Genomic DNA, 144,179 nt, shown 5'->3' with positions numbered 1-144,179 from the left:
TTTTTTATGTAATAGATGATCACAAAGATAGAGCTTCCTTGTCTGGAAAACTGTCTGGTTGCAGAATGCTGCTCTCTGAATATAGATAATATTTTATTACTTCTTATAAAATGAGAAGATCATGTTCTGTTAAATTATCTCTTACACTAATGACCTTTTCAAAAATGTATAATATTGCTAGCAGAAAATGTTCTCTTCTGTAAGGAATAAATCTTTATTAGTAGTGGGATTCTTCAGTGCAGCGTATCTATCTACAAACAAAACATTATTGACAATAATCTCAGTGGTTGTTTCATCAACAAATTATCATTGACTTCAGAGGTAAGGCTTTGGTGCTATCAACAACTGGGCTGTTACAAACATGAAAAGAGAAATTAATAAAATAAAATAATAATATAAATATTATTATATATATATAAAATAAAAAAATAAAATATTTTCAGGTATTTACTTCTACAGTTACTTTTAATCTATGAAATATTCTTCTGTTTGTGATTTCTTTATAGCTGTTAGTTTTAACAGCTGTGACAAATTTGTTTTGAAGGATTTCTGAGAAAAATAAGTTTGAATTCTCATTAACCTTGAGTCGTTTCTCTATTATTACAATTATTTAATGTCTAAATTCACAGAGGACTTCATGCAGAAATGTTAGTCTAGAAAATACGAATTAACCATCAGATGCTTAGATTTTGTCTATCAACAGGAAACTACCCTTTGCAGATTACTTGTACCCAGTCAGGCTGAATTTAAAATGCATTCAGTGGAGTATTCATCTCCCTTTATCACAATGAGCATGGGCAGTTCAGCTCTATTACACACAATTGCAAATATCTACTTAGGAGAAGCCAAAAGCCAGGATAAAAATGGTTACTGCAATTCAAGCTTAAGATCTGGATAGAAGACTGCACGAGATTTGACATACAGTGCTTTTTCTACATACTGTTTTAAATTCCTTCATGTGAGCATCAGCTGGAAAATATGAAGAAAACTACACAATGAATAGTTGTGGGATATGAACAACTGGAAGCAAGAATATCACCATCAATTTGGTGCTTCAACCTGAAAGTTTTCCAAAATACTTTTCCCCTTTGAAAAAGGGGGTGCTAACTGGATCAGAGACGCAATGGCAGAAGCAGGAGTTGGTTTGAAATTAAGCCCTAACACACAATTTCATTATGTGAGGACAAACTTTATAGGGGAACTGAGCATTCATCCTCTAGAAGACGCACTGAGAAGCATTTAGGATACTGATATACTAGTGTCTAAGAAAAATAATGCTCTTAATAATCCTACATGCAACATAAGATGGATTTGTTCTACAGATGAGAAATGGCCTCAGAAAACTACTTGCTAAGGACAACATGATAAAAGATTTAGAAAAATGTTCAAGGAAAATCATTGTAAATGCTTCACTTATTAAAGAAATAGATAACACTCACTGTTTTATAACAGATTGTAGCCAGCTTAGAGACTTACAATGATATAAAGAAGATGGCTTAAATCAGAAAAACAGATTGCTGACCAGGGTTTCTTTTACTTAATATGCATTCTCACAAGCAAGTGTTTACACAAATCCACATTATCAGAGAATCACAGAATCACAGAATGACTTGGGTGGGAAGGGACCCCAAGGATCATCAAGCTCCAACTCCCCTGCCACAGGGAGGGCCACCAACCTCCAGATCTGGTACTAGACCAGGCTGTCCAGGGCTCCAGCCAACCTGGTATTGAACACCTCTGGGGATGGAGTGTCCACAGCTTCTCTGAGCAGCCTGTTCCAGTACCTCACCACTCTCTCTGTGAAGAACTTCTCTCTGTCATGCAATCTAAACCTTCTCTCTCTGAGCTTAAAACCATTCCCCCTTGTCCTATCACTGTCTAACCTTGTAAAAAGTTGATTCTCCTCCTGTTTATAAGCCCTTTTTAAATACAGGCAGGCTGCAATGAGGTGTCCTCACAGCCTTCTCTTCTCTAGGCTGAACAAGCCCTGCTCCCTCAGCCTGTTATATCACCTCTGCCTGCTATAAGCACCATTGCATGAGACAATGTAGATGCAACTTCAAATGAAAGCTTGTTTAAATAGAAGAACAGCAAGGATTTTTTTAGAGATCCTGCTCAAGCTTCAATGATCATCACCATGGGACATTCATGTCCCAAGGCAGGATCAGAGTGGCAATTCACTCTGCCTCTTCACTACGGATGACACTTGACTGATCAGCTCCAGTGATCCTAGCTCAGTTTCTGGCGTCTGTACTGCCAGATCAGAATGATGTCATGTCCATGTTGTGGAGGCATGTGACAAAGAACAACTTTTCAAGTTGATATATGAATACGGATGTGTGTATCCACGGTTAAGTGCAGAGAATCATTGTCCTAGCATCACATGATACGGGGACGAGAGATAAAACAACTTTATTGTTTACTTGTCTACTCAGGAACATCTGAGTAGAAACAGCCTGCCAGGATCATATACAGACCATTTTATTTTTATTCATTTCTATATTGTAACTTCTGTTCCCAATTTTAACTGGCTTGGAAAGGGTGTATTAGAACTTTGATTTGTACCAAATCACTTCACTAGGGTTAATCTCATTTCACTGAACAGTTGCAGAACATATGACGTAGATGTGAATGCTATATCCTATATCCATCTTGACACCTGGAGAAAACAGTGAAAGTCATGCAGAACAAAAGGCCAGTGTAATTCTATTGTGGCATTCGGGTAAGATGAATTCAAATGGCTTGGTAAGCATCAGGTTTAAAATGACTTTCTGAGCTATATTTCCTACATAGATTTAGAACATCTTTGATGAATAATTCATCTCATGAATATAGTTTATTGTGCCTGAAGAACTAGTCATATCTCATTACCTCTCAGAATTAAGATCATCACAAAATAGGTCTGAAGGATTCCCTAAAATCAGGAGTCTGAGGCAAGGCCACAAAGTGCTAGAGAAAAAAATCAGTTCTGTCACTGAGCTGAAGTTGACCCATCAGTCATTTAATCATGACATGAAAATCCAAGCAGCAGTGAGTTAATCCCTGGAAAGCAGTTTCACAAACCAGCTCTCACATTTAATGCCCTTTTTTTCAATATTAAAATTGTTTGGATATTAATATGGAGTATACTACGCCTTGTTACATCTTTTCTATTTGTATTATGTGCCTCTTATTGTCGCTGTATGAATGTCAGTGTTAAAGATTGGGAGACATGACTCATGGCTTTCAGGGACAACTTTAAAGAAAATTTTGTTTCCCAGCTACATATTTCATTACCCTCTGTCTTGAGCAATCCACTGTAAGTAATACTCCCAGCTCTGTTTTCCTATGAGCAGCTATTTTTGAATATTGCTTCCAGATTTTTCCCACTGGGAATCCCATTTCCAGTGTCATATGAAACTGGTCGTTGTTCTCATATGGCAGCTCAGGATTTGCAACTGAAATCTAAAATGACCTTTAACTCCAGAACCAAGGACCATGATTTAGTCTGACAGTAGCTGCTTCAGTGAATATTATTAGGTAATTTTTGAATTCTCATTTGTAGTTTAAAAGTTATCAGACAAAGTTAAGAAAAAGCTTACCTATCTCTGCCATTGTCATTTAAATCTCCTGTATTTTATTCCAGCCTTATGTTTCAATTTTCATGTTGCAGATGCATTTCCAGAGATGTCAAAATCACAAATTCTCTTCTGAAATAAATCAAAGATCAGTTTTTATCATATAGCTTTGTCTGGTTCTTACTTGCATTCAGTACCAGAAACATCTGAAAGAAAATCTTTTATACTGATTCTGTCATCAGTTCTGGTTCAAGTTATCCACAGTGATCCTTGTATATGAGACATGTTATTTGTTTTACTGTCATTTATTGTCATTAATTGCTGCTCTTTATTGAAGAGCAGTCTGCTGTCTGCCTTTTTGGCCATTTAGACTCATTTCAGAATTATGTCCTTTCTTGCAAAAACTGTAGTAGTGGACTATTCAGGATTAGATAGACTGGCTTCTAGAATCCCAAAATAAGTGAGAAATCGGCAATCACTACTTGCTATATTGTAACTGAAAAGAGCCCACAGGAGAGCATCAGTATAGTAAAACTGCCCATATTTGATGCCTGTTCATCATTCCTCAGCCTCACTTAACAACATTTGAAAGCTAGTGTTAAAGTCATAGTTGACCCTGTTGGAAAGAGATGGCTTGGTACCTGGATCCAGCATATCTCTTTGTAACAGGGTGTGCTCAAATTCCGTATGGTAAATCAGCTTGCTTCACTCTCCAAAGAGGAGTATTTATTTTCTGAAATTCAGAAAGCCAAAACAATTAATTGTAGATTATATATACAAGAGTGTCCTTCTAAAAATTTTCCTTCTAAAAAACATATCTGTATTTTCTTGCAGGTTTACAAGACACTTACTTCCAAAGGGAGCAGCTGAGAAGTAAGAAGATGTTAAGAGTGGTGGTCAGGAAAGGGAACAGAGGAGAAAACTGAGCTTGCCTGGTAGAAGAAATAACGAAGATATTTGTGCCACTTGTCACAATGTGTCACTTTCATTATGATGATCATATCTAAGCCTCTATTTTTTTTTCTGATTTGTTTGCTTCACTTTTCAGTTGTTTCTGAGGGGAAAGGGCAAAACTTTGTCCTTTCACATGTTTGTATAAAGTTTGGTTAACTTTGAAAGACAGTGAAGCACCAGAGCGGAGTAAAATATCCTTCTCATTTTTTTGACACTGAACAAGCTCAGACTATAGGAAAAGCATATTTAAATCTTCAAATATAGGGACTGTCTGTGTGAATTTGGGGTTGTTCTACGAACGCTCAAAACCTCAGGAGAATAGGCTGCTGGATGTGAAGTTCCAGTATTTCTGATATGAATATATACATCACTGAAGCCTTTTTGCTACACAGAGTCACGGCTGTACACGTTAAAATATAGATGCACAGCTTACCTGTAAATATGGTGTATTTGAGAAGCTCTTAGCACTCAGTGAAATACTGGAGCTTGGTATATGATTAAATATAATATTGAACAACATAAAAGAAAAGAAAATCTATACGTCTATAGCTGTGATTACTCCTTGTACTCGAAACACAGTTGGGAGATGTAGGTTTCCATGGAACACAGCAGTTTATTGGTAAGGCAGAATATCCTACTTTGAGTTAGAATTGCTAGTGATCCACAGCCTGCATTTGTTTCCAGAGGGACTTGAAGAGCTGTTTTAAGCTTTCAGTTTCTACTCATCTACAAGAGCTGTTCACAAGCTTCTTACTGATGATTTATCAATTTGGGAATTCACATCCTGACTTGTCCAAAGTAATCTATCTTCATACAGGCCAGAACTTTCCATCTGTCAAAGGAATAGGACATGTGCAAAAAAAAAAAAAAAGCAGGTTGTTTTTTGTTCTACTGTGGGGCTTGTTTGTTAGTTAAGTGTAAGGAAAGTTTTCCTGATTCTTAAGGATTGTATATTATTTATATAATTGTTGGAGGTGTGCTCAAAGCCTTAATTAAACATCCTTTATGCTGGCTGTTGAAACACAGATAACCTAGTTATTTACCTGATTCACAGGGAAGAATTACAAACATTTTAGACCTTCTGTGTAAATCAGCAAAATTCATACTATATATTTAACATCTCCTCTTCTCAAGTGCCTAATCAACACGAATCAAATGCATTTTCAAAACATGATTCACCTATCCTGTCCATAGACATTGTAAAGTGGACCTATTATTTTATGTACTAAATTGGAAGAGCAATTTTAGCATGCAGTGTGAAGATTTAATTGTGCATCTCTCATTAAAGCTAATGGAGACTGTGTTGTTAAATCACATTGTGCATAACATTCCATATTCCCTTAAGTGTCCTTATGTTGCTGAACTGGGAAGAGGCTGAAGAAGTATGCACATGTATTTTGGTGAGCATCTAAGAGTTTAATTTAATTTTCAGGTCTGAGACCAACACCCTTGAATAACTGGTCTCATATGTGTAATCAAATTAAACCAGATGAACTCAAACATTTTAAGTGAATAAGTGAAATAGCCAAAATTAGTTTAAATTAACAAGGTGTTGTATCTGTGTGAGACTTGGCCCAAGAAAAAATGTTCCTGTAACAACTTGCTGAAGTAGTCCCTTCACATGCACTGATAAAATCTAGCAAGTGATTTTTAAAAGCTTGGAGCAGACAAATTATTTGGCTTCAGCATTGTTCAAGTTTGGCTTCTTTTTTCCTGCCCTTTTCAACATTTTTCCTTTTTTTTTTTCTTGAATTATTCTTGAATTTTTATTATATGGTCTTCATCTAAAAATCTCTTATAGCCCCAGAACAAAAGAAGTAAACATGATGTTAGCAAAAAAAAAAAAAAAAAGATCTTAATTATCACTACTATAGCTTTAGAAGAGAACTATATTACTAAGAAAACCATTTCCACTAAGATCAACAGTGGGTTCATATGAAGCTTTCCTGATGTGTCCTCTTGTTTCTTCCCATGAGTAATTCCTTCTTAAACTGCTAAGGAACTCTTCTGAGACTGAAAGGAGGGAAGAGCAGAAGTGGAGAACTGTGTTCTACTTCATTATAAGAAAACAGTAAAAGCAATTAGACCTCAAGAAATTGCTCTGGAAGGAAACTCATTGGTGTACCCTGGACATGGGGATCTCTCTTAAGTATGGGTACTGTCCCACATCTCACACATACTTTGTTGGATACACATACATTTTAAGAAAACGAGGAGTTTCTTGGTAAAATATTTCCTATTCATTACTGTTATTGTTTTAAGCTGGTTTCAATGGTCTATTTTAAATGTACAAGGGTTGCTCTGAAAGTTATGCACATATTTGATTATGTTGACACACAACATCAGATGGTGGTGATATGACAGTAGAGGCTGAACTTTCCCACCAATATTGCATTACATTCCATTGCTGTGTGTCAGATGGCAGCAGAGGGACATTCTGACATGTGTCAGGTGTCAGACATGGAAGTGTAGATGAAGCAAAGGTGTGTCACTGAAGTCCTCCATGAGGAAAAATTGACATCCACTGACATTTATTGACCCTGAATATTTATGCTATGTTTGACGCTGAATGTTTATGGGGACCAAATAGTGGATGTGAGCATAGTGAGGTGGTGAATGGTACATTTCAGCAGTGGTGACTGTGAGGTAAAGGATACATGCACAGCTGTCATACCATGAAATGAAGAACACTTTGAACAGCTCATCTTTGTGAATTAGTGGATTATGACCACCGTATGAACTGTAATTATGACCAGTGGAAAACCAGATTATGAACTGTGTAGAGAGCTGAATATCAGCTTTAAAGTGTTGAAAATGATGGTGGTAACATTAGAATATTTCAAAGTCTGTGCCAGTTGGGTCCCATAAGTGTTCACAAAAGAACTTAAAGAACGCCATTTTCAAGGTTTTGAGGATCTATTTAACCAATATAGGCCTGAAGAAAACAGATTCCTGAAATGCATCAATTCCAGATATGGCAAGATTTGGTACCTACATGATAGCCAGAGTCAAATCAGCAGTGCATTGGAGAGGCAACATTTGAATTCCCCATTGAAGAAAAAGTGCAAGATACAGTCCTTAGTGAGTAAAGAGATGTGCACTGTCTTTTATGATAAGAATCGTAAATTCTTAAAACGGTTTGAGTTGGAAGAACTCTTTAAGATAATTTAGTTCTATCTGCTCTGCTAGATCAGGTTGCTCAAAGCCCCATCTAGCCTGGCCTTGAACACCTGCAGTGTGGGAGCATCCACAACTTCTTTGGCAACCTGTTCCAGTGTCATCTAGTTTAAATCTACCCTCTTCCAGTTTAAAACCATTTCTACTCATCCTGTCACTACATGCTCTTATAAAAGTCCCTCCCAGCTTTCCAATAGGCCCCTTTCAGGTACTGGAAGGCCACTATAAGGTCCCCCAAAGCCTTCTCCAAGGTGAAGAACTCCAGCTCTCTCATCTTGTCCTCGCAGTGGAGGTGTTTCAGCCCTCTGATCATCTTTGTGGCACTCCTCTGGACATTCTCCAACAGCTCCATGTCCTTATTGTGTTGGGAGACCCCAAAACTAGATGCAGTACTCCAGACGGTGTCTCATGAGAGAAGAGTAGAGGGGCAGAATCACATGATTTTGATGGTCACATTTCTCTTGATGCTGTTCAGGATACAGTTGGACTTCTGTGCTGCAACCACACGTTGCTGGTTTGTATTGAGTCTTTCATCAACTGACACCTCCAAATTCTTCTTGTCAGGGCTGCTATTAAGCCATCCTCTGTACAGCCTGTATCTGTGCTTGGGATTACCCCAACCCAAGTTCAGGACCTTGCACTTGGCCTTGTTGAACTTCACGACGTTGGCATGAGCCCACCTCTCAAGCCTGCCCAGGTTCCTCAGGATAGTGTCTCTTCCATCTGGCACGACAACTGCACTATTCAGCTTGGTGATTCAGCTTCATCTCCAAACTTGCTCAGGGTACATTTGATACCACTGTCCAGGACACCTTAAATATGTTAAATAACACCAGTCCTTGAGGAACACCACTTAGTACTGGTCTCTACTTGGACACTGAGCCACTGAACGCAACTCTCTGAGTACAACCATCTAGCCAACTCCCTATTCAGCAAGTGATCCGTCCACCAAATCCATTTTTCTCCAATTTGATGACCAGGATGTCATGCAAGACACTGTCAAAGAGGTGATCCTTCTGGTTGTCCTGGAAGCCAGACAAACTATTAACTCTGACTGCTGCATTACAACACTGACTGAGCAGAAGGCTAAAATTTCTACAGTCAAGCCAGAGAAGTAGAAAACGTTTCTTTTGCAATGTGATAACACCAAGCCCAATACCAGTTTGTATTCCATGAAGCATACTGCCAGTCTTAGCTGGACCATCTACCAGACACAACGTATAGTCCAGATTCATTGTCTTCTCACTTCCACCTGCTTGGGCTGATGAAAGATGGACTGTATGGGCAATATTTTGCTAGCAGCAATGTTGTCATGGCAGTTGTGAAACAGTGGGTCAACTCTGCTGGTGCAGATTTTTATGAATGCAGCATGCAGGCTCTTGTTCATCACTGACATATATGTACAGCTACAGGTGTTGACTATGTTTAAGAATTATTTCGTAGCTGAGAATTTGCACTACCAAATAGAGTTATTATAGTCTTTGTGTCTTTTGTAGTTTCCCTGGAGATAAATAATACCCATTACTTTCAGACTGATCTACATAGGCAGTCCTTCTTGACTTAAATCTGCTCTCCCTCCCACTCTATGTTATGAATATCACATTACCTCCAAAGGAGGGAAATTTGCTACCTTCTCAGCTGCTCAGTAATACATGGGGCATATATGTATGGTGTTGTGGGTGAATGCAACAGTATGGAATAGACTTCCATACATTTGGGACTTCCATATGGACAGAAAAATACAAAGCATGATGGTCACAGAGCGTCTTACGTGCTTTTTAGAGCATTACTTACTAGAGAATGTGAAAACATTCTCTATTGAGTCTAGAAAAATGAAAGCTAGAGATAGACATAACTGTTGTGTATTGATTAGGTAAGCTGTGGAGACTGCTCATGATACACATTTCCCCAAGAGCAAAAAAGTAATTGAAATGTGGTCTCCCGTTGGTTTATTTTCTTCCATTTCCTTTTCGCAATATGCACTAGCACCATATTTTCTATACCTCAGTTCTCCCTTCCACTATATCTGCCAAGGGTATTACTTCAATCTTCCTACCTTTTCCTGCCTCTGCACCCTTTCTTCACATTCCCATAGATCAGTACTCAGTACTTTCACCAGTACTTTGTAATCTCCTCACACATGCTTTGTGCATTTTCTTGCTGTTGGTTTGGCGAAAAGCATCAGGATACAGATATGCAGCCTTCTTCCAAACAGAGTGAAAAATGGTTGATTTCCCCTGCTCTGCTATTGTAGCATTAGCCTCTCACCTCTAACAAGATATTGACTAATAGGAATTAGCTGTCTTTGAGAGAACTCCTCCACTATCACACAAGTCTCCACCATTCCAGAAAACATGCTAAAAAGAAAGGTACTATCTTTACAACATTTTGAAACAAACTTATCAAGAGTACATTTTAAACTGGAAGTTAGAAATTTAAAACTTTTAAGAGAATATTCAAAGACAGCCCTCTAACATGAATTGTGCAGAACAAGAAATGTGATTTATCGGTAAGAGATGCAGCACAGTAAAACAGTTAAAGAGAATGTCTTACATGATACGGAAGAAGAGAGAATGTGACATGCTAGAAGAATCCTTCCAATTTCATATTCTTCTGACAATTCTATGATCTAACGACTTAATGTCGTTAAGTAATTGTATATATTTATATTTAATTATATTTAAATATTTATTAAATATTTATTAAATATTATATATTATATATATAATATTTATATAAAATATAAATATTATATTAATTATTATTTATATTTATATTATATAAAATTATTATAATAAAATATAATATATAATAAATAAATATTTATTAAATATTTATTTATATTTAATTGTGTATAATATACACAATTAAAATACAGGCTGAAGCACAGGATGATTCTCTCATAATGTTAAATCATAAAATATTAATTTTTGGGAGCAGATGAATTCATGACTGATGAACCAATGGTTGCAGACCTTCACCTGGGAATGAAGTAGAAACGCTGCACATGTAACTAGGAAGCCATAGAGCCAGCAGTGTTCGTCAAAGGACACATTAAAGTGTTCTGTGAAGCCTTTACTTCTACTAGATCCAGGCTGTATTTTTGGCTTTACAGTAAATTTCAATATCTTTTAACTAGCATCAGTATCAGCTGCCATTAAATGCCATCTGCCATTAAAGCCTCTTCAGAGTTAAGCATCTTTAGCTTTTCTTTGATTTTATTAAGCTCATACACCTGTGCTGAGTTCAGAAAAGAGTTGAAACAGGAAATAGCAAAAAGACTGAAGAAAAAAGTCATAAAAATCCAGTGTGCTTTGATAGCTGGATGACAAGTAGATGAAAAGAATTTAATACTGAGAATCGCTCTGCCGAAACAATTTGTGCCAGAATGAATTTCTGTTTTTCATGTCTCCTTATCTTAGATTCAGGATGAATCTTAAGATGCCTGTGAGCAGTATGACCTCTGATACTGTTTTATTTTTTTTTCCTTTTAATTAAAACAATAATCTCCTATGCACTTTTGTTTACTTTTCCATCCCTTGAAATAGAATGGAACAATTCTGGAATGTAAATCACTCATGTGGCTTTCTACAGCCATTTAATCAGCTTTTCAGCAGTTCATGATGTATGCAAAATCAATTAAAACTGTCTCCAATTCATGACTCATCATTGTCCTTGGTTGTAAATAAATCACTGCAAAGTTTATACCTTGTTTCTCATCTCACTGAAATTTAAGACCTAACTAGTGAGATAACACATACTTTGCTCAGGTCCATAGAATCACAGAATCACACAGTCATATAACAATTTGGGTTGGAAAGGACCTGTAAGACTGTTCAACCCCCTGCTGTAGGCATTTATGGAAACCACCCAAATGCAGAAGCAACCTTAACTGATGTCAGTAGGTGGCATTTTTCCTTCTGCACTGATGTAAGTGAATGTATCATCTTTGCTCCGATGGGGTATCACGAGCAAAACATGATCTGGTACTAGAATACATAAGTTTGTATTTTTGGCAAAGCTGAAGATCCAGGATCAAAGTACTTACCAAGCTTAAAATGATTGTACTGTAACTGAGAAGGGGGCAACTGCAGTTCTTACAGACCTCATTAAATTATCTTTGGTACTAAGTTTTGTGCTGAAGATCGTGAAATCATGGCTTCACCCATGCCACCATGATACCCAAAGGGGGCTGATGTCCGTGTTGCCACGGTTTTGTTGTTCCTCAGATCCAAGATCTTAGATCAAAACTTGCTGATATGAATCATTTTTCCAATCACAGAATAAATTTACAGTTTCTGTGGCACTGTGATAAGGTGAGGAATACTAGACTCGGTCATGTTGAAGAATTTCCCGTCAACATGACTATATTTTGTCCATGTAAACACAAGTTGTTTTTGCTTATTCTCTTGAATGTTTCCCTCTGTTCACAATTGTTTTATGTTTCAATGTATTTTTTCCTATGACTGACAGTTATATACCAGTAGTTGGTGAATTGTTTTATTTGTATCTCATGCAAGTATACTTGTGTTTTGAGATGCAAATTTTCAGTGCTGGCAATCCAAAACACAAAATAGTTCAAATAGTGTTCACCTTCCCCCTTACTTTGCTGAGACTTTTGAGCAATCAATATGTAATCTTGGTTAAACACCCATAAAAATCTTTTTTGTACTGTAATTTTCATATCCAAATATATATAATAGGGAACAGACACCTTTAGGACTGAGCAGGTAAAAATATATATATTTTAGATTTTCTTGAACCTAGAAGACATGTATTGTAGGACAGGATTTGACATATCTATTCTCTTCAAAAATTTTCAATTTTATCTTAACAAAGGTGCCATCAGAGATAGCTGTTGCCTGCCTTCACTACAAATAATTTTCTGATGACACAGAACAGTTTGTCCATTTGAGACAAATGAACTAGCAGAAATATTTGCAAGGGAATTCTATTTATTAACATCGTATTACTGAAAATATTTAACAGAGTCACTACGCTAAGGGATAGCTTTCAAAAAGCATCAAAGGAATATGATCAAAAGAACAGACTTTAAGTCTTCAAGTCTCCTTCTGTTAGACAAAGGATAGTCTCAGATAGAATAGTTTAATGTTCAGCTCATTATTTTCAGTCCTCCAAGTGAAATCTCCTGATCTTTTCCAAACTCAGACTAGAATTTGCATTCATTTGACAACATATGATGATGATGATGTCTGATGTGGATAAAGAGCCACAAGAGGAGAGGAACATGGTAATTTGACAAGGATTTCATAGGGACTGGGAATAGAAGACAGTGGGCATGATAAAATATGCATTTTATTATGTAATTAAAGCTGTATCATTATACAAGACAAATGAAGTCTTCACAGACATTTTGAGTTCTCATATTGGATGAATTCCAGACTAACATTTTCTTACACCGGATTTTAAAGAAATATGTTTTCACATATAAATACACATGCCCACATGTAATTTAAAACATACAAAATACTCGCTGAAAGACCATTTTTTGTGCACAGTGAAGTACAGCAGAATCATGAAATGCCTGAATTTGCTCCCGTGTGTGAGTGCCTTACAACAGAGTTAAATTCCAACAGTTTCTAGGACTGAAGTAGTGCTGTGTATATCAACAGTAGAACAAGTCTTTTGAAGATTCTTCCAGCCACTGTGGTTGGGAGCTCCTGCAAGGAAATTCCTACAGAAAGAGGATTTATGACAATGCTGGCAACTAGAACCAGTAAAAGTGTGGGTGCCATTTACAGTTTGATAGGCAAAACATTAAGAAACGTCAAATAACACTGTCTTATCAAACAGACTGTTAGTGACAGGATGAGTAGGAAACAGACTGTTTCCTAAGGTTTCGAAAGTCCAATTTCACAACTCTGTAACACAGACTTTATTGCCAATGCAATCTTTGAATCTAACTTAAAATCATTTTTCATCTTGCTGCCCATACTTTGTTAGGCAAATTCATGACTGTGGCAAAAATATTTAGGGTAATTGCTGGCTTTGTTTTTAAGAGCTGGCAAAATATGTTTTAGATTGGACTCGGTGATTCCCTTGGAAAAATAACAAAACAAAAGTGCCATAGGGAGAACAGGTTCATAAAAAAGTCACAGTCATTTTGTTGTACTGCCTGGAAAGTGATGGAAAGAGATGTTGTGAAGCTTAGTTAAACTGTAATTAATAGTTTTAAATCATTCCAAATTTGATTGTAGTTCCAAAGTGAGGTAAGGTACAGATTCATGAAAAGCAACTTGACAGGGGATCATATTTAACTCCTTACACATTAAAGATGGTGACACTGCAAATTTTATTTCTTCCTTCTGCCCATTCATATATGCACAACCCCACTCATTTCAGAAGATGGTCAGTTGAGTCCTGATAATAGCTACAGAGCTTTATGACCCTCAGTGCACACAATATATAAAATGTGCCTTCACATAGAAGTCATTAGGATCCTGGAACTGGTGGGAGACAGGAAGAGAAAGGTCCTTATGATTAAAGAAGCTTTGTCTCTGGATCCTGCTGTCCTGAAGAGACCTGCTTTTAGAAATTTCCCAGATGCCTTGCGTTACATTCTGAGACATTTTCTGCAAACAGTTATTGGTATCTGTCAGTATCCTCTTGTGGCCCACAGTACATATGTTTCAGCATATACGAGCATAACAAAATTTTACTAGATATCGTAATGACAAAAAACAGCTCTGGAGGTTTTTTTTCACTTGCAGAGACATCTGTGGTGTTTTTGTAATGAGAGTTTGCAATCTTTGGGTCCATTTATGGCAATAAATATTTTAAAACAGAAGGGAAAGTTTTTATTTTTCCGCTGAGATTGAGAACAAGCCAACTTCAGCTGTCATCTTTCTCTCTGTCAAAGTAAACATCACAATGGAAGTAAAATTGGGGATATTCTTCTCAGAGATGCTGTTTTATGAGGAAAGAAATCCCAGTGCATCTGCCTGTTCAGTATTTGCAGATCTCTTGTTTCTCTGAGTAGATAAACATACACAACTGCATCTTACCTCTACAATTTTTCCCAGCATGTCTCCTGATTGTGTAGTACTAAGAAGACTCAAGACTTGCATTGTCCAGTGGCAGATCAAACATTTGAGAGGCGTATTTCTGAGGAACAAGATTAAAAGAAGTGCTTACTCCGCTTAAACGCTCTGAAAGGACTTTCAGATCTTCCCAGATTAAGCTAGGGGAAAAATGCATTCATATACTTCACTCCTGCACTGAGGTCCTCATCCTTAGTACTTGCGCAATCTTGAGCACTACTGACTACTGAGAAGAAAGCAGTAGGGAAACAAGTGCTGCTTCTTCATTTTGTTGTTCAGAAAGGGAATTTGAGAGAGTGCCAAGAGACACAGATGTTCTCCAGTCCTTTTTACTATACTTCTCTCAGACTTTTTGGGGAAAGTCATAGAATCACAGAATCATAGAATCCTTAGAGTAGAAAGGGACCTGTGAAGGCCATTCAGTCCAACTCCCCTGCAATGAACAGGGGAACATCACAGCTTGATCAAGTTGATCAAGGCCTTATGCAGCCTCACCTTTAAAGTGCCCAGGGACGGAGAATCAATCCAATCACTGGGCAACCTATTCCAGTGCCTCACCACCCTCACTGTAAAAGATTTTTTCCTTGCATCTAACCTAAATCTACTGTCTTTGAGCTTGGAAAAAATTTCCCTTTGTTTTCTCACCACAGATTTTCCTAAAGAGTCTGTCCCCTTCTTTCCTTTAGCTTCTCTTTAGATACTGAAAGACCACTCTCAGGTCACCTCACAGCCTTCTCTTCTGCAGGCTGAACAGCCTCATCTCCCTCAGCCTGTCTTCATAGGAGAGGCATTCCATTCTGTAGATCATTGTTATAGCCCTCCTTTGGACATGCTCCAACAGGTCCATTTCTCTCCTGTACTGAGGACTCCACATGTGGAGACAGTGCTCCAGGTGAGGCCTCACCAATGCAGAGCAGAGAAGCAGGATCAGCTCCTTCACCCTGCTATCCACATGTCTTTGATGCATCCCAGGATACAGCGGGCATTCTGGGCTCCGAGGGCACATCTCAGATTCATCTTGGTCTTAAGAGTTACGCCTTCTAGGACCATAACATTCTGATATTTTATCATTGCTTCCAAAAGTAGAACTGGTTTAAGTCTCTCAGACTTCAGGATTTTTATTTTTCAACTGTTGATTCAATCATAACATATGCAATACTCTTTGTTCCTGAGAAGCTTGAACCACAACTGGTGTGAAGTTTTGATATTTGGATATGTGGCTTTCATTCCTTTCAGAAAGGACCTTGTGGTGGTGGTTATTTCTCTGATGCAGTGGAGTTCTTCGCCCTTTCGTTGGTGAAGGACCTGGTGCAATTAGATTTCAAGGACTTTCTCAAACCATGTGACTGATTTTTGAACTTCCTAGGTCCAACAAACATCTCTTTTTGGAAATTCTTTTGGAGGCACTCAGGTTTTGGTTTCTGTCAGATCTTAACATTCTCCAGACTACTTCATTACTCTTGAGAAACCTCTATAAATATCTGAAGAGATTGCACCCCACTATAACTGATAGATCTTTTCTAGTCATACTGAGCCAGTCTGAAGCACACTGCTGTTATGTGCTACAGACTAAGTACAGTGCAGAACACACTGCTCCAAGGCAGGTGATAAATACCTTTCTCACAGACATCTCTCCTATCAGTACATGCAAAGAAAATTTCTCCTTACTGTTAAAAGTAAAGCTGTTTTCCATGACCACTGTCACATGTACTTTGTAGTTCTGTTTCACACACAGATGGTCTCAGGCTCTCTGATTTCCTACAAAGAGAGGCCAACAACAGCATTGTAGTTCTGGAAATGTGACTCCTCTGAAGCACGCATCAGGACTGCTCCTGCACCCCACAGACCAGCACATCACAGAAGCGATAGCCAGTACTGTCCCAGCACCTTACACTGAAAAACAATGGAATATCTCTCCACTCTACTAGGATGAAGTTCATCAGTTTATCCAGGTTCAAATTTAACAATTAGCAGAACTGAATCTCTTGAGTTTTTGAACATGGTGTTAGATCATCAGCTGAGCCTTTTCAAGCAGACTGCAAGAACTAACAGATATTCTGAAATCCCTAGGTAAAGACTGCCAAGATGTATTCTGTCCCATAAGCACAGAGGAACAGCCATCCCTTAGTGATCTCTTGGCTCACTTCACACTCATAGTGAGAAGGCAAAAACACTTCTGGTTGTGAAGAATAATGATATATCTATATCCGTGGTGTGAATAGGTATATAAACTATACTTCTCAAAAATTTCCACTCAGTAATTTATGAGTATCCTCATTTCGTTTTAAAATAGTAACTGTATTTATTCCTGAACTCTTTTTCTGGCTTAAGTTTTGTATGTCACAGGTTTTTTTTTTTCTTAACAGTCCAATGGCCAATAATTTCTGCCATATAATTTTACAGTTTAGAAAGAAAGCTTTCACCACAATGCTTACAGAAAAATGTGCAGTCATTTGATGGTGAGTGTTAATTTTCATGCAGCCTCACATAATAAAATGCAATGAATAAATAAATAAATAAATAAATAAATAAATAAATAGATAGATAGAATTATCAAAGCCATGCTAGAGGGTTAACACCAGAGGGTTTTTTGTCATTCTTTATTTACTTTGGTTTTGTTTGTTTGTTTGTTTTTTAATTCATAATGAGTTTTTGTTGCTGTTGTTGATGTTTTTTATTAATTTCCTGACATTCCAACAGTTTACTATATTCAGGACTATATGGATGCATGTTTACTAATATTGGATGCATTTACTAATATTTTTGTACTAATATTTCTTTCATACAGCTGAAAGAGAGAGGAAAAAATACGTTCTCAAAAATAAGAAACACACAGCAAAGTCAAAAATAATAACAGGCAGTTATAAACATATACAATGCATTGATTTAACTCTCTCTTTATGAGCATTTCATTGACTGAATTAAAAAGTATTTATTTTCTTTTATTTTTCCTGTCTTCCTAACACTAACCTCTGAGTTGCCCGAAGTATTAAATTTGCCAATTTTCTAAAAAAAATAAATAAATGTGGAACACTTCTATGAGCAGTAACACAGTGAAAGAGAGCTGCTCTTGGTTTAATACTCCCCTCCATGTAGAATTCTTCTGAAAATTATCATCGTGCACAAACAACTCTAGTGAGATTCTATGCCTGTAAGAAAGTTATAGGTTCTCCCTCTCTGCTCTGCAGCATTCCATAGAATGCTGCAGAATTCCATAGAATCGTGTATGACAGTAGTAATTCACTGTGTTCCATCACAGAAAATCTTATTTTTCTTATGATAAGTTTCCCATCATTTTGAGAAAATCTGAACAGAAATGCATGTCCCTGGACAAAAATCATATGCAAGTTAGACATAATTGTACTGAATGCCACTGACTTCACAGGTGATTTCCAGATGCCATCTGTACAAGTCAGTCTGCAAGTAATTCTGGGGCTCCCAAGCATCCAGAAATGATTATAATAATTTTTGCATCTGTGACTATACTTTGGCAAATATGGAATGTTGTAATATTTCACCATTAATTTTCTAGTATTTCATTTTTAATTTTTGGTGTGCATGCTAATAGTGTGTTGCTGTATTGTTCTTTCACTCTCACGGATCCCTCGGTTGTCACATTAAAAACAACAACAACAAAAAAACCCACAGAAGAGAGCACCCAGTGTTTTTCAATCATTTAGATACTTTGAGAAAGATTGTAGCAATCAGTATGCAGATACTTATAAAGATTTTGAGATGGATGAATTAACAACTTTCAAAATTCTTCCGTTTCCGCTAGCACTGAATTTGAACCACTTTTGTTAATAACATTAGGAAATGATTGCCTTAGAATCTTCATTAAATTTTATGCTTAGAAATAGGCTTTGAATATCTGGTAGAGATGAATCCCCTCCTGGAGTGCTTCTGATGATTCACTTTCTTCCAAATTTTTTCTATCATTTTTCACTGTACCTCATCAAATTTGCTGCAATTGAAGATAAATGGGAACAATAGTATAATTTGAAGAGTGGTCTTTGATCAGTAAATGACTGTGAAGACCTCATGCCCGTGCCAGCTGGATAAAACTAATTTCCCTTTCATGCTTTTAGAATGTCGGTCGTCATGAGGAGCAATTACTAAACAACTGTGATGTTCATGTATACCCCAACAGTGGTAACTAAAAAGCACCATCTGTCCTGTTTCTTTGTAATGAAAATGTTGTTTCCACCCTCTATTCTACGCTATTAAATTTATTTGATACAGAGTATACCTAAAAACTCAGCAATGAACTGTATTTTCCTAACTTGAAATATTTGGTATGTATTTTTGTCAGTTCAAAATCTCATTTAAATGAGAATTTAAATTCTTATGTGGGAGGTTTTGAAAATCAATTTATCTATCCCTCCTTCTGAAAGAATTAAAATAAATAAATAAAGAAATAAATAAATAAAAATTAGGCACATTTTAATTACTATACCTATCTTTTGTAAATATGACCAATTCTGAGTGCTCATTCATATTACCATTGTGCAGTGGTGATTTCAGTCATTCATTTTCTCTTGTTAAATCATCTGCCTGGATAACATGAGAAATTCTAACTCTCACTTTTCGAGTGAGTAACAAATGATTGGAGAGGTTAAGAGAAAGACATCAGCCAAACTTTGCCTGCTATCACAGTGTTTTAGTCTAGTTCAGCAAAACTCATTCATGCCAGATTAACTAACACTAGCATTCACTAGCAAAAACCCATTTGGCTTTTCAAAGTGCAACCCAGCTCACTAATATTTTCATGTCCTCCATACAGGACAGAGATAGCATTATATTATAGAACAGAGCGATATGGTTTGCACTTTACTGCTTACTTGAAGAACCAGGAGCATTGTCTGCGATTTGGGAAGAAGCTCACCATTACAACAAATGTAATATCCCAATATTTGCACACTCTTTCTCCTGAATCTTACTCAGATTTCCTGAATCTGAGCTTATTTATTGTGGCAGTGGATTCCAGAGGCTAATTTTATGCTATTATATGAAAGAAGCACTGTAATTAGTCTTATGTTACTTGCCTCTTTTTTTTTTTTTTTTTTTTTTTTTAACAGGATGGAATTTTATTCTTTTGCTTTAAAAATTAATAAACATACTTCCCTCATCTATTTCTTCTCTTGTACTTATTGTGTCCAATAACTGTAATTAATATCCTCTGTAAAACAAACAAAACTAATTCTCTCGATGTCCCAGAGGAGTGTTTTCTGTATCTCTAATTATTTCTGTCACCTAACTGCTCAGCATATTTTATTTGTGTGTGATAAATATCTAGGCTGAGGTATTGGACTCACCTTTGTGCAGTCCATCTCAAGTGGTGGAACAGAACTGTCTTCCTAATTCTGCTTGTGTTCTGTTATATCCTGGTGTGCTGTACTGTTGCTCTGTTTTTCTTTCTGTAAGGCAAAATTTAGTCTGAAAACCAAGAATGCAGATTTTTTTTTTCAAATTTTCTGACACAACATTTCTCATTCTCTACTTCCATACATTCCTTCTCATTTGCCACTTTAGTCACCTGCCTGTGCAAGAGCCATCTGGAGTTATTTATTTTCTTTAGTACTTTATGCAGAATCTCTGAAGTGAAGATGATAGTTATCAGGAAATTTTGGTATGTCACTGATAATTCTGTCATTTTTCTTTTCTTATCACAAGTCATCTTGTGAAGTTCCCATCACTGCTCACTTGCAAGGTTTCTGCACCAAGCTATGTGCATGCTGCCATGGACTGCATTTCTTTTTGTTGTAATCTTTCTGCCTCTATTATTTGACAAATCTCAGTTTTCATGAATTTGTCTCACAACTGCTACCACAATCCCTTCTAGCTTCTCAGATCACGTGGAAAGATTTCTCAAAAAATTGAGACAGTACTAATAGAAAATAGACTTTTATATCCATATAATTTAATTTTATATCCAATATAATTTAAATCTGAGCCTGGAATCCATCCCAAATTTCCCCTTAAACCAACACAAATGAATACAGTGAAGAATTAATCTCAGTTTGACAGGATGAATAACAAGGTTTATGGGTTTACATCTTTTCACTCCCACAAACTTGAGCCAAAGTTCATGACTATGCAAGCAGCTACCAGTTCTCCTGTCATTGTGTGTGACACACTCCCTAATGTGGAAAGCAAGGTTGTAACTTGGCATGGCTGTATGAACTGACAATAAATTTCTGGCACTTTGGCAGCCTGCATCTAGGAGGAAGAATACAGAATTTCTGGTGTTCGTGTACCATATCACAGGAAGGATGTGCGCTGTTTGTCTTTCCACATTACAAACAGATAATCAGAAGTTAATCTTCCTAACTGAAGTCATTGTTATAACTCGTTTGGACAGACTTTCCATCTTGAGTGATTTGCATTTGGGAATTGTATTTCATAAATCAAGTGGCAAATTTTTGTGTCCAAATCAAACTTTGTGTAGACTGACTAGGTACAAACTCTAAATTGAATTTCTTCCTTTGTGCTGTAAGCAAAACAGCAAAAGGGAAACATCATCACTCCACTAGATAATGATCTACATACACCTCATGGATCAGGACTGTAAAAACAAACACATAGAGATTTGTTGATCTGGGCCTGCTTTTGCAGTAACCACATTTCTAATTCATACTTGCACAGGGCTATGTCTCACAGGAAATGCAATACCTGGAATTCCTTTCATAATCTCTTAATTCCTTCAGTCGAATGCAATGTCTGAATTTATTTATATTTCTGGCTGTTGTTCACTATATTGAAGATAATATGGCAATAAAGGCATGTTTTCCTGTTGAATAAGCAGAGAGATTTAGTCAGAGTAAACATGAATAAAATAACACTAATTCACTTTTGCTTTTTCTCTTGTCAATTGTTTACCAATATTAAATGAAAATTCCTTACGAAATGTTATAATGAATCTTCATTGTATTTTATTTATTTATGTATTTATTTTGATAGTATGACTTCTCAGAACCATTAGGGGATAATTCAACAGTGTAAATATGAATCCCACTCATGAGCAAGAATTTCAGCTTTCTGTTAGATCCTATGATAATAAGATATAATTAATAATAATTATCTACATGCAGACTCCAGGCACTGCTGAAAGTATATCCAGGACAGTGTTTTAAAATCTTTCAAAGACAATGCACTTTCATAGGATACCAGTTGCTTTGCAGACAGATGTTTGTCACTCTCCATGAAGTTTTATGTTTACTTTTCAATTTACCATGCGTGCATGCTCTGCTTTGCAATACTCTTCTACACTGGGCAAATTCCCTCAGACCTAGAGAAAATTGCAGTTCTTACTTAAGAAGCATCTTGTATTTCCTTTGAACTGAGCAATATCTGACTAACCATCAACAGGCTCCATAGAATCATAGAATCATGGAAAGGCTTCAGCTGAAAGAGACCCCAAGGATCACCAAGTTCCAACCTCACTATTGGCAGCATTCCCAACCACTAGATCAAGTACTACATCAGGTTGCTCAGGGCCACATCCATCCTGGAACTATTTCCCTCCAGGGATGGAAAATCTACAACCTGTCTGGTCATTCTGTGCCAGTGACTCACCATGCTCTCAGTGAAGATCTTTCACCTGACATCTAACCTAGATCTCCCTCCTTTAGTTTAAAACCATTCTCCATTGTCCAATCACTAGTTGAACATGTCAAAATTGCACTCCTGTTTATAATCTCCCTTTAAATACTGGAAGGCTGCAATGAGGTCTCCTCACAGCCTTCTCTCCTCCAGATTGAACAAGCCCAGCTCCTTCAGCCTGTCTTCATAGGACAGATGTTCCAGCCTTCTGATCATCTTCATGGTTCTCCCCTGGACCCTCACGAGGTGAAAGTAGAGAGAGACAATCACTTCCCTCTCCCTGCTGGCCACCCATCTTCTGATGCATCCCAGGATACTGTTTGCCTTCCAGGCTACAAGTGCACACTGCTGGCTCATGTTGAGTTTTTCACCTGTTAGGACCTTCAAGTCCTTCTTGGCAGGGCTATCTCAAGGACTTCTTCCAGTCTGTACACACATCTGGGGTTACCCTGACCCAAGTGCAAAACATTGCACTTTGCTTTGCTGAAGCTCATTAGGTTCACAAGGGCCCATCTCCTGAATCTACCAAGATCTCTCTGGATGGCCTTCCTTCTGCTGCATCAACTGTCACAAATGCTAAAACATTTAGGATTTCCTGTGTTCCTGGATGCTATATTTCCCCTTTCCCTTCAGCTCAGTTCTGACAGTAGAGAATCATTCATTCATTTCTGGCACACTGATTACTGGACACCCACTTACAGCATGTAATTAATATTGAGGCTCTGTAATTCACAAATACTTTCTATCCATTTTCCCTCTTCTTTCATAGCAATCCACCACACTGAGCTAACTAGAATCATCACTGGAGATACCCCAAGTACCCAGTCCAACAATAAGGTAGCCCTACGTTTAAGGTGACCCTTGCTTCTCAAGTAAAGCCCAAAATTCACATAAAAAGATGTAACTGTCTGGTGCCACTCCATATCTTAGTATTCTGAACTGTTTCATCTCAAATGGGAGCTAAGTCATAGACTGTTGTAGACTGTTTTGGAGACAAGTTTTGCCAGGCAATCATCAGATGTAGGAAAAAAATTAATGCAAAATCTGGTGTCTGTAACTGTTCTTGCTTAATCCAGCTTTAGACTTGAGCGAGTATCAGTTCTGAGCCCTGTGTCAGAAAATGACCTGCAAGGAAATCATCAGGCTGTCCCCAGCTCCAGCAAAACATCTTCTTGGGAGCAAATTCTGCAGCTCTGGCCCAGTTCTTTGCTGCCCTTTCTGACTGGAAAGGCTAAAGGCAATTCCCTACCTTTCTCCTTCCTCAGCTAAGGTGGAAGTCTTAAAAAAACACAGGTAAATCCAGACCCAAAGTCTACTCTGAGAAAATAAAAGTGTTTTTATTTTTTTTCCAGGTGAACACAAAGCATGGTTTTATATAAAAAAAATGAAGGTGAATGCTGTCCTCTTTCTTTACACAACCCTATCTGGAACAGTTTAAATCCTCAGAGAATACTCAGCAGCAAACACTAAGCTGCAGTTTGTTTGTATCTTGTCCTTGAGCCCTGTCAACAACCTTGCATAAATTAAACTTACAGAAATTCCTATTGCAGCCTTTCCTATTGAAGAGCCTCAGCCTCTTTTCTTAGCCGCTCTTATTGGGCCCCTCACTACAAGAAAGACATTGAGGCCCTGGAACATGTCCAGAGAAGGGCAGCAGAACTGGTGAGGGGTCTGGAGCACAAGTCTTATGAGGAGCTGCTGAGGGAGCTGGGATTGTTCAGCCTGGAGAAGAGGAGGCTCAGGGGAGACCTCATTGCACTCTACAACTTCCTGAAGGGAGGTTGTGATGAAAAAGGGTCCAGCCTCTTCTCCCAGGCAAATAGTAGGACCCGAGGGAATGGCCAGAAGTTGTACCAGAGGAGGTTTAGGTTGGACATTAGGAGAAACTTTTTCTCTCAGAGGGTGGTCAGGCACTGGAATGGCTGCCTAGGGAGGTGGTGGAGTCGCCGTCCCTGGCAGTGTTCAAGAGGCGTCTAGATGAGGAGCTACGAGATATGGGTTAGTAGCTTGTGGTACTAATAGGAATGGGAGGGTGGTTGGACTAGATGGTCTTGCAGGTCATTTCCAACCTTGCGATTCTATGATTCTATGATTCTTACACCAAGAATAATTTTAAATTGTTAGTTCCTTCTGCTGGATTTTAGTAAATCTTCCAGTGTTTCAAAACTTCTAAATTTTTGTTCTCTGCTCTTTGCATACACATACACAGAACACATTCAATCAAATCCATGTCTCCACCCTCCCATCTTTCTACTTAGCGTACAGCATGCAGGCTATGACTGATATTACCTGCTTTCAACCAAGACAGCTGGTGTTCATGTTTGGAAATGTCAAATGTGCACTCAGAATTTGGCCTTTCAGTCCTCCTGCTGAGGTCTCAGGACAAAATGGACTCCCTCAACTCCCTTTTCTGGTGAACACAGTGAGGTTTGAGGCTGTGCCATGTCCTTGAGCCCTCCCGCTCTGCTCATGTGCTGTGCCTACACTGACATGGCAGCTCTATGATTGTGCAATAGTGCATATCACCATTAAACTTCTGCTAAAAATGCTACATTATCTTACAGAAGTGTTTGTTTTTCCCACGCATCTACCAGCTCCTGCAATCTAGTAGCTACTAGTTCATTCTTATCCCCGCTAGCTATTTTTTGTGACTCTCTTAGCGTGCTGCTTATTCATATAATCATATTCATGACTTCTGTCCATAAGCAAAAAGTTAATTTATTTCCTTCCTTTTTGGTTCTTAACTTCTGTTGTTTCTTTCCTATTCTTTTGTTTTTCTTAATTCTCACAACATCTGCCAATTAAATAAATGTGTTTTCCAGTAGGAAGGAGGAAGATGCAATTCTTATTGCACACAGATTATATTAAGCATCCAACACTGTGAAATTACACACTCCACTTAAAAATAGCTGAAAGAAGGAGGAGAGGGAAGAATAAATTATTAGCAGCCTGTTTGTCATACTGCTGATAAAATGTATAGAGGTAATATGAGACAGTTGTTGAGAGAGCTATGCGATTTTACTCTGTAGGAAGGTCTCCTTGTGGTCCACACTCATGGTAAAGAGCGTTTATCTTTCCTCTCAAAGAGCAGTTCAGTAACAAGTTACATGCCCCCTGTTCAGTCTTGAAGCACAGCTGTATATTCACCAAGTATGCATTTCAAAAGCTTAGTGTAGCTATAAGCCCCCATTCCCTACTTTATGTACAGAAGATTTCCTGCAAGTATATAGTATCCTTAAAGCACAAAGTGGCTTTCAAAGGCTACTCATCTATTTTCCTCTGAGTACTTTTCCTCTGAGTACTTTTTTTCATGTTTTTTTCAAGATTGTGCCCTCTGGAGACTGCAGCAACAGCTGTGGATGAGAGTTATTCTATCTGCTGTATCTGATGAAGATTGTGTCTGCTTTCAGGCCCTCCCTTGCCCTGACCAGGCCAACATGAATCAGACTTGAGGCCTTCTTCCATTCTTTGTCTCTAGGAGTTGAAAATGTAGTAACTTCTTTCAAGGCTGAGGTTAAATGAAACTCCCAGAAAGTTTCCACTGGAACTTTATAAGAGAAAATTAGAACAGTGCTATGAAAATGCAAGGTATTAAAGCAGAGCCAGCTACAATTCTGCAAAAATTAATCAGTAGATTGCAAATGTAAGTAAAACTTGGATCTTAGTGGTAGTAGTAAGTTAAAATGCCATTACTACTCACAGAGCAAATGGAAATCAGCATTCACAGGAAGCTATGCAGAAATGGCTCTGAATCAGCATCCTAATTATTAAACAATTTCCCTCAGCTGATCTCAAAAACCTAAATTTTCCTGATGAACTTTGAATACAGTTGTTGGATTAGACCAATACATAGCATAAGGCTTTTACAATCACGTTTATCTTAATAGTCAGATGAATCTCCTTCATCTGAGGGTAACTGTCTTGTTTTCTTTTTGCATGTCTTGGATTTAATAGTGTATTTCAGTGTAAATGGTACATTTGGCTGAGATATTAAGAAGTTTTAAAACACCACATCAATGAGACGTGATGAGGCAAGCCAGTGTGCCTCTGGGACAATCACAACTGTCCAATCTGCCGTGGCTTGCTTGCAGCTTGAACGGTCAGTTAAATTATATGGTCTGATTCTTCTCTGCCCACAAAGTACGGCAAGATGAGCTTTTAAAGGAATCAAATTGTTACTCAATTTGTATATCTGAAGTTACAGTCATGCAGACAGTTAGCATAGATGCCTCTTCCCTCCATCAACCTCAGCAAAGCTGGCACAAAGCTGTAGGCAGTAGATATGCTGAGCTGGAGTTGAGGACCTCTGCTGATCTGGCTCACCATGACCTCTCTACCTGTTGCCATTCAGTATTGCTGAGAGGAGAGGTAGGCGCAAAAGAACTAGCCCCAGTTTCAACAACTGGACAAGTTCCTGCTATTTAGATGCTCCTCTCACTCTTCCCTACACTTCAACATGGCAATGTCCTTAGCTAGTATTCTCACTCCATTCCCAGAAAGGAGTCACAGTAAAATGAGTACGAGCCAATGTGAAAGGATGTTAGACAGCTCTTCTCTGAGGCCAGAAGTAGGTGAAACTGAGGAAGAAAATGTTTGTGATTACAAGTGTCCAGATCTTTGCAAGATTTGGCTAGGTATGTTTATTTTAAAACATTTTTTGAGAAAAAATTTCCTCATGAGTAACACGTTGAAACTACACAAATTAAAAAAAAAATAAATTCATGAGTACGTCATTTAGAAAACATCTACCATCTCTACTCCAACTCTTTGAATACTATGAAGACTATGTTTCTCAAACTAATTTTTCAAATATACCGCTTATATTATCTCTATATATTTTTTTGTGTTACTTAATTTTTTCATTTTCTAAACAATCCAAATGTTAATTTTGCAGTAAGAGAAAAAAAGAAAAGGAAAAAAAAAAGAAAAAAAAAGAAAACACTTCAAAGCAGGGAGAATTCCTCTGTAATATGAACAATTACTAACTTTCGCAAGGTGAAGTCAAGTATGAGACGGAGTGGTTGGAAATATTCCCAAGTAATTTTTCACTCATTTAAATCCCTACATAAATCTACCTTTTGTTGTTGTTATCATTGTTGCTGCTGCTGCTGCTGCTGTGCTGTTCAGCACTATTTAAAAAATCTTTGAAAATAGGAGTTTATAGTGAACACTGTTTCTTAAATTACAGCACTGAGATACCAAGAAGTAAGTACCACTATAATCAAGCTAAGTAAAAGGCCATCTTAAGGATGGGAAACCGCATATGAAAAGGAACATTATTTTCCTGATAGTGGTTTTACTATCCCCTTATATTTGCATACACCCTGTAAAGCTCGACATCATTTGAAGATGAACTGCTTGAATAAAAAGCAGGTTTTTTTGTCCTTAATCCCTTTAAACCAAAGCAATAGTTCTTGTTTTGGCCAACTGTTCCTGCATTTTTCAAAGTTCATTCTTTGGAGAATTGAAAAACTTTCGATTATCCAAAAAGAGCAGATGCACAACACACTTGGGGACAAATGAGATGAGTGAGCTGTGTACTGAATTTTTAATGATGTTTCCCTGGTAGAGACTTCAGAAGGCACTTTTGAAGATTGCAAACTAACTGGATAATGAGCAGTTTTCTTCGTACCAAAACTAAGTAGAAAGATCACTATTGGCTTCAACATTCATAAGCTATTGCAGGATGGTCTGTTCTTAACCAGTTTTATTAATAGCTGGAAAAGTAAAGAAGTGGAGTGAGGGAGACACTAACAAAAGATAGATCAAAATACACAAAAGTCTCTTTCCCATTCCCAATACAAATCTTTCATATGAATGTTTTGTCTCACACAACTTTCTTTTGGTGACAAGTAATATGGTTTCTGAAGTTGGAAAGAATTTGTTTGGATGGAAAATATTTTGATGAGCTCTTAAGACTAGACAGAAGGAGATAGCTTGGAGCTTAGCATCTGAGAGTAGAAATGATGAATTAAATACTTTGCTAAACTTTTTTTGTAATACATCCTTACAATTTCAGGACTAAATAAACACATAAACTCAGAAAATAACTTCTACATCTTCTAAAATACCACATAAGCTTGAAAACTTACAGTATCTGGGCTGTAACCTTGCAAAGGTAGAGCTCACCCTCATGAAAGATATAAGACAGTCAAAAAATAAAATCAAGATGTCAAATTTAAGGAAAACTGAAGTCAAGCACTTCAGGAAGTCAGACAAAAAACAATCTGGGAAACAGCCCTCAAGGACTAGGAAGCAGTGCAGAGCTGGCAGATTTTAAGAAACCTTTCCTTGGGACACAAGAACTCTCTATCTCCATGTGAAGGAAGTCAGAAAAGGAAGGCAAGAGACCAGCTTGGCTAAACTGGGACCCGCTGGTCAAACTGGAGGGCAAGAAGAAAATGCGCAGGCAGTGGAAGCAGGGACAGATATCTTGGGAGGAGTATAGAGATGGTGCTAGGTGTGTATGGACAAAATCAGGAAGACAAAGGTACAGATGGAACTGAACTTGGCAAGGTGTGAGAAGAACATTAAAGGCTTCTATAGGTACATTAGTCAGAAAAGGAAGGTCCAGGAGGGCATGTCCTCCCTAGTGTGCAATATAGACAGGCTGGTAACAGTGAACAAGGAGAAGGCTGAGGGACTCAACAACTTTTTTGCCTCACTTTTCACTGGCAACTGCTCTTCACATACTCCTCAAGTTGATGGGTCAGAAAGTGGAGAATGAGGAATGAATGTTCCTCTTACTGTAAGCAGAGATCACATTTGTGACCACAAAAGACAGTCAGGGTCAGGCTGGATAGGCCTCTGAGCAATCTGGCACAGCTGTAAATGTCCCTGTACATTGCAGGGAAGTTAGAGTATAGATGACCTTTAAAAATCCCTTTCATTTGAAAATCACATCTATTCCGTGATTCTACGATACCATATAATGCCTGCCAAACATTACAAATTTTTTATTAACTGTCCACATAGTTTCCTAAGGTTGATAATAATTTAAGATCTCAGGGAGTGCAGCACATTGTGGAGAATTTGTTTTTCAGCTGTGATTTACTTTTCAAGTTTAGATTGCAGTCTTTTTTTTTTTTTTTTTTTTTTTCTTTTTGCATGGGCTTTTTTTTGTTTGTTTGTTTGTTTTTATCTTTAAATAAGTCTGAAACACAGACTTTATGGAATTGCATAGAAGTCAATTCTTACCTCTTATATGCAGATTTGCAACTATTTCCAGTCACTTTCATTACCTCAGTGTATGGATTAAGGGGCTAATCCAGACGTCCTGTCATGTCCTTGCATTTCTTTTAAATTCCCTTTGGCTGCATTAAGCTGGAATAAGGCTGAGGGAATATATAATGTAGAATATTTAGCCAGTTAAGTTTACAGTAATCATTCAGTCACACAGTTGCATCAAAACAGTTGTTTCTAAATCATGAGTTTTTCTCAATTGGAAAGAAATAAATCATCAGGAAAGTATTATGCCCTCCTGATGTGGGACACAGTAAACTTTCGACTGAGGTTTTCTCATAGCAATTTCATACCCACCTGTGTTTGTTTAGTGCAATATAAATCTACCATAGAAGAAATATACCATCTTGTAAAAAAACAAAAAAACAAACAAAAAAACAAACAAAAAAGTTATTTGTTGCTTGGTAACATGTTGAGTCTATGCAGTGCTAGGAATAAGCTGTGTGCTAACCTTTTGTTTTCCATTTGATGTTGTAGAGACATAAAAATTTGTGAAGAAAAATTTCGAACAGTATTAAACTAATTTCAAGTCAATAGAGGGTCTACATTCTCCTATTCAACTATCTGTTTCTAATTTGTTTGCATTAAATGAATGTGTGTATATTTGCTATAAAAAAATGTGTCACTGCTAAGTGCCCACTAATATTAATGATTTTTAAATGTCCATTATTATTACCTTAGTGGGAGCAAAATGGGTTGAATATGTCCCAGCCTTTGTGTAATATACCTGTGAAGAGATTGCTATGTATTACGCAACTTATACTGTCAAGTGACAACCCGTACAGATGTAACAACTACAGGAATATATACATATACATGTATTTTAGAAAAACTGGAATTGTTTTCAAAGGATTCAAATAAAGAAATGTTTTTGGCTGAAAAATTTTTAGCTAAAAGTTGGACTGGCTGTAGTCATTCTTTAAATAACATAACTGCATAATTTCCAGTGACAGTACATTAATGTTGCTGACATCTTGATAAATGTACTACAAGTAGATCTTCAAAGCTGTTTCCAAAAATGTGTGTCACTTACTCTCAATAGCATCTTTGGTGCAAATCCTACAATATATACACAGACATCGGAAGGGACAAAGACCACCTGCTTTTTTCACATAAAGAATCTCATTGAGTGGTCATAGTCTAATGCATAGGATTTTCAGGTGAGCTGTGTGAACAGTAGAAGTAATAAGATCTGTGCTTGCTAATAAAACCATTCCCAAAAAGAATTATTTAAAAGTATTCCAGAATTCACTACATTTTTTGACAAGGCTTCTGTCAATCAGTTATCATCCTGTCTTGAGTTTTTCTTTTGCAGAGAAACACTGAGAAGATAGTAATAGTTTTTGTTTCTTGCTGGAATCTTTATTTCTCTGTCCCTTTCAGACAAGTTGTAGATGTGAGAATGATACAGTGATTGGATTGGCCTCATCAGCCTATTTACTTTCACCATCACAGAATAACCAGATGTCCACACACATTCCCTTACATCTGTCAGCAGCTCTTCATGTAACAGGTCATGGTCCTTCCCCTTTAGCCTTCATTCACACAAAATAAATGAGATCTGGGGAGAGACAGGGAAAGGATTTTAAATAAACTATTTCTCATGTGGATTCTCTGTAAAGTAGTTCTCATCAAGAGATAAGAGAGAGTTACTTGAGACTGAGGGACTTGAAGCATGAAATCCTTGTGATGTCAAGATGTTAGTGGGGCAGGTTACTTACTGTTTTATGCATTTGTTGCTTTTCATTTCTTGCATGCCTTCTTCAAGTACCACTGATCCAGGGTTTTGCCAGTGCTCAGTGCATCACCTGCTCTGCTGCTCCCACAGATCATCATTTTTACATTCTTCCTGCTCACTGACCTGGCTATGAAATCTACAGCATTGCCTTGAAGTCCAAGTAGGGAGCTCCATAAACATCTCCATCCCTTGGAAAACTAATAAAGCTCATTCTAGCAAAAGGGATGCAGGAGGGAGAATTTCCTCCTGGAATCCTTTCATCACAAATGTTCTCCACCTTTTATTCTTCTGTCAGCAGGCTTCTGGGTTTGCCTGCTTTGGCACACATGTTGTTTTCACGCTTCATTTCCCACCATTCTTCTTGCTGTAGAGCAGCAGACTGTCTGGAAAGATAATCTCAAAAGACTATTTTCTGTACTATGTCTGAAGAATAATGTTGGACAGTTTGGCTAGCAACACAAGATCGACAATCTGGAAGGCTGATTTTGAAAAAGTACAGTTACTTCAGATAGGTATGGTCATCACTCTTACACAAAAAGCATGACAGTGATGATTACTCCATAAAAATGCAATGACATTGACAACGTGAGAAGAATTAGTCCACACTAATTGTAATACAGACAAGAAAAAAAAAAAAAAAAAAAAAAAAAAAAAAAATTAAAAGAAGTACTTATTTCCTGAACTTTTTTTTTTTTTTTTTTTTTTTTTTTACAGCAGCCAAAAGTGTGGAGAGATTTATCAGTGATAAATCTTTTGCTTTAGTGGCATTGAAGGTGGCATTTGTACTAAGTGGATCCCTACACTAGAGATACCCAGATTTACACATATATGAAATGGCTGAACTGGTCAGTTTGTGCCATTGCTATCCTGGAGTTAACAGGGAGAAAACATTCTTGCTTTTCTTAAAGCTCTTGTCTTGGCATAGAGAGAAGAGAGGCTGTAAATGAGGTAGTGAATGCTAAGGAGAATGTATTTTTAAGTACCAAGACACAGTGGAACATTTATTTGGAACTTTATTGTGGTAGCATGCTCAACATGCTAAAATTAAGGCTAAATGCAATCAAGTTCACATGTATGTGCAGTCTATATGTCTTCTAAAGAAATGCCTTATTGAAACTAATCCTACCTTCCCTACTGAGGCAAAAACTGGAGGCTTCCAAATGAGTGACTGGGCTCTGCAATTGTTTTGGCATGAAGCAAAGGGCTGTGTCATGTGTTCTTCTGCATGTACTCATGGCACACTTACTGCCTGGAACTATTCAGACTCAAGGAATGAATTATGTAAAAACCTTCACAGATTAATCACTGTTCCCCAGCTCACTGGTTACAGTAATCTTAATTAAAAGCAAACTTTAAACAGGAGCTTCTAACACTATTAGTTAAAGAAATGATGCCTGACAGAGATGTCTGAAGAGGAAAAATACTTGCAAGAATTGGTTCCACATATTTTTCTTCAGGAGGTCAATGTGATCCACAGTGCCACGTCCTAAAGAACTCATGAACCTCTTGGAAAAGACACTTGAGAGTTGTATGTATTACTTTTATACAGAATATATTGCTTCTTTCAGGTGATAAAAACAATACATTGTACATGGGAGATAATTTCTGTCTTCAGTGTCAGGTTAATCTTGCACCTTAGAAATGAAATAACAAATTCAAATGCAGAGGAGCAAATCACAGAGGTGAAAAAATTCAGGAACAGTTTCAACAAGAAGACAATATGAATTAATTATTTGCATTTGTGCTGGGGATCTAGAATTTATTTTTAAATAACACACAACTCATTCAATGTTGTGATCGCTTTACCTCAGCAATGTAGGCAGACTATTTTTATTATTATTGGATCTCTGTAAATATTAAAGTCATTGTGAATCTCCTCACCATGTATGGAAGATCTGTTGGATGAATTCCAGAAGGAACAGGACTTTTTCAAATACCAGTAATCATTTCTAAATGTAAGAATAAAGACAAGCAACAGAATGAGATGGAGCAATACAAAATAGGCAGAGGACTTCAATCATTGCCCCTTCCTCCTCTTCCTTCCTTATCACTATCACACAGACTTCTGTTAACAGAACAGGGGAGCTAGCCAGAGAGTCTGTTAAGTTTGGCAGCAACATCTGGAGCATCAAGTACAAAGGTGAAATGGAAGACTGAAATGGTCACAAAAATCTCTGTTTTCTTGGAAAGCAAGATGTTTGCAGCCAAAATATTTTTCAGATTGAACTTTGTTTTTTTTTCTTGCGTACTCTGATCAAATATGTCTCAAACTGGAAATGAATTAGAACTGTTTAGAAAATATCTAAACAGAACTAGCAAAGTACATCTGCATACTGATGAAACAGTATCTTAAGTCTCTGTAGCCAGAGGCAGGATTTAGAAAAGCAATGTCAAGAATTTCCAAATGAGAGTCTGCCAGGCAGTTGGTCTGGGAAGAAGAGAGCCCAGAGGGAACACTGCAATCTTGCATTTGACTGAGCAAGCACCTGATTCAAAAGTCAGTAGGGAACACTATCAATGTAACTTTTCTTGAGAGACAGAACAGCAGCTGGAAAGCGTTGATTTTGTTCTGTACCCTTTTGTAAGGAGAGCACTGAAAAACTATCATCAGGAAAAGAAGCTCCCAAATGATATTGATTAAATCAGAACAAAAATGCATGAAAGCCTATTACTGAATTGGCTGATGTAGCTGCCAAGCCATTCTCAATAATATTTGAAAGTCATGGTGTAAGGTGAAGTACTTAAAAAGGGTAACAACAGACCCATTTTTTAAGAAGGGCAAAAAGGATGACCAAGCGAATGACCAACCTGTCAGTCTCACCTCTGTGCCAAGAAAGATCCTGGAGCAGATCATCCTGGAAGCTATGCTAAGGTGCATGAAGACAGGGAGGTGATACAAAAGAACCAGCATGTTTTCACCAAGGACAAATCCTGCTTGACCAACCTAGCGGCCTTCTATAATGGTGCAAGTGCATCAGTGGACAAGGGAAGAGCCACTGATGTCATCTATCTGGACCTCAGTAAGGCCTTTGACATGGTACCTCACAACATCCTTTTCACCAAATTGGAAAGATAGGAACTTGATGGGTGGACTGTTCAATGGACAAAGAACAGGTGCAGGATCAAATCCAGACAGTGGTGGTCAATAGCTCAGCATCCAAATGGAGACTGATGACAAGTGATGTTCCTTAGGGGTCAGTACTGGGACAAGTGTTCTTTAACATCTTCATTAATGACACTGACACTGGAATCAGCACCCGCAGCAAGTTTGCAGGGAGTTGGAGATTCATGATTCTTGAGGTCCCTTCCAACCCGGGCCATTCTGTGATTCTGTGATTCTGTGTGGCTTACATGCCTGAAGGACAGGACGCCCTTCAGAGAGATCAAGACAGGCTCAAGCAGTGGACCCAGGAGAACCTCATAAAGTTCAATAAAGCCAATTGCAAGGTCTTGCACCTGGGTTGAGGCTACCCCCACTATCAATACAAGCTGAGGAATGAAAGGATTTAGTGCAGTGCTACTGAAAAGGATTTGGGTGTACTGGTGGATGGGAAGCTACCCTCACAGCCTAGAAAGCCAACCAGATCCTGCGCTGTATCAAAAGAAGCGTGGACAGCAGGGAAAGGGAGATGATCCTGCTCCTCTACCCTGTGCTGCTGAGACCTCACCTGGAGTACTGAATGCAGATATGGAGTCCTCAGTACAGTCATGGACCTGTTGGGATACCTGAGTCCTGAGGAGACCAGGGATGGAACACTTCTCCTATGAGGACACACTGAGAGAGCTGGGGCTGTTCAGCCTGGAGAAGAAAAGGCTCTGGAGAGATCTGAGAGGGGTCTTTCAGTGTGTAAAGAAGAGCTACAAGAAGTAAGAGAACAGACTTTTTAGCAAAGTCTGCTGTAATAAGAGGAAAAAAGAGGTGAGATTTAGGTTGTGTATAAGGAAAAATATTTTACAGTGAGAGTAGTGAGACATTGGAACAGGTTGCTCAGCAAGGTGGTAGATGCCTCATCCCTGTAGACAATCAAGGCCTGGCTGGAGCGAGCTCTGAACAACCTGATCCAGCTGTGGATGTCCCTGTTCATTGCAAGAGAGCTGGACTGGATGATCTTTAAAGGTCTCTTTCAACTCTAGGGATTCTATGATTCGATAATATCAGAGAAAAAGACAATCAATACATAAAATATATTACAGGATTTATAAGACCTTATCAAAGGTGTTGTTCTATTCCTGCCAGTGATCATGGACAACTGAACTCCATCGTTAATGTTGCAAGATGAGTTTATTACAGAGGTCACAAAAACTGTATCAAAATTTGCTACCTGCTGCTTCATGCAAAGGAAATTTGAACACAAATATTTCACAGGATAGAAAACATATTGGTCATTTTTAAAGACCATTTGAAAAAATACTAATGCTGTTCTGAATTTTTAAACCATGTCTACTAGGAATTTATTGCTGAAGGCTTGAAGCGTGAGCAATTAGTATTAACGCTGCATGTTAATTTAGACTAGGTGAAGAAAAGGCTGCAGTTAGTAATTTAAAATATATTCACACAATCAAACCAAAATAGTCTTTAGAAACCAAATCTGGATGCAGCTCATGGGTTTCTGTGAGCATGACTCCTAAAATCTGTTCCTTGCTTGTAAAGAATATTAGATCTGCAAAATATTTTCATTTGTATTGTGCAAACTCTAGAAATGGAACAGTCCTCTCTCCAATACATGTACAGCTCAAAAGTCAGTGGAGAACCTGCTTTCTCTTTTGATGCAGTTGGAGATCACTGGTTCACTGAGCAGTGCCTCAATGTGCAGTGCTCTGGTGAAGGAGCACTTTTGTACAGGTTCCTCTTGTCTTTGTAGCTTTTCAAACACCTGTCTTCTAAAGTTTGCTCATGTAGGCAAAACGTAATCAAAAATTACTAAACATAACTCAGGCTACTGGAAAAAAAAACAGTGTATTCGAAAAGCAGTGCACTTCCTGGGACATTCCACTGACTCATCATCCATCATTGTTTACATCAAGCCTTCCCCAACATCTGATTTCTATTGCTAATGATCTGCCACCTTCGTCTATTGCTGGAGCTGTTTATCACTGTCAGGTAGAATCAAATGGTGCCATTTGAGGGCTTGAACCTTGATTGCAAGTTAGTGTCAAATGTTGAGATTTTTTTTTTTTTTTTTTTTTTTTGCTTCTGAGTGCATAATGGGAAACAGAGAGAATGATTTACATTATCATCTTAAACATTTATGAAAAGTAGACAAAAGCAACAGAGCACTGACTAGATAGATATAAATAAAACTAATAGCACTGTATGTCTTATCCCAGAATCCACGCTGACACAATAACTAGTTCATTAAAAATTGTTTTTGTATCCCTGAATACTTTTGTGATGACAGCATTTTATTCAAGTGAGTGAGCACAGAGGGGAGCACTTGTGGAATTCCTTTTTTGTTCTGATTTTGTCCTTATTTTTGTCCTTATTTTTGTCTATGAAGCAGATTTTTTTCAAATTTGTGCCTACTGAAGATGCAGAAATAGAGCTAATACAAACATGGTGGAACTGCTCACAGACTGAAACTGTCTCCTCCTCTGTACCCAGGCAGAACTCCAATTGATTTTCATTATTTAAAAAATCTTTATGTTCTGCATCTGGCCTGAATGTACTAGTTTTCACTGAAAAATGCTATTTGTCTGCTATGATTTGTTTTGTTTTTCTGTTTAGTTCTACTTCAAATTGACTTTAAAGTAGGGAGATAACACAAAGGCATAGCTAATGTCTGGCAGTGTTTAACAGGGAATTGCTTCACATCCAGTGGGAGCTGGGAAAGTAAAGAACTCAGACTTACAGTTACTTCACATTGTAGTTTCTTCTATGTTCTTAATACTTTACTTCGATTGTTTCACTTTGGACCTCATTTTGTGTAGCAGTGAGATTATAAACTTACCTATACTTACAAACAACTTTGAGAACTATATGAAAAACCTAGTAGAAATGGTATGTGCTCTCTTGGTTTAATTTGATAAATTTTGGTGACTCACTACCTATTCAAAAACTGGGTATATCTGTGGTGTCATGATTGACAGAGCATCACAGGGGACATTTGCAATAGGAAACAGTCACAGTCTTACAAATAGTCTTATCATCTTTCCACTGAAGTCAGAAGGTTTTTTTTTGCCAGTAATTTCAGAAGTACGTCCATACTAGTAATCTCCTTTGAAAACTATACCCAGAGGAGAAGGCAAGTGGGACCCAAAACTGAGATACTTTCAGAAAACCATTCAGTTTAGGGACAGTATCAATGCCAGAGACTTGATTTAACCTTTTTGCTGCTAAAAAACAGCCCTTTAGGCTTTCTATTGCAGTCGCAGTCATTTATATGTGCACTAGCACCGTCTTATAAAGTTACTTCTAGCCAGACTGTTCACAGAAATACATGACAGAGGTGCAGCATGAAAGAACTATTATTTTCCAGTATCTGAGCTGTGTAACTTGTTCCTGTGCTCACACTGCCATTCACTTTGCTTCCATAAAGCCAGATTCTCACTACTTCCACAGGGAAATTCTGAGTAGGATACTAGATGGGTAAACTGTGCTTTTGTATCTTGGGTTTAGACAGTAATTTTGCAGATTCACTCCCATCTCATTGCCTTGACAAAATTTGCAGAACAGCCCTGTTAGAAATATCGAAAGATGCTATAAATGGTGTGGCAAAGGTATGCAGAAGATGTCCTTACTCCATGCAGGTGATCATGGCAAATGCTTATCCAAGAAATTGTCTCATGCAGCCTCATTTCCAAGTACTGAGAGTCTGAGCGAGCTTCAGCTTCTTGTTTATCATCACTTACAACTACTGTGTTGGTAACTTTTTCATGTAAGCAGGAGACGCAGAGGTGCTGGAATCAAAAGTGATGCTCTGGACACATGGAAATTTCAGGATGTTAATGCATCCTAATTTCAACAGTCTTTTCATACCCTCAAAATCTCTCTTATTTCTGTGTGATCTAAGTGTCAAGCCACTAATAAATACACATCTTTTTAAAAATTTGTAGAAATTATAAAATATTTATTAAATCATAAACATAATTAGTGAGACAGTCAGGAATCAGGAAACTTAAATTCACCTGCAATCAAAAATAGCTAGATGCTATTCAGGAAGGCCTCTACTGGGCATAAAGTGCCTTCAAGCCTAGCAGAGTTCAGAACAGGAATTAGGTCTGGCTTTGTAACTGGATCAGGCACCTGGATTCAGCAGCCTCTGCATTACAATGCTGAAATACATCAGAGGCACCGCTTGTCTCACAAATCCCTTCAGAGTGATTTGATCTGTGTTATTTATATGTAGTTATTTCTCCATTTTTGGCATGCAGAACACTTGGTTTGCAGTCACAGAGAGTAAGTATACAGCAGTGTCACTGCACCCTGTGTAAGCACAGCAATCCAATACCAGAAAGATGATGATCAGCAGAGATCAGCTGAAATGTCTGACCAGCCCAAAAAGTGTCAAGTTACGTATTTGCCTGCATGACTAGTATGGACATACTCCCTTATTCCAAGGGTTCCTGAGGTGTTCAAGAATTTTGTGCGTGTCCCTGGTGCAACTTGAGAGCTTGCATGGCATTCTTGAAGCATGGCTCCACATTACTTCAGCTAGTTTTGCAACAGCAACTCAGCACAGACAAATCCTATGCCCAAAGAAATAAACACTGCTGGATTTCAGCATGCTCAATAGGCATCTGCAGCACAGTAGTTCCCTAAGAAGGAACAGATCCTGAGAGATCCTATTTTCCTGACTTTTCTTTCAAAGCATTCTAAACTTCACACATTCTAAATAGTAGAGAACAGAACTGAACTAATTAAGTCTCACTGACAAAAATGTAAGCTTATCTTGAAAAGCTGAATGTTTCAGGGGCATAAAGTGGAAATGAACCACTTGTCTAGCCCTTTGATTTAAAGAAAGAAGCTGAGAAAGCAGGTCACTGTGTCCTGCCCATCTCAGTGGTGATTCAATAGTCAGGAATAAATAACCTTATAAATTCCATTTTCCAAAAGCAAGCACAGCCATACATTTCTGTAGAAAAACCTTTCTTGTCATAAGTTCACAACAATGACAGTATTTGCAGGAAAAAAAGTAATGCCTACCAGTGATGTGTAGGGAGCAGGGACAGGTAGGCCATGTATCACTGCCTGCAAACTGACATTTTCAGAGTAAAAATCTACTTTTCATAATTTTCTAGTCAGTAGAAAAATCGGGATGAAATCCTTTCATTAAGCTGAACTGCTTTCAGGATTGTTTTTTCTTAATTTGGTTTGGTTTGATCTTTTACATTTGTACATTTGTACAACAAGAGATCTTCTTTCCTCTCTGTACGGTTTTGGAGGTGACAATTTTTATGTAAAATTTTATCATACTTTAAGGCACAACCTCGCCATGAAGCAGCATAACGTAGGATATGGAAAAGATGTTTCAAGCTGTGTGAAAGACATGTAAAGTCAGGTCCCTTTGGCCTTGAAGGAAGTCTTGTCTTCCTGTTCAGGCAATTCTGCTTCACAGCAGCAATATTCTGGAGCATGGGCTGAGTTTTACTTCTTGACACTAGAGGCTGCAGTGCAAGTGTATGCATCTTAGCACTAAGGAGACCTGGCTCCATTATGTTTGCTTTAGCACTTCCCTAAATAAGAGGTTATGTTGTAAATGAAGTCCTGTCACCTCAAAACTGCATTATCGTTTTTGAAAACCAGTGTTAAAAATTAAAAAGTTTAAAACCATATTTCTTTTCCTGGCTACTTGTAAAGACACATATTCCTTGGGTGACAGAGGAAATAAAACATCCAGTGCAACTGGTTGCCATTGCAGTACCAGAGTTTGCTTTCACCTGTGTCGTTTCTGATACATGAAGGTTTACACATCTAGCATGATATGCTGTATATCTTGAGGAATTAATGCAATGATATTTTGCCTTGCAGATGCTGGTTTGGAGCTGCTTTAATCTGAATGAAAATACTTGCAGTGAACAGATACAATTAAGTCTGGGACAATTAGGATTCCAACACTGAGCATGACTGTCTTTCCTGCTAAGATTCAGAAAGCTTAAAGCATACATTTAAAGAATCTGTGACAACACAGATTCTATGTTATGCTGATTGTTGATAACAGTGGAAACAGAGAAGAATTTATCCACACAGGAATGCTGACAAAAAATTCAAGCTTCAGGTGACAATCTAAATGTACTTGGCTATACCAGAGAACTAAGAAGAGCTATCAGTTATCCATAAGATGAAAATATCAGACCAATGACGCTGTATGTTAGTTTTATGCAAATATAAGCGAGATGGACTGTATTTAAGAAGATCAGTACAGATGCTATAACTTAACAGATTGATTCTTTTTTTTTTTTTTCAGCTCTTCTCATGTCCCATAACTTGAGTTGTGAAAGAAACCACAATGTGGTTTCAAAACCTTTCTCCTCTAAGTTGCAGTGTCAATTCAGTAATTAAACCAGATGAGACCCAAACAAAGACCTCTTTCTGCAAAATAAAATCAAAAACAAATGCAAGTCCTCAGTGTGAGTAACGTGACATGAAAGGGAAAGAATCTGTCATTCAAAGAGTTTAATGACCTGCAATCACATTTGCATAGTTAAAGACTCCAGCATAAAGTCTATACTATTACCACATTTTCTCATCCAGAGCATACTGACATTCCAAAAATATCTACGTCATGTGAAATAATACTGGATGAACAGGCCTTCATAAAATGCGAGTCAACTACAGAATTCAGCCCCATTCTCAAGTTAGGAAGCAAGTAGTTTCTTGGCATTTTATATCACCTCTACAACTCTGCAAGGACAAATAAATACCAACTATAGGCGGATGACTGGTAGAACAGAGATGATTGTACTGTTCAGTTACTTAACTAAACCCAAACCTTTTGATCTTTCTACATCACTACAGAAAACAAAGTGTGGTAATTGTTCTCCTGATGATAATTTTAACTCTAGTGATTTTATGGGATTTAAAGTTAGCTTTAAAAAGATAACAGTTTAACCTGAATTCCACAGCCTCCCTCATTTTCAGTGTGAAAGTTTCATGAGTGCCCTCAGTTCCACACATTCAGAACTGCTCCAACACAGCAGCTGTTTACCTCTCAACTGCATAAGCCCTCCACACATCCAGAAATAAGATGGAAACTCACCAAAGGCTCTTCAGAGGCAGAGCCTCAATATGCAACTGCAGCACAAATCTCGGTAATAGCCAGGAAGTGTATTCTTTTCCATTTGTCCTTCTAATTGAAAGGCAGAGAACCCAGACGGCCTTTTTAAGCAATAAGAAAGTAGCTAAATGATCACAGATTATTTGGGAGGATTATATTTTATGGTCCACCAGGTTCAATACAAACAAAAAGAGTATTATATAAGCTGTGAAACTTTCTGCCTCAGGGAAGTTGTGGTTGCAAAGATCTTTCACATCTTCTAAAAAGCATACAATCACCATCCCATACTATGTAATTCTTGTCTGTATACACTGTATGAATTTGTTTTACAAGCATAGAGATGAAAGCAGTGAATTTTGCTTTCTGAGACTGGATAGAAGCTGAATATTTTTGGAGACATCAAGTATTGGGAATATGTGATTAGTGAAACATATCCTTCTGGCTCTGTGGGACACCATGAAACCCTGGTGTTATGGAATTTTCTTTTAATATTAACTAAAATAACCTTGAAATCAGAGCCTTTCCACGGTTTTCCAGACAGAACAGCTCTCTGACCTAAGCTCTCTCATTAATACTTTCCTCTCAGTGACGAAAAGCAGGCTAAGAGTAGCACACTCCACATCTCTTTTACATGATGTTTACAATTCTTTTACCATTAACATGTGAAGTTTTTCTTGAACGGCACTAAATCTTAGGTGATACCAAGGGAAGCAAAATAGGAAAGGAAGGTCCTGTTAAGTCTCAAGGGTTAGCTATATGAAGAACTTTTATCTGTTGTGTGCCAACATTCATATCACTATGTGTCTCACTATCAGACATGTACACGAATTTTGATAGTCCAATTTTCACACACTTGAGCAGCCACATGCCTCAGAATTGCCATGTATTTTAACTTCTCCTTTTTTTTTCACTTACACATATGGTGTCATTGTAGACTCTACTTTTCATCCATGAGATGCTGAAGGCATTCAGGTTTTTGTCAGTCTGTTTATTCTTGCTCTGTTGTACATCTGTTGCATGATCCCTCTTAACTGGTGTGTGCACCACTGTATGGCTATAAAAGCAAATTCATAAATAATGTTTCAGGGTAAATTACAAAATAATACTTTTTGGAAGTATTACTATTATTATTATATTTTATAATAATTTTATAATAATTTTTATATTATAATTTATAATATAATATAATATATTAATATAATTATATATAATATAATTATAATTATTATAATTATAATTATAATTATAATAATATAATATATTAATATAATTAATTATAATTTATTATTATTATTATTATTTTATTATTATTATTAGAAAGCACTGCAGGAAGCATTTGCTTTTAGCATTCTTTGTTGGGTTTTTTGTTTGTTTGTTTGTTTGTTTTCTGGAATACTTTTAGTCCTTATAAGTCACAGGGAAAAAAAAATAAAAAAGGTTTGTATTCCCTTAAATTTCTTTTCAAAGACAGTCCATTTTAAAATGATCATCATAAGACCTCTTATTTTTTAAATCTATCAGCAGTATTTTTGCACCATACAGTATTTATAGACTAATAAATGCTGTGCAGAATTGTCAGTCTTCACTCTTTTCTCCTGAGGAGAGATAACTAATTTGTATTTGTGTTTTGAATGACTCTTATTCACCCAAGTGGATAAATGCCATAGAAGAGGTGACAGCACATGTGACTGACAATGTCTGTAATTGCCTTTACCTTCATAAACAAAAAGATTAGCATGTGTTGGGTACTCCAGAGGGCAATACTACTCAGTCTTCAAAGTGAGAATCTTGGGAAAGATAAGAGTCATTAAAACTAAGATTCTAAAACAAAACAAAACAAAAAGTTTGTCAAGACCTTGAGAGTCTACCACCCTATTTCCACCTTTGAAACCGTTAAGGCATTTGTGCTTTTGTGTTGTGTAACAAAAAACAGAGTTAAAATTTATATGTAAAGTCCAGGAATAATCGTTGTTCCTGTCCTTTTATTCTCTGTACCATTCATGAAGACGCATTCAAAGAAAGAAGACTGGGAATGGTGAATTCATTTTTTAGATTAATACTGCCAGGTTCCATGTTTTATATTATGAAAGACAGTGATAAATTATATAACAATGTGCCATTTTCTTGTCTTATTTATTCTTCATCCACCATACAAGCTATTTAACAAAGAAAGCTAAGATTTAACAGAGCCTTTTCTACTCCAAGACAAATTGTTATCACTATTAACGTAGTGATAAAATTTGGATGAATTGCACTGAAGTCAACAGGTTTCTTTCAGAATTACACCAACGTATACTGAAAATAAAAAAAGATTGATCCTTCCAAAAAAAGGGGTTCAGTGCACATTTCAGGAAGCTGAAATGTATAGTAAATAAAGCATGGATCACATAAAGCAAACTGAACATGGCCCTGCAACTGAGACAGCACGGAGGCAAAATTAGCTCATGGTCTGAATTTCCAGCACAGTTCAGCTCTCATCAGCACCACACCATTCCTGCCTGAAAGTCAGACCTAGAAGCATCCTGCTGGGAAAAATAAGGACTTTGGTGACAGTGTCCTCACAAATAATGGGGTTTGCCAAAACAAACAACATCTTAAACACAACTCCCTATGTATAGTTTGTTATATTGCACACATGGGGCTTCTGTCTACCCTAAATTAGTGTAGGGAGAGTGGAACTGCAGCAAGATTAGGAAGAAGAAAGGGAGCTCTTTGCATTACACAGAATTCTTCTCTTGCACTTTTAAAATGTGTATCTCCCCTATGATTTCCTATTTTCCTATTTTTCTAGAAATCACTGGAAACAAATGTTTTCATTTTTTTCTAATATATTTCCAGAAATGTGTCCAGGTGTTTAAAACAGCCCAAAGGAATGAGGCATAGGTTCTGAGCAGATAATAGCATGAGACACTGCAGTTAAATTCTTTACTGTCAGTCATACGCAGGAGGTGATGAAATGATGAGTATAATTCTGACATAAAAATTTAGTTTACTTGAACAGCATCATAGGATAATAGTACAGTTTTCAGATTTAATGTGCTAGGCATTCTGACATTTTTGCATTTTGCTGTCAGTCCATTAATCTGGTGGTCAGATCACCTTTCCATCCCTCTTGCAGCCAGCATCATTTGTGTTTTTCAAACCCTTCTACCTTTAATAGCCTTTAAAGCCAACACAAATGAACATTTGAATGACTGGAGTGTAATAAATCAGAATTGGAGTATCCACAAGGCATTAAAAATTGAGAAGGTGATTTTTGCTGAAGGTAACCATGCTTCTGAAAGTACACATTTATTTTAATTAGACAGCTTCTCTTTTCTGAGTTCTTAGCTTTTATGTAGCATAAACATCCCAGCAATCCTTCCTATGTCTCTAGTAACATGCAAGGGGAATCCATAACTGCTGATGACTCAACACTAAGTGGGAACCATTAAATAAGGGGGCTTTTTTCACAGGGACACATCTAGGACATCTATCACTTTCAGTGGTCACCTGTTCCTTGAAACACTGGATTTAGAATCATGCAGTATCCAGAGTCAGAAGGGACCTACAAGGATGAACAAGTACAATTCCTGGTACCTGGATCTAAACAGAATATAAATTGCTTTAAGGTTTTAGTTCTTAAAAGAACCTCACATTTGAGTGTTTTCTTGCATAGTCCCCCTGAAGCTGCAGCAAATGGATCTAGTCTGGCATTTTCTGTCTGCTCATGCCTGTACCATCAATTGTTTGCTATAAAGCTGCTTGTCTTACCTGTTCTGCCTGCCACAGAAGATCTTTGATGGCTAGTTTAATGTTCCAAAAGATAAGCAGCATAAAAAAGCTACACTATTCACAGAGGATGGTCTAGTTTGCGTAATCTTCTCCCCTGGGATGTGTTTCTCTTTAATACTGAGATTAGGATAGTAGATGGGGAAGCTCACCATACAGGGCTATTATTATGTGGGGCTATTTAGCAGTTCAAGTGTAGTTGCCACACTAAAGTTAGTTAGTAAAGTTAGTTGGCTCATGCCAACAGGTCATCCAATTCCTAGTGGCAGGAAGAAGCAAAGCAGCAAGGCCAGCTCAGGGACCCAATTTCATGCTCAGCTCACATCTCAGGAGGGGCTGAGACACCCGTGGAGATTTCCCACCCGTGACCCTCAGTTCTCTACTGTAGCAGACTGCCTTTTAGTTTAGGGTCCCACAGAGACTTTGCTATGCTACAGTAGTGTTAAGCAGGTGTTGTTTTTTTTTTTTTTTCTTGTTCCCTTCCTGCTTTGCACAATCACAACAAGAATATCCTAGGTTTTCAATAGTCACGCAAAACAATAAACAGTGGAAGGTCACTCCTGAATCAGATTTTACTGTTTTTAGCCATTTGGAATAATAAACATTGGTGAAAATATCTCTCTGCTTCTGGAGAAAGAGCTTGGCTGATTAAAAACTTTAGAAAGCTTTCTCACTGCTTGAGAAATCAATGTGAGGTGAAATTCTGAAAGGCACAGTTCATACTCAATAAATTTACTAATCAATATTGGCAGATCAGACAACATTTCAATTTTCCTAGTATCCACAGAATCCTAGAATTTCCACAGAATTTTGAAGCACTCCATTTTTGGTTAATGCAATTGGGAACAGTAAAAGAATTAGTAAGAAGAAGCATTCCCAGTGTTTGAATTAGTAATTGAAGACTGGAGAGAAAAGGTGAAGAGAGACTAGGCTATTTGATGCAGTGATTGACAAGTCTGTTGCAGTAGGGCCAGATATCATACATGTGGATAAACAAAGAATTATCCCTTGCAATAATGCAGTGTTTGACATTTACAAGAGATTCTGACTGAGATTGCAGAAGCATCTTTTTTTCCCTCTCAATTCACAGAAGGCAACTTTCTGTAACTACCATGGAAAATGAAGTGATTACTACAGACTTCATATTTTAATTAACTTGTACAGCAAGTTCTCTGAAGTGCAAAGGCTGGGTCTGCACAAGCACTGAACACACAGCCACCCAACATTGCAGTCAATCCTGGCATGAGCAAATGTAGCAATTTCACATGCAGACAGCATTTTCATTTGCATTTCTGGATATTAATGTACTTCTCTGACACTTCCTTAGAGATGTGCCTTTATGACACCCAGGGTTTACATTTGTGAACATTCATTAGATCTCTCATTTTTTCTTCAGTGAATGCCTAGTAAAACCCTACATTTTTTTAGAAAAGACATTTTCTGCCTTATAAAGGACTTCTGTAATTTCAGTGCTCCATAAGTATGAACTTATGAAATCATTTCAGTGTCTAGCTTTCATGTAATGCAAACGATCCTGCTTGTTCTGCTAATGTAATTTGTTCACTGATAGAAAAGACACTGTCACTGTTAGTATTGTTTGTGCTTGCAGGAAGTCTTCCCTCAGAATAGTCAAATTTCCAAGTCCTACACTCTGGAAATGGTGTAGCATGACTTTATCAGACTGTGAGGAGTCAGAGACAGCTCATCCATATCAGTGTACTAGTCTTAGCAACCACTGTTGATACCAAAGATATTCCTAAACTACTTCTGCTGAGAAGGTTCCACAGATATTTCTGTACTGCTCTCCAGGTATGGGTATGAATCCCACTGCTGAAAAATAGTGTTTTGTAGCTGAGAATTTGCTCCACCAAATAGTGTTATTGTGCCCTTTGCATCTGTTGTATTTTCCATGGAAATAAACAGGAGGTATTACTTTTGAAGCAACCTATGTATAGAAAGCCCAGTTTCACCATACATTCATTTATGTGTTCTTTCAGTGCACACAAGCAGCGTTACAATCAGCTCCACCAAAATCTGTTCCTTGGACTGCAGCAACAGAAGCACGTGATTCACAGTGCAGAAATGATACTCTGAAACCTGTATCAGTACCATGAGATCTTCCTACAGCATAAAGGCCTGCCAGATTGTCAGCATATAGTCACACAAGTTCTACCAGCATGCTGTCTTCAAATAAGGTATGTCTTCTTTGATCAGAAGTGTATGGCAAAATAGAAGAATCAAAACTGAAATGGTGAGAACTGGCTTCAAGCTGAGGCTAGCAAGGGTGCTCAAAAGAACCCGTTATGGAGATGCAAAGTAGTTAGAGCTACTGCAAGAACTTCAGGAAATTGAGCCGAAAAGCTATTACCTTTCTTACAAGTTCCTCACTCACATATATTTAGATACCAAAAGACCTGGTTCGTGCATAAGGATTTTTGAAAGTATGAAGCTAAATAACTTTGATATTGTTCTAAATTCTTCTTACATTAGTTCTGATTATAATCAAAACCTAGTGTGCACATCTACTTCTTTATACACATACATCTGTAAAAAATGTACATGGTTTTCCACATCAAGTACCAAACTGAGAACATCATGTGATGGTTTTGAGTCAATTTTGAGTTCTACAAGTGTTTATTTTTAAATCTAGACACCCTACTTGTGACACTAAGAGCCAGGGCATATCTTACTGATGAATCACACCATCCCTTTGAATTAAAAATGGCTGTAACAAAAATGCTGCACAAGCATATGTACCTGTTGTATTTTAAAATGTTTCTAATTTTATATGCCCATGTCCCAGCTCACTGACTTACAGCAAGGTTAACATTTTTCCAATTTCAGCTTCAGCTCTGTTTCCTTATAAAAATAATTTTAAAACTCTGAAAATCATTTGATTCCAAAACTGTACTTACACCTCCTCCAACAGCCCAAGAATTACTTGGATTTTTCATTGTATGCCACTAAATTGAATCTGAACTAACTTACCAAAGGCTGCTGAAAATTCTGGTTTTATTTCATTGTAAATAGCAATACCATAATGAGGTCACTTCTCCACAGTTTTTCCTCTTACTAATTAATCACTGACTAGCAGATTTCTACAACTACCTTTGACACCTGTCGATTTATAAGCTACCTGATAAGCCTTTGAAAAGGTCTATCTGTTTGGGGCACTGAGGTACCTGATGGCTAGTGTATTTTTGAGCCTCTCATTCCATGTTCCCTTATTATGAAGTCCCTATTAAAGGACTTAGGAAAGAGGAAACAGGAGCTTAGGAAAGAAACTCAGATTTCTGTTGTGGACAGCAATGGATATGCAACACTTGGATCAGTGATTTTTCTATTTGTAACTGCAGAGCAATTAAGCATTTTGTTGCATATAAAATGTCTAAGCATGGATGTAAAATAACACAATGGCTGACCTGAAAATAATGCCTTCAGTTTTATGATGTTGGCCCACAACTTCAGAGGTGGATGTGGGTGATATGGCAGTAGAGGTTGAACCTTCCTACCAATATTCTGTTACATATTGTTGCCACGGCAAATGACAAATGGCAGCAGAAGGGCAGCCTGACAAAATAGCATCTAACATGAAAGTGTGTATGAAGTAAAGATGAATCACTCAATTCCTCCATGTGAAAAAAATTGCACCCACTGACATTCATCAAAGCACGTTGAACATTTGTGGGAACCAAACAGTGGATGTGAGCACAGTGCGGCAGTGGGTGGTGCATTTAAGTGACAACAGTGACAGTGGGTCACCTCTGCTAGTGCAGATCTTTATGAGTGCAGCATGCAGGCTCTTGTTCATTGCTGGCAAAAGCACAAGTAGTGGTGACCAAGACAAAAACCATTGTTATTTTGCTTTCCGTACCTGTTATTGTTTCCATGGAAAAAAATAGGAGGCATTACTTTCAGAGTGACTTATGTAGTTAAGGATTCATATATTAGTAGACTATAAAAATCTCTGCAGATAATTTTGGCATAGTTTTCCTGAAAGGAAGATAAACATGCACAAACACCTAGAAAGAGTCAGGAAAAACTATTCAGCAATTAGGTTGTCCGCTAATTCTGCCTCTTTCAGATTTACTGAGTGACTCAACAGGAAAGCAGCCTAGAGAGTATGCTAACCTGCCTTCAGATGGTTAGTGATTTCTCAGTGTGTCACGTTTAATTCAATGCCTACTTGAAAAGTAGGCAGTCATTTATCTCATCATCAGGGGTTTGCCTTCTGTTACAAGTCTCACCTCCACTTCACGGTCTGGGTCCAGCTGTTGTTGTAGTTGAATGTTGATCAGGCAAGTAGTCCTGAGTTTGAAGGCACGCTCAAATTAGCTGATTGAACTGGGAACTTATATAATTATTTTATAATGAAAACAATGCTGAAAGCTTGAGCATAGAACTGTGATAGCAATCCTGACAAAGTGAACTACTTCTAGCTCAAAAATCCTCATTGAAAACTGGGCATAGAACTTAATTAAGAAGAATTTTTAATAATTGTAGTGTGGTAACATTAGCAAGGAACCTACAAAACTGAAAGAATATTAATTTCATTTGCTGGAAGTCCTGAATATCATTACATTTAAGTCTGAAGCACAATCTAATTACATACATATATTCAGATAGCACTTCTTCATTTTATATGCTTTTGTCAATCCAAATCAATTTAGCATACTGCCTTCAGAGCCCTTGAAAACATTTAGGATCTTATGGCCAGTTTTTCTGACAAGGTTTGAAAAAATCTGATCGGGTTTCCTAAGCAGTAGATCCCCAAGAGCATCCTCACAGTAGCTTTAATATCTTAGTCCATGACTGCTTGCTTATTTCTCCAAGCTGAAAGATTATGCAATCTCTTCCTTACCAGTTTTTGCATAAAATATAGGATGGGTCACTTGGTCTTCAGAAGGGTTTCAACTGTCTTATGTGAAAGAGAAGGTTGTTTAATCAGTTCACTGGCTGTTGATGACATGACACGTGACATGCTAGCTCTGCCCAAGGCAGGTATAAAGAGGCCAACACAGTAGTCACTGCATACGCGTGGAAGAAATTTTGTCATTAACGTTCTTCCTCAGCCTCAGTAGCTAGCTGCTGGAAGGAACATAAATTAGCAGAAAGCTTTTTCAGCCTGACATGCTTTTAGTAGCTGGATTCTTCTGCTGTCAGCAGATCTGAGTTGCAGCAATGTCTGCCAGCAGCACTGCAAGCTGGAGCACAGCCAGGATTTCTGCCGTAAGCCTCAGAGGTCTACAACTAAAAACAAATAGTGAAAACTATAAGCAAAATAAATTCACCTTCTTCATATCCACCCTCCTCTAACTCTTCCTCCTGAGCAACTTGAGACTGTGGTCTGTACATAAATCTGTCAATCCCTAATGGCCACTCTCTCACCATATGGATCCTGCCCTAGGTGATGGCCTCATGGTCTCCCTGTAAGCTACAATTCCAGCCCAGGGCTGCACCTGCAAGGTATCCGTGGGCTGTGCCTCCTCCAGGCCTCAGCCACTGCTGCATGGTGGGCTCCTCCGTGGCTGCACGGGAGATTTGCACCACGTGGTGCCCGTGGGCTGCAGGGGGACGGCCTGCTCCTCTGTGGGCCTCTGTGAGCTGCATGGAGCTGCTGCTCCACGCCCGGAGCACCTCCTGCACTGACCTTGGTGCCTGCAGGGCTGCTTCTCTCACATTTTCATTCCTCTCTTCTAGATATACAGTGTCACTACCAGAATTCTGCAACATAAGCCCAATATGATAGATAGCAAGAATAATATTGGACCTTATCTTGTCTCAGTTCCTTGCAAGTACTTATTTACAGCACATTCGTATATCTTGCTACCAGCTATACACAGCTATATACAGTCGTATATCTTGCTACCAGCTTAAGACCAACCTGGCATAATCCTCATAGCTGTTGAAGTCTGATGGAACTGTAAGCACAAACTCCACAGGAGGGAATTGGGTCTCATTACCTGGCTAGAGGCTCAGTATCTTACAGAGATCTTAGCTATCAAAATTCTCATAGATCCATGGCAGATCACATTACTTCCATTTCCCAAATGTTTCAATGGAAATTTGCAGTTCTAAAGCATAAATCTTCTAAATATTACCTTATTGCCTTGAAGTATATTTTATGAATTACTGTCTTTTCTACTGCAAGCAGTTAAAACATATCAAGTAACATGCGTATTATTTCTCATTCCTGCTTGGAATAGGTAATAACAACTATCTTCATTGTGGGATCCTTTGGAGCAGGGGATGGGAAGCAGAACATACAATCGTAAGGCTGCAAGAAGCTTGGTTCAGTGGGGAAATATTGCTAGTAAGTGGGCAGTTGGACTAGATAATCTAGGAGGTCTTTTCCAACACTGTTTTTTCTATGATTCCAAGATTAAAACCGATAATCATAAATGTTGAGTGAAATAAGATCATAACATTGTTGAAAAAAAATAACATTCAATTTCTTTTTTTTTACTCAGTGCAGGAAATGGCAGTCACAGACAATCACAAAACTAATGAGCAACTTGAGGCACTTTAAGATAAATCCAATAACTGTGAATCATGGGGAAAAAAAAATCTAAATATAAAACCAACAAACCATTAGTGCATGCTACCTGAGGACTAAGAGAAAGCTATCCAGGTTTCCAGAACACCAAACAGAAGAACAAGAAAGGATTCAATCTCAACACATAACCTAATCCCTAGAAAGAAGGCAGCAATAAACAAAGCATTAAAAAAAAAAAAAAAAATCATTTACAGTTAGTTTATCAGAAATATTGTATCAGCTGAAGAAATTACAGTCAGATCAAAAGCTCACTGGTTTTCCATTGGGATTTGAGCAGGCTGCATAATCTGTGGACCTTAAAATTACAAAGTCATCAGATTAGAGAAAAAATCAAAACAGGAAGAGAAAAGTGTGCTCTTGCACTATATAATAGTAAAACAAATAAAAAGCTGAAAACACCACATCAGAAAATTTGAAATGCCATCTGAAGGGAGGTTCAGTCCTGTGAGCTACTGGTATTGCTGACAGGTGAGCAGTCATTGATTGTTGGCCAGAACGAGGGAAATGCCATTGCCAGTTATTTAAGTCTAATTTTACGACAAAGTAAGATGAAAGAACAAAACTAGGATTAGACAAACAAATACATTTATAATACATAATTGAAATATAATGTACAATTTCTAAGAAAGCTGGTATTAAAGCTAGTATGAGAATTAGTTAATTAAAATGGAATTAAAAATGAGAATTAACAAAACAGAAATTCTGGGTGACTTCTCCAGACAATAGCTTAGGAAAGAACAGTACAATCCCAAGACGATTTGAGAGCTGTGATTTCTTTATCATTCAGAGATGCTGGAGAACATTCACAATCCCAAAAATGATTTAACAAATCATCTTGGAAGCAAGTATTTGTAATGTCTGAAGCTTTCTATTTTCAGAGAATATATGACGAGACGCTTAGATTTCAGAACAAAACCCATTTTAAACTAGAATACTGATTTGTTTTAAAATTGGGTTTCCAAAGAAGTGATAGTTAGAAACTTGTGCAGTCTTACTGCTTGTTTACTGTGTAGAAGAGATAACAGCAGATTCCTGGTGTTCTATATATTATTCATTTAAAATGAATTGTAAGAGAAAATAACAAATATTCTTTCCTTAGTGATTTTTACGAAATGAAACTCAAACTCAGTCTGGTGAGCCAGTGCCTTCTGATAAAATGGTTCTAATTTACAAATAAATTTACTTCAGTGTGCCGCATGCAATCTCAGCAAAGCCAAATTTGTTGCTAGAAGATATGTTGAGGAACAAAATCAATTCATTTCACATAAATAATCATAGCTGATAGTGACTAAGATTTGATTCCATTACTCCAACCCAGGAAATAAAAAATATATGGAAAAGATGTCACGAACCAAATTAAATAAAAAATATATTAACCAGTAAAATACTTATATATATATATATATATATATATACATACATACATAAATATTTTGCAAAATATATATGATATCTGATGTCCAGAAAGCTAAAGCAGGCACAGAGATTAGAAAGTGATGCTGTATAGTGGAAATAGTAGATTTTAAATAAAATAATCTCATAATTCACATTTCTATAAAGGCCACACATACTATCATTCTCATTAACATATGTAATAAGTGACAACCTGCTGTCCTGAAAAGCTGTTTCCAAGCAAACAAAAAAAGGGAAGGGATAATGGAAGAAAAAAATAGTGATGATAAGACAAGCTCTGAAAGACAATGCAGGAGAGATGTTCTCTGTGTAAAACTGAGACAGGACCATTTTCTTATCTGTCACTTTGAGTTTAATAAGATTAATAATCTTAATAAGAAATGTGCAACCTACAGCATAAGGGTTGGCTGTCCAAAACACATGTAATGGTGCATGTTAAGACTGCCATCAATCAGAAAAGCACATTTCCATGGGAGTGTGTGGCAAGAACCAGGATGGTACATGTAGGAGGACTCATTTTTGGCTATTCTTCCCAGAACAAAGCAGAAGATACGCTGCTCTGGTCTTCAAGAAAGTTTCTCTTTCTGCCTAATAATCAGTTGTATTGTCAGCATTGATATTAGTTTCACATTTCAGTAGCATGAAGATAGAGAAAACAGTTTTATATCTACAAAAAAAGCAAAAAAAAAAAAAAAAAAAAAAAAAAAAATTGAACAAACCCTAAATCAGGCACAGTATTTGATATTACTCTTACCTCCCATCACTCATTGTTTGGTTTATGATATCTCCTTACACAAACAAGACATGAAGCAATTTATGTTTGGATGTCATCTCTACAAAGCCTTAAAGAATTTCTGAGATGAGCAGAAAATGCAAGTATAATAACCCAAGAAGGCCTCCATTCTCACAGTTATTCCTCACCAATCCTGCTATACAAGTATCTTTGAAAGCACTGATTTAACTCAACTGCATGTCTGTACATTATTCTAGAAGCCTGCATGAGTCCCTGATTTGGGCATCTGTTGCTATGGTAGTACAAATAGATTTGTAAAGCAATAGAGAACTATGAGAACCATGTTTTTCTCAATATGGAGGTAAGGTGGTCAGCATAAATGGGGAGATTTGCAAAGGAGAGTATTGCCTTTTCATTCTTATCTTTGACTCAGCATCAGCTGCAGCTTCAAGTGAAGCAGCTGGCCTGGCTACAAGCAATTCAGAGAAGAAATACGTTTCCTTCCAGATGCAAAGAGCATATATTTTCCTGTTAAAATCATGTAAATATGTGTATTTTTCTACTGTTACCCACAGAGATTTCTGCACTAGATAAATGAATTTTCAAGCTAGCATCTTAGCAGCAGTCAGTTTGCTTTGTATCATAAGCACAAAGATCGATTTAACATCACACAGAGTCAATGTGACCTCTTGCTACAGGAAACAGAGCATTCATGATTCCAGATCTCTGGAGTTGGAAATAACAAAAAGGCACTTTGTCTTTGACCTCCTGATTGATATCCAAGAAGGTATTTCACATCTGTAAGTGCTGCACTAGTAAAGTAATCATATCATCAAGTGCTGAACTTGTTAGCAGAAGAAAACCCTTGGGTACAAAATCCCCCATACAGATAAGTATGTATTTTCAAAGAGAAAATAATGAATCAATCTCTTTCATTACACATTAATGGCTTCTTTATTCTCTGAAGAAAAATAATCAACTGCTCTAAAGAGAATATGAAATGAGACTTCTGTATCAGTTAGTTGCAGATCTATTTTCAGGGCTTAAAATTTGTCTGGTGATTGTCATGTTAACAAATCTGCCTTTTAAAAAATAATATTTCACTAAGGATTTGCCACTTTCAATTACAGGAGGAAATATAATAGTAGAATAAATGTATGGCCAGCTTTAAAGCAGTACTAATTATTCAGGCATTGAAAACTGCAGATTTGGAGCTCTCCCCCACTGAGGCCAACACAGCAGCTTGTACAGTCAAAGATATGCTAACGAATCAGCTTGGATTTAACAGTCTTTCAAAAGCACTGTGTTAACTACACACTTGGCGCTGCTTTAAGTGAGCCTATTGAAAGCAATTTCATTGATTTTCTAACACGGGGTAGAGTTGTTTGCACACCTGAAAGTAGATGCTGTAAATTACATTTTCCTTCTAATTTTTGTGCAGGGCTGCCTAGCAAAAAATAATGTTTTGCTTCTGCCTGAAATGATAGTTCCAGAACTGGCAAGAACAGGGACCTCAGAAGACCATTAGCACTGTAAGCCTTGTTTTTAATGTAGATATTGTTTTCTTCAAATGAAGATGAAGGGGAAGAAAAGGCCAGTAGATTTTAACAGGTAACTTGATGTGCGAACCAAAATCAGTACCTACAGTTTGCCCAAATTAACAAAAGAATTTTAAAAAAACCTGATATATACTCACAGTAAAACTATCTCTAGCTGCTTGTTGTAGTAGAATTTACTGCACATGGACTTAATATTCAATTAGTTGGCGTTTTTTTGCTTCAAATCTGCCAAAGCTTTGCTACTGAACTGATACCACCTAAATATCAGTTGAAATGCTCTTTATAACCAGATACATCAGCCAACCAGAGTCAATAATTCTAGCATATTTATGAATTTTAAAATATTCTGTTTTTATTAAAAACAATGCAATTAGTCTAGCTTTTCCTTTTGGCAAGTAGCAAGTGCATGTAGCCCTGGTGATTTTAGCTGCTAAAATTGAATACTTCTGCCACACTCACCAGCATTTCCACTAGCATTTCTCTCTCCCTGAAAACCTGGAGATTACCTCTCATCCTCTGCTCTGATTTATAGGAATTGAACATTTGCTTTTCAAGAATGCTTTGTTAAAATCTGTTGTCAAACATTTCAGTTGTAAACTTGAAATTCTCATGCATAACAAACATGAAAGGAAAGTTTTCCTTAAAAACGGAATGCATATTCATGGAAAAATATTTAAAAGTATTTGCCTTGATCTATAAGTGGCATTTGGGAAGGAAATAAACAATACATTTAATAATTATTTAAAAAATAGCAGTTTATACTATAGTATCAGGTTTCTAAAGCTCCACCAATAGTAATTATTCAAGAAAAGATTGAATAACATTGTACAGTAGAAGTGGAGTAAGAAGAAAAACTGGCAGCTTAAATAGACTTCTTTTCTTTTTCTTTTCAGTAGTTCACACTTCTGTTACTATTTGTTTCTCTTTCCTATGGGACTTCTGAACTTTCTAGGCAAGCACTACACAGTGATCATGTTCAAGTTTTAAAAGCTTTAGGAAGCCAAAGCAGTACTTTATAGAAGCAGCTGATCAGAGTATCCTACCTTTATGTGGACAGTAGGTGTCAAAGACTGTCAACACAATAAAGCTCAAAATCTACTTAAAAGGACTGACTACAAGGCACTTTGAAGCACTGATGAACATTTAATCTTCACCAGTAGTCACCTGTGAAGCGGAAACAGACACCTCCATTCTAGCCATCAAAATATTAGTTAAGTGCCTCAGGGATTTCAGAGTTCTGTGGAAAGATGAGCAATGTGTTAAGAGAGTAAAATTTCAAGAGGTGTAACAGCTCCAGTGCATTTCATGAAACTGAAGGTCTCTATCTCTGACTTTTTGCCTGTCAGAGCACATGAAGGCTGTAAAAGAAACATCACTTACGGCATGAGTCAGCTCTGTAATTTTCACCCATGAGTGAGTAGAGCTTGAAGGCACAGTGGGAGCTCCACCTTCAGAGACTGCTAGCCACACTGAGTTTTCAAACTCCTGCTGCTGAAATAATTCGGGAGCTTCACTAGTAGCATTTCTGGAGCTGGGTGAACACTGGCTTTCCCAGGTTTAACCAAAACAAAGTTTCAATTGCACAAAGTAAATTAGAAAGTGCACTGTTAGAAGCATTAAAAAATAATAACCAGGCAGGTCCCCAGCTACTTATTATTCCTCTTATTTTCTGTTGCCCTGGACATAAGTTTGAGGATCAGTAATGCTAGAGAATAGACAGTGTATGTGTTGCATTGTCCTGAGTTTGCACTGTCACCAGTCTCAACAGCTTACAGCTACACACACTTCCTAGGGCTACATCAGCCCTTGAAAATCATGCACTGTATTCCTGCAAACTTTCATCACAGTGGAATCAAAGGCTTGCGTTGGAAGTTGTTGTGATCTGCACTTCCCCAACTCAAGCATAGCTTCCAACACTGCCAAACCTACAGAAGGGACATGTCAGTTTTGTCCTACCTTCAAATACTCCTCAGGCCATGCCAGCCTCTTTGCACTGTTTTGAGCAGTTTGATGATCAGTCCTGAGACTATAGTAGCCATCGCAGTGATGGATAACTTTGTTCTGTCTTTTCTCTGACTCTTACCTCTGCCATCTGAAGAGACTTATGCCCCAGGAAAGTCAATAAAGAGCTGTGATTCTGGGGATATTTTTTTCCACTGATTCCTTTGAGAATGAAATGAAGCTCTGCAAGGGGAGGGCTACTTTGCTTTTTGCATACTCTTTGTTTGCTGAAGGGTTTACACATCCACTTTATGTCTAATTACTTCTCTGTCATGCCAATTAGTCGCTATGTATAATGTCAGTAGCTGAAGGACCTTTCTGAGGCATGGCAAAGCTTATCTGATTTAGTTATCTTTCATATCAGATGTCTGGTATTGGCTGCTATATCAATTACAATCTATGTCAATGTCTTGTAGATTTCTGAAACACTGAGATGCATATTTTATAGTGCCAATATGCAGTCCCACAACTGCCTTCAATGTCACATCAGCATTGATGAGATCTTTGCTTTGAACACTTGCCCTTAGCTTTTATAAACTCTGCAGGCTTGTCTTTTATGTCCAGCATGACCTTAGCTAGCATCAGCATAGCTGTGACAGTTCCCTTTAGTTCCAATTTAGTTACTGTTTATTGAATTCATTTATTTGTGAAGGATTATCCTTTATAAGATATTAGACTTTATAAGATCTGTGTTAACGATACCTTAATGCTATCCAATACTAGTATTGCTACATTTCTCCCCCTGATTACTAGGAGTAATGTGCTGACATCTGCACATGATTATATGGATAACTTCACTCATGTCTGCATTATTTCACATCAACATTGAATCTCTAGCAATTATGCCATGATTGTGTGACTGTTAGATCACTAACTGTTGTGTCCTTAGCAACTGGCTTAGTTTTCCAAAACCGCGTAAGCAAGCAGCTCTGTTATTTTTTTTCCTTTCTTTTAGTCATGCTATATTGCCTTCATAAAAATTATCCTCATGTTAGTGAGTCAAATGTCCCATCACAGAACAGTTCAACCAGCAGTTTATTGATGATGTTGTACAACTTAATCTTAAAATATCTATTTCTGGAGCTCTGGTGAGACACTTAGTCTCTTAGCCATGTGCCTCATAGGAGAAATAAACAGGAATGAAATAGTTATGTGACTAGAAACAAGCAGAAAAATTGTTCTGAAATGCCATGTTGATAAAACTGAAAATTAAGGCCAACCAAAAAAAAAATATTAATAAGGATTAAAGATATTGAAAGGCAGATGACCACATATAAAAATAAATAGTATTTCATTTGTCAGCAGAAAATGAAAATTGTGTCAGGTATTGGTCACTAGGTCTTTGGGAAGCTGACAAAATATGATTTAAAAAATAGATGGATTAGGAAGTTCTCAGCTACTGTCATACTTTCTGACTTACGCTTCTTTTCTAACTAATCCATTAATCCATTCTGCTTTTCTTAATATTATTTCTGAAGTGGTCTGTGATACACCTGGAGCTCTTTTCCATGTAAATTCAACATAAACTCTTGCTTCTTTAGGTAAGAAGTTCCAAGTTTCCTCGGCTTTCTTCTGAAATTCAAAAAAAAAAATCTACCCACTGACCACTGTCTACTTGTGTTTCCATTTGCTTAAAAATGAAATAAACTCGGACATTGTTCACAGCACTTTTTTGTGAATCTTTACTAGGGAAGTAAAAACCTAGTAACATTACCTCTCTAATAATGTTTAGAAGTAATGTATCTATGTCAAAAATCTAATTCTGCAGGGTAGAAGAAGAAAAAGTCCTTTCAGCTCCCAGGTCTTCCAGTATCGGATCTCCAGTTAACCATCAGCCTTTCCAAAGCATTTAAATTTGTCTTTGTTGTCCCCATTTTCTAGAGATAGTGTATGATTGATGTATAATGTTATCCTTTACTTGCACATGTTTTTCTCTGAGCACTGCAGGTCTCTCTACCTCTGTATTCTGGTCACAACCACAATTCCCATTTACCAGAAGCTCCATTTGGTCCTGTTTCATTCACAGACCCATATGACTGTCCTGAAATAGGTAGAGAAACATCATGATTTATCAGTCTTGGTAAATATATAAATCCTTTCAGCCCCATTCTGAACTGCTAATAGATGGACTCAGGAAAAAAGGTACACACGGATCAGGTCTTGCCAAACCTTCCAGCAAAAGACATATAGTAACCTCCTGGCCTAAAGGTTACGTCATGATCACTCTTGTCAACAGCTTCCAGTGATGTAGAAAAGTTATACTCTCCATCACTTGATCCAAGACCAGGGATCAATTGGCCCTTAGTCCAATGGTGTGAACAGGTCAGCATGGATTTAAAGTAGCACACTTATTCATCTGTATACTAAATAATGTTTTACTATCAGTTTTGCATTTTCCCAGGGAAAGTGGGAATGCAGTATGTGTAAATTGTTTGTCATTCTCAGGTTCTTTACTGAGCAATCTTCTCTATTTTGATGAGAGGTTTATAAGCAGTAGGTTATACATGCAAAAAATAAATAAATACACAAGAGATGCAGTGGCAGTCACTCACCAGCAGACCGACTACCAGTCTCCAAGCAACAACTGCTCTAGAAAGATCCGCTGCAGCTTTATTGTTGAGTAAGCTGCTCAAGAGCATGGTCAGCTCAGGTCAGCTGTACTCACTGCATGCCCTTCCATTCTTTTAACCATCCCAGCCTACTGCCCTGGAGCATAATGAGAAACAGAGAATGCTTTGGGGTTGTGCAGATGCTGTTCACCAAACAGCAATGTATTACCTATGCTGAAATAGAGCATCATACAGATTGCCAGAAAGGAAATTAACTCTAACATTGGTTCCAAACCATAATTTCTAATGTTCCAATTGTATTCTTTTAGCATCTTTTCCTAAGTCTCATGCTCTTATCTCCTTGTGGTCTTTTAGCTGCCATACTTCTTGGTGTTTCTGTGGGGAAAAAAAAAAAACAAAAAACAAACAAACAAAAAAACTAGGCACAAAGAAACTGAGTCTCTCCTTTAAACACTTCTCTTGTTCCCAAAATTAAAATCCATTTTCTCAGTTATTTAACAAAATTCTGAATCCAAGTAAGTTACATAAACCCTTAATGTGAAACTAAAAATGTATTTTCTTCAACTAGTACCTCTCTTGCTTTTCATGATTATAAGGTTAATTTGTTAGAACCTTATAAAAAATTTTTCACTTCTTTTGGTTCATGGTGTTCAAGAAAAAAAAAAAAAATTGTTCAGGTGAAACAGTAAGCAATAGGTATTTTTCCATTCTTATTAGCGTAAACTAAATGGCTTGGAAAAAATATTTTTTTTTGTAACTTTGGGGAAGAAGGAAATCAACACTTGCACATTTCTTCACACATGCTTAAATAATGTGTTAAGCAGAACTTTATCAAAAAAACAATATCAACATAAGTGGCAAACTAATGAAAAATTGATACCGGATACACACGTATCGGAAGATTCACATGTTTAAGTTTCTTCAGGGTTAAAATAGTATGCTGGAGGTCATTCCATGTCTAAGCCACCATTACTTTTTATCCATAACAGTAACTGCTGTTGTCAGAGGGTAGAGGACATGCTGCTTTGTCAGAAAAATGTGCATCTGCCAGGAGTCTCCTTGCAGCAGCTTCACTCACAAAGGTGCATATCAGTGCACATTGAAGCTACTGACGCTGCACCTTCTTTCTAGCTGCCACAAGCACAGCAGGTACCACTGGAGTTCTGGCTCCACAAGCCATGGATGTGCTCACTCATCCCTTCCTCTTCTCAGCCTGAGTGAGTTGTGATGGTCACGTCCAGGCATCCACAGATACAGCTGGTTTCCTAATTGTTTTTTCTAAGCCCACTTAAAGTCTGGGTATTCTACTGTAATTTCACTTATACCGTTGGTCACTGGCATCGTTTTGGCGTTGGCAGAAATCAAGTACTATTTTGCCAGGTCCATCAAACGGGCTTTGACACTGGCTATGAAATGTACATAAGTTACCTTGGGATTTCAGACTAACTACTCTGTGTTAGCTTCTAATCTGCAGTAACTAGGATGTACACTTCATTCAAGAGGGATCAAGCTACCTCAGACTGTATTTACAAAGGCATAATATCTGCTCCACAGGGGAGCCTGTCTCTCACCCTGTCATTGTAAGGCATGGCTTCTTCAACAGAAAAGAAAAATAAGGTAATCTAAGACAGTTTTCAATGTTACAAAAGCTCTGAACTGCCTACATTCAGAAACAAGGTGACAAACCATTCTGACCAAAGTACTTCAAATCTCTAAAGTTGCAGAAATGTTATTTTTATAATAAAGCTAATACTATCAGCTACACATGTAGAAAGAGGTGCTCTGAAGTTCCCTCTTTCTGCAAGCATCTGATATTTTAATGCTCCATACCTGATAGTACCAGAACTAGAGGATATACTAATCCTTAGAAAATGGTTCATCCAGAATGGAGCATCACGACTACTTTCAAGTCGCTGAAAATCATTTTAACTCTTTTCCTCTCAATGAAAGCCATTTTACCCATTTTCTCTTTTTCCATACTTCTTCTTTTACAATAAAGTTCTTTATAATTGACAAGTGGAAATATAATATACTGTTTGCTTTTTCCTACAGTGCTGACTGTGTGCAATAAAATAGAACAATCACCCCACCTGTTAGCTAGAATTACTATCAAACTGAACAAAACTTAAAAGCAGTGCATAGGAAAAGAATTCATACTTTTATAGGCCGGAATATCTCAGTGTGAGAGCAGGAATCAGACACATAGTTTTACCTGGACTGCATTGTCTTTTGGGGTTATAAGCTCCACAGGAACTGCCACGTGGCTGTTGATGTTGTTAATTTAGTCAAACTTGAGTCTGACAAAGGATATTGTAATAGTCTTCTTCCCTTTTCTGCTATGCAGCTCACAAGCAGAACACTTTCAATGGTGGGATGTCCCTTTGAAAATGAAGTTCAGGGTTCCAAGAATGACATCTGATAGACACAATAGGAGAAATAAACTCAAAATGCTTCAAACCAGCATTCAGATTCCTTCCCCACTGAAAGTGAAAGGAAATGGAACAGCAAAAAAGAGAAACTTGCAGAATCAGGTGGTAAAAAAAAAAAAGCAAATTAATATAGTTAATCAACTAGTTTGTCAAAAAAGAAGATCAAGAAAAATGCAGAATGCTGACTGCTCTAGATTTCAGACTCTATTTATGCCACTGAATACTTTCATGTCTTAAGATGCTGTTTAGATGAGCAGTAGATACATCTCATACTTGCAACTGTGGTGTCAAGTTATGTCCTAGAATATGCTCTGCAGATTCACATAAACTGTTTGCACTAAAATAAAGAAGCCCAGTTCCAGACTTTCCAAATTTCAAGGCCTGACTTTGAGACCAAGATCTAGAATATGTTGTGCATCTAGTTTGTGGATTCCAGTGCCCAGCTTTTCCAAGTTAACAGGCCTCAAGTAATGTCTCAGTAATATAGTGAATTATATCCATGCCTAGCCAGAAAGAGAAGATGACACAAACAATTGTAATTAGGGCCTGGAAACATCAGTATCTGTTTTTTGTTTTGTTTCCTTATTTGTTTTTTAAACAAGAACAAGTGTGTCATCTCAAGCTAGTTTCTGATTATTAGATACCTATCTGCTGTCAGCACTAATTGGCACATTGGGTGCTAATCGTGAAGAGAATTGTATGAATTAGAGAGCTATAGATCCTGAAACATGCTGCCACATCTGCACTAAAATATAGGCTAAAAAAACTACTGCAGGAATAACTACATTTACTTTATCCATTAAATACTTTTGCTGAAGGTGATTTCAGCAACCTGACTTCACAGTGCAGAACTTTCACATACATTAAATTCCACTGGGGAAAGAAAAATAATGAAGGAAAAAATATCTTCTACTCTGTCTACATTTAGGAGCTCCAGAAGTCATAGCATTTTCATGCAGCAAAAGTAATCAAATTTTCTCAGAAGTTCACCAAAATGTTATCTGTATCTTCTTAAGCTGTCTTGTAAGCCCCATGTGCATCATTAGTGATTTTACCCAGTATGTATTCATACCATAACAAAAATTCTCTTTTGCTCTCATTTGACAATTTTTAGTATATTGCTTAGGAAATATTTTTAAGAGGCATGAACAAAGATAAAAATATCCAAACTTGTTTAAGTGGGCTTTACTTCAGCTTTTCCAGTATGGGAAATAGATTGAGAAGCTGCTTAAAAACAACCTCTAACTAGTTCAGATGCTCTGTGGCATGCATTTTAAATGTAGTATTTTGAAGCAAAGTTTTATGTACTCATTTTTAATATAAGAAGTTTTCCATCTTAAACTGAAGTTATGAGTCTCAACAGTTTCCTGAGCCATTACAGTGCTAAGAAAGTTGACTTATCTGTAACTAGTATATTGAGGTATCACATGCCACTGGACTAAATTCAAACACACATTTCCACCTTGATGTCTACTGGACACATTCTTGAACTGCATTCAAGATATTTACTTTCTTGCATCTTGTTATTGCCAATCTCTCTTTTGCTCATTCCTTTTTTTTTTTCCTGCTATTAAATATAAAAAACTTAAGTATTAACTCCTCAGATTGAAGTCTCAGATGTACTTGTTAGAACAATAATCCACAAAATTTCTTAGCTTGGCATGGCAGTGCTGTTAGAAGGATTATTCTATGTAAGTAGTGCAAGTCATAGCTGAAGCTGGAAAAGAATTGTTCAGCATTTGTGTTTAAAAGAATTATTTCTCTGTTTAGAATATAACGTCAGGATTTGACTTGAGATGCCAGTGAGACAAAAGACCTTAAATTAACATTGTCTGGACAAATATAAACATCTACAGTTGAGCTACTTGTATGATGATAATCACCTCATTTAGCTTCCTACAGGTATTACAGTAAAACGGTATAAATGATATCTAGAAATGCCATTTTCTTCCTATTGCTTATGGGGATGAATAGTTTATGTAGAAATCTGTAGTATAGAGATTCAGATGAGCTACAAATCTGTGTACAAAGGATGGAGCATCTTTGGTTTAGGTAGAATAATTAAGATTAGAACAGGAAGGAAAATGTCAATAATGCAGTAAGGGCAATGGTAGGCCGTGCTGCTGGCAGACACATTTGTAAACTTCAAATAGCCTGAGAAGACACAGATTCTGCCTGCTGAAGTATTCTCTGGCTAAACGCAATGCAAGCTAAAAGAAAGTTGGTACAAGGCTATTTATTGGTATGAATTCATCTAATCTGAGGAGTGTTTCTGATCTTCAGAGAAATAAGTTGCACTAGAATATTTTTAATGGGAACATTCTAGGTGAGAAAAACCTTCACAGTTTCATGGTATGACTATAATAAATTGTGCAAAGGATCATACAGTGTCATACCTGTTATAGCAAAGGCTGAACTACACAGCCCATCAAATCTCATCTATGTGTTACAACCTTCTGTGCCCCTAACATTTTACCACTCAAGTCCACAGTATTTTAAAATCCAAGAGAATTACTTCATTTAAAGTTATTTGTCGAGTTCTGACTAGACATAAATGTAAAGAAATGTATTATCATTGCTGAAAATTACACTGCTGAGAGTGGGATCCAGATTGGGAATAAGGTCAGAACTCCCTGAGACTTGGATCCAAACCTGAATTCATGGCTCAGATCTTCTCAGATCTTCTTTAAGTCATACAAGAAATTCGAAATCCACAAAACTTTGGATTACTGTTTTTAAAGCTCTCCATACATTCAAAATTAAAACACCCTACAGAGTTTTAATTTCCCGTGCCACAGGGTTGCAAGTACACATTTTGAAAGCACATGGTGCTAGAAGTGAAATATCAAAATCCTGGATAGAACAAAGTCTTGTCTTTATCTGGAAATCAGTATGTCTTAATCTACTGGTAAGTGAGAGCCATCTAGGTAAAATCCAGTTTACAGACAGTTACTAGTACTAGTATGTCTTAATTTACAGGTACACAGGGATCACGACCAGGCCTGGAGTCATCCAAATCAATGCTCAGAAATTTATTTTTCCACATATTCCCATTGTTGTTGCTGCAGGCAGTTACTGTAGCCCTCTAAATAACTGGATGTTAAGTACATAGACAGTCTGTTCTACCCTAACTTGAGTTGCTCAGACCCCTAATTCGTCTAATTTACATTATTTGCATGACACAAAAAAGTCATAATCTCTGCAATCCCTTTTGATCACTCAAGTGTGCCTAAGAATTGCCAAGGATTAGATTCCTTCTCAGCCTCACTGATTATGCATTAATGCTCACACAGAAACTTTATTCCCATGACACTGCAGCAGGAATAAGCTTTTTCAAAATGAATTTACATAAGCTCCCCCTCCAGACTTTTACTCATAAAATAGCCCCTGATTCAAGAATTTCTTTGAATCTGACTCTTCAAAAAGATGCAGCACTTGGATCATAAATTCTGTCCTTACGAAGTCTGTGATATTTGTTCTTTTGAAGTACACTTTAACGTGGAACTTACCTACAGTTTGATAGAAGACATCTATATTAAAACCTGCAGAGATACCTTATCCCTTTCTTGGAAGTAAGAGTAAATGGAAGATTGGAAGATTAGAAGAACAGAAAATAAGTTTATGAAAGTGTTAATATGGGCTGATGTCTGTGACAAAAAAAAAAAAAAAAAAAAAAAGAGGTCAAGAGACCTGAAGCAATGAATATTTTCCGTACTTAATGCCATCTGTGCTTTATACTGCCACGTAGTACTGGATTTTAGTTCCTTTGGAAGCAGTAATGGCCAGTCACCTCCTCATGACGCTTCCATAAAGACTCCTCTAAGTTACATTCAGCTGCTACCTGGACTGCTCTTGCAGGCAAAGTTCACACTATGGCTTGGAGCATTAGTGCTTGGATTCAGATAAACCAGAGAACTATTTTAAAAGGTCACATGCCTATTCTGTGATAAAGTAGCATAATCCAAACATATATTAATAAACAATTCACTAAAATAGGTAGAGATGCACCACACCAGGGGTTAACCAGTAACTCACAGCAGCATGGAGTAAACAGCCGCCATGGCCTTTGCAAGTCTGTATGCAAAAGCAAAAGAAGTGGCAGGAAAAGAAACCTGACCTGATAGCAGAAAGTATTTCACACAGAGATTCAAAAGCCAGTTGTTCCATCTATGTCAGTACTCAGTTGATGAATAAATTATGCTATAGCTTTAAGAAAATTGAAAAAGTGGTGAATTTCTTTATTTTAATGAGCATAGTGAAGCTATATCAACAAAGTGTGATGCAGTTCACAGAATTTAGCAAACATATACTAGAAGATGATGGAGGCATCAAGGTAAGTGTTTTTTCCTTCTAAGCATTTTGTGGTCCTCATAATCATAGAGGGTTTGTTTGTTTGTTTGTTTGTTTTTTTTCAGCTATTGCTACTGAGAAAGCCAGAGTTCTGGTTTTCATAAAGTTGCTTTATGCAAACGTAAAGTTTTCCTCTGTAGTCGTTTTTCATCTCATGCTGGAACTGGAAAGCAATACCTTGAAATTTCCAGTGGAAACCCTAGGAACACACTGACCCAAGCAGCAAGTGCATACCCACCAGCAGTGTATTTGGCTTTCCAGCAGTTCTGTTTAAAAGGCAGAGCATCTCTTACAGAAGAAAGAGCATTTCTAGGTGGCTGAAGGATTGCTATGCTGAAGAAAGTGTGGGGGTGTTTCTGAGGGAAGGTACAAAGAACGGAAGAATCAAGACGTGGAGCTAGAAAATAGAGGAGGAAGGTTAAGAAGAAAAGTATCTTTTCCCTTTGGCAATTGAACCACAGTGTTATGACATTGGTGACATTTGGAACTTGTCCACCAGCATGGTATAACAGCTTTCCTTCACACACCAAGTCCATATGGGTCAGGTGACTAAGAAAGGGGAACTTAGATCCTTCAGAGCACTAAAAACACCTACCTGGAGACTGAACCTGAGTTTGGATGATCTTCAGAGCAAACACATGGAAGCAAAGGATGCTTTATTAGGAAAGGTCTGGACCATTAAAGTAGCAGTGGAAGGATACTTGAATTACTTACAAAGCTGCTTGGGCACACAGTGATTTCACTTCTTTATCCACAGCTTTTAACTTAATGAAGCTTCCCTGTACTTAGCTACCGTGGGGATGCCATATAGTTACCGGCTGATAGAAGATCAAAGCTGCAGTAAGCAGCTAATCCCTGTACAGCATCTCTACAGCTTTAGCTTTTACATTTTGCAGCTTTCAGATAGCAACCAGCCAACTGTAAATGGCTCCTGCCTCAGAGATTACGGCCAGCCATGCAAAACATCAGCAAATGTGTTTTAAGGCATGATTACTCCCTTATATGATCCACTTATTCTCAGTGAGATAGAAATCAGGAAAGATGGTGTTTGCACGAGGCAGACTCAGAGAATCTGCCACAGCAGCTTGCCAGAGTGATGGCTTGCTCATGTCAAGTCTTTTCTCTGGCTGGAAGGCTGGCTTGGCAGCAGTGCTCAGACAAAACTTGCATGCAGCTGATTAAACAACCTACCTTGAGGCAAATGGAACCTTCATTGCAAAACCTCACATCTACATATAATCGTAGAACCAGCAAGGTTGGAAAAGACCTCTAAGACCATCCAGCCCAACCATCCACCTCTCACCAGTATTTACCACTAAACCACGTCCCTCAGTACAACATCTAAATGTTTCTTGAATACCCCCAGAGACGATGACTCCACCACCTCCCTGGACAACCCATTCCAGAGCCTGACCACTCTATTAAAGAATTAGTATTACCTAACATTCAACTTGAATCTTCCCTGGCACAACTTGAAGCCATTCCCTCTAGTCCTATTGCTAGTTACATAGGAGAAGAGGCCACACCTCACAACAACCTCCCTTTATCTGTTGATAAAGGAACACAGATGGTGGCAACAAGTGCACCGTCAGCAAGTTCACAAATGACACCAAGCTGAGTGGTGCAGTCAATACACTGGAGGGAAGGGAAGCCATCCAGAGGCACCTGGGCAGGCTGGAGAAGTGGATCCTCAACAAGGCCAAGCACAAGGTGTTGCACTTGAATTAGGACAATCCCAGTTATTTATAGACTTGGGGAAGATCTCCTTGAGATGTGAGCCAGCAGTGTGCACTTGCAGCCTGGAAGGCCAACTATGTTGTGGGCTGCATTAAAAAAAAAAAAAAAAAAAAAAAAAAAAAAAAAAAAAAAGGGGGTGGCCAGAAGGGAGAGGGGGGTGATTGTCCCCCTCTACACAGCTCCTGCAAGGAGCCATCCGCAGTACTGTGTCCAGGCCTGGGACCCCAAGTACAAGACAGGCACAGAGCTCTTGGACCAGACCTAGGGGAGGGCCACTAAGGTGATCAGAGGGCTGGAGCACCTCTCCCACGAGGAAGGGTTGGGGGAACTGGGCTTGCTTAGCTTGGAGAAGAGAAGGATCTGGAGGGACCTCGTTGTGATATTCCAATACTAGAAGGGAGCATATAAACTGAAGGGGGAGCAACTGCTTTCACGGGTGGATAGTAATAGGACAAGGGGGAATGGATTTAAACTAAGGGCAGGTTTAGTTTAAATATAAGGAGGACATTTTTCCACCCAGAGCATGGTGACACACTGGAACATGTTGCCCAAGGAGGCTGTGGATGCCCCATCCATGAAGGCATTCAAGGCCAGGCTGGATGTGGCTCTGGGCATTCTGGTCTGGTGGTTGGCAACTCTGCCCATAGCAAGGAGATTGAAACTAGATGATCATATTGGTCCTTTTCAACCCAGGCCATTCTATGATTCTACCTTTAGATAGTTGTAGAGAATGATAAGGTTTTCCCTAAACTTCCTCTTCACCAGATTAAACAATCACAGTTCCCTCAGCCACTCCTTGTAAGATTTGTGCTCCAGACCCCTCACAGCATCACTGGCCTTCTCTGAATATGCTCTAGGCTGTCAATGTCTTTCTCATAGGAGAGGCCCAAAGCTGAACACTGTACTCGAGGTGTAGCCTCAGAAGAGCTGAGAACAACCACCTCCCTTCTCCTGCTGGCAACATTACATCTGATACAAGCCAGAATGTCATTAGCATTCTTGACATCCTAGGCGTACTGCTGGATCATGTTCTGCCAAGCATCAACCAACAGTCCCCAGTTAATACAGGTGAATTGCTTCCACCTGTGCTGCCAGAGCTAGTTATGCTCCCTCAACCAGGTGTTCAGTCACTGGTTCAGGTCATGGCTTAATGGTTCCCATACTGATATTAAGGCAGCATTGAGAACTTCAGCCTTTTCCTTATCCTCAGTGATCATGTTGCCTGCCACATCCAGTGAAGGATGGAGATTCTCCCTAACCCTCCTCTTCACTGTTACTATATCTGTAAAAATTTTGAAGTCCCCCATGAGAACCAGGGCTAGCAATCACACAGTTTCTGCCAGCTGCTCATAGAATGCCTCATCCATCTCTAAAAACTGATTAAGCACTGGAATAGGCACTCCAGAGAGGTGGTTGAGTCACCATCCCTGGATGCGTTCAAAAACCATTTGGATGTGGTGCTCAGGGGTATGATTTAGCGGAGGGTTGTCAGAGTTAGAGTAGTACAAGAAGATCGTGGTTGGACTCAATGATCTTTAAAGTCTTTTTCAACCTGAGCAATTCTATGATTCCGTGATTATGTAGTCTGTAACAGATCCTCACCAGGATGTCAGCCCTGCTGGCCCTCCCTCTGATCCTTACCCACAGATATTCAACCTCATCATCATGACTCATGCCACCACCCCTCCTTCTTTGCCTGTCCCTTCCGAGGAGCTTGTAGCTACCCATAACAGCACTCCAGTTGTGGGAGCAATCCCACCTTTTTCCATAATGGCAACCAAGTCATACATTGCCTACCAACCCTGGGTTCCAGCTTTGTTGTCCACACTGCATATATTGGCATAAATACACTTCAGGTGAGCTCCTTGCCTCACCCCAAATCTCATTATTGTTTCCTTAGACTCACCTCTAGCAGGCCCCTTCATACCTAGTTTAAAGCCCTCTCCACAAGCCCTGCCAGCTTCTAGGCTAAGATCACTTCCTCCTTTGAGACAGGTGAAACCCATCAGCAGCCATCAGGCCAGGTGCTGAATAAACCGTCCTACGATCAAGAAAAACCAAAATTCTTGCATTTGCAGTTTCTCACCCATGTATTTATGAGATTAGTTTTCCTGCTCCTCTCATTATCCCTCTCTGCCAATGAAGGGATAGAGGAAGATACAGCTTGTACACACGCTCCATCCACTAGTCAGCTCAGTCCCCTGGGTAATCCTCAAGCTTCTCTCAATGTTTTCATCACTGCTGGCCTGAACTATCAATAAAGGATAATAATCAGACAGGCAAATCAGACCAGGAAGTTTCTTGAAAATATACCTCACCCAGGACCCACAGAAGCAGCACACTTCCCGGTAGGCAGGGTCACACCAACATGCAGGGCCTACAATATTTCTCAGGAGGGAGTTGCCTATGACAGTCACCCTTCTTTCCTTCTTAGTGGAGGCAGTCTTGAGGCATGGAGTGAACAACTTCCCCCTAGCTCACAGGTGGACCTCCCACTAAATCCCCGCTCATCTCTCTGGAGATCCAGAGCCTCAAACCTATTATGCAGAGGAACCTTGGGAGGTCAAGATGGGGGTTGCCTGTAGCACTGAGCTGGGACCTGTTTCCACTCCTTCTCTACTCTTAAATCACATCCCTCTGCTTGACGATGGCAGGGCAGCAGGTCTATCACACTTTGGGAGGGATATCACTCTGACACCTTTCTCACAAGCTCAGCAGAGAGTTACTTCATCAAGTATCTCTATCTCCTTCTCTGATAGTTATTGATCTCTCCTCCTCCTCAAGCTCCACCACTGTACTGAGCAGATCACCCATTTACTCACACTTCACAAAAGGTGGAATCCCTAGCGCCTTTCACAGGCAGCAACAGGCTCAGGCACTACCTGAAGCCAGAGGCTTGAACCACCAACATACTTAAAGGAAAGGAACTTAGTTTAGATGACTGATCTCCTTCACTCATCTATGTCTTTGGATCCCCAGGGCTCATCTACTCACTGAGCATGACTGGCAAAGTACAGAGTATGTATATATATATATATATATATATATATATATATACACACACACACACACACACACACATATATATATATACACACACACACACACATATAGTATATATATTTATGTATATGTAGTATATATACATAAAACAGTCTGTACTTTTCAGAAGTGCTGGAAAATTTTCTGATCAAATAGGCTTGCTCAATTATCTTTATCTCAAAAATAGACAGAGGAAAGTATTCAGCTTTCTTTATTTAAAAAAGGGAAAGGTCCTCAAGGGCAGCCCTGCAGGATCTCTTGAAGTATCAGGCATTGCAGCCCCCTTTTTGTCTTCACCTCCTGACTGCACTGTCTCTTCTCCTTTCCTCACTGGTTGAAGTATTTGGAGGTTACAGACTTTTCAATCTGCCTAATACATGCTCTCAAAGATTGTTAAGCTCTTCGTATCATGCATCACATATGTAATTAACTCCAACTTTATGCCACTCAGACTGTGAAGCCTTCACAGCAAGTCCAATGTTCATATGTTCAAGCTGTAGATCCACTCATAACTAAAACCTTATTTGGTGAGAGCGTACAGACAACAAACGGTGAGGAATTTGCAAGCTTCCTCACAATTCTGTGAGCTGGGGCACCATGTTTGCAAGATTCTGCATAAATAATTGTTTGCAAGGACATCTTGTTCGTAAGCCACTTTTATCTCAAGAAGTATACAGGAGGAAGAGAAGCTAACTGCATTCAGGTTCATCAGCCCCACAGAAACTAGTCAGATAAGCTACTTCTGAAGGAAGTTTCTGAAGGAATTTCTTGCTCCTGATCAGCATGTAGAGAATCCACCCCTTTACATACAATGTACCTACTTGCTAGTTCAAAAAAGTTAATACCCAGCAGACACATCTACACCCAAGTCTTTTTACAAGACATAGAATAACAGAGAGGTTGCAAAATTCCACAAGCAAACCAAAGAAATCTTCAGTAGGTTTTTACAGATACTATCGCCTTTTGTTTAGAAACTAAGCAAGAGCAAAATTCAACAACAAAACAATCAAAGCAACTAAGTAAACAAACAGAAAAAGTCTTAAAAAAAAAAATAAATCAGGCAATGTAGAACTGAATATAAAAGAAAATCCAATAAGTAAATTGTAAACTCACAACAGTCGTGACCACACTACATTTAAAATTTGTCCTCCTCTGGATCACCAGAGACAACGTTTCAGAAGCAACTCTTAAGTGCTCGGTATATACTAACATATAGTTACGTATACTGAAGATATTTTGCCAGAAACGGACAGTAAGAAGTTCGAAGTCTTATGAATCTTCAAAGGTATTTGAATGCCTATAATTTAACTCCTTTCTGCAGTAACTGAACTAAGCTGGAACTCTCATGAAATTATGGCCTCCAGTTCTAGTTGCCTGAGTTGGAAAAAGTTGAATAAACTTCATTCATGGCAGTCCAGTTCTCCAAAGAGTCTCAATGAGAAGGGTCAAAGGACTCCAGATCAGCTAAAGCTTTTGAATACGCAAGCCATTAAGTTTTGCTAAGAACACATAGATAGTTTCTCATGTAATTAATTTTTCTGAAAGAAAGAACACAAATTTCCTTTGTTCTCCATTGTAAAAACAAGAGCTCTGCTCCTCAGTAGCATAGACACAAGAGACCTGCTTTACCCAGTACAGTTGTTTTTTTTTTGTTTGGTTGGTTTTTGTGTGTGTGGGGTTTTTTTGTGTGTGTTTTTTTTTTTTTTTTTTTTTTTTTTTTTAAAGATTTCAGCTTATGCCATTTTAATTCTACTTCTATCATTGTTGTGGGTTTGGGGTCATTTGCTGGCTTAAATGTACACCAGGACTGTAGCTAAAACCAACCTAGTCTCAAAACTCGATGTCACTCTTCTGCACTAAATTAGCACTACGCTTGCCAGAAGTCATCATTAGTCACTTCAAAACACAGTGCTCTACAACAAGGCTTAATTTGCGGATACTTACAGTCCTGGCTTGCGAGCATACAGTGATAACAATGGTACGATGGAACAAATAGTACTTCAAAGGTTAGAAGTGAATTTGACAAAAAAGATATTTGAATCACTTCAGGGCTTTCCACATACTGTACGCTCAAGACTGAGTTTTTAAATAAGATCCTGGAAAGGATCTTTTTTTTCCCCCCCGAGTCCTTAAAACATTACTTTTTCAAAACTAAAAAGAAAATATTCATTCTTTTGATTTAATCTTCACTACTAGCATCTAGCTCTTTTCCAGTGCTGTCAGTCAAACTAAGACAGCATCCCTTTGCCAACAAGGTTTATGAAAAACAAACTGGAACACCCATTACAATACCAGCTTCCAAGTTCACCACTCAAATGATGCTTAGGACTGAGTTTCGCATCGTCTACACATAGTTTGCTGGGACAGTTATTTACTAACTCAAACAGAAGGTGCAGCCTAGCCCTCCGGCAACATCAATTGAACAGGCTGTGGCACACTCTGAAACAACATTTGATTGAGACCCTTTTACATGAAGATGTTGCCAGTGAACTCGGATGAAAAAATCTTGAAGATCATGCTGAAAACAAGTAAAAGGTATGCTTTACTTGTGCACCAAAACTACTTCCACAATTCTCTCAATAAATACATAGCTAATATTACCCAGCATCACTTGTTAATAGAGCATGAGAGCTATGTACTGTTGTTGCTTCTCATTTAGGGGATTGTTTGCAGTGTTTTTCTTTTTTTTAATTTAATAGAAACATGGAAGAAAAAAAATCTCAACACCAGAACAAATAACAGAAAGAAAAAATAAAAGTAGATTTTTTTAATATAAGCGTGTATAATCAATGAATATAAAGATGTTATAATTATGAAATAAACAGGAGAGTTTTGCTTGTTGGAAAGCATCCTGTTCTGTTCTCACCCAGTCCCATAGCTGCCCCTTTTTTCGCAAGTCTGTACTTTAGCCTTAGCAGCTGCGCTAGGTGAGGTATAAAGGAATGCCAGCAACCCAATATATCTAGAAATTCTTGCAGCTGCTTCAATGTTGTAGGGACTGTGAACACCTGAACCTTATCTGTGACAGCACTGGGTAGTACTTTGGTCTTTCCTGACCAAAGCACCCCCAGGAATTTTACAGACAGGCCTGGACGTTGCACCTTTTGGGGATTTATAGCCCATCCTCTCCATTGTAAATAGATGGTTAATTAATCTGCCACCTGTCCTATTGCCTCCATCAAGTCAGATGTCAACAGGAGATTATCAATATAGTGATATAAGATCATCAATTTTTTTCAATTCGCCAGTCATGCGCCACTAGATTATGACAATACATTGGCGAATGTAAGTATCCCTGTGGCAGGATCTGAAAGATCCACTGCCTGCCTCCTCATGTAAATGCAAACTGATCTTACAGTTCTTCAGCAATTGGGATACTGAAGAACATATTTGCTAAATCTAGGACACAATGATAGGTTTTTATCTCCCTACTTAATGTGTCCATTAGGAAGGCAATGTTGAGTATGGCCATGTGAACAGGCAGCGTGACCTTATTTAATTCTGTGTAATCCACTGTCATTCTCCATGTGCCACCTGACTTTCACACTGGCCATATGGGAGAGTTATATGGGCTGTGTGCAGGACTTATAATGTCCACTTTCTAATTCCTGCACCATTCTCAATATTTTATCTTGCCCACCCAGGAGTCTATACTGCCTTACATTAGTAATCCAGTGCAGTTTTGGCAGGCAAATAGGCCCATGTTTCGCATGGCCTCTTAATGTTGCCTGCACTACCCAGATACTGATACATCTCTGTCAAAGTCTGAACTATCCCGTGGTTGTCTGGAGAGCCAGACCCCATAGAATATCTATACCCAGGATGTATTCCTGGACTTGAGGCAATAGACAGCTTATACTCTCAGGGTAGGAGATGCCCAACCCCCAGTTTCAACCATGTTTGGGTGACAGGAATAGTCTGTCCCCCAAAACCACCAATCATCACCCTGTCTCCATCAAATTTGGTCAGATCTCTGTAGATAATTGAAGTTTCTGCTCCAGCGTCTACAAATGCTGTAACTATCTGAATATTTTTTCAGAACCAATAAATTGTTAATTCTACATACGTTCTCCAGTCCCATCTGGAGGCCCTAGGGGGACTAACATCCCTCGTCACACCACGAACTGTGCTACGGCCAATTCTTTTGCTTCCAGCAGCTCAGGCATCATGGCCCACGACACCTGAGGCTTTTGTTTGTTTGTTTGTTTTCCCCCTATTAGGAACAATGAAATCTTCTAGGTTCTATGTTGTTGTTATATTTTCTCTATAACCCTTACCCTTGTTTTTTTAGGGTAGTTCTGACATTTGATTATGCTTTAGTTGTCTCCAAAGCTGGAAAAGGACATGGTTGGGCTGGTGGTCAATCTTAGCAAACCGGACCTCAGCCCAAATTAAATCATTAAACATTTGTTTTCAGAAGACCCTTATGGTCCCAGCTGAGGAGCTCAATGAGCCAGCACCTTGGTTTCAGACACCAGCAGGACCTCAGCTTCTTCTAATGTCTGAATGTTGCTCCTGGTCTGCAAGTGTTCTGTTTCTACTAGATCGGCCACTAACTGGGCAGCATGCTGGACTACCACTTCTGAAGCCACCAAGGGATTTAATATAGAGACCAAAGTACCATATAAATCAGAGGGAGCTTACTGTAGAATTAAGTCTCTCACCCCTGCTGAGAATTTGACCATATCAGGGCCACCAAATGTGTCTTCATAAATTGCTTCCCTTATGCCTAGTTCACAGATACAATTTTGAAGGCCCTCCATGGAGAACTACAACCATGTATGTAGGGGTATACCAGATTTATTCAGCCATACCATATGGCAGGCCGCCATCAACCATTCTATTATAGAATGGTTTTCATCAAGATATTGATTACCTACATATAACCTCTGCCTGAGAGCACGATGGATAGTCATGGTGGCCAACTTGGCTATTTCTGGGCCATTCACCAAAACACTTCCTGCTCCAGGATCCCACGGACTTAATAACCAAGCTAGCACACTTTCTCTAGGCTTCTGCCAAAATCATTGTACTAAATCCATCACTGCCAAAATCACTGTACTAAATCCATCAATTCCATTGCCCATAATATGTAGGGGACCCCATTTTTCAACGATAATGGAAAGTTCATAATAGGGAGATCCCACAGATCCTGGAATCTGCCCTAGAATCATTTTATCTAGGGGGGCAGCATTCTCCCCCCGACCCATTTATAGAAATTCCATAGAAAGGACATAATGTAAATTTTAGTATATTTGGTCTGGCTGGCTTACCAAGTGTACAGTCAATGAATATAAAGATATTATAATTATGAAATAAACAAGAGAGTTAGGCAAAGCAGGTTATAATAACAGAAGAGGACAGAATGCTTACCTGCATCCTGAACTCACTGCAAAACTTCAGAGGAGGAATCTCCAGAAGAAATCCTTTCCTCCTGGTAGTCAGCTCTTAAATGGGTCTAGGAGAAGTGGAGCCAGGCTCTAACCCTTCAGGCAGCACAGGTGAATTGCCTTCACCTGTGCTCCCATGGCTGACTCATTGCTCACCTCAGGTGATCAATCAGAGGTGCAGGCTGTGATTCAGCAGTTCCTATACAAAGGAACAATAAAAAATGTTCATCAGTTTTCAGTCTGTAGCAAGATCTAAAAAGTTCAGAAAAATCTGTGTAGGTTACAGGATAAAGAATAAGAAATAATTGATTAAAAATAATCTAAAACATCCTTCATCTATCTACCTACCAAGATATAATGCTAGCTCAGCAGAAAGTAGGAGTAAAATTTAAAAAATACAGCAGAAAACACAGATCACAAAAGGTAGTAACAAAACTAAGTGTACAGGAAGACACATAAAACATGACAGTTCTTCATCTAGATTTCTAAATAAATTCATTGTGTGAAATCATATTTCCTGCTTAATATTAGCTGGTCACGTCTTTGCTTTATTCTGCAATAAATTCTAAATTACTGACAATTTTCAAGTAGTTTTAAAAGCAAAAGGAAAATATTTTCAATATATTTAACTTCACATTAATTCTGTGAAAAACAGTACATACATGGAAAATGTGAAACAAGCAATGACACACATCTGGTTGTAGCTGATTGCCACCAAGCTGATCAGCTGTCTCATCAGCACACCTGTTCCCACACCAACTCCAACTCCTGCAAGTGCTGGCTTTCCCTGGGAAAGAGATCACAGATGTGCAAAAGAAGAAAGTGCAAGGGAGGTGGGGCACAGATTGAAGATACTGGACTCTTGTTTTGTTCTTTTCATAAAGAAGATCAGATGCAAAATTCTCTTTTGCAGTGAGAAATCATCAGCATTTAATTTTTTTAAAGTTGTTGACAGTATGTGAACTCAACATTCCTTTCAGTAAGTCAGTCAGAAATGTTTTTAACAGAAAATAACAATTTTTTGTCTGATAATAATTATTAGCTGTCACTAATATCATTTCACTTCTCCTTATTGCTCTGCAACAAAGCAACTGCTACTTCTCAGGCTTTCCATAACTGTGTTACTTACTTAACTAGAAGTTTTCCATGTTATATTTGGTCTTACTTGCAAATATAATTAAAATGAAGAGAAGTCATGGCTCTTTACGTACTGAAGAAGACTATGTATCCGGTTAGCATGCTTCCTTTTTTTTCCAGCTCTCTCCTTTCCAGGCAGATATACAGCTCCTTCCCCTGCTCATGTGCTGCCTAACATCTTTGCCAGGCCACCTTCTCCCTTGCTTCCCCCCCAAAATTGTGCTTCTCTATTTAGCAAAAGGTTACATCTACAGTAGACAATAAAGTAAGCAGTAAGTCAAATATGTCCAAGATCATTCCCTAGTGCAGAGGACAGCTGGTATAACAGCCAGTGTTCAGGCTGCTAAACACACTTGCCAGTCAGGAAGGAGTTGCCACATTCCTTGACCCGTGGTCAGGAATTAGTTAGGACAGTGCTAGTCAGCCTATAATATAGACTTTCTGGTTTTAACAATCTAATATTGTAGACAAGTGAATTCCAGGTATGCAGGAGTTTATTTGCATTGGCCAAAATTCTAGTAGTTCCAGGGTGGGGAAAAGCAGATACAGGAGACTTGTACACCGTGAGGCTTACGGGTATTTTGGGAGACCTTGAAAGCAGATTTCTGATGGAATGCTGGCAGCCAAGAAGGTTGTGGTGAAGCATGGAGAAGCATGGAAGCCCTGGTTTCTACAGCTACAAAATTCTTAACCATTCCACAAAAGAAATAGCAGGATGGTCTTGTTGTTGATATTCAAAAAATTCTACCACAGAAATAGGTATATTAATGTTTGTTGTTCATGGGATTATAATATAGATAAATAGTATTTGTCTTGAGAAAGAATATTACCTCTGTGTGTGTGTATATCTCATAGTCTGATTATACCAATTATATTGGCGTGCGTTAAGCAGCAATCATGAAATGTCAACATCTGCTTAGAAGCAGAGGTTGTCATTAAAGCTTTGCGCAAATGCCTTGGAAATAATAATTGCATCTGTGGCATTCACAGTACCCTTTTAGGTGTTACCGGCAACACAAGTGTACCAGAAAGAATGGCAAAAAAAAAAAAAAAAAAAAGTAATAGCATTCACAGCAAAACCTTCCCTTTTCTTGTCTTTGTTGCTTTAGAATGATATACACTCAATTTGCACAGATTTCTTACATTTTGTTTTTAATTAGGCTTTTAAATCCAAGTGTTTAAAATATGAAAAGACTAATATGGACAAAAATAAGTTTAGAGCACTTTAACTACCTTAGCAGTAGTAGCCTTTATCTCTAGTGACTGATATTTAATTTTTTCCTCTAGATCTCAGTGTAATTCACAAACGAAGAGAAGTTTTCCATAGAAAACTAAGAACTTTGTTTGCTGTAAAACTGGATTTTTGACCAAATATTTCATATTTCCACTTCTTAAGATACATGTCTCAATATCTGCTGTATAGGAGATACATCTATGATGCATATTGCAAACATACTTTCATACCATGAGCAAAAAAGTGTGAAGCTTGCTGGTCTTAATCAAACAGTGCTCTTCATCAGAAACTGCATGGATGTGCTGCTTCATTCTCCCCAGTTTCTGTCTTTCTGATTGAACATTTTAGTGCATGAAAAAAATATACCTGTGAAAATAATATTTTGTTTGGCATAACAACTCTGTTCTTGTGTGTCAGAAAAAAAATAAAAATCCAACAAACTTCTAAATAAATATCTGAGGTGTTCCTTGTTTTTTTGTTTTGTTTTGTTTTGTTTTTATGGAATTATAAATGAATGTTGCAGTTTGAAGAGTTAATTATGCAACATCCCTCCCTCCCCACGAGAGGGAAGGATAGAAAAAAAAAAAAAGACTCATTTGAGATAAGAGAACTAATTTATTAAAGGAAATGTGAGATAATGCAGAATAATTAGGAATAATGAATGAAATGAACCAAAAACGTGAGGAAAGTGAGAGTCCAGGTCCTTATCTGTAAGCACTGCTGGCCAGGCTCCTGGAATGGCAGAGGAATCTACTCCATCACTTGGAATCAGAAATCATGTGGGGAGTACTGAGACTTCTGGGAATTATAGTCAACCTCTTCTCAGCTTAACTTCCTCTTGGAGAGCCAGAACTCACATGAGAATGGCTGAGACTGATGGAAGCACAGGACCCAAGGAATGTAACTCCCTGGCACTGTGCTCCAGTGTCAAACAGCTACATGGTGTCATGATATGGAATACTGACAAAACCAAGACAGTGAAAGAGAAGGAGAAAGTCCAACAGGAAAGATATCCAGAAGAAGAAAGTCCAGCAGACAATCTTTACCCCAGCTACCTGCTAATTCTGATCCTTGAATGGGCAGTTTCCATTGTAGATTTGATTAGAGGTTAAACACATCGAAGAGAAGGGAAGGGAAGGGGAGGAGAAGGGAGGAAAAGGAAAAGAAAGGAAAAGGAAAAGGAAAAGGAAAAGGAAAAGGAAAAGGAAAAGGAAAAGGAAAAGGAAAAGGAAAAGGAAAAGGAAAAGGAAAAGGAAAAGGAAAAGGAAAAGGAAAAGGAAAAGGAAAAGGAAAAGGAAAAGGAAAAGGAAAAGGGAGCAGCTCCTCCTTCAAGCTATGCTTGAGGGAAGAGGGGAAGCTGATACAGATTAACCAGCATGTTTTCAATAAGGACAAATCCTGTCTGACCAAGTTTCTCTCCTTTACATTGTAACTGCATCACCCACAAGGAAAGAGCCACTGGTGTTAGCTATCTGGACTTCAGCAAGGGCTTTGATACGGTTCCCCATTAAAAACTTCAAGTCTGAAAAACTTCAAACTTTTCGATGGACAAAGAACTGGCTGCAGAATCAAATCCAGAGAGTGGTGGTCAATAGCTCAAGGCCCAAATGGAGATTGGTGACAAGGGGAGTTCTTCAGTAGTCAGTACTGGGACAAGTGCTCTTCAACATCTTCATCAAAGACCATTGATAAAAGGATTGAGTGCACCCTCAGCAAGTTTGCAGATTATGTATAAATGTGTGGCTGACGTGCCTGAGGATGCCCTTCAGAGATCTAGACAGGCTCAAGCAATGGACTCAGGAGAACCTCATGAAGTTCAACAAAACAAAGTGGAAGGCCTTGCTCCTGGGTCGTGGCAACTCTCTACTATCAGTACAAGCTGGGGAATGAAAGGATGAAGCACCAACGTTCTTGAAAAGACTTTGGGTACTGGTTTGTGGCAAGCTGAACATAAGCCAGCTATGTGCCGTAGCAGGCACATGGCATGAAATACCTCACCTAAAAGAACAGGCTGAGAGCTGTGGCTGTTCAGCCTGGAGAGTAGAATGCTCTGAGGAGACCTGAGTGTGGCCATTCAGCAATTAAGGGCGGTTATGAGAAGAAAGAGGACAGACTCTTCAGCAGTGCCTGTTGTGATAGCACAAGGGGAAATGGTTTCAAACTAAAAGAGTGGAGATTTGGATTGGATATAAAGAAGAAGTTTTCTACAGTAAGGGTGGTGAGGCACTGGAATATGTTGCCCAGAGAGGTGGAGAAATCCTCATCCTTGAAGACATTCAAGGCCAGGCTGGACAAGCAACCTGACCTAGCTGTAGGTGGCCCTGTTCATTGCAGAGCGGGTGGACTAGACTTTGAATGCCCATTTCAACTCAAAAGATTTTATGATTTTCTGAAAATGAAGTAGGCAATCTGTCCTCTCTAATCTTACTGATTTAGAAATATGCTTCTCTTTTTTATGGATTCTGCCTAAACAAATTCTTTAAGTGAACAATACTTCATGATTCTAAAATTACACAATTCAGTATTCTTGCAAACATTCAATCTCAGCAAATACTGGCACAGATCATCCTAACAAATATACACTTTCTCAGTATTTGTTAAAGTAATGCTTGAGTATGCTAGTAGTACTCTGCTCAGTTTTGGGTCATTCACTACAAGAAATACAGTATGACCCAGGAACATGTTCAGAAAAGGACAAAGAAGCTGATTAAAAACCTGGAGCACAAGCCTTATGAAGAGAAGCTAGGGGAGATGGGAGTGTTTAGTCTGGATAAGGCTCAAGGGAGAACACATTGCCCCCTAAAACACTCTGAAAGGAGACTGTGGGGAGCTGGGGATCGCCCTTTTCTCCCAGGTAACTGGTAGGAAAAGAAGGAATGACCTCAAGTTGTGCTCTGGTTAAGTCAGTTTGGATATTGGAAAAAATTTCTTTTCAGATAGAGTGAAGATTACTGGAAGAGGCTGCTCAGGGAGATGATGGAATGACTGCCCTTGGAGTGCTCAAAAATCAAATAGATGTAGTTATTAGGGACATGGCTTACTTGGCAATATTGGTGATATGTGGGTGGTTGGACTAAATCATCTTAGTGGTCTTTTCCAACCTTAATGATTCTCTTCCAGTATTTGAAGGGAGTGTATAAACAGGAGGGAGAGAGACTGTTTACAAGAGTGGACAGTAATAGGACAAGGGGAAATGGTTTTAAACTAAGAGAGGGCATGTTTGGGTTAGATATTAGGAGGACGTTTTTCAGCCAGAGCGTGCTGACACACTGGAACAGGTTGCCCAAGGAGGTTGTGGATGCCCCATCCCTGGAAGCATTCAAGGCCAGGCTGGATGTGGCTCTGGGCAGCCTGGTCTGGTGGTTGGCAACCCTGCACATAGCAAGGAGGTTGAAACTAGATTACCATTGTGGTCCTTTTCAATCCAGGCCATTCTGTGATTCTATGATTCTATGATTCTATGATTCTGTGATTCTGTTCTCTGAAGAGCACAGAAGGTTCATGGGCATAGATGACTTTTTAAAAATTGGTCTTGAATGTCCATAGAAAGTATTTTCTAGTATTTATTCAACTTTGAAATTTTCTATTCCTTACATTGGCTAGTAATACTCCAAGACATTACCCATGAACACAAAGTTGTGTACTTCTACATCAAGTTAGTCACTCATATAAGAAACATGCAGACATAGAAATTTGGAATTTTGTTTGAATTGTAACTTTAGTCCTTTCTGCACATGCATCACAAGAAAACTAGCAGGATTTGGATCTGAGAAATCTCAAGAAGTAGAGCCTGCATTGCTGCACTCCTTTCCTTGGCTTGCTTCTGCTTCTAGCACAAAGAAAATATCTATTTTCAGTCCAGACAACTCTAGATGTACCCAGACCATCAAACCTACTGAAACAAGTTGCTAATGAAAATTAACAGATTATTTGAGCATAGTTTCCATATACCTGCATGGGCAACCAATGTCAGGGACCTTTCTGAAGAACTCTATCTGAAAGAAAAATATATCCCAAGAGCCCATGACTGAAAATGAAGTTTGAAATTAAAAAATAAAACTGAAAATATAGTCCAACTCATTAATAGTGACTGTAACAAATCATTATAACACAAGAGAAGTGATTTATTAGTCATCAGCTTTAAATTGGATGTCCTTCTGAAATATATACTGTAATTCAGCACCAAATTATTGAAGCTGATAGTTTTCAGTTGCATAGTGAGGAAAATAATAACCTTCTCTGCAGGAATTACTGAGTAAAATTTGGTAATTTACATTATGTAAACATTCAGAAGACTCTGATCTTAGTTCTATGTTTGCATTTTAATTCTGTATTTCTGTCTGTGTCATCTGTCTAGGATTTGATGCCATAGAGAGCTGAGCCACTGAAGCAGAAGCTGCTACCATTTTTACACTGTGTTGTTATCACTGTCACACTTTTGTGCTTAGCTAGCTTACTTGGAGTATACTTTTCATTCCCAAAATGTTAAATACCTAACTTTCATATGTTCAGCGTTCTTTTATAAAGGATATCCTTAAAGCTCAGCTTTAATCCTATAGTATTATAGCAACATACTGCTTTTCCTATTGTACTGTAATAATGAACTGTCTTTAAGAAGGAAAAAATACTAACCACAAACCTGTAGTGGCTGTATTGTGTTAAATACCGTTTTTGTTTTTTATGTCAAATTATATACATTTATTTTTATGTTTGCATAAAGCTAGTGATTTAGTAATTTTAATAGCTCTCTATCATCCCTCGATATTATTCATAAATGCTGTTTTTACTTTCTACAGTCTTTCTATGAAAAAATCTCTCTGTCTGTAAACACAGATCTGTCACAACTCTTTTCTATTTCAGTCTTGTTTGGCTATACAAAATTTGGTTTCCAACTACCAGCACAAGTTTTTAAGAAGTATAAATCTGCTGTTTTCTCTGCAATGTTCAGAATAATTAATTATGTCTTCACATTTAGACCAGCTGTCTGTCTTTGATATATTACCACCTTCTAGCTTGGTCTCTTATGAAAATGAGGCTTATGAAATCTGTCTGTGTGTTTGCCAGTATTCCCCTAACACCTTTTTTAATCTATTGACAAAATTCATTCAATTTTGCAATCTCCATGGCATTACGTTTGCTAGACTTTCATGAAAATTGATAATTTGGGTAAAAGAAAGTACTCTGAGGTACTGCAGGAACAATGAAGTTCAGGATGCAGAGAGAACAAAGAAATGCAAGGGAGAATTTGGAAAATGATGCGGGAAGAGTTTCATAGGGAGAAAGCAGAATTTGTAAGAAATTCATTCTACAGCTCAATGCTACGATTTATAGTAATTTCATTTATATAATACCTCAATATTAATAATGAGAGAAGTCCTTAAATCATTCCCAGCGGACCTGCACTTCACTACTTAAAATAATTCTGTTTATGAATTTCTGGCTGTTATGGCTAACAAAGGTTAGTATTTCACAAGTACAGCAGTAATACTAATTCTGGTTCTACCGCTTGGCAACTTACTAACTCTTCTCTTAGTTCCACATGCAGAAATATGTCCTTTTCCAACATAAGAAAGTGACAAGGAATGTGATTATCACACCTCCTTTCACCAGCCTTCCTCAGCATCATCCACTAACTCCTCAAGCTAATGTGAAGAGCTGTATGTTGCAAATAAGAGCTGTTTGTTTACACCTTGCTTGCAGAGAAAAGGCATTACAGAAACAAAAATCATAATGGTTGTGCAGAAGCTTTGACATTGAGCAATAGTGAATGTGCAAGTATCAACTAATGACAGAGTGTGTGACGATAGCTCTCATAAAATGATGCACATCAAAAATTCTTTAACATTCAGAAAATACGAAGAGCAAAATTTCTTGCATTTTTTTTTTCTGCCATGATACTGTTGTAGAGTAGTACATAATAATTATATTATAGGTAAAGAAATTTGTGAGGAACAGTAGGTTTTGTAGACAGACTTATTTTCCATCTGTGGAATGGAAACATAGCCACAAATCATCTGTGTCTATGACCCCAGAACATCCATGGCACTGCAAGATCAACTTGGAGTCTTACAGTGAGCAACACTGCAGTTGTGATGAGAATGGGAGAAGTTATTTTGTGCTCTAACGGCTAAGACCAATAACTTCTTAAATTCTCAGTACTGATTGCCTATCTGATCTGTACAAGTGTGGAGAAATGTTATTATCATCAGCATGATGGTTTCTGATAGCTAGCTGTAACCTTCCAAGAAGTCTGAGAAAAACCAAAGCTGGTGGGCTTAATTTATTTGCATAGTAAATCTAAAGTAATATTTCAGGTGCTTGTCTTTTTGTGTGCCTGTGTATGTGATTAATTTTCAGTAGGCAGTAATGGAAACCACACATATTTTTCTCCATGCATGAAAATCAACAATGAAAACAACAAGTAAGATATTAAAATGTCATATCTAGTAGACCTGTGTGATCTACTCTCAGGTGAGGCCCAGTTTCCACATTCCAACATGTGTGAGTTTGCAGATGTGTGTTTGAACACCTAAATTTCTCTCAGGACTTCAGGAGTTATGTTTGGTGCAAGCGTCTTAACATGAGCCAGCAGTGCGCTCTGGCAGCTCGAAAGGCAAATGGGATCCTGGGCTCCATCAGGAGAGGGGTGGTCAGCAGGGACAGGGAGGTGATTGTCCCTCTCTACTCGGCTCTTGTGAGGCCCCATCTGGAGTACTGTGTCCAGGTGTGGAGCCCTCAGTACAAGACATAGAGATTTTGGAAAGGGTCCAGAGGAGGGCGACTAAGATGATCAGGGGGCTGGAGCACCTCCCCTATGAGGACAGGCTGAGGGAGCTGGGCTTGTTCAGCCTGGAGAAGAGAAGGCTGCGGGGCGACCTCATTGCAGCCTATCAATACCTGAAGGGAACCTACACCCAGGAGGGGAGTAAACTCTTCAAAAGGGCTGACAATAGCAGGACTAGGGGAAATGGATCCAAGTTGAAGGAGGGAAGATTTAGGTTGGACGTTAGGGGGAAGTTCTTTACAAGGAGAGTGGTTAGGCCCTGGAACGGGCTGCCCAGGGAGGTTGTGGATGCCCCGTCCTTGGACGTGTTCAAGGCCAGGTTGGACGGGGTCCTGGGCAACCTGATCTAAATGTGTATGTTTGGCGGCCCTGCTAGGCAGGGGGGTTGGAACTACATGATCCTTGAGGTCCCTTCCAACCCGGGTGATTCTGTGATTCTGTGATTCTGTTTTGATGACTGCATTATCCTGAAAGTTTTGTTTACCTGCCTTTACAGCTTTTCCACCTTACCCTGACTCATTTACAAAAGTAGTTGAAAAAATTTCATTTTTTCTCTTGTACTGCTTGTGACAGTAGTACATGCGTGACAGGAATGACTGGGATTGCACCAGCACTTCTGGTTATGCTTCAGTACAAGATAATGGGTAAATTATGAAGAGGGCCTTTAGACTGTGAATCCAGTGGGAAAGGTTCATCATAGCTTGTTCAGGTTGCAGCAGTGCAGAAGAACATGACAACCTGCTGGATGATTTCTCTGTTTACCAGCTCTCAGAAACAGTGTTATGGAAAGCCAGTAAATACAACAGTGTGCAAATAAAGAGGTCTTACCCTAGCAGTAAGATATGCACAAGTTTAGTCCCTCTGTTTGGAAAAACTGTCTGACATTCTTACTCAGCCTGAAAAAAAAACACCTGTCTCTGTTATGGGAAGACAAAAATGATTGAACATTGCTTTTATTGCAAAAAAGTATTCGTTTCTACAGGACAATGAAACAGGAGATGGGATGTGACTTAATGCCTGAGATCCCCACAGATTTCAAGGCAAGGAAGTGTGGTATTGCCATTTGCAAGAAAGTCTGTGCAAGATAAGCATCTTCCCTCCAGTCATGGTGAGGGCTGATGTGCTTCACACAACCCACTGCAGCTGTCAGGGACAGGTGAAGCCTTAAAGTAGACTGGAGATGGAGGAGGAAGGATCCAGGTTGCAGAGCAGGGAGCAAGTAAAATGGATGGGCCAGACTATGTCCTAAACAGTCTTACCTCTTGCAGTCAGAGTGGCAGTTAGCAATTTTATGAGGTCACCCAGAGAATCCATATCAACAGCTTCAGACTTGGTGCCTAAATTCAATGTTCCTGAGCACAGAGACGTTGTGCACCTCAAGCAAAGAAGAGCTGCTGGTCGCTTCAGAAAATAGATTCATTCTGCCTGTATCGAAGAGGCACTTAGGTGCTTAATGTCTAGCTTGAAGGGATCTCAAGCTGTTATATATCTGAGTGCTACAAAATAAATAGATTCTACTTCTTGGAGCACCTTCACTGTGTGTGTGGAAATTAGAATAACTTTTCCTGTTGCACCAGTAGCAAAGGAGTCTAAACTTTTTCAGTTCCAGTTTATGTAAATACATAAAATAAAATTTTGACAGAAATGTAGTTCATTTCCTTAGTCCAGTGAAATATTAGTTCAGTGTCTAGGACTCGTTTTCTAGCTGTGTATATTAGATGGAAACAGAGAAAAAAATTATCTTGCCTACCCTGACGTAGAACTTAATTCTCCAAGGTCCTGAGCCTCTCAGCTGTGAGATGAGCATATCTTGGAAACAGATACTAGCTTTATTTCATTTGCAAGGCTGATTTCTGGGTGTCTCAGCTTCATTCAGAGTAAACAACTACTTTTAAACTGCAGGCCATTACATTATTATGAATGAAAGAACTTTAATTGCACGAAAGCCTTCCAAACACACAATTACAGAAAAGTATTGGGGCTTACCTTGAGTAAGCTGCAGCACTCCCTCCAGGAAAGGAAAAGCTTTAATTTTTAACAGAAGCGTTCCTCTCATATATGTATTATAAACCAAAGATACTCACTGTAATATCAGGAAGCAGGGTCAATACCCAAACCACACTGACATGAATTAACTCTCAGCCTTTACAAGCAGTATTTCTTTTATCAACTAAAACTGTAGCATCTTATATTCCAGTAGATTTTGACAAATGCACATATGCACATTACAAATTTATAGCAGAAATCACAACTTCTCTCAGCAGCTGGTATTGATGTATCATTAAGACCCAGCAGGCATCCCTATGAGACCACTAGGACCCTAAACTACATCAAAGTTAATGTACCTGCAATTAAAACAATAAACTAGGAGAAAAAATAGAAAAATATTTTCAGCAAAAAATGGCTCTGCTGGTAGTGGAGAGAAGAGGATAACACTGTGCACCCACTGAGCAGCTCTGACTCCATCACAAGACTCCAGGCAGGACAAGAAACCAAACAATAGCTCAGTCATTTCCCTTAGCTCTCTATAGTGCTCACTGGGCAGAATTTAAAGAAAATACCTCTGAGAAGCTGCTGAGGAACATACACTCTGCCCAGTGCTGGGGGCCCTTTCCCATCCTCTCTCCCCACATCAGACTTGTGGTGTGGGGCCAGGGGTGCACACATGGCTCTGCAGCGATGTGCTAACATGAGTAACAATGGCTCATCTGCATGTTTTGGAAACTTAATCTAAACAAATCTCTGGGAGTGCCAATGGGTAATTTCGGTGATAGCCTTCTCCAAAAAGCTTTTTCTAGCTATGTGAACACTTCGCTGGCCTCCAGGAGAAAAAGTTAGAGAGAAGTAAAAACTCTCTCATCTCTACCCCTACCTCTAATCCTCTTGCTCAAGCTGAGGATACTTTCAGTGTGTTTCAGAGCATAACCAAATGCTTGTTTATTCCTATTTCCATCCTGAAATCTACCTATGAGTTTCAGCTCCACAGAGAAGCAGGATAGATTGCAGTCATTCAAATGCATTGCAACCCCTCTTCTAAAAGGCTTCATCTGTCTCCAAAGAAACACCTGGCACTGAATCAACTGGCAGCTCCTCAGAGCTGCCAAAGCTGTTTTTTCTCAAATACAGGCACACACAAGCACAGAGCCTAAACCCATTTCTCTGCCACCGGTGGCAGGAACAGTTATGAACATCCATTTTGGACTCTGGCAAAGGCCCAGGCCTTACTGCTATCACCTGGTGATGATACCTACCTGTTCAGGCAGCATTACACATAGTCCAGCCCAAATATTTTCAAGCTTGATTTTTTTACCATTGTATTCCTGAATATTTTGTGGCTCAGTTTTACCTGCTTATACTCTTTACACTATCCAGAAGATGTTGGGATGACTTAGCTCTGGTGTCAAGTGGACTTTGATTCCATCCATGCTACTGGGAGAGCACTGGGAGTTCCACAGCAGTGTTACCACAAGCTTGCAGGGAGAAAAAAAGAAAAAGAGAATATAGTCTTCCTCCAAACAGGCCAACATTCTACTTCTTTACATGTTAATTTCTTCATCATTTGTGGTTAAGAATTGCAGATTAATATATCTGTCGTAATTAATCTAAGAATTATATAATAAAGTGTATCATCACAGTGTATGCTAAAATCACAGCTTCACACTCTTGTAGCCCTCATTCTGGCTGAGTAGCCCCATGAGTATTTCAGTATCAAGGTATCAATAGCATGAGCAGAGAGACTTCTACCAGAATGAGTGTTGGTTTATTTTTAATAAAAGAATACTTCTGAAATGTCAAATAAAAACTGAGAAGTAGTCTCAAAGCCCAAGTGGGAAGCAGAAGTCACTTTTCATGAAGTTATAATAAAATTTTGCATAATGTATTGCTTAATTTCTTTGGGGGTTTTTGTTTTTGTTTTTAAATCTGTCCCTGATATTCAGAATTTAAAAAATCATTGGCTGGTTCTGGTGAGTTACCTTGAAATGCAGTGCCTCCGTCCAGTAGATGAGCATGCAGGTCACAGCACACTGGTTGACTTTCACTGGTTTAGAAGCTACAGATCCTAATTTTGATTCCTGATTTTGAAGAAGCCATTTGTGCTGCTGTTTTGTGACTGTGATCCAATCTATCAGATAATAATAGGTTGGTCTTTACATCTCATGGAAGCAAGGCTTTAAAATGCATTTGAATCTTCATTATTCTGAGTTCACAGTATGATTCAATGAATGAGATAGCTGCATAAGATGGATAATCATTCCTACACTGTGCAATTTCTTACATCAGCAATGAAAAGAAATGATTGATTGCAGAAAAGATCACCCAAGGAGCAGTGAAGGCATAAGGCTGATCTGAAAATTTGTATGAAAAAATTCTGCTTGCTTGAAGCATGAATTGCAGAAGTGAAAGAATCTGTCTACAAAAGGAATTGTTACAAAATGGCTTTCAGCTATGAAATGGAAAAGGTAAATATTGCCTATATATAATAGAAAACTTTCCACCAATTTTATTTAAGGATAGACCTGGCACAGTAGGGAATAAGCTTCATATCACACATCTAAACAGAATGAAGTGCTCTCCAACATTTGTTTGTCTTGCTCAGTGGTTTTGTTTGTGAGGAGTGCAGGGACATGGTCCTAATTCTTCTCCTCTTTTTGCTTCATTACCTGACTGGGAGACTCAGGCTCTCCCTCCATTTGTGTTGTTCACACAGAGAAGGGGAGAAGTATCTCGTCATTTTGGGCTTTACTGAACAGGAAATAATCAGAAAGGTAATGATGTAAAGGAGAATATACAAGTCTGGTTCGCTAGGTGGCAATAAGGAGTAGTTTTGCTTTGAGCTAAGGAAAATATTGTGGTATTTGCTATGGTCTCAGATTATTGTACTTGTGATGTAACCACAATCAACCACAATCAGACCCACAGAAGCTGAGGGTTTCCATCCCTCAATTTAAGAGTTCACATAACTTCAGTGCAGCAGTATTAAAAAGCATTTCTGCACAAATAAACAAACCAAAAAAAAAAAAAAAAAAAAAAGAAAAAAAGAAAAAAAAAGGAAAAAAAAAGAAAAGGAGAGAGAGAGAAAGAAGATTAAGAGAACATTTTTAAAAATATAAGATTAGTCTTTTTGTACCTTGATTTATTTAAAAAATAGGGCTTTTCCTGAGATGCAGTGGCTACAGCTATTGCAAATCTATGAGCCTCTCTCAGGTAATATAGCACTTTTCCACCAGTGAAGCTGACTCCAGTGATTTGTCTGAAACACATGGGTATAAAGCTACAAATTAGCTGTGTATTTGATGACCATTGCAGAAGAACTGCAGAAATTGTGACTGTAATACTTTTGGGTAGATGGAGATCATCTCATTACATGCTTGTAAATCAGAATAGGCAGTCTGGACTGCATTGCTGTAATGAAGTCAAGGTTCAGGCTCTAAAATTGCTCAGCTTTCTCTTTCACATATTTCCAATTTTAATGGACTAAAAATACTTCAGTATAGTTGCTCTTATTAAGAAAATGATTGTTTTTCTAGAAAATCCTAAATAATATCCACATTTTAAAGGCATCTTGCAGTACACTGAACTGGGAGTTAGGAAGAACTATTCAAAATTCTCCAAAGCATTCTGAATCACAAAAGCAGAGCAGAATTCCTGAAAATGTGCTTTCTGCTCTGATTTAATAACATACATTCTTCTTACTCCCCCTCTCATCTACTTTCTGCTGAAATAGATAATCATTTCCATTGAGGTAACAAAAAAACTGATAAGTCAGAACTGAGTTGTGAATTTAAAAAAAAAAACAAAAAAAACAAAAAAACAATGTCAGCATCCTAAATACTGTTTTCAGTTCAAATCACTTTCATTCTAGACTCCATTTTATCAGACTGCCCTTTTGCTGCTATCTGTCATGCAGCAACAACAGGTAACGCAATAATTGTGAGAATGTTTGGCCATTACTTCCATACCCCCAACATCTGCCTCCAATGTCATTGGCCAACAGAATAAAATAGGAGGCATTACTGCAGAGCAGACCTCATAGTTTGTTTCACTTCACACAGAAATAAATATATCATTTTTGCAAACCAAGAGAAATTGTTCTGACCCTAGACATCACATAAACTATGTCAGAGAAGAATTCGGGTCAGGATTCTAGAAACCAGCGGCCCACATGAAGGCAGCATTTTGAGAATCAGTCACTTTCGAGAGTCTGAGTGCTTATCCTCAATGTTTAAGATCCAGGACAAGTTTTATGTCATGTTCAGCTAGCTTTCTTAGACATTTCTTGAAGCTTTAAATTCATTGCTGAGGATAGAATGTATCAGATGTCTCTTCCAGTATTAGTTCTCAAGCTATTTAAGACAGTGCTTTAAAGAAACTATAAAGAAAATACTTCATTTGATGGAAGCACATCAATCTCTTTGAAACCAATGGAAATTACATGCCTGCAATAATGACAGAATAAATAAAGTCCCTTTTTCAAATGCCATATGCCATAGCTAAAATGTGTCCTTACTCCTTTGAAGTTTGAAGGAAGAGGTTTGCTTTGAAGAATTGTAATTCCAATAAAAACAAACATTTTCATCTAGCTTCTAAGATTCAAAACACATAAATATTTTCAACTAGAAGAATATTAAAGGTACAGACCTTAAAATTAAAAAAAAAATGTAAACATTAAAAAAAAACCCTGAAATCTCCATTAATTTTAACTTTTTACTTACTATGAGGAACAAGTGTTATGAAATTCCAACAACCTTTCCCACAGCAGCACTCCGTATATTCAAAGCATTACTGCTCAGTTATTTGATGATCTCAAGTACACTTTCAGCTGAAATTGGGAGCAGACTGCAGTGTTAGTGCTGCTGAGGGAGCTCAGTGACATATCTTAAACAGATTGAATGCCTGTTGCTTTGTTTGCTGTTATTTCTCTGCAGCCTTTCAATACAACGTCTTACAATGAGTTCTGGTCTCAAAACCTTTTGGGAGCACTGGTGTGAATATGGGTAAACTGCTTTGCCATTATCTGATGATATGGTGTCGAGCCCTGAAAATTGCTTTTTTGACACAAATAGAGCTGTGTTTAAAAAATCAAAGGCCAGGTTCTTCTATAAATTGTGCAGTGTTTATTTGTATACTTCACTGTTATTTAATAGTGTGAGCAATTTAAATTGTGTTACTTAAATCCTGATGTGTGGGATTTTCACTACGGGAAGAGATGGCTCAGGCAAAGTAGAATATGTAACTGGTGTAAGGAGCAGAACCTCATGAGACTGCATTATGGCTTCAGAATCACTGCATTACTTCCCTTAAAACCTTCATACTGATTTGAATGGAACCTGATACTGAAGCAAAGTTTTACACACAATAACACAGTCTGTATCAAACTTTTCCTGTGCAAAGACATGAGACCTGGTAGTATTACTTTTATTAAAGCTACAAAGAGAGAAGTTAACAAACTGCTGACTTATAAGACTGTAAAACATGCTAAAGAGTTCTCATGGCAGCTGAAGGTTAAAGATTTTTAAGGTGAAAGAATGTGGTGACCAAAGTCTTGCCTTTCTAGATTTGGGTAGATCAATACAAGTGAACAACAGTGGAGCTTTTTCTGGAGAAAAGTAATGTTTTTCTAGACAAACCCTATGTCTTTCATCAAGCTTTCTGGTATTATAACAGTGATGAACAAGGTAAACTGTTGCTCATATACTTCCTTGACTGATCTCTTCGATGAAGTCACTACTTCTATAATATGTATTTTTAGCAGTTTTAAGAAAGTGTTGGAGAGTGCTAAACCTCTACAAGACATTGGAAGAGAAGAAGGTTATCAGAGTAGTCAACATAGGTTCTCCAAGGGGAAAAATCATGCTTGACCAACCTAATAGGCTTCCACAATATCACCACTGGCTGGGTAGATGTGGGTAGAGCAGTGGACATTGTGTACCTTGACTTTAGCAAGGCATTTAACACCATCTCCCACAGCATCCTTGTTACAAAACAGAAAATATGGGATATATGACTGGATGGTGAGGTGGATTGAGAATTGGCTGACTGGCAGATGTGAGAGGGTTTTCATCAGTGATGCAGAGTTTGGCTGGAGGACTGTAACTAGCAGTGTTCCCGAGGGGTCAGTGCTGGATCTGGCCTTGTTCAACATCTTAATCAACGACCTGGATGAAGGGATAGAGACCATGCTCAGCAAATTTATGGATGATAAAAAGTTTGGAGGAGTGACTGACACCAGAAGGCTGTGCTACCATTCAACAAGACCTGAACAGATTGGAAAGCTGGGCAGGGTGGTAGTTGGTGAGGTTCAACAAGAGTGAGTGTAGAGTTTTCCTCCCCCACCTGGGGAGGAATAATCACATGCATCAGCACAGGTTAGGGGATGATCTGCTGGAAAATGTAGAGAAAAATGTGGAGAAAGACCAGGATGATCTGGTGGACAACAGACTGGCCATGAGCCAGCAGTGTGCCCATGTGGACAAGAGGCCAATGATATTCTAGGGTGCGTTATAAAGGGCATGGCCAGCAAGTTGAGGGAGGTGATTCTTCCTCTCTACTCTGCCCTGGTGAGGCCACCCTTAGAATAATGCATCTAGTTCTAGACTTCCCAGTTCAAAGAAGACAGGAATGTCCTAGAAGGAGCCTAAAGGGGGGCGAGAAAGATGACTAAGGGCTGGAACATCTCCTGTATGATGGAAGTCTGACTAACCTGGGTCTATTCAGCCTGGGTGAAATGAAGACTGAGGGGGGATCTAATTAATGTTTATAAATATCTAAGAGATGGGAGGCAAATGGATGAGGCCAGGCTCTTCTCAGTGTTGTGTAGCAATAGAATAAGGAGTAATGGCCTAAAACTTGAGCATAGGAAATTCCATACAAACATGCAGAAGAACTTCTTTACAATATGGATGACAGAGCACTGGAACACACTGCCTAGAGAGGTTGTGGAGTCTTCTATGAAAATATTTATGACCCATCTGATTGTCTGCCTGTGTGACCTATTGTAGGGAACTTGTTTTAGCAAGGGGGTTGGACTCAATCTCTTGAGATCCCTTCCAGCCACTGCCACTTTCTGACTCTGTTATTCTGATCTCTGAATGAAAAAAATAGTTATTTAGCATATGCAGTGCTAGAGAAATTCAGACAGTATCATTCACTAATATCTAGAAGTAATCACATTGGTGTAGCTCAAGCCTTGTGAGAACATAATGTTCAGAAGGTTTGGGCTTTGATCTTAAAGAGCAGTAAGCTCTTTAGACAGCTTTGTCTAAATTTTTTTTTTTTTTTTTTTTTTTTTAATTAGCTAATTGTTTTGGTCAAGAAAGTTAATGGAAAATGAAGCGAAGACAACGGTAACATCCTCATTGAAACTAGTGCTTTTAGAAAGAAGCCATGTCTAAATGGGCACGTGTAGCTTACCAATAAATAACACAAATTACAAATAAGATAAACAGGAGCAGATTCTATGTTAACCTGACAGTTTATGTTTAGCTAGTCCTTCTTTCCTATTTTTACTAAAGTTTCTCTCACTTGGTCTTAACTCTACAAAAGTTTAATATGATTTGATTCTCACAATTTTAGCCTTTGGACACTATAAAACTTTATTTTAATCTTTAATCCTATAACTTTCTTAATTAAGTTCTGAGTATTTAAAATAGCTATAAACAACCTCTGGACGGTTATTCATGTTAGTAACTGTTCTGTGATGAATATTTAATATATATTATCATTGTAGCTCCGGAAACAAAAATTATAACCCCACATAAAAAGCTGCATAAAACTGGAAAGTGTCCTATAAAAGCAGAGTTGTAAAGCAGTCAGTAAGTTACTTTACACTTCAGAAATAATAGGTTACTACCTAAGCCATGTGTTAAAGCACCCCAGTCTCAGTGTTCCTTTCAGTACATCAAGGAAAGGCAACAGAGTAACTTAAAACTCAATGTAAAGCAAACTTTTCCCACCATACTCAACCATAGTTGGCATTGCTAGAAGAGCTATAAGCTATAAGCTATAAGGACTTCTTTTTCACAAGTATTCAGTCTTCACTGTCACTGAGATGTCATCTTCCTTCAGCAATAGCAGACATGCTTCTCCAGGATCCCATTTTTCTTTAATGCCCAGTGTTCTGTCCTATCCTGGTTTTGCACTCACATCACTGGTTTCTCCTGTGACTCTCATTATTCTAAAAATTGCCTTCATTTCTTTTTGCCTCTTTTGGGGTGTTCTTCCCCTGCCACCCTTCTTTTTTCTCTCCTGCAATTATCTCAGAAGTGCTCTCATTTCAAACACAGACAACACATAGATCTACCTCTCTGCACCTCATCCTCATCCATCCCTTTTAGCACAAACTGAAATCCTGGTCTGCTTCTCTGACACTTGTCATAGATATCTGTCTATCTATTCAGACTTCATGTAAGAAAGAGCCTTTAATGTTTTTTTCAAATCACTCTGATGCTTCAGGACAATGCTGCAGTCCTGCCCACCAATAACTTCTTAAGTCGGATATTCTTTGACTTGGGCCTCTCCACATCTCTTCCATTTCCCAGATACCCACCAGCCCCGAATTTTATTTCTGTCTATACTTTTCTGTCCATATGTATGGGTAATGCAAGCCAACAGTTGGTGCTCATTGCTTTTACAGTACATTTTCTCTGACTTTGACTGGTACAAGATTGTCTTGTCTATATCTGCTCTGTAAGCGGTTGCAATGGTTACTTGCTTTGACTGTGTCCTTATCACTGCATCTCTCTATATTCTTCCATTTTTATCACAAAGAATGTGTTTCTCTTTTGTTTTCAAGTCCCTTATATGATGTCTCTTTTCTAATCACTTCACTTCTACTCAAGGATGAACAATGTTAGCCATTACCTGCCACCTACCATATTTTCTGGAGCACCTTTTCTTGCTCCATGCTGTACTTAGGTGGAGCTTCTATAAATAGATACTAAAATTAATTCATTAATTTTTTTCAAAAAAAATTTTTTCATGCTGCCTAAAACTGTTTCATTGTGTATCCTCACCTATTTAATGTCCACTGTTTGCTACTTCAAGTTTCCAGGGTGCAACAGAATTCAGAATTCCATAATCTATGCAACAACAAACTAAGATCCTTGTATGGGAACTGCTGAGTCACAGCCTGAACCTCTGATTAATCACCTGAGGCGAGCCATGAGCCAGCAAGAGGAGCACAGGTGAAGGCAATTCACCTGTGCTGCCGGAAGGGGTGGAGCCAGGCTCCACCCCTCCTAGACCTATTGAAGAGCTGGCTACCAGAGGGGAAGGATCTCTTCTGGAGATCACCTCTATTGGTGTTTTGTGGTGAGCCCAGCTGAAGGGTAAGCCTTCCATTTTTCTCTTTTGCTATCACTGTCCACTTTGCCTAACTCTCTCAATTATATTGTGATTGTAATATCTTGATATCCATTGATTATACAATCCTGTTCCATGAAAGCTGCTGAAAACTACTGCCAAAATATCAATAATATACAAAAAATGGCACATATTGTAAACTCTGTCCAGGTAAAAATGTGTTTAGGTGAGAAGCTGTTGCTGTTTTGAAAAAAATAGAGCTGTCCATGATCTCAAAACTGATGATCTCTAGATGCTCTCTACAGCCCTGTCTGATTATCTTATTTAAATACTATAAAGCCACTGACTTTTATAGTACTGTCAGTCTGACTGTATTTCAGCTGAAAGACTGATGCCTTAAAATAAATCCATTATTTTCATATCTTTACAAACTGTTGTACAATGCAAAGGGAGATGAAACTCTGCTAAGCAGAAACTGAAGAACAGTTAAACCATGGATATGCTAAACCATGAAGAAGATTTCAAACACAGCTCATCTTTTTATGAATTCACCCTTGCCCAGTCTGAGCAGAGTAAACATACCTACCATCAGGAAACAATGAGCAATGCTGAAAATCAGATGCTGGATGTTTGCCCTTTTCTAGACATAATCCTGTCTCACTGTAAAGGAAATGCATGTTCCTCATTCTACTTTTCTGTCAAACTGCTTCCTCCTCAGGGGTGAGGCCTCTGGAGGCAGAGAGTTTGGTAACCCTTACAACCCAGTTTCCCACAACCTAACACTTGAGGTTGTGTGCAACCAGCAAAATTAATCTGTAATTGCAGCATGAACTGCTTTGCTGTGCCAGCTTAATCTCACTGATGTAGGTTAAATGAGCAGTAAAGGCAGAGAATAAAGGCTTTATCCCATATAAGCAACATGAATTAGACATCTATCTAATCCTACCAGATTCACAGATTGTACGTATGCTATCTGGGCAAACATGCCAGAGACTGATTAGGACCTTCATTTTGAAGGGGAGTCACTGAAAGAAAAAGAGAGTAAGATCAGGCCAGGTAGTGTATTACTGAATGCATAAGACAAACAGCTGTCTGGAAGATGCTGGAATTCAGTGCTTCCCAAATGGAAAGCTTCTGTGTTAAAAGGAATGACAAAGCTCATTTCTTCCAATAAGACAAGGTTTTATGTATGGGATGAGTTATGATGTGTAGGTGTTTCAAAAGCTCAGTTCGGTCTCAATTCACTCACCTGTGTTAATTCTTGTGACTTTGTGTGATAAATAAATTTATCATATATCTGAATATTCTGAAGACAATGAAAGATAATAATTGTTTCTCATACCCAAAGGCATAAATGCATTGTTTGAAGAGGTCAAGAGATGTGTCTTCATACGCACTGCCAGAAGGGAAAAGAAACAAAAAAAAAAAAACCCAAAAAACCACAAGTCTAAGAGGGCCTGTTCTGCTCAGAAACAGTGCTACTAATACCATTTTTTCTAGAAGGTTAATGTGCAGCTTCCTGTCCTGCAAATCAGTGATGTCGACCACAATGCTGGTATTGATGAGGTCCAGAAATACTAAAACTGGGAAATTATTTGGGATCATTCATGTGTATTTGGAATTATGGCTGCAGGGTGAAAGAATAAAGAGTTTCAAATAATTTACTTAAACATAAATGTATTGTAAAGGATCTGAAGTTTGTGAAGACAGGTAACTCAGTGAAATACAAACTGAGATATTGGTGGGTTTATGCAGATTGAATGTTTTAGTAGGAGCAAATTAAAACAGTAATTTGCCAGATTGAAAGAATGACAATACAAAATGTTTTTTTCTCTTCTGAGGTAATAGACGTGAAAAATTAATGCATAGTAAGATCATTTGCAAAAGCACAGAGTAGGAAGATGCGATGTCAAAACTATTTGTTTCCTCTTAAAAAAAAAAAAAAAAAGTACCACTTTGTCTACCTTATAGATGTCCTATTCCAATACACGTGCTGTAAAACATATTTCTAGTGACCTAGTCCAATAATATTTCTGTGTCTGACTATTCATATATTTTGCACATTTAACAATTCTTAACAGCGTGATTAAGGGAGTTTATCTAAAGAGGGATTAAATTCTGCATGTTCTATATATACCAATTAAGTATGGGGTGTCCGTGTACAACACTGAAACATTTCTACTACCATGTTTGGATTACCTTTCATGGTAAAGCTATTTCCTAACATATTTCCACCCCCTTTACACAACAGTGTTTCAAAAGATGAATTAGCAAAGCTTTTGATTTGAAAATTGACCAGTAGGTAAAATGCAGAATTTAATTGCTTTCTCCTTATCACTCTCTACTCACAGAAACCAGAAGTTTTCTCAATGTGATATGAAGTTTTGTGTATGTAAGTGGCCAAACTTGCTCAGTAGATACGCAAACCAATTTAACGTGTATAGTAATTGCTAAATAATTCCCTTCAGGAATATGAACAGGATGTGTATGTGCATCTTGAAGTATTTTAAAACCTATTAAAAACCACTAGGTTGCTGAGCTTCTCTGCGTTCCCAAGTCAGGAGGAAATCCTGTTCCACCTGGGAAATCTCCTCTTGATATAACTTACTCATTTCCACATTTGCAGTCACAATGGTGTGTTCTTACCAGCACTGCTCTAATTAAAGATTCCCACACTCTAATCCAAATGTTAAAGTCAGTGAGCTTAGTCTCTTAAGCTTCTCACAGTTTCAGGTAACTTGATATTTGACAAATGTGGGGGAAGGTTGGCAGAGTCGGCTTTCACATTACATATTCTCTATCATGCCAATGATGGAATGGATGCTCAAGCTCATACGGTCCCGTCACCCACACTGCCTTCTCCTGCTACCCCAACACTTGCTGTACAGAAAGTTCAGCACGTTTCATCAGAGAGAAGTTAAAACCTGAACGTTCAGTTTCATCAGCTCATCATGTCACCCTAGCACCTTCCTGTCCCCAGTGCCCTAGTCCCTCCTTCCTACCCTGCCTACACCCCTGCAATGTGACCCTGACGTGTGGAATCAAACTCTGTAACCCAAGTAAGATTACAAAGCAGGTAGGGTTTATTCAGTGCTGCACAGACACTGGGTGCAATGGGGATAGATCCACCTAACTTGCACACCATTTGGAAAAATCATGCTACAGATATAGGCTGAAGTAATACATAATCAATAGTTTCCCGGAATTCAGACGCACATTCATTACACCCCCAAGAGTTCATTAGCATGAAGATCCTCTCCTCTTGCGTGTGCATAGTGGGTCGTGGGATGAAGATTTGTTGTTTTCCTCGTAAAGGCTTCTGACTGTTTTCGCTGTAAACTCCTGGTCTTTCAGGGGGCATCCCCCCAAATCAGTTTCTTCTTCCCTGTAGACATCTAATCACCTTCCTACCAACGTGTTTGCCATCCTTTATTTTCTAACAAGCTCTACATTCTTGCTTCTATAAACTATCTCTAACTATTCCCCTTCACCCCCTTTATTCTCAGTCACTGTGAAGCCTTCTTGCCTTTTTACTTTCACTTATGGGGCCTGTCTCACCTTTCAACCCGGTCACAGCATCCTGAAATGCCCATCAGGGAATGAACAGAATCGTATGGCAAAACTGAGGAGCCAGAACTCATTCATTCTGAAGAAGTAGTGGGACTGCAATTCAAATGAGTTATAAGTAGAGAGTTCAATTAAAAAGTTCAGTGATGCAGTTAAGCTCTGCTCAGAAGACATGTTTAGACATAGCTACCGTGTGTCTATCAAGTCATTGTCATGGCCAAACAAAAGGAATTATTATTAGTGCAAGACTTATTTAAGAGCTGAATCAAAGAATTATTATTAGTGCACATTTAATTATTACAAAAAAAAAAAAAAGAAAAGAAGCCCGGGCTTGCTACTCTGGTACTCTGCTTTCTCTGTCACCATCCTGTCCTAAATCTTATGAGTGGCTGAGGGAACTGAGATTGTTTAGCCTGGAGAAGAGAAGGCTCAGGGGAAACCTTTTTGCTCTCTACAACTGCCTAAAGGGAGGTTGTCATGAGGTGGGGAATGGCCTCTTTTCTGAGTTAACTAGCAATAGCAGGAAAGGGAATGGCCTCAAGTTGCATCAGGGGAGCTTCAGGTTGGATATCAGGAAATGTTTCTTCTCTGAAAAAGTGGGCAGGTGCTGGAAGGGGCTGCCCATGGAGGTCGTTGAATGAATCACTATCCCTGAAAGTGTTCAAGAGATGATTAGGTGTAGTACTGAGGGACATGGTTTAATAAGGAAATATTGCTGGCAGGAGGACAGTTGGAGGTCTTTTCTAACTTTGGTGATTCTGTTATTCTATGATTCTATGATCACTCCAACCCCTCTGCACAGAATGTCTGCACTTGCCATACATTTGCTATCACACCAAACTGGCACTCCTCAATATACTACTATCATAATTCTAGCTTAAATACTTTTTCTACAAAAAAGCTATGTGTCACTCCTATCAATATAAAAATTACAATTATATTGCATATTCATAAATTAAAACAAAGCGAATCAGACAATAACCAACTGATCACAGGAAAAAAAATAGTTATTAACAAAAAAGCTAAAGTAAAACTCCAAGCAGCTCAAGTTCAGCCTGACAATTCCTTGCGGCCTTAGTTTGGAGCTCCCTTTATCTTGGCGTGTATCCTAACCAGGCAACAACTCTAAAACTAAGGGTAGATACACTCCTGGCGTGTTGACACTTGTCCCCAGATGCGTACTGACACAGTGTTCCTCAGTTAGAGAGGTGGAATCAGGTTAAATTGCAGAATTCTGCAGGGCTATTATATTTCTGTGCAGTTGTATCCTGCGCTGTACCAGTGATGTCAGTCTCTTCCTGATCTGTTTTTGGCTGCTCTAGTCTGGGCTTCCAAACAGAGCACAGCTCAGCAGTTTTGTAGGTAATCATAAATGAACTCCCTAAAGCAAAAGACAAGTGTTCGTACCCCCAGATTAGAACTGCCTTTTTCTTTAGCTGTGCTCTATTATTTTTGTTCTACCTCATTTTAGAGCATTTTGTGCTCTCCACTTTTTTTCTGCCTTAAAATCAATTCTGACACACCTGGGAACAGCTTTGCTTTTTTTTAATAAATACATTTTTTGTCTTTCTACTCCTAGGTCAAAATAAGAGACATAGTTAAGTATTTGAGTGCTTAGAACTATTATCTGCTGGGCCAGTGTGCTATGTCTTGTTTTTTCACTTTATCAAAAGCACGCTTGACCTGGTATTGCTTTTAATAAAGCTGGTGAATGAACTCATCATGTCTCAGATTGCAAAGAAACATATAAAGCTGATCTTGCAAGAAAGTTGTGGTTTTCCTTCCCTTTCTGCCATAGATAATGAAAGTTTAGCCCCAGATACAATTTAGGATATGTTGGTTGTAATCTGAACCAATTCCTTTTCGTTGTATAGTTTTATTCTGTATTTACTCAAAAGCAAAAAATCTACCTCTTCTCACACCTTGAAAAGAGCTTTCAATTTCCTGAACAAATCCTTCAGCAATGGCTGTGAGGATATTATGGTTTTCGCATGTTTTCATAAATTTTTGCAACTTTATTTATGAAGCCCCACTGACATGTTTCCTCAGATTACTACTACTGTAGTCTGAAATAGAATACTACTATGTATGGAATACAAAATGTCTACCTGGGAATTTTACTTTGAAATAAGTATTTCGCTTTGAATAAATTTCCCTCAGGAATCCAGGCATGCAAATCATTATTTTGTGCCTATCAAGTCATTTGCTGGAAACTGTGTCTTAATAACTAATGATTGGGTTCAACAATGTTCCTCGTTTTGAAAAATCCTGGGGCTAATGACTTTTCTTACATAGTATTTAATGAGAAAGAAAAATGTTCTAATGTGATGTTTGCCTATTATTTTAGGAAGTAGTCTCATTTTTTGTATTGCAGTGTTTTCTTCTGTTTCCTCTTTGGACTAACATTCATCTAATCTTCTCAGTTGGCTTTATCCTATAGGCAGGTTCTCAGTACGGTATACTTCAAAGCAGTAAATATACTACCCAACTGACTGAGAACAGAAAGAGCCATTAGTACCTGATACAACTCCCACTCGACCACAAAATGCATATTTACAGTTATTGGAAGAAACTGATAATGTACCAGATGCAGAGAGCCATTTGATGGAAAAAAAATAACGAGTAATTTTGAATACCAAATAATTTCATGATCTGTTCATGAACTAACTGGGAACATTACATTTGTCTGCTGGATAAATTATTCATTGTGAAATATTTCCTCAGCACCATCTGTGACTGTAAAGGATTTCTTTCCAGAGTATTGTACTATCATTTCTCCAAGGACTTAAAGTTGTTATTGAAAGCTTATCTCTGGTCTCTGTGTGAACATCACAGAGTAGAGGCCGCAGCAAAACTTGTAGTAAATATAAATCAATCTAACCAATGAATAAGAGAGGTAATCATACAAAATATGTGATTAAAATGTCATCTTTTTGTGTCTAGATGCAGAAAATCATCAGTCAACAGAAATCTGAAAATAGTGGGAACAAAATAAGATGAGTGAGCCTACTTCTTTCTTCTGCTGACAGTCAAACTCATGCTTATTCCTTTCCCTGTCTCCACCAGTTCTCCCACAAGATATATGAATCCCATTGCTCATGCTCTTTTTACCCTGCAATACCTTTAAGGCCTTTCTGATATTCCCTCTTTTCTTCCTTCCACATCAGCATCCCTGGGATTTTTCACCTGCTTCTCCAGTACAAGTCCCCTCTCCAGCTCAGATTCTTGGAAATACTGGGCTACGGCTGCCATGGTTTCACAACCTGCTCATCTGAACTGAGTGCAGCTGCTTCTTCCATCATCTCTTTCTTTGTACCCTCCCAGAGTGCAAAAGATCCCCAGGTGCCACCCTAGGGAGAGATGAATCCGCCAGTATCCTTCTCTGTCCAGCATAATCCAGATCAGTACTAGAAGAAAGTTTTGGAGAAGCACCCTAATCTGAGACAGGAAGGAAGATTCCCATTCCTGCTTGCTGGTAACCTGCAAATGTTTCTGGAAACTGCTGTGTTAGTTCACAGCATTTTCTTTGCCTTAGCACTTCAGCCACTATTTCTCCCTGCTCCAAGGGCACAAATATGTGGTATGGCTGCTGGCGTTTGAAGCTTATTCCGAATTCAGAGGACTCAGGCTCACAGGAAAGATGCATGACTCTATTATAAGTCAAATCCACCAAAGAAGATGTCACTGTTTAGTTTTGACCTTGATCATTTTTCTTCTGTCACAGTGCATCAAATGCGGATTAAGGTCTGCATAATGTATACAGTAAGACCAGAGTTAAAAAAAAATCCAGTCAAAGCAGTTTTGGAGAGGAAAGGGAAAAGGCTTAATATGTTCTCTGTGCCTGTAGCTCCAAAATGGCTGCTGTATGACAAACATCATTCCGCAATACATCTGCTGGAACAGATTTCAAAAAAGTAATGCTCTTTTTTCTTTTTTCAGAGTAACTGCAGTCAATATTTCTGAGAAAAGCGTGGATCTGCAGATGCTTTAAAACCCACTGCTGCCCTGATGTTTCCCAATGTGACGCAAGTGCCAGAGCTGCTTTTGCAAAAGTGGCACTGAGAGCACAGAGGGCCTAATCCAGACAGACAGCTAGAGGGATCTTGGCTGCTCAAACACATCCAGCCTCTAAGCATTGAGTCCCATCTCACTTCAGCTCTGAATCTGGCTGGGCATTACTTCTGGCAAAACCCAGAAGCATATCATGTCATAACACGTTTTTGGTTGTTGCTCTGAGTACAGGTGGAGTCTGTTTGAAGGGACTCAGAATGTCTGAGACAAAGCTGAGATATTTAGCTGGTGGTAAGGATTCCTTTTCCTTAATATTCAATTTGTCATATTATGTGTACATACATTTGTTTCTATGTGTATGTATGCCCTGTAATATATACAAATATATGTATATATATGTATATATACATGTAATATATATATATAATAAAATACACGTGTGTAATTTATTTGTTTGTGTATTTATATATATATAACATTGCTTGGAAAATAGATTTACAGTTTAGCACTTAGAAAAGATGGTCCAACACAAAGCTTTCAATAGCAGAATTTTTTTTTACAAGGGCATCCTCAAAACTGGTGCTGATGGGAATTGCCAGGCATTATTATTTTTTGAACATAAAACTTCCAAAACAAATACATGCTATTATGACTCAAGAAAGATATATGTTTGGCCTTAATAACTTCTGGAATCTGATGATGATACAAAGCTAGGGGAGGTGAATGACACACCAGAAGGCTGTGAAACCATTCAGAGAGTCATGGACAGGCTGGGGAGCTGGACAGAGAGGAACATTATGAGGTTTAACAAGGGCAAGTGTAGAGTCCTGTACCTGGGGAGGAGTAACTGCGATCATCAGTACAGCTTGGGGACAGATCTGCTGGAGGTAAGACTGTGGAGAAAGACTGAGGGACAACAGGTGGACCATGAGTCAGTAGTGTGCCCTAATGGCCGAGAAAGCTGATTGTAATCTTGGCTGCATTTAAAAAAGCATGGCCAGCAGGTTGAGGGAGGAGACCCTCCCCCTCTATTCTTTTCTAGTGAGACAACATCTGCAGATATCCTGCATCCAGTTCTGGACTCCCCAGTACAAAAAAGACATGGTTCTCCTAGAAGGAGTAAAGCAAAGCACCAAAAAAAAGATGAGTGGCCTGAAGCATCTCCCTTATGAGAGAAGGCTGAGAGATTTTGAGCTGTTCATCTTGGAGAAGAGAACACTGAGAGGGGATCTTATAATGTTTATAAATGTTTAAGTGCAGGAGCCAAGTTAGTGAGAATGAACATTTTTCAGTGACGAGCAGCAATAGAACAAGAGACAACTGGCACAAACTGGAACACAAGAAGTTCCATACTTAGACAAGAAAGAACTTTTTTACTGTCAAAGTAACAGAGCTCTAGAAGCTCTAGAACAGGCTGCCCAAAGTGGTTGTAGAGTCTCATTCTCCAGAGATATTCAAGATGGCTCTGGACACCAACTTATGTGACCTACTGTAGTGAGCCTGCTTTAGTAGGGGGCTGGACTTCATGATCTCCATAGGACCCTTCCAATCCTATAATTCTGTGATTCTGCATGATCACAGATTTCATTCTATGACAAGGTCACCCACTTAGTGGGTGAAGGTAAGGCTGTCAATGTGATCTACCTGGATTTCAGTGAAGCCTTTGACACTCTCCCCCACAACATTTGCATGGAGAAGCTGGCTGCCCATGGTTTGGATGGGCATACACTCCACTGGGTGAAACACTGGCTCACTGGCCGGGCCCAAAGAGTTGTGGTCAATGGAGTTAAATCCAGTTGGCTGACGGTCATGGCCTGTGTCCCCAAAGCTCTGTACTGGGGTCACTTCTATTTAACATCTTTATTAATGGTCTTGATGAGGGGATTGAGTGTACCCTCAGTAAGTTTGCAGATGACACCAAGTTGGGAGGGAGTGTTGATCTGCCTGAGGGGAGAAAGGCACTACAGAGGGACCTGAGTAGACTGGATCGATGGGCCCAGGTAAAGTGTATGAGTTTCAGTAGGGCCAATTGTCGAGTCCTGCATTTTGGTCACAACAACCCCAGGCAACCCTACAGGCTTGGAGAGGAATGACTGGAAAGCTGCCTGATGAAAAGGGATCTTGGTGTATTAATGGACAGTCAGCTGAATATGAGCCAGCAGTGTGCCTAGGTGGCCAAGAAGGCCAATGGCATTCTGGCTAGTATCAGAAATGGTGCAGTGAGCAGGACTAGGGAAGTGATCCTGCCCTGTACTCGGCACTGGTGGAGCCTCACTGCGTTTAGTTTTGGGCACTTCAGTACAGAAAAGACAATGAGGTGCTGAGGCAGATCCAAAGAAGGGCAACAAGGCTTGTAAAGGGCTGGGATAATACGCTCTCCAAGGAGAGACTGAAGGAACTGGGGATGTTCAGTTTGGGGAAAAGGAGGCTGAGGGGAGACCTTATTGCTGTCTTCTAATACCTGAAAAATGCTTACAGCAAGAGCAGAGCTGGTCTCTTCTCACTGGTGACAGGTAACAGGGCAAGGGGAAATGGCCTTAAGGATATCTTATCCAAGATAAGTTTAGGTTTGGATATCAGGAAAAGTTTTACAGAACGGGTGGTTAAGCACTGGAATAGTCTCCCCACGGAGGTGGTTGAATCACCATCCCTGGTTGTGTTTGAAAATCATTTGGATGAGGTGCTCAGGGACGTGATTTAGCGGAGGATTGTTAGGGTACTTCAGTTAGGTCATGGTTGGACTCAATGATCTTTAAGGTCTTTTCCAACTTGAGCGATTCTATGATTTTATCATCAGTGGAATAGTCATACCAAACAGTGACTTAAATTAGTAGATGCACTGATTTCCTGATCTGATATTAAGATCCCTCCACTTTATTATAATATTAAACTGTTAAATTAAATGTCTTTCAGAAGTATTTTACAAAGTAAATGGAATTTAAATTGACACAGAGTAAAGCTAATTCTCAAAAAAATGAATAGGTTTTTAATGCATCTATACTCTATTTCTCTTATTCTTCTTACTAAATAAGAAAGGAATAACTTTCAATATTAAATATTTACAACATGCATACACCACTAAGTAGTTTTATGTAGCCAGCATAGAGGTTATTGTAGACCAGGTTCTGAGCATACTGAATCAAGCTGGATCCAACTCTTCAGCACTTCAGAAATGCAGAAGTGATTTCTAAATATGCAGCATTTTTCAAGTGTCAGCTTAACCAAAGAGACACACTTGTACAGATGAGCATTTAAAGGGGAGAAGACAAAGACAGTTCCAAGTTCGGGAATGCTTTTCAAGTGACCTGGCTCCTTGTTATGACTCTGATTGCTGTCAGAAATTGCATATAGTGGAAGCAATTTTGTAGTGTATGAAAAATAATGCTCTGGTCTGTCATGCAGGAAATCTGACACAGTATTCTCTGACCTGGAGAGCTTTGCAAGTGACTTACAAAGCCCCTACCTTTGTGGGCACCTTAAAGCTTTTCCATCAGCTGAAGGCTCCTGCACTTAGCAAATGCAGGAGCTCACACAACTGATGCCAGTAGATTCTTTCCTTAATAGCTTTTCCCTGGTTCTTCAGCAATGATCCACTGATGCTTCTGATGGGCTCTGCAGGATTAAAGATTAAAAAACTGAATTTTCAAGAAAAGAACCAGAGGCAATATCTATTAGCTGTTGATTTCAACCAAATTTTATTTAATTTCACCCTCACTATGTTACAGGAGTCAGGATTTTGCCAGCAGTATTTACTATCCATGCATTATCATCCTCTGGACTTCTGTCAACATATCTGAAGTGAGCAGTATGGTTTGGAGGCAGCATGTGTGTCAACAGCGTGCTGTAACTATAGACTGAGACAACCAGCTATTCATATTGGCATTATTTATTGCTAGGGAGCACAGGTAAATCTAGTGTATGGTAAATAAGAGTTCTCAGTACTAGCTCTTCCTAACCTGACATCTCTTCCCAACAGCCTGTTTCAGTGACTACTGAAAACATAGCAAATATAAAAAGCTGAGTAACATAGGTCTGCTCAGTCTGGGGAAAGGGGGATTGTGATTAATGTTTATAAGTATCTAACGGGAGGTGAGAAGCAAATGGATGACATCAGGCTCTTCTGAGTGGTGTGTAGTGATGAGGACAAGGAGTAATGGCTAAAACTTGAATACAGGAAGTTCAGTACAATGTGTGGAAGAACTTCTTTATGGTAAGTGTGACAGAGCACTGGAACAGGTTGCCCACAGTCGTTATGGAGTTTCCTGCTATGGAGATACTCAACACCCATCTGGATGCCTACCTGACCTACTGTAAGATACCTGCTTTAGCAGGGGGTTTGACTCAATGATTCTCATGAAGTTCCTTCCAACCCCTGCAATTCTGTGATTCTGCATGATTCTGTGATTCTATGAAATAGTCCTATTGAAGTAATAAGTTTTCCACTACGCTCTAACAAGATAAATCCCAAAAACTATCTACCAAGACACCTAAACTGTAATGCTAAAAATGTGGTGTCAATGACTAGGAAATTACTGTGCAATTCCTGAGATTCTTTTCCATCTTTTTAGAAATCTCTTCACAGTTTGTATCAGTAGGATAATTCAACAATCAAAAATAAATAAAATGTCCTCCAGGCATTTGCACTGAGGATACAAATTTTCCTTTCCAGTTTAGGCACTTAAAGTATTCTAGAATAGAGTATTTTTCCTCACAGAATCCTTCTGAAGATAGGAAAATGAAGTAATGAAGCCCATGGCCAAACAGGGCAACATAACTCTGTCTTGTAAGTGCTAGGTTTGTATTCCCATTATTTTTCTCATTCACTGTGTGCTACTTGAATTTTATGAAGTAGAGAAGACTGAATAAAGTAAGAAGCTCTTCACTGATGGCTGTCCAAATAAAATGTATGCTTACACTTCACTGCTGCTCTTTTTCTGGGGAGTGGGCAGCATTGCAGAAACAGAGGGGGATGGAAGTTTCTCAGAAGTAGGCTGACCCGTGTTTGCTAATGTCCTGTTTTCTGCTCCATCCTCAGAATGCGCTGTTTCAACCACAGAGATGAAATCAGTCTCTTTTCAAGCACATTAAGAAAATTTTGCACAACACAGAGTTACATGTGGCCCCACAGAGCAATCAGGAAGAAGCAAGGGTTTGCATTGCACTATCCCATCTCACATTCAGGGAGTAGGACCAGGATGTTATTGGCCCTACACATTATATCCAGTAGCACCTTACTCTGTCAGACCACCAAGAGGGGGCTACCATTAGTAAGATTATGTTGATAATCTATTCTTGAGCAATGGGTGATCTCTGATGCACCTCTTGGTACATGAGCAAGGACATGGTCACTCCCTGTTTAGGAAAGTGTGTACCATCTGTTGTGGAAGACAGGCAGCTTAGAAGATGGTGGAGTCCTGTTAAGAGAAAAAGGGAAACGATTTGTGACTCTGCATTGAATGGAAAATGTAAAACAGAGACAAAAATGCACAGTGCATTTAATGATGCTTCCATTTCACGTTTCAGTGATACAGGATTTAATTCTCCAGATCTGTTGCCGGTTTGCAGACAAAGATGGGAACTGAAAGCCATATGATTTGCAAATTAACATCTAAGTATATATTAGTGTGAGGTTATCTGCAAGCCTTAATTCGGAAGTTATTAACACAAATTCAGCCAGGAAATATCACAATTATCACACAGATTATGTACGTTTTTCACTTCTGGTCTCATTGCATACTCATGCTTCAAGCCCCCGGAACAAGGTCCTTTATCTTGTGTTGTGAACCTATCCTGCTCAAAATGTTGGCATGGAAGATAGCCACAGGCATTCAAATAGCAAAACAAAAACAGTTATCGGTAATTGTGTGCAAATCATAGAAACACCGCACAACAAAACCGTAGCTCAGAAGTGCACTTGAAACACTCACCAGCCACACTGTTTACAAACAATTTAAAATAATTCTAAAAATCCTAAAAATATGCCAGTAAATTCAATATGCACAATTATGAATAGTCCAATCATCTCTAAGAAAATTGGACTGGTTTTTTTTGTGAAATTGCATTTTCCAGAAAATTATATATCGACTCACTGGAACACTAATGAAAATTAATATCATTTTCCAATACTTGCATTGGAATTTTCTTAGGCACTTGTGTGGGAACATAAGAAAGAACTGTTCAGAGCAGCAGCTGGAAAAAACTGTTCAGAGCAGCAGCTGTGGAACAAGATAAGCAGTATGAGAACCAAGGACACCTTTTGAAGAACGAAGAACGTCTTGGGGATCTGATTGGATAAGTGTCTGTGTAAACGATTGCAGAGTGTTTTGCAGAATGTTCTGTTAACATGTATAAATAGAGTATTCTTAACAATAAAGTAGACTAACAGCTTTTAACCACATTGTTGTGCTGTTGTGTCTCTGACTGCGTTCCTGAAAGTCCAGAGACTTCCCCACACCCTTGTGATTTTGGGATGAGTATATGTAGATATGTATTTCTTTATTGCTGCTACTAAGATTTTTCATTTGTTTATTTTCTGTCCTAATATCTAGAATTGTACTACCAGACATTAAGGTTTAACCTCGCCTATTTTTAAACAAACCGTATGTTGTCAGATACTCTCATAGTATTAAAAATAGGCATCAGAAGTTCATGCTTGTTAGTCTTGAAATAGTATAGATAAAGTATAATAGTAAATCCATTAAGCAGTACTCCAGTCTGTTATGACATTTTTCATTCAAGCAAAATTTTTTCCCAGTTATATTTTCGCATATTCCTAATCATTATGATTTACTCAACAGTTTGATTAAAAGACAATACAAAAGAAAGCATGAAACCTATTATTAAAATAAGAAAAAAAATAAATAAATAAGGTTCCAAAAAGCACTATGTGTAGCCTGTGCAAAAGATGTAGTCTTTCCATATGCATTCATATGTTTTAATGAAGAGAAACTGTTATTGTAGTGCCTCTCCACTTTCAGGAAGTTGTTTTGTTCTCTTGATTGTGTTGACAACTACTCTGTTGTGTGGAGTGCAGTGGAGTGGAGTGGAGTGGAGCGGAGCAGAGTGGAGCAGAGCAAAGTGGAATGGAGTGGGAGAATCCGGTTACCTTTAGATAAATTGACCTAAGCCACCTTTCAATGGATTTATAGGCTTTGATGAAAGTATATTTCTGTACTGGTGACAAGAAAACCCAGTGACAAAGCTCTGTAGCTAATGATATGGGTTGCTTTCTCTGGTAGCTCTGTAGATGTTCTGATTAAAGCACCAGCCAGTCTGCATTTGAACTATGTGGACTGACATCTTGACCTCAGATTTGCCTCTCGTATAAAACTTTACATTTTTCCCTTTCCACTGTACAATATGAATAGAAGAGCTGTGGTTGTCTGAGCAGGAGGTGAGACAAGTCAATCAGTCAATCAAACTTGTCATTCAGCAGAAGGAAACAAGTCACAATTGAATGAAGTTATTGATTTCTTCCCACTTCTTTGCATGGGAGCAATTATGTAGAGTATACAAATGAGAGAAAACAGAGAACTTTCAGGTTGTTGCTTCTTTATAGATACCACAGGTGATAAGCCAGCAGCATAAAGAAAGAACTGGTACTTACAGGTGGAGATTGACCACTACTAACTACAATATAGAGGGAAAACTAATCTCTGAATCTGCCTTGTGGCATTATCTTTTCACCCTACTAAGACTTCTTTCTGTTAATATAAAAAGCTCAACATTAGGCATTATGGAGGTTGATCAGACACACTGTCCTTCAGAACAGAGCAAAGAACAGATATTGTTTACTGTTTTGGGATTAACAATTAGATTCATTCAAATGCTGAAAAGTTTGAATAAATGACAGACTGATAGACAATACCAATAATATTTGTAAAATGTTCTATGAAACCTTCTGCAGAGGCAGTCAGATCACCTTATACGCGTTGCCAATCAGTAAGCAAGAGATATTGACAGCTTCTCAACAAGTTATTCAGCCAGTTTTGGTGATAACAACATTGTATCACATAATTACAAAAAAAAAAAAAACCACGTGGGAACTCCAACCTGATGAGGTAGTATCAGGTCCCACACACAGGGCTCACCACCAGCCAAGAGTATTTCAGATTACTTTGTTCTGGTTCCTATCCCAGCTGAGACTGGTCAGATGGATGTGTGTTAGCTTGCACTGTGACTTCTGAATCACAAGAAAATAAAAATGCGTGTTTTTAATACTGTACTTTGTTGTCCTGAACTTTTCCTGAACGTGAGTCAGACAACTGGATGTGAAAATGGGCCTCCTGAGGAGTCACTGGGGGTTATTCTTGTTCTCCAGCAACAAAGTTGATCTAGTGAGCTTCATGGTTTACTCTCTCTGGTTTAGTCTCCACAGAGCTTTTATAATGAACTTTGGATCAAAAGAGATTCCCAGTTCCATGCTGTATGCATGCTACATTAGCCTTTTGCAGGAGAAGAGTTATTTTCTATTCCTCTCTCTGACACTAGGATAGAAAAACTACCACAATATCAAAAGCACAGAGACTTCTGCAAGGGATGTACTTTCAGGACTACATTTTGGATATGTCTGTCCTGGAAATGCCTTGCACAATTGAATATTAGTAGATATTAGTAGAGGGTCAAGCACGAGGTACAAACAAAATCATATTACAGAGAGTTATGTTCCCTCTGCTGTAGCAGAGAATACAAGAAAGTTGTAGTATTGCTTCCACTTAAGCAAACTTTGTCACACATATATTGTTCTTTTCAAGAAGGCAAACTGCCTGTGGAAAATCTTCCAAAACTTTTATATAAATCCCATACAGCCTATGCATACTAAGAAGGGAAGGGAAGGGAAGGGAAGGGAAGGGAAGGGAAGGGAAGGGAAGGGAAGGGAAGGGAAGGGAAGGGAAGGGAAGGGAAGGGAAGGGAAGGGAAGGGAAGGGAAGGGAAGGGAAGGGAAGGGAAGGGAAGGGAAGGGAAGGGAAGGGAAGGGAAGGGAAGGGAAGGGAAGGGAAGGGAAGGGAAGGGAAGGGAAGGGAAGGGAAGGGAAGGGAAGGGAAGGGAAGGGAAGGGAAGGGAAGGGAAGGGAAGGGAAATCATATCATTGAAAGAAAGAAAGAGAGAGGCTACAAGTAATTCTATCTCTGTTGAACCTGAAATAAAAGCCAAATAACTGAGAAGAATTCAATAGCTTTCAAGAGCATTTCTCTATTTTCTTCAGCTAAATTAAAATGAACTCATGTGCTCAACTGTGCTTAAGCAAAAAATAGTTACCATGGTTACAGTGAATTTTTTCTAAATGTTGCAGAGTATATGAAATAATCAGCCAAAATGACTATGCATAAACTGAAGGCAGCTGGGCAAGCCTTTTAAAAATATCAAGTAAACAGAAAAAAACAACAGTAACAAAAACAACAACAAAAAAACTCAGTAAAGATAATTCCTCAAGATTTATGCCATTTTCTTTATTACATTGTGAATAAAAAGATGGTAAAAGAGAAAGAGAATGAAAGTAAATACTTTAAAAATCATTCCTTTAACATTTGTAATGCTGGCTACAAAGAAGCTGACTACCAGACAATAAACAGGTAAGGAGATTAATATACATTCTAAGACATCATTAAATTGAACTGCTTTTTATAGAAACTGCTCTTTGAGACATGTAAGAAATATTATTAATCAAAGAAAGTATATTGAGTCACAGGTAAAGAAAGCACAAAACGGATGGACTGTATTTTATAGGCAATCCCTGACATGATGTTGAAGCCAGGCTTTTTAGTCCATAGATGCTCTTTCCCCTCTCCGTTAAGTAAAATAGCATCTGCGTCCTGGCAGAAGAGTGGATATTACTCACAAGAATAAAACACTGCAAACAAGTCTGGCTAAGTTAAGAGGAAACTGCCCTCTGTTTCTACCTTTTGCTCTTTTTCTTGGTTCATGTCTTACATAAAATTTTGTCTTTTGTGAAGGAATAATGTATGCAAGGATGCAATTTGTCTGAAGGGATCAGTCAACTGAAAGCAAGATTATCACTAAATAAGCTTACTACTATCTTACTCAATTTACTACCACCACTACCCCTCCCACTGTGGCATAAATAGAGATGAACAGGATTGAAAGGGTTCATGGTTTGCCTTGTAAAGAAAGAGTAGGAGCCTGGCAGAAGCCTCTCTGGCTTTGATAATCATCAGGACATGGCAGGAGCTAGTACTGATAGTGCCTGTTCACATGCTGGGTCTCATTCTGGTTGCAGTATTATTTCTCTTGCTCTGGAAATCTTTAAGGATGCGGTCCAACAAATTACTCTGAAAAAATGAAGTCTGACTGACTGACGAGGAAACCCATCATGAGCAATTAAAGATAGTACAAAGACAACAATACTGCACCAGAGTCCATATATTAGATAGGCATAATTAACTTCGAGTTACAATATGTCATAACAGAGTAATGAAGATTCCATAGTGTTACATAATTGCTTTTATCAAATATTTAGATGCTATCATAGCTGCATTTCTGTGAATTCTGCTATGTAAATGAAGCAAAGAAAGTACAAATCAGTGAGATATTATTATTTTAGAACTGGGACTGGCCAAACCTTTGGGAAAGAAAGATAATTGATGAAGGAAACTCCTCAACCTAAGCCCTGGATCAACAACTGAACACAGATTTAAGAAAAATAGAGTAAGAAACATAGACACAAGGCCTTTCAAAGTCCCACCTTTCCTATCATCCTGTTTAAACTTACTAAAATTAGATTTTATAACCCAGGAATCAAAAAAATTATTTTAACATCTTCAAAACATCTGAATGTAAAACTGGAGAAAAATCTGACTGTTATAAGGACAGTAGAAGTAAAGCAGCTCTAGTTACTAGTTGAACACTTAAACATTTTCATTTAAAAATGTGAGTTAAAGAAGACAGTGCCTAGTTGTTTCAAAGATATAGTATATTTCAAAGAAATAGTAGAGTGTAGAGATGTTTGTGACAGAATTTTCCTTAGAGCTGGGACTGCTATTTTTTTTATTTCCACCTTGTTATTATAGTAAAGAGCCTACCAGCAAAACCAAAGAGGTTAAACATTACGATTTCTGATCATTTCTGTTTTCCCTCTCTGTTAATTCTGTGGGGATTGAAATGTCTTAATAAATAAAGCATATTCCAACTGGGAAACTCTGACCTTAGAAAAACAAAGGCCATAGCCTGGCCAGTTAGCTGAATCCCCCTACAGGATGTTATTTCTGCATGAAGTTATAATTGGGAGCCTCAGTCATAATCATCTAACTTACATTTTAAAGGTGCAGTGTTTGTGTTCTTGATGGCCTAAAGCACTACTCCAAAAACTTAGATTCAACAAGAAAGAAATCTTACATTTTGCCCTTTGGGTAGTTCATGTTACTGTCTGGCCTCACAAAATGCGTGGAAAATTTAGTCAAATACTTAATTAATCTATAGAACTTGCTCAGCATTGTTTTATTTATGGTGATGCATGAGCAGCCTAAAAAGCATGACTGCAGTGTTCCCTATAAAATAAGCTGGTTTAATCTGGCCAGCCAAATTGGCAGAAAAGCTGAGTTTGTGCAAATCATAGCTTTAAATTATATGGTCCATGAATGGTAGTAAAATTCTGTTTGTTTTGCAAGGAAAACTGTTGGAAAACAAATCAAAAGACCCCAGTAACATGTCTGGAAAAATCCTCAGTAACCAATGAAAGGATGAGCTGACATTGCTTTCACTCCCAAGAACTTAACTACAGTATCTAGAATAAGGGAGAGCAGGATGGATGGAGCAAGCTTTGTGACTGCCATTCTGTTACAGGGTGCTGAAATCCATTCAAAGCCCCTTCTTTTTCATGATCTTAACCAAATCAAGACAGAAAGTCTCAATTTATTGCTCCTACCCCTGAACCAACTTCAAAAATATTTCAAATATGGGGCTTTTATTCCTCATTTCTTTTCCCTTCCCACTTACTTTTGCTTCCCTCCTGTTGTTTGCTGAGAGCCTTACTCCAGCAGCGCTGTGTGCTCTGCAGCACCACTGTGACTTGATGAGCAGAAAGACAAAGAGCCTAATAGTGAAGACAGTTTGACAAATATTTGAATAGCTCAATTTACATGTTGTTTTTCTATAGCAGCATTGCAGCCAGAATGGGCCTGAAAGACAAGCTTAGCTACTTTGCTATCAAGTTTTAAAATATTGCAGCTCTCAGTTGTTCATACTGCACCTTTTCCAGGTTACTTTCACCACACCAGGGATGGCTGAAGAACCATGCATCCTCATCTTTGCCTCCCATCTTCATTTAAAGTGATTATATTAGAAGTTTAGATACCAGGCTGTGACTTGGGCAAGTAGTAATGAATCAGCTTGCATTGACATCTGCCTCAAGCAGCGTGACAGGTGAGACAACCAGGGACGGAAACCCCTTTGACTGCCACAGAGAATAGTAGAGATAATCTGTGAAAGCACCTTTTCTCTTTATTTTTGTAGGCACTTCTATTTTTCTGTTGTTTCCAAGTGTACATTTAACCCCAGTTAGTTTATTTTTTTTTATTTTTAATTTAATATTTCATAAAAGACTGACAATTTTTTGTTTTTCCATATTATAATTCTTTACAATTGAAGGAAATGAAATTAAGGACATGATTAAAGCCCTGATGAATATTTTGCATTTAAATGTAGATCATTTTCTCCACAATTTTTCCCCTTTGTTCTAGAAGGCTGTAAAGACTTTAGCAGTGGCTGTTTGCTGCAAAAATGCAGACATGTTGATCTCAACATTTAATTACATACACTTTCCTGAACTCTTTGTTAAAGAGCTCAGTAACAGATGCCACACCATTGTTTTTTGTACTTGAGTCCAATACTGAGTGTATTTGAAGATGTCACTGCACATTCCCCACCAAATCCCTACTAGCTCCACAGGTAGCATCCCATTCTGATGAGAATGAATAGCAGTGATTTAAAAACAAAAATCTCAGTAATCTAGAATGCAATTAAAGAATGAGAGAGATATTAGAGTTCAAAGCACAGCTTAAAAAATGTTTTCCAGAAAAGTATTTTCTTCTATCTTATTAGGAGGCAAATGTATGTTTTTTCCTATAATTACTATGCAAGATGTTCTTGTTTGGTCTCTTAAGTTACCTCATTTAAAGCCATACTTCCTCAGTAATATGTGTGCAGTTTTACTCAATTTGTTACCTCACTTATTTGAAAAATATATATATCAATAATGTAGTGCTTGTGCCTGTCATTAGTCTGCAGAGAGCAGAGCGGGGCATGCCAGAACAGTATCGTGTTGACCTGGCTTGCCTGCACTCTTGTAATTATTACCAACAGGATCTTGACATTTTAGGTTAATAACTAAATTTCACCTAGCTCACTGAAACAGAAAACTAGCACATTCTGCCACATAAGATTTTAACAGGAAATCACAGAAAGAAGTAGAGCATTGATTTCAGTACAAAATGAGTATGTTCTGAATGTTCTGCCCACAAAAAAAAGATTTTTCTCATTCCAAAATGGGACATTCTAACTTTAAATACCACAGATGTATGGAAAACTGATGACTGTAGTGCTGATTGACATTCCTTCCTGAATTTCAATAGATTCCCTTGCATGTTAGTAACATAGTTCTGTGATGGAAATCGGTATGTTGGGTTGAGGGCTGAACTTGACAGTTTTGAAGACCTTTTTCAAACTAAATAATTCTGTGATCCTACACATATAAACATAGTGTCTTGGATTGAGATAAGTAGCACGGAAACTAAAACTGCAAGAAAAGTAAAACTGGTTCACAGTTTTACCACAACAGACGTCTAGGCCATGAAGTCAAAAAGTCAGTAATGAGCTGAAGGACATAGTAATTAGGAGCCCATTAAAAAAAAAAAAAAAAAAGAGTATTTGAATGCACGGAAGTTTTTCTCATGAAATACAAGTAGAAATAGTTTTAATTGCCCTTGAGTCTTGAAAAAGGTATTCTGTACATTCTGACACCAAGAGCTAATTTACGTTGACAGACTGAAATGTGGTTTTGTCAGGTCTCTTTTTCTTGATCTGTTTTCCCTCCTTTCCAAATGTTTTCATTTACCTTTCACTCTCCTGAGCTGCTGGAACATATTTCCAAGCTTTTGGGTGTTGCTGGTATTGTGTTGTACAAGCTTTGCTTAGACAAGAGAAGGAATGGGATGTGCTCTGTGACCACTCACCTGGAACATAACAAGCATGAATTTGAGCAAAATACCTTCAAGCTCTCATCTGTCATCTCCTTTTTTTCTGAGCAGGAGGCTGCTTTGGGATATGGCACTCGTTGAGGTTCCTCTAGTCCTTCCACATAACTTCAGATATGAGCATTTGGCTTTATAACAGCCTGCAAAAGCAGATAGCCACTTGAGGTAAAATGTTTGTTTATTGTGACATTTTCAGTATAGTATACTGTTTCAGTATACATAAGCTTTAAATAAAGTGCTGTTTCATTGGAAGCATTCTGTAGATTCAGAATTTCTCTGTTCTTTTTTTTATTATTGATTGTTCTTGCACAGAAAAACTAGATGATGAACATAATCACTTCATATTACATTCTCTAACCTGTTTTTGGCTCTGTAATCAACGTATATAAAACTAATTTGAATATGATTATGGTCACACATGAGACTCACTGCTCCTTCAGACTTAAGGATATTACTATTCTACTGGAATAAGCAATACTGTAATCTGGTTTCCCATTTTCAATTGCAGCACAGTTGTCATAAAGGATTTGTTATCACTGCGGTTCATAATTTTCTTCCTGGTCAATGTGCAGTATGATTGGTGCCTTTACTGTCTGTTCTACTTGGTTGCTCCCTGGTAATTATTTTACATGTAGATTTACATGATAAAAGCATCATTTTCTGTTAAAATGGGTAATAAATAAATTAGCCCAGGTGAGTAAATTGAAACAATTTCCTATATAACAAAAGCTGATGCTTTTATAAATTAGATATTAAACCGCAGCCAGAATTTTAAGATACTTCTAAGTGAAACAATAAATGTTAAAGCTAATCCTGCAATAAAGGAGAAAAGAATTTAAATGTCAGTAAGCAGAAAGACATTTTAAAAGTTCACCAACTTAACAGGGAAACAAGAATTGTGGAGAACGAACAGGTAAATCACACAAAAAATTAAATGGATTTTAGAAACATTGTAAAAGTACATGGCATATAGACTTAAGTTTCTCAGGCTTCCATGAAAAATATCCTTTATTATATGCCTATAAACTTTTCTATCTCGGAACAGAACGGAATGGAACAGAGCACTCTGATGTAAGAGGTGAATTTTTCTTTACCTTCAGCTCTGTGAAGATTGCAGAAGATCTTCAGAAGACTTACCCAGATAAGAAAATGAAATGTCTACCTAAAAAAAATAACTATATGTGAAGTGAATATGTGTCCCATCTCTTAGAAGTACTGTGGACAGTCAGATATAAATTATTATGAAAAATGGAAGACACCAATTCAAAAATCTTGAGTGTTTACATTCTTCAACTGGATCTACAAATGCTCTTGCCTTCCTCATTTTCATTGTTATTAATCTGAATTAAAGCACAAAGTTTGTACTGATTTTACTGAGCTTCCAACAGGCAAGGGCATAAGGATGAAATCTGGTTGTGAGAGCAGGATCACGGTGCCAGCTCTGCCGCAGCCAGCCCTGACCTCCTCCCTGAGTCATTTTGCCATGGCCTGTCTTTCGACAGTTCCAGCCCCTAAACAGAAGACAGAAGGGAAGCACTGAAATGTCCTCAGCTCCAGAGACCCCCCCAGTTAAATCTTCCCCACAAAAATGACAGTCATTTTTCTCTTTCCAATAAAATTATCCCCAAATGGTCACACAGGTGTCATATTTTCCTAATGTTTTGGACGGAGCTTCTGGGCTTATACATATATTCTACATCACAGGGATTTTTTTCTGGAAGAAGTCTGCTGGAGTGAAGAGGTTCTTTGCTTTGCTTTGTTTTGTTTTTTAATTGTTCTGTTATTGTTGTTTCTTTTTCCCACCAGATTTCAGACATGAAGTTTTCAAATATCATCTATTGCGGCAGTCAGTTCATTTGCTTTACACTGTCATGATAAGGCCCTGTTACCTGCTTGAAGTCATGCATTAAGACTGGCCTTGTTGCTAGAAATGTATTCTTTGACAATCTGCAATTTTCCACTGTTACAGTAGCTGACCACCATCTCCCTTCAGCACTCATTTAGAGAAAGTGCTTTTTAAAGACATTCTTATTGTCAGAGCATGGCCACTTAAGTTTCAGATGACATTTCCAAATGATATCATTTATTCTTTTAATAGCCCTCTGGTCATAGATTGCTTGTGAACAAAAACACTTGGCTTTTCTTTCTCTGTTCACCTTGACGAGAGTTGTAACTCTTGGAGAATTCTTTCTCCTAAAATACAAAGATTTTAGAATTACTTTCTCTTGTATCTTTAAAGTAAACCAATCTCTCTGGATAGTGCTTTAGCATGCAATTGCTAGTTAGTGCAAAGTAAGCATGTACAGCCTATTGAGTTAATTGGCACTCTGTGTCTTTCTGTGCACTTCTCCTATTTCTCATTATTTCTTGAGAATATTTTTAAACAAAATCCTTTGGGAGATCTTTGCTTTCAGCCGTTTGAAAGTCAAGACTGTACATTGATTTCTGCTGACACTTTCTCCATTGTCCTACTCAAATAACGCACTGAAGATTACAAAAATCTTATTTTGATAGGGGATTTGGGATTTTTAGAAAACATTCTTGTCCCAGGTAGTGCTTTAAATAAAACAATTAAAGAAATGGAGAGAAAGTGTTTCTAAGCGGGAGTTCTATACCAGATTTATGAAAGACTTTTTCCTACCTCTTTTCCCTAAGGGAAATGACTCTCAGACACAACATGTGAATCAAACAGCAGCCATGTTGCTGGCTTACTTTCCATTCTCATTCTCACTCAGTAGCAAGCTTACAGGCATTCTAAGGCAAGCCCTGTGTCAGGGCTCCCATCTCTAGTGAACAGCTCTCTCTTCCTGTGCATATCTTTGTGTATCTGACAGAAGTTCTGGGGAATTTTCAAAGCAAGTGTCTGGCAGCTCTTGTTACTAGCTACAGGTTACAATTTTCAGTCCTGGAGACACATTACGGTTGTCTCTCTATTTTTAATAGGTCTTTAGCAATTTACACTATTGTGGATTTAAGCCAGCAAAGCACTCTTTTTGCTTGCTTCACCCCTCTCCCAAATGGTGAGCTATCCTGAGAGCCAGGATCAAAAACTATTTCTTTATCACATCAAAGAAAGCTAACTAAGCTGGTCATGAGAACAGCAAAGGTATCTTTCCCCAGTAGAAAGCCTGTCCACTTTGAATGGGCACAATGCAGACTACCTTTGTTAGGGACCAGGTCAGAGGCTGCTTGCTGCCAGGAACCTGCATTGCACTGCCTCATCCTTAGTGTTAAAAGTCTTCCACCATAGGCTGCAGTATTTATAGAATGATAAAATAGAAGCATAGAATCATTGAACAGCTTGGATTGAAAGAGACCTTTTAAAGATAATGTAGTTTCAAAACCTCTGCAGGGTTGCCACCCATCAGGTCAGGCTGCCCAGGGCCCCATCCATTCTGGGAGCCTTGAACACCTCCAGAGATGTAGGATGAGCCGACAGTAAGATGAATTGAGAACTGGCTGACTAGCGAGATCAGATAGTTGTGACCAGTGGCACAGATGTCTGGTTGGAGGCCAGTAGCATGTATTGGGTTTCAGTCTTGTTCAAAATCTTCATCAGCTACCTGGATGAAGGAATAGAGTGCATCCTTTGCAAGTTTGCTGATAATATGAAGCTGGAAAGAGTGCCTGATGGCTGTTCAGCCATTCATTAAGACCTGGACTGGCTTTATGAGGTTCAGCAAGAACAAGAGGAAAGTCCTGCACCTGAGGAGAAGTAACTGTACACACTAACACGAGTTAGGGGATGACCTGCTGGAGAGGAGCTCTAAAGGAAAGGATCTGGGTGTCCTGATGAACAGCAAGCAGATCATGAGCTAGCAGTGTGCCAATGGTATCCTGGGATGCATTTAAAGAGAGCATAGCCAGCAGATGGAGAGAAGAGATCTTCCCCCTCTACTCTGCCCAGGTGAGTCCACAGCTGGAGACATATCGTGTCCAGTTCTGGGCTCCCCAGTTCAAGACAGATGGGGAATTTCTGTAGTGTCCTGTGGAAGGCCACAGACAATGTTAGGGTCCTGAAGCCTCTCCTTCGTGGGAGAAGCTTGAAAGACTTTGGACTGTTCAGTCTGGAGAAGAGAACGCTGGGGATTTCATCAGGGCTTATAAATATCTAAAAGGTGGGAGTCCAGTGGATAGGGTCAAGCTCTTTTCAACTGTGCCCAGTGATAGAAAAAGGGCAATAGGCACAGACTGGAACATGGGAAATTCCATCTGAACATGAGGAACAATTTCTTTACTTTGAAGGTGACAGAGAACTGGAACAAGCTTCTCAGAGAGGTTGTGGAATGTCATTTCCTGGAGATATTAAAAACTCATCTGGATGCTTTCCTTTGTAAGTTACTCTAGGGAACCTACTTTACCCCTACTTTAGAGGAATTGGACTAGGTGATCTCCTGAGGTCCCTTCCAACCCGTTTCTGATTCTGTAATTCTACCACTATCAAGTGTATAAAAAGTCACACTCCCTCCTGCTTATAAGCTCTCTTTAAGTACTGGAAATCTTCAAGGAGGTCTCTCCAGAGCCTTTTCTCCTCCAGGTTGAACAGGCCCACCTTCCTCAGCCTTTCTTTATAGGAGAGATATTCCAGCCTTTTACTCATCGTCATGGCTCTTCTCTGGACCTATTCCAATAGTTCTGCATCTGCCTTGTTGAATCTCACTAAATTCTCATGGGTTCTCTTTTCAAGCTTGTTCAGGTCCCTTTGGATTGCACCCCTTCCTTCTATTATATCAACTGTACTCCTCCAGAGGACACCACTAATTACTGCTCTCCATCTGGATATTGAACCATTGACAACATACCTCTGGCTCTGACCATCTGACCAATTTCTTATTCACTGAACAGTCCAGCCTTCAAATCCATACCTCTCCAATTTAGAGATTTTAGAATGTTGTGTGTGTTAAAGGCCTTGCACAAGTACAAGGTAGGCAATATCAGTTGCCCTTTCTTTGTCCACTTTCATCACTTCATCTTCTCTGATATAGATTGGTCAGGCAAGATCTGCCTTTGGTGAAGCTGTGCTGGCTGTTTAGGATCATCTCTTCATCTTGTATCATTTTAACATAGTTTCCAGGAGGATCTGTTCCATGATCTTCCAAGGCACAGAGGTGAGTCTCACAGGATTGTAGTATCTCAGATCTTCCTTTCAATCTTACTTAAATATGGGAGTGAATTTGCTAGTTATGTTCTGATTCTTCTCACACCGAAGCTCAGTATGGCTTAGTAGTATACTTAATGCAATTAGAACGAGGTCCAGAATCTTAGCAACTGTAAATTCCATCAGGTAGACAGATTGTTTTATGGTGTATGAATTATCCATCCAAATGTACATTGGTCCCTTTGAACAGTTTTAGTCCCTTAACTATATTTAGTTACAAAGTTAATGTAGCAAAGTTCACCTCACCTAAATTCAGAATTCACCCTATATTCTCATTATCAGTAATAGGAAGAAAACATGGGGGACAGAAGATTGACGTTGGCAGATGTATTAACCTCCTTGAAAATTTAATTTGAACTGCTTGTGTACATAACTGCTTGTGTACATAACCTTCTGTTTCTTCTGTGCTATGCTGCTTTCTCATTTTTCAAAGCCTTGTCTAAATTACTTTTTATGAGTAGCTGGAGGGAAAGCTTATAATGACTCTCATCTTAGAATAGCGCTACCCTTTAAAGCAAATCACAATATTCACAGCACTCTTTTCTGAGCTAATGAAACAGAAGAACTTAGAAATTCCTCAGGAACAGTGGCTGTAGCCTACTAGTTCAGTTCCTCCCTAAGATTCAGGCTACCAAACATTTACTAATGTGACAGAGAACTCTATTCTGTGAGTAAAATGTTAGTCAGCAGGTACCTGGGCAGGAGCACTCAGATCTGCCTGACTGTAACACAGGTAGATTGCCTTTTTGTAACACAAGTAGAGCGTAGAATTAGAACCTCCAGATGAACCATTAGGATTTGGCAATTGCCCTTTCGTTCCTCCTCTTTGCCATACACATCTCTTTGTAAGTTTTCTGACTGATCCAGCTCTGACACAGCAGTTCTCCAATTGTAAAAAGTTTGAAGAACTGAAACTTGCAAGGCTGACATACCTTGAAAGAAGTTTTCTGGGCTGGAGGTCCACACAGTCCTTCAGACATGCACCATACCATTCTATGTGGGAAAGGACAGCAGTTTCCCGTCTTACTGATGTTACAGAAAATATATACGTTCAGAAAAAGGCCAACACAACCATTAGAGATCCAAATCTGGACTCAGCAATCAGTGAATAATACATTACATGTATACTATGTAGTTTTTATGAGAGTTAGTACAGAACTGAAGCAGGTCTTTGAGTAAAGCATGCATTTATATACCAGTGCAATAGAAATAATATCCTCTTTTTTTCCAACAAGAAGTTGCTAGTATTACTGTACAGTGGTCATACTTCACATTAATTAATCACATTTCAGCCCTAGTAAGCTCTCTCTGCCATCCTGCTGCTGAGAAATCAGCAAGAAGTGCATTCAAAGCAGTGGAAACTCAGTGAGGATGCAGTGAACATAGCCTGTGTATGTAAAGAGCAGTGAGGCTTCTGGGCAGCCTAGCACATCTGAATTCAGGCTGTGCTCACTGCCAGTCCTCCTTCCAGGACAGCAGGTGGAGGTGAGTCCTCTGTATTTAAAAGGGCAGGAGACACACATGACAAAGGCATCCCCTACAAATTCTCACATAGCACACGTTTCTTCATTGAACTACTTAACATGGTTAACAAGCTTTCCTAACAACTGAAGACAGGATGAGAGACAGGCTTTTTAATTTGCTCTCAGATATCTTCAGAAGATACCTCTCAAAACGATGCTGAATAAATATGTAAGCACAGACACTAACACTGAAAAAAATCTCCATCACAAAAAACTTGCAAACTTCATAGCTCAGGAGAAGTGTCAGAGGAAAGGGATAATGCAAGTAAGCAGAGAAAACAGAATAGCAGCTCACCAGTATGAAGTTATTTTTTTCTGAGATTCTTTCTTTTTGGTCCCTCTCACCAGGCAAGAGCATGTGACCATAAATTCAACTTTGAGCTTTTAGCATCCCTTGCATTACTCTTGTTGGGGTGGAAGAAGAAAAAGGGAAGGTTGCTGCTTTCCTTCTTGACTTCTCTCCACTGACATTAATACTATTTCCTTCATTTGGAATTGCCTGGAGAGCATATCCAAATAGCTGGCAGCCCACCAGAGGGACCATAGACCACCATAGCCCACCAGAGAGACCACCGGAGGGACATAAAGATGATCTATTAAAAAACAGAATGGAGAAGGAGTCATACAAAAAGTGAGGTTAAACACAATGCTGCATGGTGTTTGCAATAAACACAGAATATGAAATCAGTACAAAATGTAAGGTCATTGTTGACCTCAGCTGATAATATAGGTATCTTGATGAAATAATATTAGGAACCATTATCAGTACAAAGGAAGACTAACTATCATGCAGAAATTAATACTTGACCTCAAAGTCAGGGTGATAGAGACAGGTATGGTGAATTCATACAAGTTGCAAAATTATGAACATATTAAAAAAAATAAATAAATAAAAAAGGGCAAGAATTTATCCTGTAAGTTCGCAGATGATTGTTTGGAAAAGAAATAAAGCATTTTAGCTTGTGTTAGACTTCTCTATTATATCATCAGTGTGATATAGCCATAAAACAAAGCAAGCACTCTCTGAGGATACATCAGGAAATATATTTCCTAAGAGAAGTATTAATGCCATTGTAGCAGAAATTGGCTGCACTTCTTTAATTTTGTGTATGGTGTCAGTCATGAAAGAGAAGATTAATTCAAGTTAGGAAAGATACAGCGAAGTGCCACTGGGATGCAACCAAGACAAAATAAGTCTGACCTGCAGGGTAGAGTAAAGGCTGAGAGAAGAAAAGTGGTCTATAAATACACAGAATGGATAACTACAAGTGAAAGTGAATAACTATCTGAAAGGAAGGATAAAGCTGGCATCAAGAAATTGATAAAACTGCCACAAATGACTGTAAATTCACAACAGAAAGGAGGTTGCAAAATTTCATGGAGTGCTGTGTATAAGAAAGATCTTTGGTATCAGTAGAAATAATATGAAATGAAATGTGAGTCGGAGATAGCCAGGGCAGTGCAGGAAAGAAGAGTGGGTAAGTTCCTGTACTAGCTAACTGTAACTAGCTAGCTGTAACTAGCTAACTGTAACTAGTGGTGTTCCTCAGGAGTCAGTGCTGGGTCCGGTCTTGTTCAACATCTTCATCAGTGACCTTGATGAGGGGATAGTGGCCACCCTCAGCAAGTTTGCTGATGATACAAAGTTGGGAGGATTGGCTGACACGCCTGAAGGCTGTGCTGCCATTCAGCGAGACCTGGACAGGCTGGAGAGCTGGGCAGAACAAAACCGGATGAGGTTTAACAGAAGCGAGTGTAGAGTCTTGCATCTGGGGAGGAATAATTGCATGCAGCGGTACAGGTTGGGGGATGAGCTGCTGGAGAGGAGCTCTGCAGAGAGGGACCTGGGTGTCCTGGTGGACGACAGGTTGGCCATGAGCCAGCAGTGTGCCCTTGTGGCCAAGAGGGCCAATGGCATCCTGGGGTGCATTAAAAAGAGCGTGGCCAGCAGGTCGAGGGAGGTGATCCTCCCCCTCTACTCTGCCCTGGTGAGGCCTCATCTGGAGTACTGCGTCCAGTTCTGGGCTCCCCAGTACAAAAAAGACAGGGATCTCTTGGAAAGAGTCCAGCGGAGGGCCACAAAGATGGTGAAGGGCCTGGAGCATCTCTCCTATGAGGACAGGCTGAGTGAACTGGGTCTGGTCAGCCTTGAGAAAAGAAGACTGAGAGGGGACCTGATCCAGGTCTATAAATATCTAAGGTGTGGGGGGCAGAATGGCGAGGACGAACTCTTTTCAGTGGTGAGTGGAGACAGGACAAGGGGAAACGGCCGGAAACTGCAGCACAGGAAGTTCCGCACAAATGTGCGCAAGAACTTCTTTACAGTGAGGTGACGGAGCACTGGAACAGGCTGCCCAGGGAGGTGGTGGAGTCTCCTTCTCTGGAGATGTTCAAGACCTGCCTGGATGCCTACCTGTGCGACCTGCTGTAGGGAACCTGCTTTGGCAGGGGGGTTGGACTCGATGATCTCTGGAGATCCCTTCCAACCCCTACAATTCTGTGATTCTGTGATTCCATTAAACAAAATTTGTAAATTCCTTTTGAAATAGTAGTGGAAAAATACTATAAACTGTTAAGAAAGAGCCTCTGAAGACCATCTAGGCCAATTGCTACAAAATTATTTCAATTATCGAGCCAGCCATGCTGACAAAGCAAATTCACTAGTAGAAATTATATCAATGCTTCCTAGAAAAAAAAAGCAAAATCTTAGCTCTAAGAAAATGAATTAATACTTTTACTACTCAGAGCAGCTATTTTTAAGAGGAATAGTTCAAGTTACATTCCAAAATACATAGATGAAAAACCAATTTCCGCTGGTCATCTTCCTTTCCTACACTGTGCCACTGTTTGTCAGTATTATTACTCAGCAGGCACCAGTGCTAGCCTCAGCTTTTCACAAGACTGAAGATGAGATATGCAATCAAGTGCATCCGCTATCAATACAAGCTGGGGGATGTAAGTATAGAGCACAGCCCTGCTAAAAAGAACTTGGGGGTACTAGTGGATGGCAAGCTGGACATGAGCCAGCAATGTGCCCTTGCAGTCCGGAAAGCCAACCAGATCCTGGGCTGCATGAAAAGAAGCATGGCCAGCAGGGCGAGGGAGGTGATCCTGTCCCTCTATTCTGTGCTGGTGAAGCCTCACCTGGAGTATTGCATCCAGAGGTGGATTCTCAGTACAGGAGAAACATGGACCTGTTGGAGCACACCCAGAGGAGGGCCAAAAATTGCTCCAATGGGATGGAACACCTCTCCTACAAGAATAGAATGAAACAGAGGGGGCTGTTAGCCTGGAGAAGAGAAGGCTCTAGAGAGACCTGAGAGTGGCCTTTCAGTATCAAAAAGGAGGCTATAAGAAGGAAGACAACAGATTCTTTAGCAAAGTTTGTTGTGACCGTATAAGGGGAAGTGGCTTCTAACTAAAAAAATTTAGATTGGATATACAGAAGTTTATTACTGAATGAATGAATATATTACTCAGAAAGGTGGTGGCTTCCTTGTCCTCTGGAGACATTCCGGGTCAGGAGGGAGAGGGATCTAAGCAACCTGGTATCTACCTGTACGTGTATCTTTTCATTCCTCAATTACATTTAAGGTTTCCTTCTAACTCAAACATTTCTATGATTCTACATTGCTACATAACTTATTTGTGATCCAGGACCTAGTTTCAGCCAGTACTTTCCCAGGAGTCAAGATTGGTACTTTATAATAATTTTAACCTGATTCAGTAACACTCATCATCACCCAAAAGAAGCTTTAAAAATTCTTCAAAGTAACATGCAGAGGGGAAGAGGGAGACTCATATATTTCTTGGATAAAATCAATAATACACTGTGGCAAGATAATTTTCTCTTCACAGAGGAAATAAAAAAAGATTTACCCAATTATTTCACAATGCTTTTCCTTTTCTGATTATTTGATTGTTCTGAGTTATCTTAAAAACAGGATTGTTGGCTGGTGGAAAAGCAGTGAGAATATGTAGAAGTTATCATATCAGTGCTGATTATAATATCAGTGTTGATTATTCTTTGAAATCAAGCTCAGGATTTTTATGTATTGCATTTCCACAGTTCACTCATCATTCCTACAGTGCAATTGTCAAGGATGAGTGGGCTCAAGCTAAAAAAGATTGAAAAAATTAAGATTTGTTCCAAATTTTCCAAAGCTAGTAGCTTAAAACAAAAGTCTGTCACTTAACACAAAGGCAGAAAGGCTCTTCAATGGCATCTCTAGTTAAACTAATTTCCCAAAATAACTGCACTTGCTACATTCATTAGGTCTCAAGAAGCTGAAAGTAGGTCAACTCAGAGCACGTTAGTTTTAGTAATCTATTGACTTTTTTTTTTTTTTTTTTGTCCATTATTTGTTAATGACAGTGTTCGGAAACGCCCAAACGTTACTGATCGGCTGCTGGTATCGTGCATCTACAAAAAATCTTCCCAGAAGAAGGCGCTAGAGGCAAACGGCTTCCCTTTACCTACCCGAGGCTCGGCTGCCCTGCAAAGCCAGCCCAGGAGCTTCGTCTGCGGGACTGCAGCACTGACGGCGCTGTTGCAGAAAGCAGCCTAGCGAGAGTTGGAAACTGCGGAACTTCACTTACAAAGGGACTGAGAAAACCAAGAAATGCTGTGAAAATGCACCGCTTACCCCGAGCATAGCAGTGCTTAGTGAATTTGGCAGCCCTAAGAATTGGGCATCCTTCACTGTGCAGGTAGGGATGCCAAAGTTCAGGCACCAAATGGATCAGCAATGGAAATAGGAGTTGCCATCCAAGTCCAAATCATAGAATGATAGAATCATAGAAACAAGGAATAATATTTTTTTTTAAATTCACAGCGGGCATCAGAGGTCATATAATCCAACTCCCCTGCAACTAACAGGGACATTAACTGCTAGTTTTGGTTGTTCAGAGCCCTATTGATCCCAGCCTTGAATGTTCCCAAGGACAGGGCTTCCACCACATCTGTGGGCAATCTGTTAAATGTATTTCTTGTAGGCATTAAATTTGTTCCCAAAGCTTTTTCAGTTACTGAAATATTGAACACTCATACACAGCCAAAAGAGTGCCAAGGAACTCAAGAATGTCATTCTAGCCTGAAATTAGGTAAGATACTTAGTAAGTTAAAGACATGGCTTTATTCTTATAATCTTTGCATAATTTTCATGTAGAGCCTTTCCTTGCTCTGTTTTGCTTTCAAAATTTAAAGAAACAATTCCCATGCTGTCTGCCACCTGCTGCATTGCAATCTCTTGATTTGCATGAATGAATCCTGACACAGTTTGGAGCCCACGATTGTCTTAAGCAGCACACAAGTTCATTCTGTTTATGAGAAGCTTTTTAGTTCAAACAGCTTAGATGATTGTCGTAATTCCTGCTGACTGCAAATATCAGAATATCACCACAGGAAAGAGGCAAAGCCTGGGTACTTTAGGGACTAAAGCTAATACACTAAACCTTGCAGTCATCCAATATAGAAACGCCAACAGGATGAAAAAACTTTAAGGATTAAAAAAACCACCTCTACTTAAAGAAAGTTTCCCACCTTTCTATTTTGACGGAGACAAAAGACATGGCCATGTTCATCATCCTAGTCACAATAATATTGTCAGATTTGCTATACATTTCTTAATTTGCATACAACAATCAGTTATTGGGTTTTTCAAATGGTTAGCTTACACTTTTAGCTGGCTTACTATCCAAATACTATTTATCAAAGCTATCAGACTACTGCACGAAAACTCAGCACAAACACTACATTTCTAATGCAAGCAGAGATTTGAAGCTGCATGGTAAGGATCAGCAAGGGCTGGCTGTTGCTCTAGTGCAGGCAACCCAAGAGCAAAGGGTGAGCACAGAGCAGGCTAAACCTTCACCTGTGGTTGAAATCCCACAAGGTCTGGGCACACTGAGCAAGAGATGAATCAGGTCCAGGAAATTTAGTCAGGAGCAAAAGATAATACCAAATGAAGGATTGAGGCAAGACCCTCAGGTCCAGAGTTCATCCTGCAAGCACAGCCAAAGGCAGAACTGATAGCACCAAGCTGAGGGGTGCACTTGATAAAGGCAGAGATGTCATCAAAAGCCAGAGATGTCACATGGATGAGCATGAAAATTGGCCCTGCATAAACCTAATGCAATACAGAAAAGCAAAGCAAACTGCAAGGTTTTGCACTTAGGTTGGAGCAATTCCAGATATGTGTACAGAATGAGAGAAGAACTCCTCGAGAGCAGCCCTGCCAAGAAGGACTTAGGGGTTCTGGTAGATGAAAAGCTCGGCATGAGCCAGGAGCAGGCACTTGCAGCTCAGAAGGCCAACTTTATTCTGGGTTGTGTTAAAAAAGGGGTGGCCAGCAGGGAGAGGGAAATTATTTTCCTCTCTGCTCTGTCCTCATGAGACTTAATCTGCAGTACTGCATACTGGTTTGGAGTTCCTATTGCTAAAAAGATGTGGAGCTTTTGTAGAAGGTTCAGAGAGGTGTTCAGAGAGTTAATAAAAAGACTGGAGCATCTCTCCTATGAAGACAGGTTGAGGGAGCTGGGCTTCTTCAGTCTGAAGAAGTAAAAACATGAGGGAGACCTCATTGCTGCTTTCCAGTACTGGAAAGAAGCTTGTAAGCAGGAAGGGGACTGACTTTTTACATGGTCTATTAGTGACAGGACCAGAGGGAATGGCTTCAAACTAACTATGGAGAAATTTTGGTCAGATGTGAGAAAGAAATTCTTTATGTAGAGAGTGGGAGCCTGATCTAGTTCTTGACAACCCTGTCTATGGAAGAGGGGCAGGAACTAGATGATCTTTATAATCCATTTCCAATCTAATGCATCCTATGACTGGAGACAAGATGCTACATATACCTGGAGTACAACCCAGAATAAGATACTCACAAGCAGAACCAAGCTTCATGCAAGAGTCAGATCTGGAGATATAGAAGACCTTTACATGGCGCACAGACTGGTTCCCAACCTTAAGCTGAAATGGGTCTCCCAAGGCCCACAGGCATACCATGAGCATGGAGGACCCAGGCAACATTCTGTGGGGAGAATACTGGGGCCCTCAGGCACAGGAGCCTCCCTAATCTTTTTTTTTTTGCTTGTATGGAGCTAAATATCGTTATATATTGGCCTATAAATTTTTAAAAGCAAAAAAAATAGGCCACTGGGCTCCAGGTTTTTAATGTTTGAGATTTACCTAGATGCATTGTATGAATAGATTTCTTAAGACATGCAAAAAGATTGCTGTTTTCTTGACCCTCTACCAGGACACCTACATCTCTCAGATGTTCATTGCAGACTGGTAGCCTCCCTGTATGATATCAGAAGCCAACTCCAGTTCCCTTGCTTCACTGGTGATCTGCCAGCAGCCATACTTGGTGCAGAAACCCAGCATGGGACATGGCATAACGCATGGAAGTGCTCTAAGGCAGAGTAGTCCCTGACTACAACCATGTGCTGTCAGTCTTTGTCCAAATGATAGGAAACCATCAGGGCATGGGTCATTTGTATGAGTGCTGGTTTTTGCACAAGTCTTCTTTTCTTTTGGGCTGAGCGCTTCAATTTTGATAAGATACAGAGGCACTTTTAGGAGCAAAATTTTCTTCCCTCCTAAGTCATGTAAAGCTTTGAGTCTGGCAGATACCTCAGCACTGCCAGAGTGCATACTTTTTAGCTGCAGATCACAGGCTATTTACGGTTTCCAGGTTTTCTTCAGCACAAGGCAGATTCCTTCAAATTAGAGTAGTGAAAGCAAGAATTGCTGACAGGTTTGCTCTCTGCACTTACCAACAATTTGCAGAGTTTATAAGCCTGTCAGAAAGATATCATTGAAGATTTAAGGGATTGCTTTCTATAATCATTCTGAAATGACAGTTAACATACAGCAAGTTCTCCATCATAATCTGAAAAAAAGCTTCTTACAAACAGTAACAGTATTTTATATTTATGGAGGAATTTTTTTTTTTTTTTTGTAAAAAAATAAATGAATTTTGTGTAAATCTAATAGCACGTATACAGGGCTCTGAAAGTAACACCTCCTATTTTATTTTATTGCCACCCACAACATAAGAGATGGCTGTTGGTGGTGTGGCAATAGAGGTTGAACCTTCTCACCAATATTCCACTACATTTTGTTGACATGTTACAGATGGCAGCAGAGGGGTACTCTTGACACAATGGTGTCTGACATGGAAGTGATTGTGAAACAAAAATGTGTCACTGAATTCCTCTGTGTGGCAAAAATTGCACCCAGTATTATCCATTGAAACTTACTGAATGCTGATGGACACCAAGCAATGGATGTGAGCACAGTGAGGAAGTGGGCGGTGCATTTCAGTTGAGGAGACAGTGACAGCAAGTCACCACTGCTGGTGCAGGTTTTACACATGTTCATCACTGGCAAAAATGCACAGCTAGTGGTGGTGACTGTTGAAAATCATTGTTCTGTAGCTGAGAATTTGTTATATCAACTACTGTTGTTGTGTTCTTTGTATCTGTTGTTGTTTCTATGGAAATAAATAGGAGAATTAATTTCAGAGCAATTTGTGTATTTATTTTGGAGCTGCAACATTTTCCTGACTGCACTTCCTTGTTATTTCAATCCCATCATGAGTGGTATAGAAAAGGATCATCCACCTGACTTGTAAAGCATCACACATATATTAAACAGGCACATGCATCTAACTCATGCTGACTAAAGCAACAACAACAACAAAAGATATAAATCTCTGAAACTGTTTGCATTGCATACTTTCTTATGTAGAAATGTGAGGATGGTCAGTGAACAACTGGTCAGAGGTTTCTTTGATATCCAGATTTGGTAGGAAAAATAATAGAGTTCAAATACTGGTTTAAGCTATGCAATCTAATGGGATCACAATAGATATACAGGTGAACTTATGTTTTAAAGGTAATTTCCTCTATGGCAGAATATATATAAGAGCTCCTTCCATTAATTAAAAATAACAAAAATAATGGAGAAAATAATGCACTCCATTTTAACTGGATGAAAGTCACTAGCTAAAAGTACTGCATTTTTTGGCATTGTACATACAGCTGCTTCAAAGCCAGGTTTGTGTAACATGAAAAGCAAAAAGAACTCAAAATCCTTTCTGCTGTTGTCAGTCTAATTTAGGCCACAATGGCTGCACAATGAATTTAAAATCAAGGGGTGTAAGGCATTAAATAACAGTGGAATCATTCTTTCATAAGCTGACACAGTTTGGTTTAAAGAAATTCAGCTGTAGATATGTGGCTGTCCTGTGCTATTGTTCCACCACAGCAAAAAGCAGTCAGTCACTGAGAAGCAGCTGGATTAGAACAAGAATTAATTCTTCAATGCTGAAATGGATAAGAGTCTTAAGCAGCAAGGTTCCTCACATCGTTTGTTTGGAAGCCCAGTGCTCACCATTCCTTTTAACAACAATAAACAAGATAAAATTTCTGAGCAGAATATATATTCAAAGACCAAATGGTACTCAGGGCAAAGGACATGCTGTTCAAAAGAAGGCTGCAGATTTGAGCTGAATGAATCTGAAGCATATATTAAGATACTTGGTTTTATTTCTACTATTGGCCTTCTCAGATTTTTGTTTGTTCACTTTCCTGCCAAGAGAGGACATGTACCTTCAATTTGCCTTTGTTAGTGGTACAGGAAATCTTGTTTAATTGAAGTAGCATTTTTTTTTTCAGTAACTGTGCTGCTCAGGGATGTAGTCTTCGTTTTATGCACATAACTCTCATCACCATCATCTTTGGTTACTAAGTAAACTCAGTCTTTCTCTTTCTCTTTTGTTCTGGTTTCAGCTGAGTAGAGTTAGTTTTCTTCATAGTAGTTGGCGTGATGCTGTATGTTAGATTGGGGATATGAATAATGCTGATAACACAACAATATTTCAGCTGTAGGTGAGCAGTTCTGTACAGAGCCAAGGACATTTCAGCTTCTCCTATGTGTCTGCTAGAGGGGCATGGGAAGATGGGAGCGGACACAACCAGGACAGCTGGCACAAACTGGCCCAAAGGATGTCTCAAACCATATGGTGTCACACTCAACAACATAACTGGGGAACTGGCAATGGGCACAGCCACTGCTGAGAGACCAGCAGGTCAGCTGGTGCTGGACAGTTTTGTTATGCATCACTTGTTTTTTGTGTTTGTGCTTGTGATTTTTCTTTCTGGTGTTTATTGCTATTATTATTACTATTATTATTGAACTGTTCTTATCCCAACAGACACATTCTTTCATTTTTTTTTTCTCAGTTCTCCGCCCCATCCCACTGTTAGCAGAGCAGGTCTAACAGCTGTGTAGTGCTTATCTGCCCACAAGACTAAGCCACTACATCCTTCTTTCCACATTCTTCTTACTTTACATACTGAAGTAGTTGTGTGGCAGCTACGTCATTTTTATCCCTTCTTTTAGCTCTGTATTTTGTTGATACAAAGAGTTAATGGGGAGTGGGATTTTCTTGTCAAAAGTTCCTTGTGTGATTAAGTTGGGGGTACTTTCATATTTCAAAGTGGGTAAGTATAGATATTTCCTGCTGAAGTTAGACAGAACTGAAGAGGTGATGATGTCAGCCCGGGCTAGCCTGCAGCATGATCTTCCATGGAGTTACTGATAGTAAAAATGAGCGTTTTAATTTCTTCTTATTTTCCTGCCCCTACATGTATCCTTCTCCAAATGATTCCTACTCAGAAGATAGTATTATCGAGTGCTAATTACAGGGAGAACAATCCAGGGATGACCAAACATACTTGAAGAGCCAGTCAGAGGCATACACTGATAGCTTTGATCCACAGATGCATATTTTAATTTGTTGAGTTAATGTAAAGTTTTGAACTATTATGTGTGGATTTCTTTTTAACACATAGGTTTTAGCCAGAACTGAATATTTTTGGAAACAAAAATTTCATATCAAATCTTCATTACAAGGGAATGTTGTTGAGCTCTAAACTTTCTCAGTATAATATATCTTGAGAGAAAAGAACAATTTAGTTGTGATTTCCAAAATGCAAAATAGGAGGCTAGAATCCCACGCCTTTTCTGCCTTCTACCACTCCCTCCATACATATTAGTAATCATAAACTCTAGACAGATTACATAGTGTTCAATTTCAGTAAATATTTTTCCAGTTTTCCTTCGAAGTCCCTTAGTCTTTCTTAGTCTTAAGTCCTCTATCAGTAACAGGTGAATTCTAGGCCCATCTCTTCCAGATTGCTTCCATTTTTTACTAAAATGTATGTGTTATGGTACACTGTCACTTGACATTTGATTAGAAAAGAACAAGCAGATTAAGCATATAAGCCATCCCTCCACCTCTAAACAGATGCCTCCTCTTCGAAATGCATGTTTTTATGACTCAGTCTCAAGAATCAGTGAAGAACAGACACAACACTGAGTTGCTAAAATTCTTTGTGCTCCTGCAGCTAATGGAAGCTTATTATTATCTGCTATGCATAAATATGTGAATAGATTGCCAAAGCTTGAGTTCTCCTCACTGAGTTTGAGTAATTATCTTCCCTATTAGTCACTGTGAGCTAAAGAAAATTGTGTCACCTGATACTTATGGACAAGATAAGTACACATAACACTTTACCCTAGGTGGAAAATGGAAGTCAAATATAAGAAGATCTAAGGATAAATCTTGTACACTACAGGCTCCCTAATAAAAGTTCATAGTAAGAAGAACATAATGGTTAATGATATAGGGTTCCTTACTGAAAGCACAGATTTTCACAACTGTTTTGTTGGAGTAGCATGGTATCTTACATGGCAGGAAGTCCCAGCCATGAGAGATAGGAGTGAGGTAGTTAAGAATTCCTAAAAGATTTAATACAGAGTTGGGTGAAGTGAAAGGAAGATACTGAAATGATCTTAAAAAGAGCTCAAGAAGAGTGTGACAAGAAAGCTGGAATCATGCAGAGAAAGGAGTGTCAGCCAAGAAGAGTAATGTTAGTAGAGAAATATTAAAAAAAAAAAAAAAAAGACAGCAAAAATTTAATAATTTAATTGTTGTATTTCTTCCTTGGCATTGAAAAGCAAGAAAAGTAAGATTGAACTCAGACTTTGAATGCAAAAGGCCCCCACAGCTATTTATTTTGGCAGTGCCAGTGCATGCTGGTGTTGCCATCCTGAGACCCTGATGCCACTTGCCTTTTCTGTCTTCAACATGTTGTTTTTCAAGTTGAAAGAAGAGCTGGTTTAGTCAGTAGAGGATTTATAAAATTGTGGGAGAGGATTGCATAGGAGGACTCTGTGTACTTTGAAATAGGTTTTAAGACATTGTAAAATCTGTTCAGTCATGCTTCTGTTCTGAAAGCTGCAAGTACTATCCTCACATGACAGCACAGGGTGAAGGCACAGCCAAGAGACAAGTGAAGAAGGATCAGCACTTGCAGCCATAGCTTGGAATAAAGGATCTGGGAAGGGTGGGATATGTGACCAGAGCACAGGGCCACAATAGATGGAGATCAGCATCAATGTGAACTTCCCTAGCAAACTGCATGGTGCTGCTTCTCCTGTCACTGCGCTACTGCCCCATTGCGGCTGGCAGACAGCCAGCCATGGAACAGTATGATATTGTGTCCTGTAACCCGCCCATTGCCACCTCAGAAGCTGCAAACCTCAGCTAAATCCTTCCCACAGAAGAGAGCTGAAATTCCCTTATCACCCTCTGAATTGGCATGAGAGAAAAGGCCAGGAGTAAACCAAATGCCACATTTGTATTTTTACTGCCTGTTTGCTTGACCTCTGTTTGCATAATACAAGAAGCTCATACAGAGCTGCTTGGTATGTCCTGACAGTGGGAGACTGAGTCATGAAGGATCCCACCACTGATGGTGTCAGATGACTTTTGGGTAGCATTTGCAGAAAAGATAAAAAAAATAATCAAATTAGCAGTGCTGATTAGTGGATGATTTGCTGCTGAATCCCTACTTAAAATGCTGGTCTACCTTTCAGATGCTTCCCTCGTGTGCTGCTTTCCATTTTGCTTAGTAAATGAGAAGTGTTTCAAGATACTACACAAGTGCTTTTTCTCAGCAAGAAATATGCATTTTGCTTGTGATTGAGAAAACCCGTTCCTGCTTTTGGTAGGAAATGACCAGGGCTGTCAGGTCAGACAGGATGGAAAAGAATGAAAATCTTCTCATATTCAATCAGCCCTCAATTACAGTTTATCAGCAAGAGAGCAGATCAGAAATGAGTTTCTTTTCAAATGGAGCTCTCTGCATACAGCCATGTGAGCTGTGGTGCTCCAAATCCAATAAATCACCCTTGGTATTTAGTTCCCTTGGAACAGTTTATCTATCCAATCTATGCTTCTACTCGTGATCACAGGTTTCTTTAAATGAGAAAAATAGCAAAAAGTACAGCCAACAGGAAATCCTTTGTTTGCTTAAAGTTTCAAGCAATAATCACAGATTTATTTTACCTTTATTCAGGGATTTACCTTAGCTTATTTCCCTTGACAGATCGGTTTAGTCTGTGATGAATCTATCATCTTTTGAAAGCTAAAACAATCCAGACTAAACCTATGGAACTTGACACAGCTAATCTTTTCTCCTGAATACACCATGAACTCATATGTTACAGTGTCTGTCTACTCTGCTGAGTATTGGTCTAGAAATGTTTTACTTCTGCAAACTAAGCTAAACTCCTTTTTCCCCTTCCTCAAGTAGTTTACAAACTTACATGAATATGCTATGTAACATATTAAATATCCGTATTTACTTTTAACTTAAAAATAAAAATAAAATAAAATAAAATAAAATACAATACAATAAAATAAAATAAAATAAAATAAAATAAAATAAAAAAACCCACAACTACAGAGTGAATTATCTACTATTCCAGTACAAAAAGTTGCATACCCCCACTGAATGGCAGAGGGCAGAGAAACAGAGTAAGCTGAGATGATAGTACATTGGTCACTCTGAAAGTAATGCCTCCTATTTATTTCCGTGGAAACTCCAACAGATTTAAAAAGCATAATATTTGATAGACCAAAGTCTAAGCTAGAAAACACCCTTTTTCAACTGGGTCACCACCACTAGCTGTGCATCTTTACCGGTGACGAACAAAAGTCTGCTTGCCACTCGTAAAGATCTGCCCCAGCTGAGGTGACAGCTGTCCAGAACATGGCTTATTTTTCACATTGTTGTCACCACTGCTGAAATACACGACACCACACATTGTATTCACATGCACTGTTTGGTCTCCATGAACATTCAGCAAGTTTCAATGAATATCAATGGGTGCAACTTTTGCCACACGGTGCAATTCAATGACACGTTTTTATTTCACAATCACTTCCATGTCAGACACCATTTTGTCAGAGTGCCCTTCTGCTGCCACCTGTCATGAGGCAATAAAATGTAGTGGAACACTGGCAAAAAGATTCAACCTCTACTAACACACCACCAACACCCATCCCTTATGTTGTGGCCAACAGAATAAAATAGGAGGTGTTACTTTCAGAGCAGCAGCAGCCTCCTCCCCACTTTGTTTTTTCGCTATTGTGGCAGTGAACAAACGGAGTTTCATTTCTGATGCAATACTCGGCAGTACTGACTATTTTGAATTTCGGGTGTAAATACTGATGCTAAGCGATGACCTCCATTGGTTTCCAGGATAGAGATGAGGTTTTTATTCACATGAACTGGGGAGTGAATGCAGCTGGAGTTCTTCAAAGGTGCCATTAATAGGGATTGAAAACCTCAGTTTTTAAATCAGCTTTGAAAATCTTGACCTGACTGTCAGAGAAAGATGCAAAGTGCCATTATTCAAAGCTGTGCAGTTGTCCTTTGATCTATCACTGGTAATTTAATACAGGGCTTTGCTAGCTCTGGTCAATTATTTTCCATTTCTGTTTCTGTTCTAAATGGCTCCTTTCTTTTGAGCATTTCATACATTTTGGTACAGCTTTTCCCAAACCATAGTGCAGTGGAGAGCAAATTCAATGAATGCAGAGAGCTGCTTTGCCAGCATAATATTTGCAGTTTCAGTTACATGAAAGCCATCGTAACAATGCTCTGCGTTTGCCCCCAGTGCAGCAGCAATACTTTACCTTCTTTTCAAAGACAAGAAAGAAGGAAAAAAAAAAAAAAAAAAAAAAAAAGACTATTTTTGAGCTGGATGCTTGTCATTTTTGATGGGAGAGAAGACAGATACAAAAATACAGAAGAGACTTTGAAACATTCCTCAGCAACAACTCTGGGTAGAAATGTATGATGCTACTGTACAAGAGTCAAAAAAGAAGCTCCTTAACCCTCATGGCAAGTAAGCTCTTGATTTCTGGAAGGGCAGACTTGCATTATTCATTGTTTTTGGCCCTTCATGCTTTGTAAAATTTTGCTATGAAAATGGCCCATAGAAGTCTCAAATTGAACCAGATTCAGATCTACTTGTTCCAGTATACAACTCTTGGAGAGGATGCAGGGTAACATAGCAGGTTTGGGTTGGCAACTCATTGCTCATTGCTTTCTCCTCAAGCAACAGCAGTCCATGATTGCCCCAGCTTCCCAGTGCACAGTTATGACCTTCCTTCCCTCTGTTTTTCTTTGTCATGAATGAAATACTTCCTTTTGCTATTTTAATATCAAATGGGAGGACAAGGACAAGAGGCAGACAAATGCCATTCTAGAAAACATCAGGGAGTCACTGTCAGTTATGCAAGCCAAATTCTGCTGTATGAGCAGACACTGGTATAAAATACAATAAAATGAAAACAAATGAAATGAAAGGTGTGAGTGCAGCTTCCACTGAGTGAGGGCTGATGTTAAGAGAAAATCACAGTTAGCATTAGGAGAGAGACTAGGGCTGGAACAAGCCCAGAGCAGCTCTGAGGCCTGGAGATAATTTGTTTTTGAGGAAGCCTAAAATGTTACTGCCTCCTGCTGTGTTAATTAAAGCAAGTGATACCAGCTTTTTAAAAAAGTAAAGTTGCCTTTTTGAAGAGTACTCTCTAGAAGATTGCTCTGTGATGGTGATGGGGAAGGGAAGGCTGCTCTCCAAGGCAGGCCTGTAGGGCTGACTTCAATCTTGTGGGCATGGTGCCCATGGCTGCTACTGAGGAATCTTCCTCCTTGTTGTCTGCAGAGACACAGTAAGTGGGTTCTTTTCCACAAGGCTGAGAAAAATTAAATGCAGGCTCTAAAGAACCCTGTCAACTCTATCAGAATGACAGTGAGTTGGGCAGTCAGATGTGACCACACAGAAGAACATATATATTAGGAAAAAAAAAATTTTTTTTTTTAACAATTCCTCCTTACACAAACAAAAAGTTATCTTTAAGGATTCTTTCCAACACAAATGATTTTATGATGCTAGGAAAACCTAAGCATTGCTCTGATCTTGCCACCTACAAGTCACAGTAATACCCGTAGACCTTGGGAGAGACAAAAGTTTGGATGCATGGATAAACCTCTTTGAGCTTGCTAGGATGTGAAAGCCAGGAGTACACATATATCATTCTGTCAGCTTTTGGCATTCTCAGTCATGGCTGCGTTTGGCTTCCCTCAGTCTCATGTGAAGAACAGCTTTCAAAATTTTAATTGATTACATTTTTATCTTCTCCTTTCTTGAAGTCTCCAAGCTTCTCCATGCCTGTACTTCAACCACTTGCCTGTATGACCTCTCAGATTCATTATATACACTATGCCCCTACTTGGATTTACAGCCTGCAAAGGCCTCAAGGTCTTTTACTTAGGGTATGTCACAAGCAGTAGTTACAAATGTATCTTAAACAGAGTAGCAGGATTTCCATTATTTCTACATTTTGGTTTGGAGGGACGACTTCCAATATTTTGCTCTAGACAAACACCTAAGTTCCTTTCTACATTATTTTCATAATTTAAATTAAAATATTTACTGTTTACTGTGAGAACAAAGATATCAATATCTTACCAAATTTATTTTCAAAGACTTGGAGAATTTAGTCTATTGGACTGGCAGAATTTTCATGAACATTTGACATGAGTTCACCAATAAAAAGTCATTCCTTAGTAATTTGATGTCCTATTATAGTAAGATCATGTGGCTGGTGAATGAAGGAAAGGCAGAGGATGGAATCTTTCCATATTTTAGTAAGGCCTTTGATAGTGTCCCTCACAGAATACTTCCGGACATAAGGTCCAACTGCTAGGTAAATAGGTTCATGCTACACTGGGTATTGAACCAGCTCAATGGTAGATCAGTCACTAACAGTGTTCCCCAAGACTCAGTTCTAAGGACAGTTTTATTTTATCAGTGATTGTCATGTATAAGAGATATGCATCCTCAACAAGTTTACTGCTGATGCTAAACTATGAGATGCTGTTGACTACTTGGAGGGGTGAAAAACCTTGCAGAGGGATCTACAGACATTGGAGCATAGGGCAATCATGAGCATGAATTCCAAGCAAGGAACATGCCAGGTGCACCTGGGATGGAGCAATGCCAGACAGAGGCACAGATGGGAGATGAGTGGCTGGGGGACCTTGGGGTGCTGCTGCCAGCTGCTCAACATGAGTCAGACTGCCCAGGAAGCCAAGGGGCAAATCACATTTTGGGGTGCATTAACACAGCACAGCCTCAAGACTTCATTTTACAAGTTTAAACCAGATATTTTCTTAGTCTTGCATGGTTTTAAAGTTAATCTTAACAGCTGGGTCATTCATGGTTAAGAATTCATTAAGAAATGCGTCACTTCCTATGATGCATGAGCAAAACAACATAGAATTATATTTTCTAGTCTTGAAGTGCTGAAGGATGCGATGTCTGGAGATTTTTGATTCTTATATGTTATTTTCCTTGTAGAATAAGTTATCAAATTTTAAAAACTAATTGCTAATATAAATTTTGATTCACTGAAAAAATTGTTCACATTGTTTCACTGAAAATACTTTTACTGCAATCAGAAAATTTACTTAATTAACGATCTCATACCTTGTGCTTTTTAATTGCCTTCTGATTTTCATTAAAATTGATAGACATAAGAATAAGCTTCTACAGAAAGTAGAAAGTTTTTTATCATTTTAATATAATAAAAATGCAACCAAATTTTTAAAGCTAACTTACATGGGTATTACTTTAAAATTACTTAAGAAATATCAAGTAGAATATAAATTAACTGGGATTCCCATCTTTCAAAAGGATTGTTTTCACAAAAATTTGATTTATTTGAGGAAAT

The sequence above is a fragment of the Tetrao urogallus genome, assembly GCF_951394365.1.
Source record: "Tetrao urogallus genome assembly, chromosome: Z".
NCBI classification, from domain to species: domain Eukaryota; kingdom Metazoa; phylum Chordata; class Aves; order Galliformes; family Phasianidae; genus Tetrao; species Tetrao urogallus.
The sequence above is the reverse complement of the archived record's forward strand: the minus strand, read 5'-3'. Positions refer to the sequence as shown.